Raw genomic sequence first — 121,896 nt, forward strand, 5'->3', positions numbered from 1 at the left:
CAGCTCTGTCAGACAAGTTAGTACCTGGTAAGGGACATAGGAAAAATCAATAAGACACCCTGAACAGGAAAAGCATGCTCAAGTCTGACAGCGTGAGTCCCAGAATACAGATAAATATGTGCAAAGCTTGGTCAGTTTTACCCAAGTTGGTAACTGGAAGAGCCCTGAAAGGGAAAGAAAGCTGCAAGGAGCAGTTCTGACCATAAGCAAAACAAATGTAATTGCTTTGCCTTGTTCATGTCTGATTTGGGATTCAGTGCGAAGGAGGATCTGTGCACAGTTCTGTTTGCAGATGTACAAAAAAATCTCTCAGAAACTTTTACCAACTGAGATCAAAGTAAAAAGCCAGGGCAAAGATGATCTGAGAGAGCACAGGCCAAAGGCTGAAAACCCATATTTTTGCTGTTTGTAATCCTGCACTGTTGTTACTTACAGAGCACTATCCTTTTCTCTAGTTGCTATAATTACAAGCTGATAGATGGAAACTGCGCAGATTGAGGGTGCTCCATGTTTTCTGAAGAGAGTCCTTAGAAATATCATTGCCTTGTGCTGGGATTTCCCATTTTTATTGCAAGATACATGTATGTGTATTTTTATACCAACACATACATGTACACTCCTGCAGTTCCTGAAGATGACATTTTTCTGGATAAAGTCCTCATTAAATGCAAATTGATCTAGTTCCATTGATCAATTTATAGCAAGTAAGGCTCTGAATTAAGCTGGATTCAAAAAGGATATAAAGAGGAACCTGATCCCACCCCAGGGTAGTTGCATGAAGATGGGCCATGGCTCACAACTGGTGTAGCTGAATCACAGATTTGGGAATTACTGCAAACATCACTAAGTTGAATGTCTTGCATGTGATATGGATTTTGGAATTGAAGGTTGATTGTTTGTATTTTAAGTATAACAATTTGGCAAGCACACTTAGTTGGAAAACCTAACATGAATAGAGGTGAGGGTATTTTTTACTCAATTATTAAAGGGTATTCTTTGAACAATGTGCATGTTACAGGTAAACATATCATAAGCAAACTCAGAAACAGGGATATAGCCACATTTTTCTCTGATGTAAGCACTGTGTGAGTTAATTCTGCTGCATGTACTGCCCTGAATTAGTAAACAAATTTTAAGAATGGTGACTCTAAAAAACACGCTGAGGGCAAATTGGGACCCAGGAACAGGAAAATGATTTAATTTGAACTTGATGGCAGTTCACTGCCTGGCATCAGAGTAGTATAGTGATCAAACTGTTCCAGTAGTGTGGCTTTCTGTTTGTGTCTCTTAGGATGCCATTATTTGTATGCAGATGCAATGCTATTTAACGGTAGTGCTGTCAGCCACAGATAAAACTCTGACCCTAATTCTTGGAGTTATTTTAGGAAAAGAAAAATAAAAATTCAGTCCATGCTTTGCAGAGCTTGCTGTCTATAATCCCAGTTGTGCAACCTGTGGTAACCTTCAACGCTACTCTGACATCACTGGGAAAATTAAAAATGTGTTCATTCTCATTGCAGTCCATCTTACCTAACCCTGTATGTAAGTTAAACAGAGGGGTTACATATTTCGCTGAGTAGAGACAGCAGGCTGAATTAGGACCCCAGAGATGCTTACACGGATAGCTTGTTCAGGATTGTACCAAGCCCTTTTCCTGCCCCATCATGATCCAGTAATGTTCTTGTGGCAACCACAATAATTCCCTGCAGGGGGCAGGGATATTAAGAAAGTATGTTTAGAGTCTCTTAATGTAATTTAGCAGCAGGAAGCTAGGAAGGAGTGCCAGAACCATGTGAATAGCCAGTTCTTTGTGCACCACTTGCAAATGCTCCACCTAGGCCACAACAGGGTAATCGCTGCTTCATTTGAATTTCTTGCTAAGAAGTGTTTGTCTGCAAGTATGCTCCACACCTGATTTAAGGCTTTTCATTTACATGTGACTTGCGTAATAGTGAATTTACTTTTCAGATGTGGTTAATTAAAATTAGCATTTTGTTCACTGGAAAGTCTTGTTGGACTTGCTAATTATTTGCATGTTTAAGCTCCGTAACAATTCCAAGGCAAAAAAAAAAATTCCAAGGCAAAAGTGTTTCTTTCCTAAGGCCAAGTAAGTCTGTTAGGTGACAGTGTTGCCTCTTAGCACTGAATGTATCGCACAGCGCTTCATTGCATCTGAATACTTTAGAAGTGTCCTTCTTGTAGTTCCGTGGTAAACCAGCCATAAGAATATTTTGTTGTAACAGCCATTCACTTGGACCTAGTCAGTAAGTAGATACATGTAAGTCTTGTAAGTACTGAAGTATAGTGAAGAGAGAGCATCTGTCTTCAAGAGCTTGATGAAAGTGGGTGATCTAGGCCAGCAACCATCAAGCTCAAAGGCACAGGGAGCTAAAGTGATATTTTCTGGCTCAGTCCCTAGTGAGGGTAACTCCAACCTGTAATCACGTTGTTCTGTTATATTGGCTACAGGAATCTGAGAGCAATTACTAGTTATAGAGCATTAATGAAGTAGGTGGCAAGTACCAAATGACAAAACAATATTGAGCAGCCAAAAAGCCACCCCCTCTCCCCAGTCCTCACACGTGTCCTTAAGAAGCAGTTAAAAATATCAAGATAAATTTATCCCTCTGTTGCCTTCAAAGACAAGACATCAGGGATGAATTTGGTCCCATTTTATTCAATTTGTCCTCAATTTGCTAAGCTCATTAATTTGCTCTTGTTTTACTCTCTGTTAACTGAGAAACAGCAGCCCCTTTGCATTAGGCATTAGAGGCAGGAAATCTCAAGGAATGTTTCTAATTGTCCTAACTTCTTTCCCTCTTTCTGCTGTTCCTGTTCTTAAGAAAGCACGAGGGGGTGGCCTGAGCGTGAGGTACCACTAGGGAGGCAGAAAAGAGTATCAAGGTCAGGGTGAAAACCACACAAGAAGCAGGAAGAGATGCTTGCAGTTAGGTTCGTGACCTTTGTATTTTTTCTAATTGTCCAGGAGAGGGAGGAAGGGGGTAGAGAAGGAAGATAGGAAGTTAACATTAGAGCAGATGTGTGCATAACCCCTGCTAGAAAACATCAGAGTGCTATGCAAGCTATGTTGAAGCTGCTGAAAATTGTAAGGTTCTTAGTGCTGAACGTCTGGGGAAATCAGAGGTGTGTCTGGTCTGTTCCTAGGCAGCTGCAGTAATTCCAACAGGTAAAGGCCAAAGCCTGGGCTTTAAAGGAGATCTGAACCTCAGAAAAGACATGAAACGTATCTGGTTATTAGAAAACAAAACAGAAAATATTTAAAAACAAAACAATAGACTTAGCAATCAGTAAAACAGAAGTTCTTACCAAATACAGTCATTTTGAATGTTTATAAAAGCTGGCAGGTACTAGCCTTAGTGAGGGTCTTCAAATTCTCATCAAGGTAGTTGCATTCTTCATCACTTCTCTCTGTATTTTGTCTTGAGCCATTAAGAACGTGTCTTTGTCCACACATATGCAAATGGAAAGCTCTGACCAGGTCAGAGTGCTGGTTAATTTTGTCCAGGCTTGCTGAGGTCTCAAACATTTCAGTTTGCTCACATTCCTGAAGAAGATAGAATCTTTTTTTCCAGTGCCTTGGGGAACAGTTTTAGTGTGTTACCACGAGCTGAGAGGGTAAAAATGCCTGTTACAAAATTCAAGCTCAATCTTTGCCCTATTTCATTACATGTGGAACTACATAGCGTTTCTTAATATTCCAGTCTTGAAATAAAACTGTAAAACTCAGCAGCACTGAGGCTGCAGGTGATGGATCACTGCAACTGAAAGATGCTTGACAGAATGATGACTCTGTAAAACCTCTGATGGTTTCCTAGGAAGATGGAAGGAATGACAAGTCTTGGAGTGGGGCAGTAGTTACAGAAAGTTGTTACACTGCCTGCAAGGGTGATCCCTGTAACACTGATCATTATATTGTCACCTGCATTATGCTCTGAGCCACTTCCATATCCTTCCTGTTTTGGTAAAATATCCTAAGAAGCTACAAAGCAGTCCTCAGCCAAGTTTATACTTGGTTTTATAGCCAGCTCTGGAAATTGTAGGAACTGTAGGGACAATAAAAAATCTCTAGGGACAACTGCAATTAGCAGAAAATGAGCATGTGAAGTGATAAGTGGAAAGACTTGTTAAGATGCTGATGTTCTGCTGTGAGTAGCTGTTCACCTAACAGCTTGTTCTATGTGCAGTCAAGATGCTCCACAATTTAAAGGGCTTCTCAGGCTCCATGTGTGATATCCTCAGGCATTTCACACACACACACACAAGAGCTTAGAGGTCTGTTTCCAAGACTTTGTACCTTCTGATATCCAAGCTGATGACTGTGTGTCAAGGAGCTCAATGTAGTCATGTATTGATGGAGAAAGGAAACTGAATTCTTGGGGATTCCAGTTTATGTCTGGATGGGACCATGTCACCGCCTCTGGGGAGTCAGGCAATTAGGGCAGGCTTCATTTTCCTTTCTGCTGGGTGACATGGTAGGCATATTAGTGAAAATCACTTCAGTTTTGTGTACATCAATAATAAGATATTAATTCTACTGGGTTATTAGAAGACATGAGAATCACACCAAATATGCCTACTGTGAATGGTTACCAGACTAATTGAAGTTTGGTATGATTGAATGCTAAGAAAAGGAAAAATATAATGGAAAAAAGTTTTAGTTTTGGTAAGTATTCATGATGGCAGGGATTTTGCTTGGGGTATCACTTGGTGCTGAGCTTTCTGGGGAGAGCTGGTATCAGGACACCTTCTGTAAACCATGGAGGTGATGTTCAGGTAGTTTTTTTGTTGACATTGGAGAGGCCAGCAGCTTAGCAGAGGGATTTCTGTGAGCTCCCCCCTTGGTTATCAAAGCAACACTTGCTGCAGCTGGGTTTACAGAATAAATATCGAGCGCTCCCCCCTGGCAGAGGTCTTCATGAATTCTGGGCTTTACCAGCTCCGAAGATAAAAATGTGATTTGCAAGAACAGAGGGGAGTGAACTGGTCATTGCAGCATACTGTGGTATTAAGTACTCTCTTAGAGAAGGGGCCAAGCTTAAAACAGTTGCAGAAAGAACGGTCTTATTCTGCAAGGGCCTTTCTTGATACATTCAGATATTGATGCTCCATTGTTGCTGGTCCATTGTTGCTGTCTTTTGCAAGTTTATTCTTTCCCCATTTTCTAGCTTCCAGAAGTGTTCTTTGTTTATGCAGCTGGCTTAGAGTTTCCATATGCTGTACACCTTTGAATATTGCACTGTTCCAGTGCAAATATTTCACAAAGTTTGTGAAATATCAAAAGTGATCTCAAAATGGGATTTTTCTTGCCTCATAAATAGTTTGTTTTCATGCTTCCTTTTCTAAACTGCTGCCTTCAACTTGCATTCAGAAATTTCATCAGTGTTCGTATAGATTCAGGGAAGAACATGACCACTTAAAAATTACATGCTGTAATTATCATTTGAGAGGTGCTTGTTTCATTTTTAATGATAAAGGATCTGTAAACAGAATTTATATAACCCTATGCTTTGATTTAACCAGGACAACCTATAAGAATCTGCATGAGACTGGTAAGTCCTGAACTGAAGACACAACAAGGTTGGGGATAAAAAGCTGGTTGTTTCATATGACTAAGCCTGAAAATTATTACATTCTTGAGAATCAGAGGAGGAAGCAATACTTTCCAGAGCTTTCTGTAACAGTAGAGAAAACATGTTCAAATACCTAGGATCTATGTCTACAGTGGGAAAACTTTCATACATTACCATTTTTGCTAACTGTGACTCAGCCCAGCAAAGCTAGCAATAAAAAGGGTTCTCACAGGCTTCGTCTACTAGAAAGGTAAACTGGGTCGGGAAGTGTTCCTCAGTACTGGAACTCATTCTCTGTATTGTTAGATTGCTCCAAAAGTTCCTGGCACGGTTCCTCTTCCATTACCTGGAAATCTCCTACATGATTCCCGGGCATGGTTCAGGAGTTAGCAGTTTGCAGTAAGCAGTTAGGATATGGCCACCCTGCTGCAGGGTAAGTGAAACTAATAGCAGCGATGAGGACTGTTCCATGCTAGTTGGCGTTAGTGCCAAATGACACACTTGGGTACATTTCTTGTACCGATGAACATGCCAGGGCACATGTTAACCATCTTGGACAAGCCACATACTGGCTTAAAAATCAGTCTCAATAGTAACAAATGATAGCTTGTTTACATGAATGGCTTCTGGGGAAATATATTATGCTTACAGTGATAGAGACCAGGCTGGAAAAGAGGCATTAAAAAAGAGGTCCATGATCCAAGTCATTGCAGGATTGCCACTGCCTGCTTTCATTGGACATGCTACCTGACTTTGCATATATCCTTCAGTGGGTCTAAGATAGTTTTTGAGTTATTAGGACACAGCTGAAGCATTCTGGATTTACATTCCTAAAGATGAAAATCCTTGTTTACCCAAAAAGCACTTGCAGTATAGGAAATGTCATCATTTTCTCAACAGAGCCTTTCCAGCATGACTTAGTGTTAAACTGGAGTGACTGCTTCTAGAGTAACACAAACTAATTCAATTTCCATGACTAATACACTGACAGTCAGCTTGATGGAGAGCTATCAGATATGTTACCTAAAATGATCATGCTTTTTCAGACAGTTGGAAACACAGTATCTGGTGCAAAAGTTCATCCAAGATAAGGCCATCTGCAGGCAGGACCTGTTCCTAGCTTGTGGTCACCCTTAGTCAGGACTGAGCTCTGTTCCACTGCCAGTCTTGTAAGCCATTATGGCTCTCAACGTGTTGACATTTGACATAAAACACAAGTCCATGGCATCCTTTCTGTCACTGTCATGAATCATTAGATCAAGCGGGAGAAAAGGGGTAACACACTACCATCTCCTGTCCCTGATATCACAAAGCAGGTGCTTGGGAGGGAGCCAGTGGGAAGTGCTGCCAGAGAGGGGCAGGAGTCAGTGGGGGGCAGTGGGGAAGGAGTTAAAAGTTCTGAAATTCAAAATGCAGAGTTTGAAATGTGTGGGCATGGGATTCGCTGAAAAGTGAGAGTGTGTTGGTCAGCTGCTGACAGCTCAAACCCAAGAAGTCCTTGCTGCCATGTTGTAATTGCTCTGGAGTGACTGGAAGATAAGAAAAATGCCCACTGGGAAGGAACAGCAGGTTCCAAGGTACCAGTAGGAAGGAGACAGCAAGTGAGCTTGCTGGGGAAGATAAAATAGGGTTGGGGCTGTTTTGAAAGATCACCGTGATTCGAAGTAGGATGGAGAGGTGATTAGTGGGGTAGGTGAACAAAGAGAGGGCAGGGATGGTGCCCACTAGACTAACTGGAGGTGGCAGTAGCTTGAATGACCCATGCAGGAGAGATGGCTAATGACGTGCCTTGTACTCTCAAGAGCAATAGTCAGCAGTATCCAGGGGAAAATGGTGCTAAATGACCTGTCAGCTTCAGCCTACTTCCAGGGGATTCGACTCCAGACTGTCTGCAAGTCGCTCTGAGAAATGGCACCAACTGGCTCCCCGGCTGCTGCTGTTGGTAAGGAGGCCAAGGCCCGAATGCTCCTTTCCTTCTTGGGGTGGTCTCCTTGGTCTCGGAGCTGTGTGTGTGGCAGAGACCCTCTCCCTGCCACTGCTTGTCTTGTATCTATTCTTCAGACAGAAGGGCTCTGTCTGCAGTCTTGTTAAATTGGCATCTTCTATCAGCAGTGGATTCACTAAAAGAAACATGTAGGAAGGGAGAGTTTATTTTGCCGATGCTCTTTATTTTAATCATACAAAGAAAATGACAATTTTTATATAGAAGCCATTAGGGATGCAAGAGGCGTCGGTTCCTAGCTCTGGGGTTCTTTCTTTTAACCAGACTGAGGCAATGCAAATATAACCCATCATGATATTTATATCTTTAATTCTCGCATTCACCACATTACTAACACACTGATGGGCCCCTTGTTCTTCATTTGTCTATTTCCTTAAACTTTCTGCCCCCTTTTTTATTATTATTATTTTTTCTGTCATGTGTGCAGTTCTTGAAGGTCAATCAGACGTCACGGATAGAGCCATTCTGTTCAGGGGCTCGCAAGCAGCTTGTTTGTGAATGAAGAAGGCTTTGTGAACTTCCAGGGACCTGCTGAGCTTTTTTATAAAACTACCAGTGGGACAAGAAGCTTGGGAAAGTAAAGGCCTCTTACGGAAACAGAAAGTGGAGGCGCACTGCCAAAAAACCTGGGCTGACATTCTGGTTTGTCAGAATCTTGTCCAAGTAACAAGCTTCTAGAAAACAAATCGGGTATCTACAGAGCCAGGGTTTGAGCCTACTGCATGAGAGCACAGGGCAGTATGTGTGCTGAGAGACTGACACAGCGAGTGGTTAAGTCAAGATTTGAACATAAAGGTGTCGTAAAATTAATAGACCAAGAAGCCTAGAGCTGAGCTTTGTGGAACAGAAAGTGAAGGATGAGCATAGAGTTAAGGAAAACGTTAAGGGACTATGTCTGAACAGCAGGCAAGAGGGTTTGCATATTGATGTAACACTGACAGTCACAATTTTTTTACCAAATGTTTTCCTGTATTTAAACTGGTGTTTCCTGCAACTGAAAAGATGATCTTTAGTTAGAGGCATGCATAAACACTTCTATAAAAATTAGAAGTGTAGATGTCACAAAATAAAGATAGGTGAAGACAATTTTGACTCCGGTGCAGTATCAGCTCATGCAGATAATTTTGAGATCAAGATTTTCTTCATCCTGATATCCTGACTATCCCATGGGGTCATTATACATGTGTCTAGCTTTTGAATCCCACATTTAGTGGGATTCTACAGTGAGATTTTGCTAGCTGTGATGAAACCTTTTCAGCTGCTGCCACCTTTGTAGAACTCCATAATTTTGAAAATGTCAAAGAAAATGAAAGTTTAGTTTGAGAAATAATCTGAAAGTTTCAGGTAGGTGAAGGGCAATGTCAGGCAGATTGAGTGAGGAATCAGAAGTTAAGGAATTATCATAGAATCACAGAGTGGCTTGGGTTGAAAGGGACCTTAAAGCCCAACTTAATTCCAACTCACCTGCCATGGGCAGGGACACCTTCCATGAGAAGATATACCGCATAGAACTATGAAAGTGAATTCTTTCTTTTTTTTTTTCTTTCTTTCTTTCTTTATTTATTTATTTATTATTTTTACTCTATTATTTCTGTTGTAAATAATTAACAGCATCCAAACTGTCATTGCTGGTATAGCTGTTAGTAGGGAACAGAGAGGTCTGCACAAAGTGGTTCAGCCCATTCACTTTTCTACACCTTTTATTTTTGATTGGCATTGCACTGTTAAGGGTTTCCTAGGGGAGCGAGTCAATACCAGCTATGATACAGCCTGCTCTGTAGTAATGCTTGGATGTGTACTGCTGCCCAGAGATGTCACACCAAAGTGTGCAACTGCTTCTTACTTTAGACATCAGTGGAACAATTAGGAATGATCTCTTTAAATCTCTTGGATTCTGTGAGCCTCTTATGTGTGTTGCATCCCTCTTGCACTTAGCTGGACAAAGAGGAACTAGCAAAATATTTTAACTGACCTAAATTACCATTGCTCATATTCAAAATTTAGATGCCAGCACAGTGGAAGCCAGATGGATACTGTCTACCAGAACTTACATTTTTGTGTGCATTATTCCAGTTTCTTCAGGGAAATGCTGATACTCTTCATGAAAGCAGGCACAGGCACATACAGCAAAGTACCAGAGAGGTTGGCATGCAGACGTCTAAGCAGAGCCTCGGCTTTCTCCCGAGACTTGCCTGTGCAGGCCATAGGTACTACATGCAGCCTTTCTCTGAATGTCTGGCATTTTATTTAACAACAGTTAAAATGACAAAATGAAGAAACCAGTAGTCTCCAAAGCTTCAAGATGTCAGCCAGCCAGCACAGTTTAAGAATGCTTGCTGACATCAAAGGAATAACAAATTGTGGAAATCTTTAGTTACAGGTACGTGTTTTTTGCTTATCCTTCCAAGTTGTGAGATTTTCTCTGACTTCCTCTTCAGCTCTTGCCCTTTGATCTCTGCATCATCATTGCCTCCACTGCTTTTTGCCCAGTCTCCTCCTTGCGCCTGATCACCTTGTCAATTTGTCCTTTTCTTCTGGGGCTTTTCTAGTTCCATGCAGGGTCTTCTCCTTACATTTGTGCCAGGCTGCTTTCTGTTCTGTGACACATGCAGATGAAAGAGGAACATTTCCTATTATCTCAGATTTGATGCTGTAGCCAGCATCAAATCATCCCATGACTGAAAAATCAGTCGTGGGAAAAGTCCTGATAACCCCTTAAAATTTGAAATATACTCACTGTAGAGTTTAATTGCCAAGTTCTATGACACTAATGAATATAAGCAAATGTACTTCTTTTTACCCAATGACTTACTGTTTGGCCAACTTTGAATTGTTTTTAGTGGGGAAGACAGAAGCTCATTTTTGCCAAGAGAATAACTCATTTAAATTGCAACTCTCTTTTTCAACAGAACTCTCTGAAAAGAAAAAAAAAAAAAAAAAGAGGGAGAGAATATATGAGAATATATTTAATGTGCACAAAATAAGATTGCCCACCTAATTTAATTGTTGGAAAGAGCTAACCTTTTTTACCACAGCATGGAAAATGAAATAACAACGATTCTCTGGCAGACATTTAGCATGTGAAATTTCACTTCTAACAGCTAATTATGGCAAAGCCTGGTAAGTATCCTAAAAAAAAATTAAGCAATTGCTATGCCTAATGTGTATAAGATGATTTTGGTCACCTTGTACAGCTGAGGGTGAAAAACCATTTAAAAACATGGTCTTTGTTTTGGATGCTTCAAAATACTTTAGAAGTGCAAATTAGTTCTCTTGTGCTCCAGCTGTGCTCAGTGTAGGTGTTTTGTTGGTTTTTTTTTCCTGTGTGTATCTACACTTTTTATATCCAGAATTATGGGGTTAATTTAGAGAGAAATCATTTCCTTAGCTGGGATTTTTGCAGGCCTTGCAAAGCAAAAGTTGGAGATAGAAATCCCCTAATCAAAGTGAGAACAAAGCTTTGAGTGAGTGAAGATATACTCAGTGGGACTTCTGGAAGATCAATGGCTGTTGGTTTTTTTTAGAGGACACAGCTGAGGAATGGAATCAGAAAGGAAGCTGGCTTCTGGAGGGATAATAGGGTGAAAGAAATTACTGACTTTTGCTGTTTTATATCTAATACCCTGATAGGAATCCCCAAAACTGACAAACCTAGAAGTCCTCAGAGAGCAGACAAATGCTGCAGAGGCCGTTGAGTGCTATCCTGAGAGGGAAGAACGTCTGCTGGAGATCAGCCGGGAAGATCAGGGTACGATGTAAATCACTTCTGGTTTTTGACCGACAAAGGAAGACTGAAGCCAGATGACAGCAATTTCCCACCAAGTTACCTTGGGGAGGGCTGGGGGACAAAATCCTCAGTGATACAGCTGCTGTGCAAAAGGGAGGCACTCACCCTTGTTACATACATGAAGTCCTACTGCAACCCATTTAGCAACTTGAGCTGGCCTTAAAATGAGGCCTAAACTGTGAGGCCACAGTTCTGTATTCTGCCTCCCATCTAATATCAAAGCTTCCCCTGCTTGTGCGAGTGAGCCCCTGCTGCAGAGGTCCGGCCCGGTGACTCTGCTGCTGAGAATTCCTTCTGCTCTGAAACTTGCCCTATAAGGATTCAATAAAGAGCGGATTTTTATTTATGCCAAAATATGTTTTGCTGTTTGGAAGCTATGTGAAAAAGCTATGGTCACTAATTGATTCAATATTTTTCAACAAAATGTCGGCGTGGTTGAGGCTTTGCTGGTTTTCATAGACAAAGTCAGTACTGCAATTTGTTTTCATTCTTTACTAAGGCTTTGCAGCACATGTGGTACAAACCACTCCTTCCTCTGCTTATCTCCTGCGAGCTTAAAGTACAGATGACAGTTTTCTTCTACGTCTGTAGATTCAGAAAAGGTGAGCTCTAATAATCACACGAACCTCTACTTCCTTCTACTGCTGTCAGCTCCCATTCAGGCCCTGGCTTTAAAACACTTGGACTGGTGAGCTGCCCAGTGCACTGCAATTGTCTCCACGTCATGTAAGGGGCAGAAAGATGTTCAGCCCATCTTGCAGCAGCCAGAATAGGAAGTACTCCTGCCAGCTAGACTGGAAGAAAAAGCCTTTAGTACTGTAGCTAGGAAACCTGGGCTTTTGCTAGCTACAGGCACCGAGTTCCTGGAAGTTCTAGGGCCACCCAGCTAGAGTAACTGGTGGCAGTGGCAGCAATAAGGCTGGAGCAATTCCTGTTACATTAGGGTGAGCATGGGAGAGAGGCAGTGAGCCTGTCCATATTGCTGCTGCCATAGTAAACACCCCTGCCTTCTATTAATAAATTGGTAATCAGGCAGTTGCTGAATATCCCCTTGTTGTAGGTTGGAGAACAGCCACCTAGCACTGAAGATTGCAGGTCAGAGTCAGTTTGGACACTGAAGCCATGCCCGTCCACAGAGAATGCCACAAGTGATGCAGAGGGCATCGTGGTGCTGAGGGGAAGAAGGGGACGGCTAGAACTTTGCAGAGGGTTTGACAGAGGACAGAACATGGCGTATCTCATAAGCTAAGTATTTCCCAATTCCAAGTCAGAAGCACCCATTCTTTGAATGGACAAGTAACATTTCCACACCTGAGAAATGTCCGGAGTCCAACAGAACTGTCCCACTGCGCCTGCGTGCTCTGGCTCACCAAGCATATTGTGTCTCACCTTGGTGTCTGGTCTATGCGTTGCTTCCCTCTTGTTCCTTACCTTGCTTATTGCACTTTCTAAGTACTTCCCCTTGGCACTGTTTTTTTTTTTTTTTTTTTTCCTGCTAGTCCTAGAAATTTCTCTGTCTTTAATTATTTGTCCAGAGCTTGCCCTCCTTTATCCTTTCCCAACCTCTGAGGTGTTCTTTGGACTTTTATCTTCTACTAGAGTAGTAAAGGATGTGCAAAAAGACTGTTCAGAAAGCATGTCTTGCTTTTTTGCTTATCTCTTGTCCACAGTGGATCATACTCTATTTAAAGATGTCAGTTATTTCTGTTTGAAAATATTTATTCTCATACAGCAGGAGTCTCTTCTGTGCTTGAAAAGACTGAGGCTGTGTCTATAATGCCACGTTGGCTTGTGGCAAGACTTTGTCCCAGTTGCCCACATGACCTATGTTTTAGTTCTCATTCTAGCTCTGGTCTGGAGTGAACCCACTAACAGCAAGTGAATCCAGGCATTGGACACAGACTGACATGAGAGATTAATTATTGTTCTGATGGACAATTCAGACCAAACAAAGTTTAAAGTTTTTACATCTGTGGGTGTTGATGTCTTCAGACATGGTACACTTAGTTTACTTCTTGGTAACAACAGTAACATAGATTCTTTTCCTAAAAAGATGTGATTAAACACCTGCTGCACTTGCAGGATGCCTTCCTGTCATTGCACTTGCAAAGGTTACTGACTCATACAATGGGTTGGTAGTGAGAAAAACCCTTTACAGAAACGTGTATTTGTTCTTTCCATCTTGCTGTTGTGCTGCTTATCTTTTAGCTGAGGTTTAGCCACAATTTTCTTGGACCTCTTACAAGCATATGAGCAGGCTCAGGCAGCTCAAAAGTTTGGTAGTCAGTGTAACACTGAGGTACTCCTCCCAGTCCATGCGAACATTGGCTTTCAGTCCCCAAACATGAAATATTTGGGCAGAACCCAAATCATCTCTCTAAGCCTACTTTGTTGGATGGATATTTCCACAATGTGCTAGGAGATTTAGTTATTCAAATTCCATTAAAAACTTAGTTGGAGCTGGGTGGCAAATTTAATTGCACCCCAGCTCCCCATTTCCTTTGAAACTTCCCTGTCTAAGGGAGCAGACCTCTGTTGTAGTGCCAGCAAGTTGTTACAGGGCCACTGTGACCTAGTAGAGCATGAACACACCTGGTAAGTTACCAATAACATACTGACCTTCACAAAAGCCATTTAGAAATGCAGACAGACTCAAAATAGTTTCTACTCCGAGTCTTCAGCGACAGCACACCAAACCCTACATATTTTAATGGAACATAAAGAACTCTTGCTCAGACTCTCCAAATTTCTAGCTCTAGGGATCATTCATAAAGTATAAATGAAGGTCTGGATAAATCTTAACCTTCATTCATACCTTTGCAGGGAAAGATACAGGCCTAGGGTTTCTGGAATCTGGCACCCTACTAGGTGATTTCTCAGCATGATCAGGAAGCTCATGGATATTTGTATGTACATCTTTATTGCTAGAATTATAAGATTCAACTTCATTAATCAAGGGTAGAAGCATGGTGAGTGATCATTTTATGCGTCTCAGGCTGTCTAGTGGCAGAACGTATCAGTCTGAGAATGTGTGGGCTGATTACAGCCTAGGTTGTACAGTCAGCAGTGATGAAAGGAAGAGAAGAGCCTTCTCAGAGGCCAGAAAATGTAGCCCAAGAGGAAATGTAGATGCCTGGCCTAGACTTTAATGACTTAGCCGTATTTGCACATATTATGGGACTATGTCTTATGAGGACTTAGACGCTAATAAATGAAGGAAGATATAAACCTGATATAATTCCTTCATTCCTTCAAGGTATAATTCCTTCACTTTGTCAGAGGGCCTGTTATCCCAATGGTACTTTTCCATACCAATACAGTATCACTGAGGCTTAGGTGATCTGGAAACATAGATGGTCCTGCTCGCTTGGCTACAGAAACAAGAATGGATTAAAACATCCTGCCATACCAACGCAGAGTTATGCAATGTGGTAAACTTCACATATGACAATTCCATTCATGTCTTAACAGAGATCTCAAATAGAGCCAAGGATTTGCAAGCAGCTTCTGATAAATTCTTGAAAGCAAAGGTCTTATTTCTGTAGCAATAGTTTTATTTAGCATTGAAATTTTGTACGTGGGATAAGATGTGATTGATAAATCAAAACATCCCAGAGTGTCAGATGTGAGCATTTACTATATCTGAAGGGAATATGAAGGTTTCTTTTTAGCTACTATCGAACATTTCTTGAACAATTACACACACTGTTGAGTTATGCTGTTGAAGTTAATGGGAGCTTTGCTTAATTGTTTCAAAAGAGCACTGAATTTGGCCTATGAAAAACTCTGAGTTTCATCCTATTATTTCTATGCCCACTAAATAGTATTTTCATAGGTAACATGTTGGGACACCACAACCTTGATGTTCTGTTGCTACCTTTTGCTTACTTTTTTGTTCTTAACTTTGGTTGGCTTTTTGTTCTTAACTTCTTATATCAAGAATTGCTCTAGGCATTTGTGTCATGTACAGTTAAAACTTAGAGGATGCTTAGAGGAAGCTTCAAGAAATCATTCTTTATTTTCAAACACCCCAAATCATTCTTTATTTTCAAACACCCCAAATCAGAGCCCATAGTTAGATGAAAAGTTCCATTCTTATTGCCTACAAGTAGTTTCTGTAATTGGCAAAATTGCCTGTTATTGTTTGAGTGTGTTTGGATCTCCTGCGGTAGGTTTTATATGTTTGAGAATTGACTGGAAAGAAAAGCAGTGGCTTTCCCAAGTCACTGTTTCATTCACACAGGCCTAGCTGTAGGTATGAGATTAACAGGGTCTGACATGAATGGGGCTCCTTCTCTCTCAGGCCTATTGGAAAACAAAACACATACCGGCATACATTTGAGCAACTGTGAGTTGACTTTGGAGAGCACTGGTATTTTTACACGATAACAGTCCATTGGATTCCCTCATAAGTCTTTCAGTTCTTCATTACATAAGGACTTTTCCTGAACTGCAGGGCAGAGAGCAGCATGTATGTAATCCCTGTTTCACACTAATGCATCACATGTGCTTTGGATTTCAAACATCAATATTTGTAGGAATATACAGTAGGGCTCTTTCTGTGAGCGGGGATTGGATTCTCACACTTACTGCCTTCACGGACTCTCCATAATTCACTGAGCATGGGCTTTGCTTTTCTTTACTTAAATTTTTGTACTTCAAAATTGGCCCTTTATATTTAAGTGCCATGGAACCCTCCAGTAACAATCCAAAGGACTACAGCATGATATTTATGAGGAGAGGCTCTCTTATAGGTGAACATTGCTGTACAGCCTTTGTTTCTCTCCTAAAATATTTTTTTAATTGATCTTACTCTCTAGATCTTAATCAGTTGTAAATCAGCACATATGTATTGGTTGCAATGGTAATATTGATTCACAGCAGCCAAAGGTTTTGTCTGATCTGATTCCTGTCATATCTGTAGACAGAAATGTGTAATGGTGTTTTTAGGAATGCCTCTTTGTTAGCTGATTAACTTGTCTGGAACAGTTTTTGTGGACTGATTCTGTAACACTGCAGAGGGGAGTACCAAACAGCCACTGCTGCATCGATCATGGGGGATCAAGGTGCAAAAAGAATCCCCAGTTCTGCATGCGGTGCTGTAATCCCCAGATTCTAAGTGCCAGGTCTCCTCTGTGGTATCCAGAATTCACTGTTAATTTCCAAGGCTCCAGGCACAGGGGAGCTAAGGCAGGTGTCACAGAACGGGAATCAAAGCACCCAGTGCTGTGAGCAGGAAGACTTGCAGAGAAACCAGTTGGAAATGCTAAGCACAGAGCCCCACCTGAAATAGGGGTTCATATCCTGGACAACACTCAGGCTCTTCCATCCGTTCAGGGTTCAGTGCTATGAATCACCTCCTGAACATGGGAACCTACAATGATTTTTTCCAAGAACTGAGCCAGGATCATTGCTTTCCTTCAAAACATGACTGCAGGCAGGGTTGGACATACCTTTTCTGTAACACCAGTTAACATTGCTAGTACTTTTGCCCAGAAAGGAGGAGAGCTGAGTGCTGTGCCTGCCCATACCCTGCTGCAGTTGAAGGGGCTTCAGGTTGGTGGTTAATAACGAGGCTGTAGACTAGTGTGAGGGGGAGTCCCTCTTGACCCCTGGCAGAAGGTTTCCCATTGCATTCAGGCTTCACCTAACATCTAAATGTGATCAATTAAGCTATAAAAGGACTATATTCTTCTTTTAGTAACACCATGGCAAAACTAATCATATTAGTACAATTGCACAGCAGATGTTGGCCTTGTACGTCTCAATTATTTCACCTGCTTGGGTTGCAGGCTTCAAAGATCCCAACAGAAGAAAGTGTCCTGTTTCTAAATACGCTGTTTGCATTTATCCACAATTAATCTGTAAAGAAATAATAAAACCTAGAAAGTAGCTTTCTCAGAGAGAATTGCTCTCATTTTCTTTTGCATGCTCACAATGAAACGCTTGTGAGTGCTCCTAACAGCAGACGGCTTCTGTTAGCTGCCTTTCGCCTGCTGAGTTAAACAGAAAGAAAAATGTTAATGGTCAGAGCTTGTCAGCAGCACATTGCCATTCACGTTTAGTCACACTTCACTATTGTTTTGTGTAGTTGTTAGGATACAGATATGTCTAGGGTCAAAAAGGGAGTGGATTCATCCCTCTGGAAACTTTAATAAAGTTTCAGCTCATGAAAGGCCTGCAATACCCACAAAAAGTAGGCTCAGTGACTTCTAAAAAAAAGTAAATCAGTGAGCAATGTGAGAAATACTTATAATTTCTTAATTATCTGTATGTCTGTGTGTAGCCTTTTTTGCTCATGTCATAAATGCTCCTGTAGCATAAATAAGAATGCATTCTATTTTGCTAATTGTTTCAACAAGGCATTTAAAATTGCTTTAGAAATACTGAAAAATGTAAGGGAAAGGATGCAAGTGGACTAGAAAGCAGATAAAGCTCAGTCATAGGATTCAGTAGATCCCAGTTTAATTCCATTCCATCAGTGAGAATGAATAATTCACTTTCTGTGCCTAGATGTAAAATGAAGTCAATACTGCTTCCCTCAATGGATCTTGTGTATTTCTACTGCAAGCTCTTGGAAGCAGAGAAAATCTCACGTGTCTTCAGAGGGTAACAGTGGGAATTGGTGCATTATCTGATTTTTTATTTGTTATGTGGTACAGAATAGTGATCAGTCAGAATTAATTGAACACAATTCTGTAAGTCTAACACATAATCTTACACTCACACCATTAGATATCCATTACAGACCAACAAGGGACACTTCAGCTGAGGATAAAATTTGCTTTCCTCTATAAATCCATTTTTTACTGGCATCTCTGCTAAAGTACTTTCATTCTTACTTTGCTGAGTTTCAAATTTGGCATGAGTGGGCTGAAGGCAGCTAATAATTTGATCAAGTTTAAAGTTATTTGAACAAGCTGTTTCAAAGTTTCAGAACTTGGTGAGGGGAAAAGTATTCTATCAAATTTCTAAAGTGTTTTCTTTTTTTCCCCTTTGCCCTGACCTACCAATAAAACAGACTGAGTTTGAGATGCTACAGTTGTATGTAAAATCTGGTGGGCTGTGCTACATGTACCCTAGCAGGCTGTTGAACCAAATAGAGTCCTCAGGCTGCTGAAAAGCATATTTGGAAAGGGACTGAGTTAGGAATTTTGGAATAGTGTGCTGGAATCCAGCATATTTCCAGGGGGCCAACCTATTCTGGTGTTTCCTTGCAAGTTCGTTAGCAGCTGGTTCAGGCAAAGAGTTACAAGCAGCACAGTCGGGTGCAGGAGGGAGCCTGCAATGATGGGGACAATGAGGATGACCTGGCTAAAGGACACAGAGGTTCAGCAGGCAGGAGGGATAGGTACTTGAGCGTGTTCTTCATTCCTTGCTAGGAAAATACAAATAGTGTTATCAAATTCAAAAATAAGAAATGAAACCCTGAAAAAACTTGAAAAATTGTCTTTCCATGACAACCAAAAGAACTTGAGGGCTTTTAAGAGCAAGAGGTTTGGAGCTTACTTTCTTCACATCTTGCACTCTTGAAAGCAATGGTTTTTTTTCCTCCTGCAAGTTAGTTAGAAACTAACACTCAGACTTACGTCTATAATCAGAGGCATTCACCTGAAACTGCAGTGCTCTTTTAAAGGCCCGTCATATTATTGCCACTGCTGTTTTGAAATTAAAGAGGGCTTTTGGAGGCCAAATTGCCCCTAATGTTAGACTGGTATGCCAGACAGATGCCATCTCCTGGCTGTATCTGTTGTGACAAGCGGAAGAGGTGAGGTAGGTGAGCCTCAGCACAGCGTGCCAGCCTCGATCCGGTGAAGGTTCTTGGTTCTTTTGTGAAGAAGGAAAAAGAGACGAGGACTGGATTTCAGACACAGACTTTTGTATGCAGAGAGGCAGTCTGAATCCAAGTCCCATAAAGAGGCTGCTGTGCCCCACAGGGACTGGCACTAAAGGAATGGTAAAACACAGCTTTTCCTACCTCAGTATAACCAGTGGCTTAAATCCTAATTTTCCCTGTATATCTACATCAAAAGCATTTCAATGTGGGAAATAACTATAATATCAGCAACAGCTGCTTTTAATTGAACAGTTCTTTGAACTTCAAGAATACATTAAGTCGTGGGGGGGAGATATTCTAATTACTTGTCCAGTTTTGCAATGTACCCATCAAATGAAGAGTCAGTGAGCTGGTACCTCATTGAGCTGCATTAATCTTAACTATAAGCCTAACAAAAGCCTGTTTAATAAAGAGCGTGTGAGAAGAGAAGCAGGGTGCCTCCATCTCCAGGCTACTGCGTACAAAGCGTGCCTCTGCCGACAGCTCAATGCAGGGAGCTGCTTGGCACTTCACACGGGTCTGCGCTGGCCATCGTGCTCCCTGGCCTCTCTTCAGCCATTTCATCAGCCCCGTGGAAAGGGTGTAAGTTTTCCTCCCAACCACAGGGTGAGTGAGCCTGTGTGGAGATGATAAAACCTTTGCAGTTGAGGGAGGTGTTTTTTTTTAAAAAAAACTTTCTTCTTTAAAGCTCTGCTTGCTGCCAGAATATAGTCTCAGAAATGGCTAGAAGGAGAAGGGAAGTTTGTTGCCTTTGTTTATAACCCTAATGAAACCTTCACTGAAATATCCAGGGCTGATCAGCAAACAAGAATTCCAGTTTGTTAAAAATAGGTAGGATATGTCAAATTCTATTTTTGTCATGTGTTGCTATGCAAATGAAATGCTCTAAAATAGTCTATCGAAAAGAAAAGAAAAGAAAAGAAAAGAAAAGAAAAGAAAAGAAAAGAAAAGAAAAGAAAAGAAAAGAAAAGAAAAGGAAAGAAAAGGAAAGAAAAGGAAAGAAAAGAAAAGAAAAAAAAGGAAAGGAAAAGAAAGGAAAAGAAAAGAAAAAAGAAAAAAGCCTTACTCTGAAACCCTGTGTTCATGGCTGCTTTTCCAGGTTGGTCAGAGATTGCATCCTGGACCTGAATTCCCTGCTTAAAGCTTCACCTCAACCACTCCATGGCATGAAGGTGAATCAGTAGCTCCTCACAGAACCTTTCTAACTGAAAAAAATAGAAATGTATTGGCCAACTCAAAGTATGACCAGTGCTTATGCTGGTTCCTTCAAGGATATTGAGTCTCCCAGTCCTTTACACTTTGAAAAGAATGACTGGAAGTCTTGAACACCTGCCTTAAATCAAAAGGCTTATGTAGCTCAAAATATTAATCTTACCTAAGTTAAAAGAAAACATCCACAAGAACGAGAGATTTCTGTTTTAATCTGTTAGTAAAAAAATATTTTAACAGTTTATATAATAACATAATTTATCAGTGGAATAACTTGCCAGAAATGTGGTGGATTCTTTGCCACCAGCAGATATTTGGAAGGATACCTAAGCTAACTTTAGAAGATAGATGACAGCTTAGCCTTGCGCTACAATGTTGAGGTAGAAATTTTGGGGTGGATTCGTATAGATAATTGTAATGGTTCTCTACAGTTTTGCAGTTTGTTCATCTGTGAACCAAAATACATCTTGGATAATGCACGATGGCATATCCTGTGTTTATCCCATATCCTAGAGCTTCCTTTGAAATTACTATTCATGAGCTTAATTATTTAAGAGTATTCCTATCTGGGATTTTTATTGGTCATCTGTATACCGGGGGGTATGACAGAGCATAGCTTGCTGCAGATCTGGGTAGACGGGATTCCACATTCAGTTGTGTTGGGAGCAGGATTTTGGTGTGGATTTCTTTTTTTCTTTTGTTTTTCTTCCTTTCTCTCTTTTTTTTTTTTTTTTCAGCTTATTGTCCACTCTTGACACCTGAGCAAGGTGGGTTGACTGAGCATCTAGAAACTGTTTTTTGACTTCTGCTGCCAACCACCCCTGTTAATTGACAGTCTGCCTTCTGCCTTTCTGATGCCATGTAGTGCTGCCAAGCCACATTAACTCAGCCTTACATCTCCTGGCATATGCCTCCCCTGGGGCACAGTGCCTGCTGTTCAGCTCCCAGCACTGACAGATGAAGGTAAACACTTCAGGGTAAGCAAGTCTAATGCTCCTTATTTGCACACCTATGAAAAAATCAAAGTCAGCCATTCATCTCTCCTGGTCGGTAAACACAGAAACCAACTGGGCTGTGCTGCATCTGGCTCCCCGGGGGATTGTTTTCATAAGACTTCTTGTGAGGATTTTTGTTGCTGATTTTGAAAACATTTTGAGGTTGGATTGCAAATGTGATGTCCTCATTTACAGCCTTTCCTGAACCATAAATCAAGGGATATGTAATTAAATGAAACAGATAGTCAAAACCTTGACTAAGCTGTTTATTGAGCTTTGGAAGGGAAAGAGATTCTGTGGTTTCACAAAGATCTAATATAAAGATCCACTTATAAAATACAGTTGTTAAGGTTCAGGTATGCCAGCATTAATGCATGGTAGCAGCTAGCACTGTGCAGCACATACTAGAGAAACCCATTTGCCTGGATGAAACCCGGACTGTAGGACACTTTGCAATAAGAAATGAGAGCTGTTCAAATGAAATAACTTGCTTGTGTCTGTGCATTATTTATTTAGGGTTCTTTTTCCATAAACCAAAACATATTTTGCCCCCCTGACATTACTGGTAAGAGGAGAGATCTGTATTATTTATTTATTTATTTGTGTATTTATGTATTTACTTATTTTTAGAATCTTCTAAGATGTTTTAAAATTGAATTTTATGACATAGATTAGCTTTCAAACAAAGAGCTGCTTCTACCTGAAAACAAGTTTTGAATGGGAGAAGAAAAATGTCAATCTTCTTTCTGGAAAAAAAAATTCCAATTAGATGTTTGTGAGATATGTAAGTCAGAACAATGCTGCACTTTGAGATTTTGACAAAAAAAAAAAAAAAAAAAAGGAAAAAAAATGATCAGTATACCCAAGGAGCAAGAAGAGGACAAGATTCTTGCTTTTGAGTCCTTATTTCAGAGTTAGTTTATATCAGCTGGATAAGTGTCCCTTCTTGCCTTTCATCTGCCCTCCTCCCTCCCCAGCATAAATTGGGCAACCCAAAGCACCACGGTGGTGATGGTCACTCACAAGGACTTGAGTTGAGGGTGGAGTTTACAGCACAAGCTGGGAGGCCGGGCAGTCACCGTCCTGCAAGGCTGAAGTCATGGGGCACCTGGGGCTCTGCGCTGTAGCACAGTGCTCTCTGCAGTGCCATGAAGCTGGGAGTGCTGAGGCTGGCTTTCTCAGTTTTCCTAGCTGCTGGAAACAACCACTGCAGACAGACCAACAGGTCTGGAGAGAGCACAGAGTCATCAAGAGCCATGTTAAAAGTCAAGCTGGGACACTCCTTAGCGTCTTTTCCAATGTTACCTGCTGATGTTTGATCTGCTGTGTAATGCAAGTGAATGCCATTTCTCTATTTCCCCCATACATCTATATATGTATGTAGATGTATGTGTACATTTGTTATACTTATTATACAACTAGTCACTTAAGCAAATACGGATCTCCGTGCTTATTCTTACTTCTACCTTCCAATCTTTTTAACTTTAATCCATCCAGCTTTGTGAAATCCAAGTTATGCTCTTCACCTCCTGCCTTGGTGATATATTGTGAGCACAATTCTTTAAAATTCTGTCAGTGCATCCCAAGATGGGTATCTTTCCTTTTGTTTGGTCCCTTATATTCTTAGACCACACACACCCCACTAGTGTTCGTTAGAATCTGCATGTAAGCAGTAAGTCACTACTGTTTTCTTCACTGCCGTGTGCTGTTTGCATCTTCTTGTTTGGCAAATTAAAAAAATCTTTAAAGGACCACACATAGCAGCTGAGGACATTTCCCCATGTCCTGGCCTTCTGACAGCATTGTCAGCGGTGAGCATGTGAAAAATCAAACTAACCCTGGTGTCAGGGGATGTGCTTTCTTCTACATCTCAGGAAATCCACTCTTCCTAGCTGCTGGTGCCACTGAGCTCCCCTTTTCTGTAGTTGCTCAAGCCTCTCCATAGCTAGAGATGTCCAGATCTCTTCAAAACTGGGGAGAAGTTTTGAATAGCTACAGCTTTTACTAAGGGGACAAATCTGATCTCCTATGTAGGTTTGGGGTTCTTTATTTGTTTATTTCAGTTGCAAGCATTTCCAAATGTAAGATAACCTGAAATGGCATCACCTCTCAGGGTTGGAAGGCTGATGCCTCAAGATCAGCTTTTGCAGAAATTACTGTAGGGATGTAGTTGGTGCTGGGGTACGAAGATGGGATGTGGGCACCCAACGATTCCTTGCCTAAGCGATGGCAGCAATGACAGCAAACTCTTGCTCAGTGTCTTCAGGAGGGACAGGATTCATCAGTTGTCTCCATCATTGAGCTCAAGGTATGTTTGGAGAGGTTATATCTGGTCATAGGTTCCCTCTCCCAACACTGATATGTTGCTGGAGGGTGAATGGGAAGTTGTCGGGATTGAGATTGTATGGGAAGGTGTGGGAAAGCAGGGGCTAAGTGTGGAAATTGCAGCAGTGAGTCACAAGGACAACCTGCTCATTGCATTTTCCAGAGAGATTAAAGATATTTTAACTGGATTTTAAAATTTGCAATGGATTAAATAAAAATAAAAATAAAAAAGACAGTTCGCTTAATCTTTCAAACTTTGATTACTGAAGAAAGTTTTGCCTCTTCAGTACTGCAGCCTGAGAAGTGTGCAAGAATCATAGGATTACATTAAAATTCCACACACAGAAGGTGTGTAGTGGGTAGCAACCAGAAGTATGTGTGACACAAGACTTGGGATAATGTTGTCTTCTAAGTTCTGATTAAAGACGAAATACTGTCAACAACTTTTTTTTTTTTTTTTTTTTCCGTACAACTTAATGCAGCAAAAAGCTGCTTCCAAGATGGAAACTTTGCAGCCATTTTACTCTGCTTATCTGTTGGACTGTGATTAATAAAAAATGACTAGGATACATACTGCCTGACAGAATACTGTTTATTTGTGCATAGAAACAGAATTATAGGCCAGATACTAAGTGCTATTTCAAATACAGATAAAGTCATTAGGACAGGTTAAAGACCTTTGTTTTAAGTTTAATTTATTAGACATTCAGGCTTATATAATGGAATACTTAGATTACTGACACCCACTGGTCTTCAAGGGAATTGTGCACATAAATTATTACATAGGAATGATGGAACTTAATTTTCAGTTCACCATAGGTGCAGTTTTGTGCAATAATGAAACTAGGGATATACAATCATTTTCATATACAAGTGACAAAGGCTAACATAAAATCTGAGCACTACACAAGATGCTAGCATGAAGCTGTTACTTCCCACTCCAGAAAATCATACTGAAATGCATGTTGAGCTCACCTTACTGAAAAGAACAGTATGCTTGCAAATTGGTTGGGCTTCTTGCACAAATAAAGCACACACGGCTTTGCTAGGAGAAAAAATCATTTCAAGCTGTGCATCATGTAAAGCTTATATGCCAGTAAGTCCCTGAGCCCTTTCTTCGCCAGGTACCAGATATCAGACCATCCGCTTCACAAAATGCTCCGTATGTGGCTGGCTAGGAGTGACCTGTTTCACTCCATGCGTTTGCAATGTGTGTGCAGCACTGCAAAGTGTCAGAGCCTTGCTGAGATGTCAACAGGCAGATAGGCACAGCCAGTGAGTGCTGCCCTTTTGCCTCAGTCAGAGCTGAAAATCCAAATAAGACTAACAGAAGAGCTGCTACACAAGGCTTTGCAAAGATATGCTCTGACTTGCTGCTTGTTTTTAAATGCTGCCTTAAATCTAGATGGCACAGTTAATGTTTTTCTCCTGTGGAAGGCTGGAGGATTAACAGTAAAGCTCTGGTGTGAAATGAATCACTCTGAATAACCAGGAACCATGCTAGAACTGTCTATAGTGCAGGGACTGTATAAACAGTACTGGAGGCAGGCCCCGTTCCAGCAGTCCTTTTGTGCTCTGCAGAGGTTTTGAGTGAATACTTACAATTAAGCACATGTTGACATTTTTGCTGAACAGAGATTGATTTAAGTAATACATGTAAATGTTCTGTGAAACTTGAGTCTCTCTTCCAGGCTGCACACTATCAAAATAATTGTAATTTAACAAAATATGCTGAGAAGCTGGCTTTAAAAATATTGTGAAGAGTGAGAGGAGAGCATCTATAGGTAGGATTTCTCTCTAATATGGGGAAGAGTGATTATAACAAATATTTACATATCTTAGAAACTGAGTAAGGGTTGGGACTACTGGCTTCTGAGTATCAGTAGGATATCAGCTGCCAAACGAGAGAGCGCCGACTTGGATTAGAAAGGAATTGCTACTTGGCTATCCAGTACTCCTTTGAAAAAGGTCAGGAAGGTTTCATTGTCAAGTGTTTTGTGGGGGAAACTAGATGAAATACATAGTGTGTCATCTTCATCTCTTGAGTTCTCTGATTTACTGTCAAACTGGAACGCCTCTGGTTAGTGATTTGTTATCTTTGAACAGCATCTTAATAATGTAGGTAACTGCTAGGAAACTGTGTGCAGCCTGCCCAGCTTTTCTGTTTTCTTTTAGCTCACAGGAGAGGAGGAATCAGGCTGCCCAAAGCCATAAGTGCACCATTGTACTTCGCCAGCTGCGTATGTGTAGTGTCCCTGGAACGGGTTCTTGGACTCTGCTGGAGTCACTCCAGATTTACACCAGCCTGAGATGGGAATCAGGCTGTACCACCCAGCAATTAGTCATTTCAGCTTGGGTCTGCCCTTTTTAGTTTCATAATTCTGCCCAAAGCAACTAAGCCAAAAAGCTATTAGAAAAATATGTGATCAGGCAGATTTATTTTGTATTAATTTTGTGCATGTGGGGGTTTCTGTGGTTTACCTTTTCTGTAGGTGGCAAGAAGCAGGAAGTACATGGATTTCTGGCACCATGTTCACCATCAAGGGAGGGAAATGCCACAGATTGAGGGAACAGGTCAGGAAGGGTGGGGAGAGAAGCAAACCACATTCTGAACATCCAATGCCCAGAGGCCATGCAATAAAGCAGTGCAGATAATATTTGTTTGTTTGCAATGTCTTAATTTGTCTGGAAGTATTCAGCCCTTTAGGTTAATTGGAAACGTAGCACTTTCAAAAGTGAAAAATAAGAAAACTGCTACATCTTTTTTAAAGTCAAATCCAAAATGTTTCAAATCTCCTGTTTGTTTTTTAATCTATACCTATTTCATGCTAACCATTTTACTGAACTTAGGCTAAATTGGCATATAATTTGGTCTCTCTAACAAAAGTCTCTTCATGTTCCTCTTCTTTTTCATATTTAATAGGATCCCTGATCTAAATTTTTCCCACAATTCCAGTTCCTCACAGAACAGAGCATAACATCTTTGAACCTCCTGACCTCTCAGAAAACCACATGATAAACACTGGGTAAATAGAGTTCAGCTCTGCTCCCCCTGCAGAGTCTGACCGTTTTCACTGATGGCTATTAACATCAGCTGTCAGTAAGTAGCTTACTTCTTGAGCCCTTTAAGATCAATGTCAGGGCCTTTAAGTGGGTCCATGTTGTACCAATACATAGCAAGAAGCCCCAGTGCAATGTGTTATCATCTGTCTTTCCCTTACCATGAAAGAGGCAAGTTGCTATGCGTTGTTGATTCAGCTGGAGCTCCTGGGTGGCCCATGTGCAGTTGGTCACAGGTAGATGTATTGCAGCAGTGCAGAAAAAATCCTGGATTATTGTGCTCTGACTGGTTCCAGGAAGAGCGATACATCCTACCAGCCAGCTGGTGATATAAAAAAAAATATTCCTGGCCATTGGTAGTGTTTTGGCACCCAGAGGCAGGAGAGGAGACCGGGAGGATGCTGAAGTTGCAATACCTCAACAAAGAGGAATGTCTCTCCAACTGTTCCTCAAGGCTTTTTCTATTTTGCTTCTGTCCTGGCTTGAACCCACTGCATTTTATCCAAGAGCTGATTTTTATCAGTTGATGATATCACAGTTTAATAGCATCAGTTGTGCTACATGTGAATGGACCAGGATAGGGCTATTGTTCTTAGCATACTGCTTGCAGTATGGCTTCTGATTTGATGAATACAATATATGGAGATGGTGGATAAAGGCCAATTCCCACATGTCTGGTGAGCAAGGCACTTTGCTTTTCTGCTACTTAATCTACCAAAGAACCCCCGTCTGTAGATACTCAGAGTACCTACATAACCTTTAGGCTGAGAGCCATCCTTCAGAGTTTAGCTTCTGGTGTTTTCCATGTAAGGGGCAGAGAGGGGCTCCTCAGCTATGTGGCATCCCCCTGTAGGAAAGCCAGGATACAGCTGGACTGTGGAATCTCACTGATTTCAAGCTTGCTCTCCGATGCTGGAGATAAATCTTAAAACATTCTTTGAAAGGAACAGCAAGAGATTTTGTTTTCCAGTTTCCACAAGAGACTTTTTTCCATTTTGTTTTCTTCTACAGATAAAGAAATAAGGAACCCAAATAGAACAAATACATCAGAGAAACAGAAGATAAAGGATCCCATGTAGAACTTTGACACTGGAGACATTTCTTCTTTTCTATATAGTGAAGTGCTTTGGCAGATCAAGTATAATGCAGCAAAGAGGAGAACCTTGCAAGCCCTTTCTTTGTTGTACTCAATCTGCTTTCTCACATTGCTAGGAGTACAGGTAGATCACAGTCTTAAGGGCAAAAAAAGTTCATTTGGCCAAATCTGCAGCCCTGAAGTTGAAGGGTGATGAGCTGGACAAGCATGCATCTGTGGTAGCAGTGATCTCTGAGCTGCTTCTGTGCACTAGCTGATTCCATAACCTCCCTGCCTGTAAAACCATGAAATGTGTGTGCTTGCAGCATATTTACGTTTTTGCAGCTGTCCACAAAGCACGGGTTCTTGCCTTCAGAAAGACACCTGACCATTACTGTGGTCAGGTAAACACCTGCAGAACCTGGGCTCGTTGTGTAGCACAGTCTCATCATGTAGCCATTCTGGGTATTAGAGGCGATGAGTATCTCTGGGTTGATACCTGACAGCTGGTGCCCAGAATATCAGGCACTTGGATATTACAAGATTCACCTGCAGGGTAGAACCCTAGGAGATAAAAACTTTTCCTTACTCATGGCATGTATTTGTACTGGTGGAAGAGTAAGGTGTTAATAGTCAGCAAAAATCAGTGCTTAATTACAGCCCATGGGTGCTAGTAGTCCAGATAGTCTAGAACAATAGAAATGATGCAGCTGTCAAAGGGAATAACTGATACACTTCATCCTGAAAATGCTTCTTCGTGCCTATCAAGAATGCCAGGCGTATCCTCCCTCAGTAGCTGGTAGAACAGCTCCCTCTGCTGAAGCGATAGCAGAAGTCTCAGCTGCTCCAGCTCCTTTGCCAACTGCCTATGTATGAGCTGCTCTGAAAAAGGAAAGGAGGCACACACCATCAGGGCCAGGTGAGATGGTGAGCAGATAACGGGAGGACATTTTGTCTTCCCTCTTACCCCATATCCCACCTGTTAACAGGAGCGGTGTAATGCAGGGACATCCTCTTACACAAGAGAACCTCAGTACCTTGGTGCATTGATCACAACGGTTAGCAAAAAGCTGTCAAATGTTTTCACCTATATACTGAAGAGCCTTCTAAATTTTATTTTTATAAGTGGCTAAAATATGTGGCATACATGATTTTGGAAGCTGAAACCTGATCGGAAGAGAACAGATGGAATTATAAGTGGAGTCTGGCCTTGGATTCCGGAGAAAAGAGTCAGATTTCTGACCATAAGCGGGTTGCTTCACATCACCATGGTAGGTTCAGTATTCCCTTGGCAAAAAGGAATAGTACGAGGATAAATCCTCATGGCTGTGGGCTGCTCAGAAGCATTGGTGAATGTGATTTTGAGAAAAAGACAGCCCGTGACAACCCAGTGTGGTGCCTCAGTAGTAAAACATTGATGTCTTAAGAATTGGCTTAGTCCATTAAAAAACCCAAACCCTAACCCTGCTGTTATTTTAGTATGATCGGGTTTTCATGAGTATTCCCTGAAAAATATGAAGACAGGACTGCATGCTATGCCTGATCAGCATGCTAATCCCCTGCAATGTAAAAATAGATGTTAATTTTCACACTGCTGTTAGCCCATAATGTGAATCTTCTTGGTCAAATTTATAGAAGGATTTAAAAGCAAAAGAGAGAGAAAATGTGTTCTGTGTTGATTATGCCTTCCTTCTAGTTAAAGTGTCTTGTTATAAAAACTAGCTGAAAAACTAACACTTAATTTCATTGCAGAGTAGTATGAACAGCTCAAAGGAAATACACTGATTATGATAATTCTGAAAAAAAAAAAAAAAAAAAAAAAGTTATATTTGGAAATGTCAGTGTTTCATTCAAAATATTCAGTACCCGGAAAAGAAAACATTTCATGTTTTTCCTTGCCTGGTCTTTTCTGAAATACCTTGTTAACATTAAAAAGAGAATGGGAGCTGGAATACAAAGATACATGTAGCCATATGGAGGCAAATAAGCCCTGTGAAATGTTTTGAAGCACTTCAAAAACAAAACAACAACAACAAAAAAGTTTGTACACGTTGCAGAACAAACACAAAAAACTCCTTTTAGCTTTCCTGACAAAGCTGATCATTCTTAAAAGAACATCCAAAGTACTCTTATGGGATAGACCTTGTCTTATGCTTTCTGACCGGGTCTCCAGGTGGCAGTAAAGCCGGATGACTCCTGTCCCGCCAGTCCTCCATGGGCGAGATCAGTTGCAGTGGCAGGGCTACAAGAGGCCTGTAGGTACACAGGCTGGAAGCTGACCCCTCAGTCTGTGGGGCTGTTGGAGAGTGTTAAGAAAGCAGAGCCTTTGAAAGGAAGGGATGGAAGGCCTTAGATGAAATTCTATGCCTTCAATTGTTTGTGGGGTGGGAGAGGTTTATGACACGGACTGATAAAAGGGAAATACACAAAACCCACGTGGCTGCCTTGCTACATCTCTTTCCATCAGCAGAGCTTCTTTGGGGATGGAGGACTAAACGTGAGGCCGGTTCCCTGTGTCAGCTCTGACAGGAGCTGAAAACAGGTGTGCATGTAGAAGTTATGACATCTTGTTGTCTCTCACCTTTTAGTCCATCTCAGTGAAAAGTATCGTGTGTACCTCTGGGCCTTGCCAGGGATGTTCGTGAGTAGTTCCAAGTCAGTTTTGTAGGAAATGGCCTCTAAAAAGCAAAGCTTAGAAGGAGAAAGAACATAAGGAGGGCAGCTGGTACCTCTCCCAGCCTGGCAAGCCTTTGCTAGAGACCCCTTCCACACATAACTTCTGAGGAAGGAAAAGGCAGGACGCAGCAGCAGCTCACTGTCCCTTGAGCAGGCTCACTGGGCCTGGGACAGAACACAGGAGGAAAACCACAGAGATTTCACCAAGGCTTCTTGGACAGACCGAGACATCTATAATGTTATGAGAGGTTGTGAGAGGAATAGGACAGAAAAGATAGTTGCAATCCAGGCAGCTAATGAGGCCTTAGAAGGAACAGATGGAAGCTGTCAGTGCAGGACTGGAGCAGGAAGAGAAGCAGAAGGCTGTTGGGGAAGAAGTTTAGGAGAGAAGACAGATGATGGGGAGGAGGGGAAGGTTTTTAGGTGGGAGGAAAGAAAAGGAGACAAGAAAGAAGGACTCTGCTTGGGAAGAAAGGGCATAAGGGAGTCAGATTTAGAGAGAGGAAAAAAAAAAAAAAAAAAAAAAAAAGAAAAAGAGGGGTTCCTAGGAGAAATGGCTGTGTGAATGTGTAAAGCAGGCCTCTGCTTTGATCTCCAGAGCACTGCGTTTCCATACCAATTCCAACCAGCTGGCAGTGCAGTGTATGTGCAGCTAGCTGACTCCTCTGGGGCTTCCCCAGTCCTCGAGGGAGGGACCCCCATAGCCTCTGTTAAGTCTGCTGGCTTAGGCTGGTACCTCCACAAACCCATGTGGGGCAACCATCAATAAAAGTCTGAGTTAAGTCTACAGCGAAGATGTCCTGTGTGCATTTACAGACCATTTACTCCAACGTGACAATGACCTCAGCTAGAACTATGGGCTCCTAAGGCAGTACAGATAATATTTAAGGGAGAAAAATTAATGGTAGAGAGGGAGGTGGAATACAGCCCTGCTTTTGTAGGCCTTGTGGCAAATAACTGGGCAAGGCTCGCACTTCTTGTGCTAGTGTTTTTGACATGAAGACTGGCTAATGAAGCCTTATTTTCTGCTTGAATGCAAGGAACAGACTTGCTGTTGGACTTGCAGAAGGTCATTCAGTGATGCTGGTGATTCATGGTAGCAGGACAGTGGTCTCTTGAGAGCAGTCATGAAATCTGAATTTGCTAACTGGAAATAATGATATTGTGGTGGAAGGCTCTCATCTGTTGCCAGAGGCTCTTAGCGGAAGCTTGTTCCAAACCATGTTTACCACAGATGTCTCCTCTCCTTTCTCTCACCAAGATCCTTTCCTGGCACATAAAGATGAGAAGGATCATGCAATTTGCCACTTCTCTTGTCCAAACATCAAAAATTTTGGAAATTCTGACTTAACCCAGAAGAAGTTTTTAGGGGAAACAAATTAGCTCTGTTCACCTCAGTAGTTATTAAATGTCAATACCGCTGTTATTTATGTGAAATAGAACTCACTGACAGCTGGACCCAGATTTGACCCTCTCCAACCTCTGCTGGAGTCCATGAGAGTTGGACATGAGCTCCTTGTTCCTGCAGAGGCTGGGAGGCTGTGGAGACATTGTTTGTAGCAGACTTTGGGGACAGAACACAATTAGGGGCTTGGAGGGCAGTGGAGGAGGAATGTGAAACTGAATGACAGGCTTTTCTCTACAACTTTTACAAGATGCTCTGGTGTTTTACTAGATTTACTTAGGCAGAGTCAAATTTGTGGTGCAAAACCTTCAAGTACTTTGAAATGGAAACTGCTCTCACAATGCCCCATTTCGCCTGTTTTGATCGTGGCTGAAACCTAGCAAGAGATTGCTGCTTCAGAAGTTCAAAGTGATTCCGAACAGAACCTGAGAGATATTCCAAATGTTAAAAACACCTCCTTTTGTTTCTCTGGCATGTACTAATACTTGCCATGGAAAAGCCTGTAAGCCTTGCTCTGACATTGCATGTCAGCAGCATCTTTATGACAGTCCGGTTCTAAAAAAGCACTTACTACTCCTATCTCCTTAGCAGTTATACACACTGACTTACAGAGGTTTGTTTCTGTTGTGTTGTGTTTTTTTTTCCATAGAAAATGAGAGGGGAAATTGGACAAGACTTTGTATTTTAGAGTCAAAAGAAGGAACTTGGCTTTGTTAGGCACTTTATTGGTACCCAGAAGAGCAGATTTTCTGTCACAGGTCTACCAGATCCTTCTTCTCATGGTGTTCTGACTCATAAATTTAGGCTACAGGTTATCAACTGCTCCTGTCTGCTTCACTTCCCTCCCTTGCAGATTCCTTGTCATTTGGAGAATCCTTGCACCACCATATGAGTAGCTTAGCAGATCCTCAAACACCTGCTGTATTGTCGTAAGTTAGTGCGATATACCAAGGAAAACCAAAATCTCTGTTGGATTCCTTGATAGACCAAGCTGTAATTTGTAAGGATGCTGATTCCTATCAGCTCAGCTGCCTATGCAGTATATATGCCTGAGAAACAAGTACATGTAAGTTGGGCAAGTCTGGCTTTTATTTTAAATGTCAGTGTGTGAGTCAAGGCTTTTAGCAGGGATGCTGCTGTCTTTCTAGAGCTGATTGAAACTATATTTGACTGAGAAATGTTTTCATCTCTTTCGCAAAGATATTCACTTTAGACAAGAATCTCACTAAAATCCAGGAGCAATGTTGCTCCTGCAGATGCAGAATGTGTTCTAGTCGTTTTGCTTTGATCTCCCTGTACGACAGCTTGATCTGCTGATATCTGACAAACAGGCTGAAGCCTTGGCCCTGTTTTGTTTTCTCTCATCAGTGTAGCAGGGAGTAGCAGTACTTAAGTTCTCACAAGTGCAGAAATAATAGGGAGAATAATTCTTCTATCCCACAAGAAAACTGTGAATTTCCTATTATTTTCTCATCTTACTGGGATGAAGATGTGAAATCCAGAAAATTGCTATGGGAAATGGAAAAAAATAAGATTGGGTTTCTTGAAATGCTGTTTCAGTAGTTTAACAACATTGCTTCACTTTGATCTTTAAAAATGCCTGCGCTTCATACATAGAAATTAAATTTCAAAACAAAATTTCACATTAAGAAGAAAAATAAAATTAGAAAAAAAGAAAAAGAAAAAAAAAAAAAAAGATAGCCACACTTGCATGCATTCTTATCCCCTCGTCTCAAAAAAAAAAAAAAATGTTTTCCAGCAACATCGGTTCATGAAGAAAATATGAACAACCTTTAGAACATCAGAGCTCTTTTGTCCTCAGGATTTGGAAGAGGATGCCAAGGCTGATCACAGTATATTCTCCTCCTCCTTTGTGAATTAGTGTCTTCTGTTCAATTACGGCCTCTGGAGAATCAGGCTGAAGCCTTTGCAAAGCATCCAGCAGAAGGCTGGGTGCTGTAGAGGGTGTGGTAGCCTGCAGGGCTCAGAAAATAATCAGCTCATGTCCTGAAGCATGAAATTTGATTATCCTCTCTTTTTCAGACCACATCACTGCGGTTACATCTAGCCACTTAAGAACCCTGTCGCAGTGCTTAGCTCTGTGCCCCCCGCAGCAGTGAACGCTGCCATCTGACCATGCATTGCATACAATAATCTCTCTTTAGATTTATGTCACAAGCCATTGAATTTCATTGACAGCCCCAGCTCACTTCTCAGGAAAAAGGGTGAAAGGATGGCAGGTTAATTTTCTTCTCCTCTGTAACTTTGATTTATTTTTTTTTTTATCTTTAGCTTAATGCTTCCCTTTTCCAGTATAAACAAACAGAACCGTGCTTTTCCAGTTTTTGTCCCATATATAGACTGGATCTACCAGTGGTTTAAGGGGAAAATAATGCAGGTAACACATGGAAAAACAGCTATCAATTTCCTCTAGCCAAGTGTGTATCAGCTCGGTGATGCTGTGGAGCTGTATAACTTTAACCAATAGGGGACCTGCCCAGGCCTTTGTAGAAGGCAACATGAGCTGATGATAACCGTGCTGCTCTGGAAAAAATCCCAGAGAACTTCATGTCGGAGTAAGCGAGCATCTGAGTGACATTAGCAAAGACATGTCCAGTTCCCAGTTGGAGAAAAACATGTGTTAACCATAACCTATAAAGAAAGAAATCCCAAATGCAAGTGAAACAGATCAGCACTTGCAAAACAAAGCTGGGAGGAAGGAGCGTGAAGAAAGAAGCATGGCAGACGTGTGTTGTACTCTAGCACCTGAATGGACGGCTGCCTTCAATTACATAAACCATTTGACAAGACTGGAAAGTGCTTTTGAACACCAACAAACAGCAACCACAAAGATTTCTAGGCAGATGTTAATGAACTTTGTACTGAAAGCAGTGAATGGAAGTACTAGGAGATGTGGGGAAATGAAAAGCAGGGACTCTGGAAGACCAAGTATTCTCCCTTCTGCTGTGCTAGCATATAACTTCCCTGCTGGTAAATCATCAGCCATTGTACTGGGTCTGGCTGGAATGTTAACTTTCGCGGCAGCAGCCCATTCAGTGCCGTACTCTGTACTTGTAGCTGGAACAGCAGTGTTATCACACCAGTGTTGTGTCTACTGCTGAGCAGCAGTGGCACAGCATTGGGCCTTTCTCTAACCCTCCTAGGGGGTGGGCAAAAAGTGAGGAGAGAAACATCACTAGGGCAGCTGACCTAAACCAATCAAAGGGATATTCCATACCATGTGGTGTCACACTCAGCAATAAAAGGTGGAAACAGGAAGAAGAGGGGAGGGGTGGGCTCTCGTTGGGAAAACGTCGGTCCTCCTCTCGAACACCAGCTGCGTGCGTTGAGGCCTTGCTTCAAGGACGTGGTCAATCATCGCTCATTTGTGGGAAGTAGAGAGTAATTTCTTTCCTCTGCACTTCCATATCGCTTTAATTTATTTTGTTTGTTTGTTTTCCTCCCTTCTTTTTATTTTTCTTTTTCCCCTCCCCTTTCCCCTTTCCCTTTTTATTTCCCCTTAGTTAAATTGTTTAGTTCATGGTAGTCTTTATTTAATTATTATAATTATTTCCCTTTAATTAAATTATCCTTATCTCAACCCGTGAGTTGTCCTTTGCTTTACTTCTCCCCCTCCTCATCTAAAGGAGGGGGAGTGAGAGAGCGGTTGTGGGGTTTAGCTGCCCAGCACGGTAAAACCACCACACCATTTTTCAATATAATTGTCACCTCTTGAACGCATTTATGCAGCTCTATTCCCTTGCAGCATAGCCATCTCACAGTTCCTCGATGCTTTTGTTCTTTCATGTGGTGTTAGGTAACTGTACTGCTAGGTAATACTCTACAGATACAAGTGGAGAACTGAGACACTTGGAGATGGGGGTTAAATTCCCAAGCGTCGTGCAGCAACGACTCAGTGTCTCAATGTGTAATTTAGATGCCAAGTCATAATGCAGAATTAGAGCCCTGAATTAGGTGATTTGCTTCCGTACACAATGCAAATCAAGCTAGGTGTCTACAAATGTGTTTTCTAGATGTCTGTCAGCAGACAGATGACTGTTGATACTCAGCAGAACCAGTTAAGCTGCACAGTAACACAAAGAACAGGGTAAGGTTGAAATCCGATGTCTAAAGGAAAGAAGAGAGGCACCGCCGGTGCATTGGGCAGGCAGCATCCATCGGCTTCCCTGCGGTGCTGTGCTGGGAGACTCCACCACGTAGGCTGGAGCGTGCTGAAGTTGTGAATCCTACAGCTGAGCCAAGTTGTGTTACAGTACTGTAACAACATCCACTTCCATGGGGTAAAAGTTGTATCACGCTGTTAGAAAAGTATTTCAAACTCTGCTTCATGCTTTACATGTTATTTTTCTTAAGTTTCCTAGTAACTTCCCTTTTACATTATTCATTTTTTTGAAAGTTCAGTTAAAAATAACCATGAAACTCAAACAGACTCACATGTACGTGCTTTACATTTTCACTTTTAAAGATAGAAAAGGCTTCAAAAGCTGCCTTAGTGCAATGTACATCTAGGGATTCAAATAATTTAGGAGACTAAAGAAAGCATTTCACCAGGGCTGTAAGTGTCCATGATACGTGGATAGAACTGGTCAGTACTCTGCAATTGGCAAACTAATGTCTAGTTCGTGCCACCTTTCTTCATGGCTGCATGACAGAACAAAAGGCTAAGAGAAAGGTTAGGTTTGGGCTTCTCAAGTGATACAATTTTATATTCTTCAGCAGCATTGAAAAGCTTCATATTTGCTCTTTCTGTGATTAACATTAAACACAAGTGGACTCTGTTGCCTTCAGAAAAGACAGGAAGTACACGTCACTTCAGCACTATGGGAGATTCAATACCAAAGAATAACTTGCAAGTAAGAGCAGAAGACTAGCAGGACGTGTGGTTTGGTCCTCTCTGATGATCTGAAAAGCCTGAGCCCTCTGCTACTGTTCTGGTCTTATGCTGGGATGGGGTGATTGTTAATATTGAACTGTTTGTGTGTATTAGAAAATAGGTCAGCCACAGAAATATTCCAGAATCTTTGCCTGATTTGCACACTACTACCAGAACAGCCCACCACCTCTTCTTTCTGAACAACCTTTCTTTTCCTCCACTGATTTAGCTTTGAATTTTCATGCTGCACTAGCATGACATAAAAAAAAAAAAAAAAAAAAAAATCAGTTACCTTGCCATTGTTTAGATAGTTTTTAATCAGGTTAAGGGAGAAAAAAGCCCTACTTATTGTGTCTGTATCCTCCATCCAGTGCTCTGATGCTATTACAATTTCTGTGTTCCTGCTTAAAATGTCTTGGCACTTTTTCTTTGTATGTTTCTGAGATAAGCTATAATTCTCTTTCCAGAAAAAAAATCACACAAAATTTCTCCTTTGCTGTTTCATTGTGGGATCTGCATTCCTCATAGGTTTTAAAGGTTGTGTTTATTAGGAGGTATCGACTGTTTGCATAACAGCCCGGTTACTCTGCTTTGTTTTTCAACATCTTGGCATAATATCACCCAAAGAAGGGCTATGTGTCTTCTTGTGCTTGTACGCCAAAATTATTTCTAGTCTGTCCACTTGAACAGCTCAATCGTTTTTTGCTTTTTATCTGTGTGCAGATTTCCAAAAGCACTTTTCTATACAAAAGAAGAGAAGAAAAAATATCTTAAAATGGATCGGCCCTCCTTTTGTATGCAGACTAGTGAACTGCTGTGTTGCTAAGTTATTTTAGACGTAGATCTCAGTATAATGTTCAAGTTCATATAGACAGAGGCACAGGACAACTTAATGAATATTAAGGAGCTGCATAGCTGTGTTTAAATTTATCTAGACAGCCACAGCAGGGGGGCCCTGTTACTCCCACCCAGGATGTTAAAGGGGCTGTCTGTGCCTCTGAAGGAAAAGAAAATGATGCCAGAACAAAAGGGACCTGAAAGAGAAGTCAGTTCCAGTTGGACATTTAAGTTTGTTCTTATCAAATTTCAAGTGAAGCAAGCAGGGAGGATGTAAATTGAATTATATTCAGGGTGTGTGCTGTAATGAGGCAGCTGGTATTGGCAAACTGTTCTCTCATCCTTCACCCCCTTATGAGAGGCTAATCATATTGCATAAAACGCTGTTGCCTGGAAAAAAATAGCTCCACTGTCCCGTTTCAGCAACAGAGGATTCTGGATGTGGCGGTGTGTTGGAGAGAGTAAACACAGGCGTCAGCAGTAGCATGTGTGGGTCTTATGACAAAGAACTAACTCGAATGTGATGTTGTTCATCACGGTCAGTCAATGAGAAAGCCGTTGTGAAGAAACTGCTTACCAGAACCTAAGCAGCACTCTGTAAATTTCAAGGAAATCATTGGCCACCAGCTTGACTTTTTCTAGGCTTTACGGAGTTAGGTTACAAGCATGGAAACTTTCATGTGTTGAGTATGCAATGGGAGAACTTTCTGTTGTTCCTGGAACACAGCAGAAAAACATGCTGAGAACTGGAAGAACAACTTAGCAATAAAAAAAAAAGGTGAATGCAACAAATAGTTCCCAGGGTATGAGCTTTCAGGCAATGCAGATTCATTCCTCATCCCATCTGGTCTGCGAGTAATGGGTGAACCTATAAATAACCAGAGTCTGGTTAAGAATTCAAAAACTGGAAGCCCCCTGCAGTCCCGATCATGCGACTCCGTGCTTTATTTCCAAAACACCTATCTTCACAGAACCCAGGCAGCAGAGCCCTCATTAGTACATTGTATTAGTTTTGTTCCTGAAACTAAAAAGACAGCTATTACCAGAGAAAAATTAACAGCATTGGCTGTGATGCCCAGGTTCGCTTTGAACGTTTCTTCCAGCGTGCTGAATAAGGTCATGCTGAAGTTTGCCTGTGAGGTCCAGTTAGACTCTGTTCCTGCAGGGAACGCCAGCTTGAAGCAGGCATCACATCCAGCCTCCATCCTGGAATCCTATCAGAACACATCACTGGCAGAAACCGTTTGCTGTGTGGAAGACAGAAGGGCTAAGCAAAGAAGCCTGGCATAAACAAGTGAAAAATCAATATTACTGACCAGAATTATGTTTATGAGTTAGCAGGCTGGGAAAGCCTGACATTTCTCTGGGCACATCTAACTGGCATGTTTGCTGCAGATAACCCAAGCTGCCACTGGCTTGGCCAGAAAACACAAGACTAATGTTTTCCTTTGTATAAACTGTTCCTGAGCTTTTTCCCCAAAGTATTGGAACGTGCTTTTCATCAGTATAGGTTGACATGACTTCTTTTTCCATCTACTTTTAGGGGGGCACAGTGGAGCTGACATTTTCATTTCTATAAATAAACACCCAGGTCAAAAAATTGGAAACGTTCACTCAACAATGGTATTTCGAGTTACCATTTACTTTGGATTCCTCCTCTAGATTCCAGCGTCGTGGAGGAATATTTGCTATTTGAGCAGTACAGGCTTATGTAACTGGAAGCTTATCATGCCTGTCTAGCAAGTTAGTGAAGTATGTTGTCCCTGATACAAGATCCCTTAGCTCAAAAAACAAAGTGGAGTGGAATGGGGTGCTCTTTTTGGGGCAGTGAAAATCCCAGGGTGAGGAATCCAAAGAGAAGCAGACTCCCAGCGCAGTCCCTGTAGGTCATCACAGATATTTGTTAGTTCCTTGTGCATCCTTTTTTCATATAAAGGCTGCTGCTTTGGCAAGTGTGAGCAATGGGATGGTTGGTGGCACGAGGACAATTGCAGTTGTGGGCGCTATCATCTGCCACCTACCGAACAGTAATTAATAAGGTCTGCCCTGAACAATGCCGCTGGCTTGTCGAATGCTGACATGTGCAACAGATTCTGGAGGGAAGAGACACTCCGTCTGGGGTCCCACCCATCCTCTCCCCCCCTCCTCCTCATCTTCGCAGCCTGCTTGGAAGCAACTTTTTTTCCTTTTTTTTAATTTTTATTTTTTCTGTTTCTTTTTCCTCACAGCAAAGGTTGCAGTGTATAAAAAGTGGCGTGAAACATTTTGTCTCTTCGGCCTTTTTCCAGCAATGTCATGGATTTCACTGGTGCAGTATAATTAGAAGCTGCATTCTGAATTGACAAAGAATGGGGTTTGGTTGTTTATGTTGATGCTTTGCAGCTATGAGATTTCCCCGTGTCACTGAAAGTCGCTGGTTGCTTCAGTTTGCAAGGGTAGCTTTATTTGCTCGGTCATCACCTTCACAGTGATTTGCCACGTAGTTTTGAACTTTTTTTTAACTGTAGTTCTTCAAGAGACATTATCAGCCAGAAATAAAGGGAAATGTTTGTTCTTTTTAGTGTGAGGGAATCCCTGTACTGTTAGTGGGCACAAACATTCAGTGAGGTGCACTGCTTTTAAGTAGAGAGATCCAGTAAAGAGCTGTCTCATTTTCAAGGTAACTGCTTTGCAGCACTGCCAGATCTGCCTGCAGTTTAACTAATGCTTTTTACACACTGGGGTAAATCAGATGGAGCTCCACCGAGCTTGGTGTGGTTTCCTTTTCAGAGAGCCTAACCTGATATTTCTGCAACCAAACATGACATTTAAGTTCTGAGTTGTGCTACGGCATGGAAATCTAGATTAAGTTAATCATTTATTAACATCTAACATCCCAAATAGACAAAAAATAAATAAAAATCTTGCTTCACAGATGTGAAACTCGGAGAGCTTTTAGGTTTGTATTTACTTCACACAATACTGTGTTGATATCCTAAGCTAGCGATGTATGAGCTAGTTTCAGCAACTGGAAGGAATAAAGCCACATAAAAATGGCACTCAGTCAAACTAACTGTCTTGCTGAGTGGTAGCCATCATATCCAAAGTACAGCCCAATGTCAGCCTGTGTTAATACAGGTATTACCCTGCGGCAGAAGCACCAGATTGCGTGGTGTTAGCTGCATTTTATGGTGTGAATGTCCCCAGTGTCATACGGGGTTCTGCTAGACTGCCTGACTAAATGCAGGTGAGTAAGCATGCTGAAGCCCCTTGACCTACCCACCTTACATGCATTGCCAGGACCTCGGGTGCTTGTAGACACATGGCGTGTCAAACTTGGGCTGCCCACCTGTGCTGTTGCCCCTGAGGGAAATTGTCTTTGGAATGAAGCATAGTTGGGCCATGCTGAGCATTAATGTCCTTCTAAGCTTGTTCCCCTGTCATAGCATAGCCTTAGTAGAGGGATATGCCCAAACACTTTGGAGAGGAAGTGAATTTAAGTTTTAACACAGGAAATTGTCCGTGTATCTATCTACAAAGGCAAGAGTGAGTGTGACTGGAATTAAATGTACATCTGCTCTTAATCATGCTGCAGTCTGTGTTTTCCATTAATTTTATCGTCTGTAATTTGATCAGATGAGTCCTATGAAGTTTTAGACGATGTGTATAATGCCATGGCTGCCTTGTAGGATTTGGAAGCAGGTGCTATTGACCCACTTCTATGCAATACAAGGCTGTGGAAGAGAGTGAAGAGACTTCCTCCCTCCTCCCACGAAACATAGATTTAGATAGGAATTAACTGTCCTGAGTTTGGCCACTATCAATAAAAGTGAGAAAGTGCAGAGTGTGTTTTATATACTTACGCACATATATATGTATATGTGTGCACATTTTCTGCTTTATTAGCAGTAAATTCTGACAAGATTCTGGAAACTTGGCACCTTTCCTCATCCCAGGTCTGGCACTGTGCCCACTCTGTATATAGAAGGAGTGAAAAGCTTTTCAATTTCTACAGTCCAATTCATTATGCAGCGGTGCACAAGTTGCCACATGTGTGCTGTTAGGAAGTCTCAGCACAGATGGAAATAGACCTTGTCGCAAAATATAGGCATTCATCATTGGTGCTGCTGAGCTTCCCCACTCAGAGATTGATTAGCTGTCTTGAAGTTCATTTACAAACTGATCAAAGCCGTGAAATGGGGTTGACTGGCTAAGGCCTGTTTATTCCCACATGCCATTTGAAACAAACTGGAGGAAGACCAAAGGGGGAAGACTTTTGAATACCACAGGTGAGAAAGGCCTCCTACTCTTAGATTTGTAAATCCTTTCTTCATTAGAATAAAAGGAGACTTTTTTACAATTACATTTTAGATACCTTTGGTGTATGGATTCAATGTAGTGAGGAAAAAAGAAAAAAGGCCAGATCTTCATCTGGAGTTAAATAATATAAAGAAAATATTGGCTCCTGTATTTCAAAATATAGGACCAGGCGCTACTTAGAGTAGCCACTGACTGTATAAAACATGTGGGAAATCCTTTAGGAATGGTTTATTTCTCATGATATGTAAAATCATACAGATGGCTGTGCTAGCTTTCTGTTTTTGTTTTTCTCCTCTGGATGGTGCTAAGGACCGGCAACTTCCCAGAGTTCACTAACACACTAATGGAATATAGGCATCATTGAAATCTCAGGCTTGAACTTCTGGGGTATGAGGTTTATAATATTCATCTCTGAAGACTTGTATGTCTGGGGGAATAGGGAATGGAGAAATTGAAGCCTTCACACAGAAGACCTGGACTATCTCTTAGCACACTAATTTGCATCTCTCTGGTAGCAACAAAAAGGAGTATGCTTTGTGATGCAAGACTGACCTAAGCTACCTGCTCAGTGTGACTTAAATGTTAGTGTTTTTTCCTATCTTTTTTTTTTTTTTTTTTTTTCCTGGTTCTTAAAATTGAGGGAAGAGGAAGATCATTTTACTATAAACTTAAAAGGTGTTTGGAACTAGGGTTTTGGTATTGGATATCTCCAGTGGAAACACCTATAGAATCAGATCCCTCAAACTGTTTCATATATTTATCTTGATTTTAGAAGGCAGGGACTGCACAGCACCCATCCCAAATGAAGTCCCAATCCTGATGGGAGGCAGTTTGCTCAGTGGAAGTGAGTAATGGTTGTGATAGCAGACAGAATAATGCACGTAGCAGAGAATTCTAGAAACCTTTTCATATGAAGAAGGAAAAACATAACAAGTATCAGCGCCTTTCCCTGATAATACCATCACACAGCAATGTACCTGCCAACATTTCACCCAAATGGATGCAGACTCCAGGATTTTCAGTTCTCGACTGGATTCTGTGGCTCTTCCTGGCAGCTTGGAAAAGCTTGGTTCAAAGGGTCCTTTTTTTGTTAACAGTGCTTCTTTTTCATGGCTGTCTCTGTCGCCCTTCGTTCCAGCTGGAGTCTGAAATGGAAGTACTGTGCTAATGCTCCACAGCACAGGCTGGGGCTTTCCAGCCCAGCCAGATGCTGGAAGTCCTGGAAATCTCACAAAAGAGCCTGCCCATATCGCCAGCTCAGTTGTTCCTTGGTTGTTTACAGCCGTGGAGAATGGGCTGTGATGGTCTGGGTGGCCCTACCAGTCCTGTGTTCACAAGTTCAGATAAGATGGTTTGGTTGTGATCTAGACAGACAGGTACTTTCTTAGATGCTATCTACTATTGCAGTTTACCAACCGTTCTTTTTGGGGTAGCTGGTTTTCCTCTTGTGCCTGGCCCATCATGCTGGGCAACATACTGTGGAGACAGAACTCTTCTTTTTTCCATGCCAGGCCTTGCACACTTGTGTGGAGAGGGCTAATGATAACTCTGCTATGAGAGTTCAAGGAGCTGTAAGCACTTTATTCAGCCCCTGAATTATTCTGAACAATTGCATACCTCAATATGCTGACTTGTGATATTAGCTTGGTACACAACAAGCTACCAGTTTCTTTCCTCCAACATTTTCGCATCTTTTATCCAGCGGCGTGTCAAGTGTCCACACCTCTGAGCATGAAGCCCAAGTCCTACTGAAACACCATCCCCGTAAGAATGCTGTGTTCTGCAGCTACTCACAACTTTTCATTGTTTGCTCAACCTTTCAGCCCATCACAGTGGAATCTTAGAAAGAAAACCAGATTCAGATCTGACATACCATGGAACAATCTAGAGTAAGTCCAGAGTCCCTGTGAATTTATGTAAGTTAAATCAGGAAGGGGATTTATCCTGCTCTCCTAGGCATCTGTATCCATCTCTGGCAGCTGCTGCTGCCTGTGAGGAGAGAAGACTTTAACTGCTGATTCCCCAGGAAATGCCCAGGGAAGAGTGAGTATGGGCAAACAGCCATGGACATCAGTGGTGCTAAATTCTGTTAAGTGTATAACTTAGACAAGAAAGGAAAAAAAAGAAAGCAAACATTTTCTCATAACCCAAGTCTAGCTGGGAACAGGGAAAAAATTCTCTGCCAGGCCTCCTCCTCTCTCCCAACTTTCCTCCCACCATTTCAGTACCAAATATAACCCAAACCTTTGGAGTGTTGTCGTGGTTCCGCTCGAGTGGGCAGCCGAGCTCCACCACAGCCGCTCTCTCACTCCCCCTCCTCAAAGAGGAATGGGGAGAAAATATGTGAAAAGGGCTCAAGGATTGAGATAAGGACGAGAAAATCACGCAATAATTATTGTAACGGGCAAAACAGACTCGGCATAAGGAGATAGTAAGATTTATTGCCTACAACTAACAAGCAAGAGAAGTGAGAAAACAAAGGAAAAAAAAACAAAAGCACCTTCCCCCCATCCACCCTCTTCCACCTCCTCCCCCCGAGCGGCGCAGGGGAACGGGGAATGGGGGTTATGGTCAGTCTACAGCACTTCTTCTCTGCCGCTCCTTCTCGGTCACTCTCGTCCCCTGTGCTGTGGGGTCCCACCCACGGGATGCAGTCCTTGATGAACTGATCCGGCGTGGGCTTCCCACAGGCAGCAGCTCTTCCAGAACTGCTCCAGATATGGGTCCGTACCACGGGGTCCATCCCTCAGGAGAAAACTGCTCCAACCTGGCTCCCCTACGGGCAGCAGCTCCTGCCAGATCACCTGCTCCTGCGTGGGCTCCTCTCCACGGGCTACAGGTCCGGCCCAGAATCTGCTCCGGCAGGGGTCTTCCACAGGCGGCAGCCTCCATTGGTGCAGGGCCACCTGCTCCACCGTGGTCTCCTCCACGGGCTGCAGCGTGGAACCCTGCTCCACCGTGGTACTCCATGGGCTGCAGGGGGACATCCTGCTTCACCATGGTCCTCACCACAGGCCGCAGGGGACTTCTGCTCCGGCGCCTGGAGCACCTCTCCCCCTCCTTCTACACTGACCTTGGCGCAAGGCTGTTCCTCGCTCCTCTCACTCTCCCGGCTGCTGTGTGGCGCAGCGTTTTTTCCCTGTCTTAAATATGCTCTCACAGAGGCGAAAAACAACATCGCTTATTGGCTCGGATCTGGAAAACAATGGGGCCCTTCCCAAACATGGGGCAGCTTCTAGATCTTTCTCACAGAAACCACCCCTATGGCTCCCTGCTACCAAAACCTTGCCACGTAAACCCACTACAAGTGTCTCAGCTGTTGGAATATGATGTTGTTCTATGTCTGGTTTCCATCTGGGACTGGAGGCAGAACTGCAGTAATACCACAAGACAAGCCTCTTGCATGCTGCTTCTGATCAGGGGCAGGAATCAGGCCTGCCCCCTGGAAGGGCCTAGATGTGTTGTGGGATGATCAGGCATCCCCCAGAGCTCTGGGAAGTACTGTTGTGTCAAGCCATCAGCTCCTTGGGATGCAAGTTCTTTGTTCCTGGGCACGTGCAAACATTTCCAAGCAGATCTGTGCAGCACGAGGGCTTTCCAAACCCAGAACTGGGCCAGCTCACGGCAACTTCTGTGAGCAGATCATGAAAAGCATTGCCCCAAATGCTCAAGCAAAGTGTGTAGGGCTTGACTGTTCTCAGTGGTCTTTCAATTTACAGCTATCCTGATATGTTGCTGTTAAAGTCACAGACAAAATGTATTAATATATAAAAGAAGACCCTTGCATGAAAATAAAAATGGTATTTCTGAAAACAGTGAGAGTTTCATGGAGTGTGAAGATAAGAAGTAAGAAGAAAAAAAAGTAAGACTGTGTCATGACATCGGTTCTGTTTGTTAGTGTAAGAGCATTCTTTGGGCTTCTGTATACAGTGGCAAAATCCCTCAGTCTATTTTTCCTTTCCCCGACAAAGTGCTCTCATTAAGGGATTAAAGATGTTACTGTAATGCTATTCATAATGTATACACTTTGCAGCCCCTCACATCTGTTTTCTGCACTATGTATCTAATCATCAAGACTCTTATTCATATTTGCCTTGCAAATAACAGAGCAGGATACCAAAGGATTCTTGGACTGAGAGGAAATGACAGAGGGTTGATGTAATGGTCTAATTAAAGATTTCAAGGTCAGAGGAGAGGAATCCAGAATTCAGTGGTGTGGAGGGGCTCGCAGGATACGCAGCACTCCCCCATTTTCATTGGCAGAGCTGCAATCAAAGCCACCGGGTTGTTACATCGTGAGGAACGTGCCTCTGCCAGATCACCCAGCTTCTGTTCAGTGGTGTTCTGATGTTCTCAGCCATATATTAAGAGAGATGACAAGCTTTACTTTGCACAGGAGGAATTATGAGGAAGTCAAACAGCTTGTGAGAGCAGAGGGCTTGTTCGTCAGTAGACACTGACAGCCTACAGGGGAGTGAGTCAAACTGTTCTTTCTTCTTGCTGACCTGTCAGCTATCTGACTCTCTTGGGTCAAAGAGCTCAGATGACAGAGTAAAATGTGTGATGAAAATGCAGTCTGTATTCTTTTCAGCATATGTGTTCAGCTATGCCTTCCCATATCAATTCTGCTGCTCATATTTAGAGTGGAAGAATGCGTTTTGTGATGGAACTGGGCTTAGTGGCCTGCATTGCTAGGTGGTGCCAAGGTTACATTTCAAAAATTCACCAAGAGGATTAGAGAAAATGTCACTGCAGAACAATAAACATACTTTCTATGTAAACACATTTAAACTATTTTGTATATCTGTTCACCCAAACACATGTATGTGGTGCATCAGGTAGATGAATTAATAGATATCATCAAGACAAAACTCATTAATTTTAAAGTTGTCATTGCAGAAAAAGATTTTTCTCCCAAATAGTTTTTAGGTGTTACTTACTTTGCTGTAGTCAGTAGATAGCTATGAAACTTTTCCATTGGAAACGCAGCAAGTAGTTCAATAAGGCATCAGTGTATCAGTTGTGAAGCAGGAGTTAAGTGAAACACATGGGAAGATGTACAAGGTGAGCATTAAACAATAAGGATCTGTATGATAAACAGTGGTGAGAGTGCTGGCTATTTCTGTGGCCAGTGTGACGGGCAACTTGAGCACCAGAAATAAAAGCTTCTGAGCTGCTAGGTTTAATGAGTTGGAGTGATGCTCAGAAGGGATGGCTGTAGCAAACTCAGACTCTGTGAACTAACACAGCGGGGTACTTATAACAAGTGTGAGGACATTTCAGCTGTCTAAACATTGCCCAATGTTTGGTGGAGATCTTTGTGGAAGAGAGTTTTAAAGAGACATTTGAAGAATTTGAAGGTCATTGCTTCTTCATCTGGCTAATGTCAGTAGCAAATCAATTCTAAACAAATGACTGCGCGTGTATTTGAAGAAGTGAGAAGACACGCCAAAATCAGAGACCCAAAGTGTAGAACATGATAGAACATCCATTCACCAGGCCTCTGGAGATGGTTTGCTTATGATAGCATTGTGGAGGAACAAGTTACACTAATTCGAGTTGGATTTTGATTGTCACAAAAGAAAGCACAGTGGTATTTGTGCAGTTTTCAATCTACCAAATGGTGGGTTCAAAAGACCTGAATTCTGCACCTGCCTTTTTTTCCTGGCTTCCCAGCTGATCCTGAGAAAGCCAGTTTACTTTTCTCTTCTGCTTCCCCACCTCTGAAGTAGTATAAAACACTTCAAAGCTGTGGGTGAGAAATACATGATGCTGGTTCACAGCAGCAAGAATATGGAGTGTTACTACTAGAAAAAAAAGGTGCTTTTATTTAGTCTTCTGTATCTGGATCGAAGATTCAAATCTAGTCAGAGATGTGATTAGTCAGGTTTTCACAACCTGGCTGTCCCTGCCCATCGTGCCCTGACAGACATGAGGCATGAATAAAGGGCAGGAGGCAGCTCCCTTGATGCTGTCTCGTCACCTGAGGAGGGACAGTGGCCTGCACGATGGCCGTGGTGAGCAGCACACCCCTGCTGCCTGTCACCGTCACATGTTAATCAGGGTACAGTAATTTGTGAGAGCATTAATAAATACAAATCACTCTCCAGAGACGTGCAATACATTATTTTACCTCTCGACAATAACAGGCTTTATTATCTTGCCGGGAGATGCTCCTGTCAGGGCAATCAAGGATGGCCACTTCTAATGAAGACAAATGATCTCCTTCAAAGGAGCGGCGAGCCTTGATTTGGCTTAATGGCTCACTGGTACCAAGCATGGATTTAATCAGAGCTCCAGCTTCTGTCATGCATGGGCCTTGAAGCCAGGTAATTAGAGGCAGGTGCTAAGTACAATTTAAATGAAATGTCTAGTTAATAAGGACAGTTTGAAACAAGTCACTTCGATCCCTCCCCCAAGCTCTCGGGGACACGGAAGAGGCCAGCTGTGCTTAGGAACCAAATGACTTAATTTCTCAGCATTGCCTTTTTCACTCCCAGTGCTGTGCAGTTACTTTGAGTTTGCCAGATGTCCCAGTTGGAGTGGTCCTCTTTTAGGGAAGATGGGCAGCTGAGGGCCTGACAGAGTTTCTTTTGTGCTGGAAGAGGCGGCAGAGCTAAAATCATGACAGATATGTGGTCCGTAAGAGTCTGGCTTTTAAACATCTCAAAGTCCAGAGGGGGAATGAGGAACAGAGTCGTGTTGTTTTCCTAAAATGTGTATTGTTGTTCACCTTTAAACTGTGCGTCTGAATGGGGAGATTTGACTCTCCAGGCTGTTCAGGTCAGTTTGTGTGGTCCCAGCTGCCATGTCAGAACTGGAAGATGCGTGCCCCACAGAGCACCTCATTATCCAATTTATGGAGCCTTCTGAAGGACACCACGTATTCTTTCCTGTCTGCTAAGCTGTTTTTTTCCTTATAAAGAGGCAATCACCATTCATATTTCTATTTATTCCTTTTTGGGGATGGTGAGAAGGGCAGGGCGCAGAGCAGATTCCTCTGAACTTTTGGCTGCCAGCAAGAAACATTGCTGCAAACCTTGACCTATGCACAGTTCCATTTGGAAACACATAGGAACTGTCAGCATCACTCTCGTGCTTTAAAGGAAAGTCCTACTACACTTGTTTTTCTCCTTAAAAACCCAGCTCCCGGAGTTATGTGCTTATGAAGTAAGCCCTGCTTGTGATTGAGGAAGAAAGTCTGAACATGTTGTCTAAAACATCTATAACACCAACTGAACACCACTGGAAAATAAATACTTATTTATTTAATTTATTTATTTACTAAATAAACGTTACAGTTCTGAGGAAAGGCATGAATCTGACATGAATCATCAAGAAACCAAGTTGGGTTTTAAGCACTAGTTATCGGTTACTTAAAACCAGGGTCTAACAGGCAAAACCACAATACAAGCAGTACTATAGCAGCAGTACTTATAGGTCTTCTAGAATCTCCTTTGTCCCTTGTAGCCCCTTCTGCCATCCCCTGAAACTGACAGTTAAAAGGTAGTGCATTTATAACAAAAAAACAAACAAACAAACAAACAAACAAAAAAAAAAAAACAAAAACAAAAAAAAAAAAAAAAAACAAAAAAAAAAACAAGATTTTACTTCTGAGGGAGAAAGTAATTAGCCACTGGGTGTGGAAGTATTTTCCATTAGCAATTTTTTAAACTCATGCTGGAATGCAAACATCCCTGTAGGGACTGCATGACTGGGGGAAACCACAGCCTTTCACTGTAGGGAGATTTCTATGATCAGCTTCCTTAGTCAAAGAACACACAAGCAAGCAAGAACCTTTGATGCAATTAAGGAGTCAGATATCTTCCTGTGCTTTCTCAGGATGCTCTATGCTGTTTTGCTTTGTTGTAGGGCCAGGCAGGGCTGCCTCTTGACAGCAGGATCAAAGTTACTAAACCTGAGCAATGGTAGGTGCACCTATTTGTGGGAGCATGACATAGCAGTGATGTGTGAAATAGATTTCTTTCTGTTAATATTTTACTGTGGCAGAACCATTCAAGATTAGTTGCCCTCTAAGGAATCTTTTTTAGAGAAGAATTAAAATAATCCCTTGTTCAAATTGCTTATTGAACTACTTGAAAACAAGAATTCTTCCTGGGGGCCTCTGCAGCTTTGTCTAGATTTCGGGAAACCAAAGAGGTTTTGGCTTTTCAGATACATTTTGAAATTCATTGTTGATTTTTTTTTAAATTCTTTCCCCTTCGTCTATTTTTTAATTGGAAAAAAAATGGCCAGCTGTAATTAACAAATGAGAAATAGGACAATCCTAGGCAGACAAGTGGATTAAGAAAACAGAACTAAAATGCAGGCTTTTTAGATTAGAAGCTAGTGTTCAGTGGATCAGAGTCCTGCTACCCTTTGACTTTATGAATTTAATTCCCTGCAAAGATAAAGTAGGTAGCCCTAAAGGTGGAAAATTTCCCGCTAATGACAAAACAATTAATAGGCAAAATGTTCAGATGGCCCTTCAAGTTTCCATACCCATTGCAGTCATGGATGTGGTTACAGCTCAGGTAGGTGCAAAAGAGCTGATAGATAACAGAATTACTAAATCTAGGTAACTTGGGTACTGGAAGGAAGCAGTGGAGATTCAGCAGCATGTTCTGCTTCACAAACCGAATGAGGCTGGCTCATGAGTGAGCAAATTCAGTGTGTCAGCTGTGATCGTGTCTGTAGAGGAGAGAAGCAGTGTTTTGTGAGAAGCAGAGGTTTGTACTTCTAAGGTAGCAGCAGTTCCCATTGTCACTTCTTATTTGTGTGCATGCACAGAGGGTTTGTCATGAGTGGGTGTGATGTGCTGATGGAAGGGGAGAAAGGGTGATTTGACAGTGTACCAGAAAGAGACGGGTTACTGTGTCCACCTTACCTTTTAAATGATAGGTATTTCTGTGTCAAAACAAGGTGTTTATGGCAGGAAGAGAAGTGTTTATGGTTATTCTCTCAGAAGTTGAATCAGTAGAAATGCTCTGATGCTGTCATAGATCCAGATGAAGGCAGAAAGAAGGTTCCAGGAGAAGAGAAGGAATTTGTGATGACAGTATAGGTCACGTTGGTGATGCAGGGAAAAATGGTAGAGAGAAGCCCCAGGCTGGGAGCATAGTTCCCCTCTTCTCCTTAGGAAGCAGAATTGGGACCACTATCATCATGGAGCAGTGAGTGGTTTGTGTGTGCTCAGTCTGCAGTCCTCAACTACTTTAAACAGAGGCCCGCACCTCTTGGAGACAACTCCCACCTTAACATTCAGATTCAGATTCTAGTGTGGATGCTGGTGTTGGTGGGCCAGGAGGAGAATGTGATGCTGATAGCTGCAGTGGAGAGAAGACAAGGCCAGGGTTACCTGATGAGTCACAGGACTGGCAAATAAGATTTATGGCCTGGTTGTGACTGCCGTCAGCTTGTCTGGGCACCAAAGAGTAAGGCCAAACTGCATTTGTTCTTCTGCATGCCCTTGGCTTCTGTGTATGCTGCACGCAGCGATGTGCACACCATTCCCAGGACAAACAGGCTTTGCTGCACTTTCGGACAAGGAGCTCCTCATTACAATGTCATTTGCGAGTGCTGGCGCAATAGCAACCAACAGCCTTGCTTCCTCAGGAGTGAGGTTACAGAAACAAGGCACTAGGCCAGGGGTTCATTTATACTGATCAGGATTCACTTTCCCAGCTCTGGGAGTTGTTCGCCATGAGGCCAAGTCATTTTGTCTCAGTGTGTACTTCAGTGTCTGTGAAAAGGCAGGAATAATGCTACCAGCCTCTCAGGAGTGAAATGATTTGGGGCCCTCCATGAAAGGTACTATACAAGCCCAAGCTGCCATTGTCAAGCCAGTCCCAACAATACCTCGTGGAATGTGTGGCTTTTGTGTCTGTTCTGGGGCCATGGGGAACAATGTCCTTTCAGGACAATAGATGCCTGCAATTCATGGTGAATTTCCTTCCCTTCTCTCATTAAAATCCATTCATTTCCAGTACAGCCTCTTCATTCTCAAACATACATCTTGGATATTTGTCAACTTCTATTCATCCTATTTAGTCCGCGCATCTAATCTCTTTGAGACCGAACATTTCCTCTGATGGCAGAGTTTTAAGAGTGCTATTCTGCCAACTGGGATGCATTGAGGAGAGCCTCTTGGCAAGCTGGCTTATTCTCGGGGAACACATATTTGAGTAGTGAGACCTCAGGCATTTATGCTGTGCAAGAGACCACAGAGCTGAACACTCAGTAGAGCCCAGAAGAGAAGCAGTGCCTTGCAAAGCGGGACGCTTACTGGCAGGAGTTCTGCACGATGGGTATGGAAAGCTGGCTTCAGGGCCCAGCTGAGCTCATGACTCCCTGAGCAGTTTTGGGCAGCCCGCATCAGCTCTAGCCTGTCGAGCAGTGACACAAACTTCCTTCCCCTGCGTGTTATCGTACCCCTGCCTGCTCTGCCAGGTGCTTCAGGTAGAGAAGAACCAAGAAGGTAGCGTTCGTTCCTTAGCAGGAGGTGGAAGGAGATTGACTCCATTTGGATTAAACTACCCGGCAGCAGTGAGATCATAGCAGCTTTGGCTCTGTATCGATTCGGCAGTGTTTCATCCACTGACACAAAGAACGGCTCTGTCCTCAGCTTCTTAAATTAGCCGGTTTTCTCTGCTCGCTAGCAGAGAAAAACCCTGGCACTTAGGCAGGAGGCTTCTACTGCCTCAGCGCCAGAGATCTTCGGGAGCCTGGTGACATCTGGTGGGAACTGGAAGGATTACAGGCCTTTTGCTTCCATCTACCACCAACCCTCACTACACTATGTACTTCTCTGCAGGATGGGAATTCTCCCAGGACTGCAGCTATGAGAAATATATATAGATAGAGATAGAGATAGATAAAATCTAAAGGAGATAAAACTTTGAAACTTTGGGTTTTCAGTTTTCTAGTGAATAAATCAAGGGCAGAATTTTTTTACAGGTTTTGATGAAGTATTGTTTTTTAGTACAAAAGAGTATATTAATACCAAAAAAGAATTTTAGAAATATGCAGTTTCCCTTTCTCTCAACTAATTTATAAACTAGCTTTAGAAATATTTCCACAAACAACAGGTAGGGCACAGCCACAAGAAATTACAATTGATTTTATGCGCAGAATCAGAAGAGTACAAAATCAAAACATAATGCTGTAATGATGCACATGGAACACTGTATAATTTAGATATCCAAAGGCTTGAAATTCCTGAAGGGAGTGATGGCAGGGGTCATGAAGTTAATGTTAAATTCAGGCTAATTCTTGTAAGGAAAGTGGAGATGAGTTGCCTGAAGTTTGGATGAGTTGCGATATTGGAACTGTATGTAGATGCATGTGAGTAAATCTTCCCATTTCTTCCAGATCTTTCTAATCCCAGAAAGGAAAACGCTATTGCCTTTGCTCTCTTATTTTTTGCAAGTGCACTTTTTGGATCTAGTTGCGTACAGCATTCCTGCAGTTTCACAAGATGGACCAAGTAATAACCAACAAACACTAAATTTTCTTCCAGTGTTTTTTAGATGTCAGAACAGTACATCTATTGAAAGACTGGAAGTCAAAGGATAGCCTGCATTTGCCAAGGGTTTGTGAGGTTTATGATAAAGGGAAAAGAGTGTGAACTGTTATTAATCAATCTTCTTTTCTCCTTCATCCCTTTTTAGGATTTTGTAAAATGATAGTCAAAGTTTTCAGAAGCAAAAACTATGAAGGCTGTGCTACAGATCCAGACGCTACTGAGAATCCAGCATGTGCATACACCGTTCTTCCTGAAATTCAAGCCCACTGATAGAATCCTGAACTGGGGCCTTAAAGTCACTGGTAAGTTTGAACAATCACAGCCTGTTGCTGAGTCTATCTACCATTTCATCCTTCAGTAAAAAAGAGTTAGGCTAGAGGACAAAGCAGTTTTTCAGGGTGAAATCCAACAAGTCCAAAGCAGAGCTCCTCTTAGCTACTTTGAGGAAAGATTTTCACTCTGAGGCTTTACGTTGCCTGCCTTCAGCTCAGATCTCTGCCTCCCTTCCCATGCCAGCTCATTTCTGCGGTGATGCCATGAAATGTAATATCACTGCTGGTAACCTTATTAGCAGAGCCAATTGTATGAAGACCTCCTAAGGGAGGCTGTTTGCCATCCATTGTATGAGCTATGGCCCTATTGTTTATGACAGCGCTAGGTGACCTAATTCACTCCAGTGGGCCCATCACGCACATCCTCACAGGGTGTTTTTCTCTTCTGACAGATCATTGTCAGCATCCTTTCTCCTAGTATTCTGCTAGCCATAGCTTTGTGTTCGCACAAACACACACCTACGCACAGATGGGGCCTTTTCTGAGGACTAGTTTAGGTAACGGGTGATAGATATGGGCATAGTGAGCACACAGCATGAGCTTAAAGCTACTTGAACAGGCCTTACGCTTTTAATGTAACAATACAGTGTCTTTAGAGTTTAGCATTGGGTAAGCCCATTATTTTAGTTTTTCTGACCAACACTGGAGGAAATGGGAGTTTTGCTGATATCGAGGTGTTCATGATACTATTAAGAAACAGTGATAATCTGTTAAGTCCACTTAAGGACCTCAGACAGAAGCTATGGAGAGCAGAAGCCTTGCTAAAAGTTTCTCTTTCTTGCCCAAGGCTGTAATCACTGCAGCTAGGCTACAGGCCTTTCATCTGTGCAATCTGGACCACCTGGAGATTGCACAGCTGCACTTTGGATCCTTCAAGGACTTTACAACCAACTAGAAACCAAGGTGCGCTATCAGAAACGGTAATGGGACAGTGGTGGTGGCAGGTGTGTGAACATGTTGCCCTGTTAACAAAACAACTAAGAGAGAACTGTTGACAAAAGGAAAGGGTGGAAAGTTTTGTTCAATTAATATTTTTAACACGTTTACTTGGTGGTCGTGGTGCTTCTCCAGGCTTATTCTGTGTCCTTCTCAGTACTCCAGGGAGGTAATTTAGTTTCAGCAGATGGTTTGATAGAGCTCACACTGGCTTTATGTAAGTCCCCAGGAGGAGTCCTCAGAAAATTTAACCTGGCCTTTTGAGATACTGACAAAGTCTGGCAGAAGAACAAAACACAGCAGCCACCCACACTTTTAGCCAGGGATCTAAGTGAATATTGATGAGAGGAGGAGTAGGTGGCAAAGTGTCCATGAGATGAAAATCTCAGCAGGAGCTGGCATGGACTGCTGCTATTGCCTAGAGCAATGTTGCTGTGAAGGTGTTAAGCATTTATATTGAGCTGAGAGGTGTGGTCATCTCACTGCTGCTGGCAACCCAGACTTTGTCTGGATTTTGATTATAGGAACAGTTTTAGTTCATTTGATCTAAAATTGCTGCCAAGTGAAGTGAATGATGCTCAGTCTGTGGTAAGTGGATCAAGTTAGGTGATACTAACAGAATTTCTAGCTGTGAAATAACCACTTTGTTCCCACTTGCTGTTCAAATGATACATTAGCAGAATCCTATTCGTCCCAGGGGACAGGTAAGTGCAACAGAAATAATTCATAGTCATGTCAAATACCTATTTCCTTTAATAAAGTATCACAAATTTCCTAATAACAGACAGATGTTTACTACATACACCCTAACTCACATAGAGTAATGAAGGGGAACGTACAGTAACTGAAGAGTGCAAGCATGAAGAATATTTTGTGCTTTCTAACAGCTTTACCCTGAACACTTCCTTGACATTTTGCAAGCATTACCCATGATTCATGTACATCCTCTAAGCTGGCAAAACATTAGACAATGAAAATAAGGCATGATACTGTTAAGGAACTTGTCTTAAAGTGAATTATAAACATGGTGAAGAGAGGAACCCAGGAGGTCTAGAGGAATATGTGTACTGCTATCACAAGTTTAAAAAAAAAAACAACAACAACAACAACAACAACAATAACACTTTATTTTATCTCCTGAAAGTCCTCAAGAGTAATTCAATTATTTCAGCTTTGGATACCAGTCAGAAAGCACTGCCAATGTTTCTGGTGAGTACACAGATACAAGTTTTGCCTGGTTTCAGTAGAGAAAGTAAGTGAGATGGGGGCAGTGATGTTTAGTGACAGACCAAAGTTCAGTTCTTGCCTCTGGAGCAATGGCAACCTCCTGATCATGGTGACAGTGTTATCTATAGATGTTTCCTTTGATGATCTGGTGCTAAACTTACAAAAAATCTGGACCCAGCTGAGTGAAGTTTGGGATTTCATTGCAAGTAATCAATTTTGGATCTGCTGTTTCACCCAACATTTCCAAGAGTGTGTAGTCTAAGTTTCTGCCTGCTATAGATATGCTTTTGTGTGTAATGCTAATTGTGGCATGCTGCAGGCCAGGCTGCTCTCCTGATGCCGTAGCCCAAGTTCCTGCTTTATCAGCACCATTATGTATACAGTAACAGCAATTTCCCAGCACTCATGGTGGGGATTTGCTTTGTGGCTACTAGTGTTGCTATAGCTACATTTCCCTAATGTTCATTATTTTCCATAGTGTCTTTGTCACGCATCCAAGGATGCTGGCATTAAGCAAGCTCACAGCACGTCATTTCTGCCTTGGGAACTATTGCTAGGTGCACTGAATTGACCAAGGGGTATCGCAGCTGGTGCTTTGCCTGAGCTAAATCTACTTCAACCATGAAGGAAGTGGTGAGGGCAATAGTTAAGAGCTTCTTTGCAGCAGTGTGATGGGAAAGGAAAGCTTACAGTCACAAGGGCCCCTTTCCAAGGGGGTTGAACAGGAAGGAGGAGAAGGAATTGTCATCTCTCAAGAGAACAAATGCAGGGAGGGGAGGGAGCATAGGCAACTTTGGTTAATTGCTGGGTTGTGTAATGAGCTGGGGTGCTGGACAGCTGCTGTATAGTCCCCATTGTGACAGCCGCCTGGTTGGGGGTGTGCTGCTCTAGGGCATTTTAGCTGGGTTTTGTTTTTTGTTTTTAAATGGTTTAATGAGCAAGCTAAATAGCTGTAAAATTCAGAGTAGGGTCTCAAAAAGCTCACTGTCCCTCAGGCATGCATATGTATCTGGTGTGGTGCAGACGGGGCAATGAATTCTGAACAGACATCTACTTCCCGCGGGAGGGAGCTACCTACAGAGCTCTGTTACAAAGAAAAGACACCAAAGAGTCAAGATGAGATGGAAAGTAGAGCCAGTTACTGACAACTGAAAACTGTTATCTAAGAGGTACTCCAGTCTCTGCATCTACTCCTAAACTCCAATCTTAGCTTCTGAGGCCTTGATTAGTGCATAAGAGGTGTTAAAGCAGTAACTCTCTCTTGCTGATAGGCACCAAAACATGGCACTCGTGATTTCAGTAGACATGCAGCGGTTGTATGGAATCTCATCCTCTCTGAATTAGTATTGGCCTATTAAGGCCACTGAGATGATTAAGAAATTGGAATATCTGTCATAAAAGGAGAAGCTGAGAGACCTGTGGTTGACATTAGCCTGGAGATGAGAAGGCTTAGAGGGGCTTTATCAACATGTACAAAGTTCTTGATATGGGAGGGAGTAAAAAGATGAAACTAGACTCTTGGTGGTGGTATCCAATGACAGGACAAGATGCAAGGGCACTACTGAAAATACAGGCAATTCCACTTAAACATAAGGAAAAACCTGTTTACTCTAAGGGTTGTCAAAAACCAGAACAGGTTGCCAAGACAGGTCGTGGAGTCTCCATCCTTGGAGATACTCAAAACCCAACTGTATTACTTTCCTGAGCTCTAGATAACACTGCTTTGAGCTGGGAAGTTTAGTCTGGATGCTCTCTAGAGGTCCTTCTACCTCAACTATTTTGTGGTTCCTCTGTGATTCTGTGGTTCCATGCTTTTGGGTCTGAAGAAGCTTGAATAAAGTATGAGGTTCTGTTACTACTGGTGTGCATTAAGTGACCAAAGCAAGGCCAATGATACCTATATGACACTACAGAATAGTGATCAGATTTCACAGTTTTATTTCTAAATCTACAGAGCTACATCAGTACAAAAATATGTGCAAATCATACTTTACTGTTATACATTCCTATGAAAGTGCTGTCCCCTTCCATCACACATGCTCCTGTACATTTAAAGATCGGTTTAATGGTGGACTCTCAGCTGTAGTCTGCTTAAGCCGCAAGGGCCAGGTTTCTTTTCAGTATAGAGATCTCAGCTGGCATCTATTCTTTGTAGTATTACAATAATAGTCAGTCATCTTTGCAAACAATCTTGATGTTTATACAGGCAATCTTTATGTTGATCCCAGCTTTGTGATTTAACAACTGTCAGAAACACCATTCAGAAGTAACTGAGTGTTTTTCACCACGAGGTGCTGTTCCATTGTAATTCCAGTAAGAAAGGCACTCAGACCCTGAAAAGGATCATTTAAAATGCTTTATGCTAGACCCAACACTATAAGGGGAGAGAGAATAGCAGGGATAATCTTACATCTGTTCAGATGGTGGGAACCCCAAGTTCTGCAGCATTGAACAGGTACCTATGTGCTGATCAGGGCACAGCATGCTGTGCAGACCCGGTCTGTGGAAGGGTTACTCCATTTGGGCCATTTGAACTATTACAGGATTTTCTTACAGGAAAATAACTCCATTTCTACTGCCAAACAAAAAGGACATTCACATGAGAACTTCTTGCTGCACTGTTAGATAAATGCAAGGACATGCAGGTGGCATAATTACTGATACCAAATGGGGGCTGCCTCCAGGCTTTGTTACAGTTAGCTGGCTAGGTTTATCATACAGCCAAGGAATATTCACAGCACAACACAGGCCTGAGATTAAGTTGTACGTGCAGCACAGCACAGGTTAACTGGTATATAGATCACCTTCCTCAGAGCACAATGGTCAGGATCATTGCGCTGAGATACGTGACACTATCTCCAGTCCTCACTCTGCAGATGAGATTCCAATATACTTAACAAAAACAAACAAACAAACAAAAAAGCTGACATGGGTTATCTCATACTAGGTAAACCCCAACCCAGTTAGGTTCAGCTGCTGAGAACATTTCATAAAAACAGTTCTTATAAAACTCCAGTATTATTTCCCATTACTCATAATTTTCAGTACATGAAGAAAGAGCTTCGTTCCGAAAGCTCCCTTACTTTAAGGTGAAGAGCAGGTTTACTCATAATTTAGGCTTTGGTCTAGGTTTGCACAGATCCTGTCAGAATTGTAGACTCGTCTTATCTGCATTTCCCTGAGGCCGTGTATTTCATTATCATTATTTTAGGACCTGTAGGACCACCAGCAGAATATATGCTATGTAATATAGGAGTTGCTCTGCTCCAACAATACAAGCGACTGATTGCAGTTAATGTCACCGTAGTGGTGTGCCCATAGATGGCAGTATTTCCTAGTTCTTATTTTGCAGTACTACTGATATTTGCATTTTCTGTATCTTTTGCCATCCCAGATGTTGTTGTTCAGTAAGGACATAAACTCCAACCATAAAGATAGAGGAAAGTTGTTAGGATTTATGCAAGTTCCAGTCAGATCAGTTTCTATGCTAAACAATATCAAATCAGAAATGAGCCAGAGCAGTATTGTTTCATTTTCTGATAGTTAAGGAATGGTTTCTTTTATTACATATAAATGTGTATCACTGATTCGTGATCTCAGAAGAAATCTTCTACTATGAGGGTGGTGAGGCACTGGCACAGGATGCCCAGAGAAGCTGTGGATGCCCCATCCCTGGAGGTGTTCAAGGTCAGGTCTTTAAGGTCCCTTCCACCCCAAACCATTCTGTGATTCTGTAATAGATGTTACTGTGTGTAAATAAAGAATTGCTCTAGTTATGAGCATCTCTAGATATGAATACCTGTTTGAAAAAAAAAAGAAAAAAAAAAGAGGAGAAAAAAAAAGTTCTCCCAAATTTCTCTAAACATAGTGTCTATGTAGGAAGAATTTGTGAATGTCATTTCAGTCCTTCAGTCCTTCTCTCCTCAAAATTTATCTGCTATCCAGACTGTCAGTCGAGCTCATGAGTAGTACTAGTACGAAGGTGACTGGCCTTTAACTTCTAACGTGCAGAACTAATCAACCCTTGCAAGTCTGCAGTTGCCTTAAAATGTATTCAGGCTCTGGCTTGAGAGACACTCTCTATGGGATCACTCCAGGACTGTGACAGATGGAGGGCCTGTCACACAGCATGTGGTGAATTGCATCTATCTACCTCTGCTCAAAGTTGGTCTGAGAGGCTCTGAGATTTTCTATGGATGAAAGTTTCTTTGTTATATAACAGATTACAAAGCATTTGGAAGGGCAGTTCTGCTTTGAGTCACTCTGCTAGGAGCATTAGCAGACTAGATCTGCATAAAGTTGCATGCATCATCTGAAATAAAGTTCAGACCGAGTGAGGATGTCATTAGAGGAACTATTATCATGGTATCAGTTTAAAAGCTCTGAATTGTTATATTCCTACAGGATAAGAACATGGAATATGGCAGAATATCTCAGAAGGTGGTAGTACCCACATTAGGGTTATGCACAAGAGGTACCATCATGATGAAATCTGCCTTTACAGGAAGTTTAAGAACAATCCCTCACTACCAAAGGATTATTATTCCCATTACTATTGGTTAGCAGTTAGTATCAAAATGTCTTTTTCATAAAAAGAAATTGAAATGCAATTCAGTGTTTTCAGAAATCTTTTTAATATTCCTGTAAAACAGGAAACACTTCTGTCAAACAGCTGGAAAGATGATGCACAAATGTGGAGTAACAAATAGTGCCATAAAGATTGTCTTCCTAATCCAGAATTGTTCTAAACTACAGAAAAGACACCTTTGCAAGAAATACAGAAATATTTTTACTGAGAAGCTTTTTAAAGTTGCCATGGTACAAAAAGTGAATTGTGCATTTGCGTGCAGTGTTATCTTGCATAGAAGTACATGTACAGTAATCAAAACCAAAATGAAAGGCCAAATAGCAAACGGAGGTAACAACAAGATAAATAAAAATTTGGCTGAAGATACTGGACAAAATTGTGCAAATAATCCTCCATATGCAACATAAATGTAGTGTATTCAGAATGTGTGGAGAGTAATGCTTCTTAGAAGGCTCAAATTCAGTTAATTTAAGACAAAACATTAAATTCTGCTTATATTTATACTGATATAGGTCCAGGTTTATTTCACTGATTTAAAGTTACTTTGGATCTCTATCAGTATGTTTGAAATTAGTGTCTGGCTCACATCATAAATTCCATTTATATCTTTTCCTCACTTCCAACAGACTATATGAGGGCAGAAAGCAAAACATGGCTCTGGGCTTTTATTATAATTGTTTTACAATGGCTTTTTCCAAAAGCCATACTTTTAATTTGTTTAATTCCTCATTCTTTCTGAACATAAATCTCTCATCCATAATTAAAATAAACAGCTATTTTATTGTCTTGTCTCTTCTGCAATTTTATAATCAAATGCTTCTTAATATCTCCTGAAATCAAGGAAGTTTTAAAATATGTACAAATCAGTTAAATAAGTGCAGTTATAATTTCCTGTGTTTTAAAGTTACTCTCCCAATGCACATCTAAAAATTCTGCTTCCATATACACCATCTTCTAGATAAAGGTATTAGAAGTACTCACATAGAAAACAGCTACAATCTTACAAATGTGAACAGTAGATTTCTGCTCAAATCCAAGCTCACACTAACAAAAAAACTTTTTTACAAGAGTAATAATCTGTACAGAGTTATTTACTCTAATTTAAAGAAACCAATGGGACTTCCCATAGATTTGTTCAGTGCGTAGGTGAGAATTACAAGATAGTTAATCAATGGAAAGGTTTAATGGAAGATGAAATGTATGTATGCCACAAGACACACACAGTCATTTCATTTGGTTTTGTATTGCATTCCTTTTTACATGGATGTGGAATAGAAGAATACTGACCTTATCTACAGCTGCTCATATTGCTGGAAAATATTAATATCCCGTCCAGATATTAGAACTATCTTGTTGCTTTGAAGACAGATAGTTAAAGGTTAAAGGTATCCTATTTTTCTATCAGTTTCTTGATTTAAGATGTCCAGTGATGGTGGTTTAAATTCCTGTGCTGGAGTGATGACTGGAAATGGTTCCACATTGTTCAAACAACCACAAGTAACCAAACTGAGTCCTTCCACACAAAAGCATGATTAAAAAAAATACTGTTTTGCTGTCCAGAAGCCAGCAGTGCACAACTGTATGTAAGGGACAACTAATCTTCCAGCAAAACCAGCAGTCTTCGATCTCTTTAGTTGGCCTCTGAATAGTAAAGCTACTTTAAAAGGCTGCTGCCCCGTTGTCATAGTACAAAAATATTTTCCTAATAATTAATATATTATTCAACAGAACACACAAAGTGTCCATGACAATTTAACAGCAGTGTTGCACTTGTGGCTTGCTGTTTCTCCAAACTGTATGCCGAGATTTAAATGGTTTACCAAGGGGATGTTAAGCAAGGTTTTTAAATTTCTTAGAAATCTGAGCAATCTGACAGAGCATGTTGTGTAACACTTGTCTGTGCTGGCTTGACGTCCCTTTAAAGCAATTGCTGAGTGGCCCCTGGAGTCCAAGGGGGATAGCAACAGTGAAGAGAAATGTTGCAGTCAATAGGAATCCATTGCTTGAAGTTTCTGAAGGACTTCCAGAACAAATTCATAACAGAATAGATACTGATCCTGCATACAGAGACACCAGTGTGAAACATCCAATTAAATATAACAAGAGTTCTAGACAAAAAAGGATGGACTGGCTGTCATGCTGTTTTTAACACCAGCATCTTTGTAACAGGGATACAAAAATTTAGATATTTGAGAGCATCCTCAATCTTTTTGTTCCATAACTCGTAAAAGTTCAGGAGCTTTTTTTGATTCAGTGTAGTACCTGTAGGCATGTGCTTAAATCTCACTGAAGTCAGTGGCTGTTGACTATTTGCTTAATTTTAATCATGTGCTCAATCATTTTCCTGAAGCTTGTCCTTAAATACTTGCGTACAAGAATAATTTATCCTAATCTTATTTTCTTCCCAATTTCCATTTCCTCAAAGTTGTGTTAACCTTATTTTCTCTTTTCCTTTGTGAACACACTTCAGGGGTAGGTTTATCTCAGCACTAGAAGGACAATGAGAGCTCAGCAATTGCAAGAATTCAACTGAAGGCTGCAGTTTTGCAGGGTAGAGTCTCACCCATTTCATTGGTGAGCCCCGCTTTTCTTTTTACCCAAAGAAGACATGTATCTGTACTGTATTGGTGCTTTGAAATTAATTTCAAGTGCCTGCAAGCTACCCTTAGAGGTTATTTTCTGTTTTTAATTTTTTTCTTAATTTCAGCTAGCTAGTAAGGAACAGATCTTCCATATTTAAATATAGACACCAATTGTATGCAAAGCTGTCATTTTCCTCATAAGAGGGCTAAAATTCAGCTTTAAGCCAGAGATTTATCAAAGCATGAGGATATGTACCACAAATGGAAACTTTTTAAGATCACAGCCTAGTTAGAATATTGAGAACTTACCTTAGTTTGGATCATGCCAAAACGCTGCTCTCTCAAATCTCTCACTACGTGTTTAATGTTGAACTATCAGAAGAGAAAACAATTTTTATTTTATTGATGTTCAAGTTATGAAAAATGACTTGAACATGTTCTTTTGGGAAAGCTGGGGCTCAGTTCTTCTACAAATAGTGTGTTTTAGTTATTATCTCTCTTTTGCGAAAGAACAAAAGCATCATTTATTCCATTTTGTTAGGATTAATTTCTACCAGGAGTAACATATGTAGTAAGATACCTACATATGTTGTTGACATATATATCAGTAATATTTATATTTACTGTAATATTTGACAATGATGTTTGATACTTACGCATAGGTCTTTTTCAATATAGCTCAGCAGAATTTCAGCACACAGCAAAACTCCACTTCTTCCAATCCCAGTACTACAGTGAGCAACAATAGGTCCTGTCCTGTGAGCTTTTCTCATGTAGCAAATAAATTTTACAAGCTGCTCAGCCAGTGTGGGTGTACTATGGTCTGGCCAAGTGGTAAACTGCAAATGCCTTATAATTCGTTTTTCTTCTGTCTGGAATAGAAAACCAGAAATGCTTATCAACTGGAAGCTTAGTAACATAGCTATATAAATTCAATAAAAATGCAAATAAATACAAGTAAAGTAAATAAATACAAATAACATTTTCATTCCCTATTGTTTCTTATGTCAAAAAAAGTTAAATGAAAAAAATGCATAGTATTGTATTATACTGGTAAAGACTTCTATTGTAAAGACCTGAGTCCAGTCAGTAACTTTTCAGCAAAAATGATTGTTTAGGTAACTGAAGATTTTCAGTATAAAGCATCCAGGAACTGTAAGGACTGAAGCCTTCCAAAGTCCAGGTTAGTGTGACAGTGGATTCCCTATTGACTAGGTTAAAATGAATACAAAAGACCTACCTAGATTTTTGCCATTAGAAGAATTTGAATGCATGCCTGGATTTCTGCTGAAGTAAACCTATGATTCTCTATTAATTTGATACTGGTCCAGTACAAATGTTGCAAAAATAACATGTTCATTGAAACAAGATAGGAACCCAATCACATATATGAGCCAATATTCCTATTATCTTTTGGATAGACCCATATCAAATTACTATGTTTACACTCAGTGACATAAGGTGAATTGTGTTTTCTTAATACAAATAGCTGTCTTGTTGGAAAACTAAGTTAGTCTGGCACAAGTAAGAATATATAAATGATTCCATTAATCAGTCTTTCCGAAAGAAATTACTGCAATGTTTTGTTTCATATGGAGGCAAGACTGATGGACTTGTCCCAGTTTCCACGTTCTTACAATTGGGTTCTGTATTTGTTAGTTCTTCAAAAACGAGTTGTTCATTTTATAGTTTCATGTGTGTTCATGTTTTTTCACAAATGAAAAAAGTTATCATTCGTTTTAAATATTAGGATGAAAGCCACCTTCTTTAAATCCTTCCTTCTGCCCACTGTTACAGAATATGAACCCACTCAGGCAGCCCTTACTAATCTGATTTGGTAAGAACACCAAGCAATTCTGCAAAATACTGAACACTGCAACTCTGTGGCTATTAAAGGACTAACTCTTGGACATTCTCACCAAAGTGTTTTTAATATTGGATCCATGGCTTGTTCAATAAGCAAAGAAGCAGCATTTCATTTACCTTAATTTCCGTCCTGCTACTCAGACTTTTACATTCCTAAAACTGTACTGAGCAGACGTTACAGAAGACAAACAAACAAAAAACAGTAACATCAGTATTTAATCATGTAAGATAACTAATCAATTGCTTTGTATATGAAAGTATTAACTAGACTCAACTTACCTGCTTGTTGATCATTTCTATTATTCTAACTATGAAGTATTCCAGAATCTGGTGACTGTCTAGCCTGAGATGGAAGTTAGTTAAGTCTATGGAATCATGTGGAGGTTCAGGCCAGTATCGATGACATTTCACTTTTCCTAGCTCCACTTCTTTCGTCATCATGGCAATCACATCTGACTCACTCTCCCAAATCATCTGCCAGAAATCCGCCATGGTGGAAGGCAAAGGGCCTTGGGTTATAATATAGAAATGTTCCTCTTCTTCAACTTTCATTCTAATATAACTTGCATTAATGTAGCCATTGTTTTCTCCCAGAGGAACTCGTGTCTTATCATCTGGACAGAAACAGAAAGTTACTATTTCAGTTGTAGATCTGAAATGGAGCTGTACCATACCTAGCATCTAGGAGATGGGGTACCTCAGCCCCTAGCTGTGAAGTATGCCTCTGTTTTTTAGAACACATTTGGCGAGCAGCACTAATATTAATCATTGTTAATAGTAATTCCTGGAGATAAATTGTATGGTTAACTGCAGCTTTATTTCTCATAACATACTTGCATAACAGTCTGACAGTCCTTCTAATTACCATAGAATTGTTGGCAGTAATTCAAAATAGTGAATCCAATACTGCTATGAGTGTATGGCATGGGAATATTGTCAGTGGATATTGGAGTTATAAAACAAGATAATTTTAGGAACCTGTACTTTATCACGAATATAGAGAAGTAACTGTGACAAATTTTGCATATGTTGTTCTGGTGCTGCAGTTTACAATGACATCAAGGGTCCAGAAAGTGTTTTTATTCTGTCATGATACCTCTCAGGGAATCAATTGGCAGTACATTGGAAATTGGGATTTGAAAATCCTTGTTAACAACAGTCTTTCAGCTCTTGGATTCAAATCTTCCTTCTAAAATCACTTCTCATTAGTGATCTAAAATCACTGATTACTTCTCATCAGTGATGAAACTTGTTTCTGACTTAGAGCTGAGCAGCTGAAAGATCTGGTTGGTTATTTTATGCTTTCAAATATTTCCGAAAGAATCTTGGATCTTTTCAGGAGCAACATAACTCCATGATTTCCACTGTACTTTTCAGAATTCTGCTGTGTCAAAAGCTGTAGATTTAAAGAACTGCTACTATAGTTCAAGTTACACTTGCCAACACAACTGTAGCAGATCACCATCTCTGAGAAAGAGAAAAGGAAGCACCAAGACAGCTGCCCCCCTGCCAAACCAAATCCTGCCTTATAGATGATGATACTTTGGAAAATTACTTCCCGTGCAACGCAGACATCCTTATGTCAACTCTTAATTTCTCAGAAAAATCTTAACGTATTTCATTATTAGTAGAGCTCTCTGTAGCAAGGGATGTGGTGGGATTTACCTCCTACATCCCAGCATTATAGATGTTTTCTGATTTCCGGTGTTGTCCACTGAACATATGTGCTTAGTGTGCATACTTACATGGAACAATATCTTGATATCTGTTTTTATCCCTGTTCTCTTGTGCTTTGCCAGTTCTGCAGTCATCTGTTGGTTTTACATGTTCTAAAGCCTATATCAAAGAGAAATAGTCAATCCATGTTCATATCCTTTATGGAAAAACTACAGAGTCAGCATGAGCAAACTTTACTGTTGTATGTGACCCAAGACTGCTAAGCAGACTTCTTAAAGAAGAGAATCAGGACACTGTTCCCTAAACTGATACACAAGGAATTCAAATTGCCTAGGGTTTTCTTCAGTCTGCACAAAATTTCTGGAGATTTTTAATGAGATTTCCAACCCACATCTTTAGCCCCTGTAATTACACATCCCTATTATATAGTGCTGTAAAATGAATGTTTGGAATAGTGCCTTGGCCAAAAATCAGCACTCATAATCGATAACATGCAGACTGAAGAACCAGCTATAGCACTGTTACCAGATGATGAATGTCAATGAGTACTTTTCAATCACAGAGGAAGTGGTGGATACAGGGAACAACATCAGTGGTGTTAAGTGCAAATCATATGGTCCTAAGTACTTCATAGCAAATTTAGGGGAACACAATGCAGTGTAGCCAGGAAGCAAGAAGGTGAAAGTTAATTTCATTCACAGTTTTGAGTTACCTTCACTCTTCTTTTTCCGTTTACCTTTTTGCTATGCATTGCACAATGCTCAGCCCTCATGTTATGCCACTATACAGTGTATATGAACTGAAATACATTTGACAGTTAAGATCTTCATCAGTTACTACAGCTTTTACTCAGGAAACATATCCATTGACTTTGGTAACCACTGCTTTTCCTGTTAGATCTTTATGTTTTATGAGCAGATGCATGACTCAACTCATAGCGTACTATGCCTACATCTGGAATGGAATGAAGGTAAATTAATGCACGTATTCGAGCTCTTGGTGAAAGTCAACAAATGCTATACATGTGAACCTATGCTATTTTGTACCCAGAAAGTCAGCCATAAGGCGAGTGAGAGAGATTGATAATACTCTAAATAATATGGAAAAACAGTTGTAAGCTATTTCACTGGTAGTGAGTGCATCCTTTAATGAAAATTCTGGCATTGTGTTGAAGAATTATGAAACAATCTTTCTTTGGGAATTTACTGATAATCCTCAATACTGAGTACTCTCTATGTATACCAAAACAAGAGATTTTATATGCTTTCGTAATTTTACATCTGATGGCAAATAAATTATGGAAAATGTAATTGTGTATTTTCATTATTATGTATGTTACTTTCTATTTTAATTGCACGAAGTCCCTGACCTCAATAACATCTTGTGGCAATGAATTCCATGGATCACTGGAGCACTGCATAAAACATTTTCCTTTCATTGACTAAGTGTTTGAATTTCTTGCTTTAATGCAGCCCCTAGAATAGCTCTTGGGCAGATGTTCAGGAGAGCTGAAGGGGCAATAAGAAGAAGTTAGTCAATATTAAGGTGATTCTTATTGAACTTTTGTGTATTTATTTTTCATTCCATGTGGGCAGGATCTTTGGACAGGAAACAGTGTAAGCCTGACTGTGTAGAAAGAGAGAGATCCAGATAATGTAGCAGCACCCAAAAAGCAAAGCAGACACCTGACTTAAATAATCCTTTGAGAAAGTGGAGTCAGTGAAGATATACAATTGCATCTCCTATAAAGTATGTTGAAGGCTGCTAAAAGTCACTTAGCTCTGCTAAACACTCAGGTCTTAAAAATGAATTACACTTTACCATAAACTCTTTCAACACCTCTTGATTCTCAATCCGTGACTGAAGGTCTCGAATAAGACCTCTAACACCAGTCCTTGGACATACTCCAGTCAGTGATGGTTTAAAATTAATTAAGTGAATCAGTTCGTCTTCAGAAACAAAGGCTCTGCCTATATATCAACAAAAAAACAAGGGAGTTTTTAATGATTATTGTTCATAGCGTAAATCTTTGCTTTAAAAACCAGAGGGCTGCAGTACTTAAGTATATTTTAGCATATTTTGTGTAAGTGAAATTTAAAAAATATATAAATATATATTTTTGGCTTACTTACGTGTATGGCAGAAAGAAGAATAAATCAGTACCATGGATACAACCAGCAACATGTATTGTGGAATCTGGAAGCAGATCCAACTATTGCAGCTTTTTGCTTTATATGGTTTCTAAATACAGTCTGTTCTAAATAAACCTTGCTGCAGAATTGTAAACTTCAACATTAACTTATATTGATATAGGAGACTCTGGCCACATCTTCACAGGAAATCCTCTTAATGTTTCCAACAGTTTCGTTTCCTGAAAATTAGTATCGCCATTCCCCTCTGCTATAAATATTTCTTCCTCCCTAAAGTAAGAAAGTATCTTCTGTTCTCTTCATCTTAATTCACACTCTCCTTTAAGAACAAGATGTGAAGTATCTTTGATACACCAAAACCAGGATTTGCTTTTACTAATTAACTCATCCTGAAGTATATGTTCTAACGCAACACTTGACAGATTAAGACTAAGAAGGATAAACATTTAAGTCTCCAGAAATATCCCTGTTCTACTAGGGCAATTGAAAGAGAAGGTGTACTTCTTCAGCAAATTCTGTTACTTCCATAGAAAAAAAAAAAAAACAGTAGTTTCTTTTGTAGAAAATAGTGGTTCAAGGCAGAGGAATTAAGGAATTAGTCCTTACAGCCTTAAGTGAGTGTTGTCAAAGAAAAGCATGCCAATTGTTGCAAAGAAAACCTGATGTGTTCCACAGCTGTGCTGTAGGCTAAAGGTAGGCTAAAGACAAAGAGCAGTGTTTTTTTTTGTTTTTTTTTTTTTTTCGTTGGATATCATTGCTACCTTTAACTAACCTTCATTGTAGAAGTGTTGTGCTTGCTGTCCTTGTGTCTTGGGTTACAACTGGCAGCCACCTTGCCTGAGCTTCTAAGACACTTTGTTCAGTTCCTGTTCTCTGCCCCTCACAGATGCAAGGGTGTTTCTGTTAAAAAGTCAGCTGAGAGTGCCAGTGAGGACAAATCCCCCACTCTAGAGAGAGCTATTTCCTATACACATCTCTTCTTTTGCTATTTGTTCATCACAGTTAGACTTCTGGGTCATTGCAGTCCTGGCAGGAGGAAATCACCAGCTTTTAAACATCCATAGTTTTGCAGTTAGAGTCTGAGCCTAACTCACTGCAGATTCACACACCTGGAATTTCATTGCTGTTACATCTATAAGATGAAAACCCTTTTTGATCCTACTGTACATTTCTACACCTAAATAAGGTGCCTTAGAGGATTTAAATCATATTCCAAATGTTACTTTCATATGACCAAAGCCTCAAGTCATGTTGCTGTCATGTTGGCATAAAAACATTGACTACTACACTGTTTTTAAGTATTGAACTTCTCTTGTGATTAAGAGAAGCCCTTCTTAGTATTTTTGAACAAAAAAGTGATTTAAATAAACTAATCACGAACACCCAGTGAGTAGCGATTAAAAATACTGTGGACACCTTTATGCAGCTGTGGATCAAGACATCAATTCACAAGTGAATTTTGAGTTGTAGGGGAGAAGTAAGGGAGAGAAGAGGAGAATGATGTCAAGGACCTGTAATAACCACATTTTATATATTACTGGAATTCATTCTTAGTTCTCAACACCTTCTTTTACATTGCCTTTCACATATGAAAGAGGCCTTCTACCCTATTCAGTTTGTTTACTGTATCTCTTGCAAGATAAACCATCTGCTTTTATTGTATTAATTTTAGGCCAAACTAAGAAGTTTAAGTTCTCACTTACGCACTGGGAAATTCCCATAAATTTTGAACTAAACTTCAACATTCATTTTTTTTTTTCAGCCCATGCATCGCTTATTTGCACTATCCAGTAGTGTACAATGTGAACAAATGTCATGATGTTGCTCAAATTAATTCAATAGCTTTCTTTTCTTTCCTCTTACTTCCTCGCTTTGTGCGCCTAATCAAGTATGATTAATGTACTGAGATATTTTCCTTTGGGGAAGGAACACTATGTATAACATTACAGAAGAGGAAAAAAAAGCATAAAGTTGCCCATCCTTTGGAAACTAGAGCTCCAAAGCAGAGGTGCTTGAAGTAGTGGCAAATGGATGGTGGCCACTAAGGCTGCCCTTCCTGCATTCAGTTAACTATACTCATCCTCCTGTTCTTCCCTCCCACAGTTCTCCAAACAACTTGGAGAGCTCCTATGTAGGCTACTTTCTTGTGGATGTTACAAAGGTTTGATGGCCTTCATATGTATCAAAGGTTAAAATCGTGTCCTGAGTGGTCAGACTTTTGAGAAGCAAAGAGGAAAGTCTTAACTTATACATAAGGGATTAGCGTTGATCCCACTGTGGATATATGGAGGAGCTGGCTTATTACATTAACGATACAAGAGAAGTTTTTGCATGGTTACTTCTAGGTAGGATGGAAATCCTGTGAGGCATATCATCATCTTCATTGTTCCAGCTGTCTGACTCAGACTGCTGACTCTGTCTTCTGCAACCTTCACATCCCGCATATTTCTGTGATCTGTAAAATAGCATTAGTTGAATGGTTTTATGGAAGTGGCAGAAGCTGTGTACAAAGGTGTTGTTTTTAATCTATTTTCAGTTGAATTTCAACTTTCTTGAACAACTGTTTTCAAGAATTACTGTGAACTCTGAAGAGCCTAAGTTCAAGGACTATTAAACTAATATAAATACTCCTGTATTTTACCTGGAGCACTATTATCTGCATTTTTTCTGAGAGATGAGCAAATAACTTGTATAAAAAAACTACCAGAAAACATCATTGAGAGTAAAGTTTCTCAGTTATAGACAGTTTTCATGCATGACCCAGATTTTTAGTTATTAGGTAGGCCTATTTATTTAAGGTATTCAGAGAATTTTAGAGCACTTCAATGTTTTTTTTAGGTAGATGATATGCCTACAGTTCAGAGTACATCAATGCTGCTTGCAGAATAGATTAAATATCCCTATAGTGGCTAACTCCAGTACTCTGCAGATCTAATATTAAACTATTTGAATAGGCTTAAGTTTACCGTAGTTTTATATAGGATAGGATTGTGTATGATCATAATACATAGTATAAGAAATAGTAAAAGGTACTATTAAATTATGATCTTACTCTCTATCTTAAGTAACAGCCTTGCAAATATCAGTAATCATTGAGGGCTGTGCATGTTCAAGTTACATAAGGATTTTGCAAGTAGAATATATGACTACCAGAAAGTACAGGTAATAAAGAGATTCAGAACACAGAACAAGGCACAGAAAGTTTGTTTATTTGCAAGACAACCAGAAAAGCTACAAGTTATTCTTATGTATGATAACTTTGCATTAGCCATAGATGCACTAAGCATCTTGCACATAGAACAAGCTAATTCAATAGCAATCACACCTGATTACCTGGTATACCACAAGATAATGTTATATTAGTGATGAGATAATAGGCTCAGTGCCACTTGCTATGTTCACATGGATATTTTCACTTCACATGCTCTCAAAGGTTCTTTCAGTTTTGTTTTCTGTAAGCAGGTAATTTAAGGAAGATTGTTGCCCCTTAAAGATCGGCCAACTACTCTTCTTAGAAAATTTTAGATTTCAAATATAAGTGTTCGTTCCTTTTCCTATTTATATGGGCTATAAATGATAAAGACAGTCATGTATCATATATTCTGTATCATTGTAGTAAATGAAATTGCCCATGTCTTATCAATGCTACATTATTCTTTGATCTCCCATTCTACTATACAGTTGAAGTAAAATTCTTCTTTTCTTGTACTCCGTATCCACATACTTCCTTAGGAGCAATACCCTCAAGTTCTCATGATTCCTAAATGTCTGGAGTTCAGTATCTGCATCACTACAGCCATACTAGCACAGAGTCTGCACCAGGCTTCAGGACCTGCTGGGAAAACTCAGTAAACCCCATGGGAAGCCTGCCCACATCAACACAGTAGTACTTCCCTGTGCTCACCTCCTCCTACCAAAGGCACATCTGCATGAGCTTCAGGTACACCTAGAAGCTTCTATTTTATTCCTCCCAGTAGCTGTGTGAAAGCTGTTTAGCCACTCTTACTGCAGATGGAGCTGCGTTTCTGTATTCGTATTTTTTGGAACATGAGTATATTTGTATACCATACCCAGACAGCTTTGGAAATAGAAGAGTAAGCTATCCATGATTTTTATTTTAGTAACGTTACTTTGTTTGAAAGACTTACCTGTCTGAAGTGTTACTGATGAAATCCTGATTGTCTTGTCCATCCAATTGTCGTTGCAGAGGGAAACTGTGCATGCTTTCTGGACCCTGTAGATATAAAATTAGGAATAGGTGTAAAAAAAAAAATCAATACATAGAAACATCAAGAATGTAGTCAGTGACTTTCATCAACATTTTTTCACAGATTTGACAAAAATGTTTCCTTTACTCAAGAAGGAAAGTAAAGTAGTTTCCACTTTTTAGGGAAAAAAAAAAGTCTATACAACTTTAACTTAGCTTTACAGTATCTACTTAGAATAAAAAGCCGTATCAGCTTTTTGTATTTTTGAGCTTCATAACAGTGCTGTCTTCAGACACCTCTACAACCTAGCATGCACAGCTAAATGTTGAAAAGGTTTGTGTTAATTATATCCTCTCTGATCTCGTAAAGAAAGCATGATCACAGGAGTTATGAGTCACACTCTGCTCCTCACCTCCTAGCTCTTGGCAGCAGAAAGCACCAGTGTTTGAGTTAGAATAGCTGGTAATAATTTCCCTTTTTATCTCAGACACAACGAGGCCAGCTGTTAGGAGCAGGGTGCAGCTGCTCTACAGAAGAAGCACTCAACTGAGAAGGCAGACCTTTGATTGCCCTCCCGATGGAGTAGAAGCAATAGTACTGGTGGCTGTTTTTCAGTCCTAGAGAATGACAACTGGGTCCTGCATTTAGATAATGATGCAGGACATCTGTCTTTGGTATGTGGAAGTGGCTCTTTCTCAGCTGTAACACTCGACAGATAATTATTTAAATTTTAATTCACAGGGGTGCTTCTTCATCTTCTTTCCCTGATTAGTATTCCAGATGCACTCAGAAACCACCCTAGCATATTACGTAGTATAGACTGCTGAGTACCCCACAGAATCTTAACAGTATCTGCCACTTTTTTTTATAATTTATTTAATTTTTTGCTTTTATGCTTGTATTTCTCCATTAGAATATGGGAATTCATGGCTGCACACTTAACCAGGAATTCATTTACCCAGTTTCTGCATCTACCAACTACCCTGACTAGAAAACACAATATGGATTTCAGTTTTCTTTTTTTGCCAAGGAAAAGTATTTTACTGCTGCTGTTTTTTTTTACATTTTTTTTTCCAGTAGCTTGTCATTTTCTAAGCTAAATCTTTGGAGTAGATGGCAGCTGTGCTCTAAAAAGTAAAGCATAGATTATTTCTATTCACAGGAGACAGCTAAAGACAAGCTGGAAATGCTGAAGAATGGAGCTAATGGAACCAACTCAGCAAAAAAAAAAATTAGCATATGCTTAAAGTTAGGCATGTGCTGTCCTGAGATAGATAATAACGATATACTTTGATTATATTGGCTGAGGCAAGGTTTGGATGCTTGTTTTTTGTTTGTTTGTTTGTTTTCCTCTGGAGAATAATAAAAAAAAAAAAAAAAGTGTATTTATCATATTTCCTGAGGGGAGTTTTTACAGTTGCAAAACTTAAAAGTAATAGATGCTCTAAAATTTGAAGTAGATTGTTTTGCAGGACTTACTAAGATTCAAAAGCAAAACCATGTTTGAAGAAGTTTAGGGCCTTGGACTTACAAATATTAATCAAAATGCAGTTGAATAACAATCTTTCAGTGTATTTTTATTTTAAAATACTGAAAAAAAGGTAAAATTAATAAACCATGTATTCCAATATTACGAAGTATCAGAATGAGACTTGCTTATGCAACCTTCCTTTACCACCTCTCCAAGGTGTAGTTCTTGCCTGCACCGCACCAAACCCATTTTGTCAACAAACATATGAGTACATTGCCCAGTAACTTCTAAAAGCTGGATTCAGATTTTACCTTGCTGCACATCTGGCTGGATTCTTCTTCCTTGAAAGTGAAAACAGGCTCTGCTTCTAGGCTTCTCTCAGAACTGTTGTCATCTAAATACAGAAAACAAAATTAAGGTAAAATGTCTGTGAATTGTGAAAATATAAATCAGTTTCTTCAGTGCCATCTATACCAGAGTACTTTTGGTCTTGAAATAGGCACTGAGATACAGTGCCAGAAACTGGCACAAAATATCCAGGGGCAAAACAGCACAAATGCCATATATCACTGCCAAAGGAGCCAGCATAATTCATATAGCCAGGAGATGCACTGTAGTAGACCTCTGTATCAGTAGAAGTTACAAAGAACCCTGTAACAGAGTCAAACCTAGTCCATTCCTTTGCAGTGCTAAGGGACATACATGTATGCTGTAAATGTGCTATGTTGCCAATGCTTCTATAGTACTGTTGGGTTTTACTGGTCCAGGAAAAGAGTTTAAACTTCACAGAAACTGTGTAATTTACAAATGTCATGTCAGACCCAAATAAGCATCTCCACAGCTAGTTCCTTGAAGTTGCACAGCCAGAGAAAAGCTTAGTCCTAGTGAAATGAATGGTAATGCTTCTACAGCCCTTAATAGAGTTAGAGCTTTAATTAACCTTTTTATACCTTCATGTTCTTCCTAATTTTGGATCATTTATCCCCAAAATTAAACTAGAACTGAGATGGGACAGTGAACATCATGCTTCCAGACCTGTGCCGAGCACAGTTCTGTCATCCTTATGGAAAGATGCTTTAAAGCACTAGTGGTATAATACAGGTTGATTGTTGAATTCTGAAGTGCTGGGAAAGAAAAAGGAACATTTAAATAATCCACTCTCTTTAGTTACTTCAGTTTCATCAAGGTCAGCCTCTTCTGACAGTCCCACTGTGGCTGTTCCAGAGTCCTCAGCTGCTAAGGACTCACAGCTCCTTCTCCCCAGCTCTGCCTGATGATCTACCTGGCACCCCTTCCCACCCTTGTTGGTACAACTCTTCTTTTGGAAAGCTTTGCTCTTGAATCACATAGAGTATCTTCCAGTAAGTGAATGACTGTCCAGTGCTAACAGCACAGGCTAGAAGTTGAAGAGCACTAGGGCCATTCTTGTAGTCAGATACTGAAATTCAAGAATCAAGATCCTTGAACCATAGAGGCACCTGCTCCCTGAGAGCAGAGTTGCCTAAAATACCTGCGGAGATATTTTATGCATCTTGTGAAGTTGCATAAACTTGTCAACCAGTAAAGTTGACAAGATGCATAAATGTTTGCTGTGAAACATGTCCAAAATCCAGAATCTACTGTATATCTCTCCTTAGTCTGCCTGGGAGAAAGCTGATAGCAATCTCCTTCTTACATGGGAAGGTTCAGAACAAGCCTTCAATTTCTAACTACCAGGCTAGAAGGTATTTTAAGGCGGAATTCTTTATTCATTGCCCATTGCAGCTTCTCCATGTTGTAGGAAATATTTCAGTATTCAAAGAAATGAAAGATGAGGAATAGAAACCCATAATCTATTGGTAATAGTATACCCTTGCTTCCACTCCCAGCTGTAATTAGTATTTAAATTCTGTGTATTCAGCAGAGCAGAGCCTGCAACAGAGGTTTCTTCCATTAGAGTTAATCAGCTCCCTAAGTACTGCTGTATGCAGGCGTGCGGGTGCTCAAACTAACAGCAATCAGCCTGGGAGCAGAGGTTTCTGGATTTGAACGTGAGCAAGTACAGAAGGAAGATGAGTTGCCTGCTAGACAGAATGAAATGCTTCTGAGAGATGAGGTAGGACTGCTAGGATGTGAAATTTGTGGGAAATAAATTTAAGCAGCTGGGTCACTAATTGGCTCCTGTTCTCTCTGTGACTTGTATAAAGCTGGCTAAAATCAGCACATACCAGGAACCATCATGACTTAAAAGCATAAGCTGAGTTAAAATATCTCTGAGGGTCTTGGACATTCCTTCCCTGTGGCCCTGTGTCTTGGATAGCCTAGCCAGAGCTGCAAATCAGGGCAAAGAACTTGTTTGTGTCTATCGCTACGAATCAGAAGTAATTGTAACATTAATAATATAAAATTGTTTACCTAACAGGAAAATTGAGTCTAGGCACCACATAATCCCACTGTTAACATGTACTGAGTGGATGAAGCTACTTACTGGGCTCTGCTTTTATGTTTGGAGGGGAAGGTACGTTATTGCTCTGGTTGCCTGAAGAAGCTGCACATGAAGCCATACTTCGGCAAACTGTGAGTTGAACAGTGCCTCGAGCCTTGCGCAGCAAATCTATAACGGTTTGGCGTGGTAGACCAGACACTAAAGTGTCATTCACCTAAAAAATACAATGATAAAATAAGATTCCTGTAACAGAAAGCTTTTTTAACACATAATCCAGCATTGTGCACGCTTTATGTATCTTCCCTGCATCTCACGTCTCCTCTCGCCCTCCTATTTTAGTGACTTTCTTGATCTTCCCCTCTCTGCTTCTTTATAGCATGACTGCTAGCAGCACATCCCAGAAATGTAGTCTGCCTCTCTTTAAGGGCACTGAGAGGGCCTCACTTTTCCTACTCCTCACATGGAAGAGGGAGAAGGAAGGTAGTGAAAAATAGAAAATCAAAAAAATGTAAAAACTTGAAGCTCTTGGAGAGGGAAGAAAAGTGGATTTGAAGTTAACAACAATAACAACAACAAAAGATTGGTTGCTAAGAGGTAGTTAGGACAGTAGGAATGTACAGGTTCAAAAGCACTAATTCTAGTGCTTTCTGCTTGTCTTGATACTGGCAGTAATGCCAGGTTTCTCCCCGTCTCCTGGCTAGCTGTTAGGGGCACGCTTGGTCAGCTTACTCTTGTTTTCTGGCCTCTTCATGTGCAGTCCCTACTGGGCCCAGCAGCCCCTTTCTCACTGTAGAGGGGCCAAGGCCCACACCAGCTGAACTAGTGGAGAGGGTGGGGGACCCAGAGCAGCCTTCTGACCACCAGGAGTCCAGCGACACCACCTTCCACCTCTTGCTGTGCCAGGCAACCTCGGGTTTCTAGTCTGAGCAATTTTTATGCTGAAGAGGATGCTCTTTATAGAGTAACTTGAGAAAAAAAAAAATGATGTCCAAAATGATGAAGAACAAGTCTTACCTTAAGTAAGATGTCACCAACTCGAAGCCTCCCATCCAGATCTGCAATGCTGTCTGGGCTGATGGCTTTTATTAGGATAGCCCTGCCATTTCTGCCGCCTACCAGTGCAAATCCTAGGCTTCCATTTTCTGCTTTTTCCAATTCAATCTTAATAATGAAGTCCTAGAATACAAAAGAACACAGTTGGAGTTTATTCAGGATTCTGTTTTATTTGCATTTTTAATGTGAAGTAATTCTATTGTGCTTTACAGTCCGCACTGGCTGATGTAAATTGTGGGATGTCTCCTTCCCTTGAATGGGAGTAAGGAGCTTCCAGTGATTAACATGGCAGCTACATGTATGTATCAAAATGAAAATAGTATGTACTTATTTGCACAAGTATTTTTAATAATAGCTGGAGAGTACAAGAGCAAGGTGATGTGCACTTCATGTGTGTAATCATTCTATAATATATATAATATATTGCCTTCACTGACAGACCAGTCCCTTTTATCTCCAGCATGACAGTAACTCAGTACATACTCCATTCCTTTATTGTTCCATAATTAAAATCTTAACCTTGCAGACCCAACATACCTGTCTGTTTGGCTCTAGCACTTCATTCACTTTTACAATCAGCTGCCTTTTTAGGGTCAAGCATTATGTCAGAAAGAGCAGCAACCTAGAAATGTTTATGACTCGCAGCATGACTGGTTCCGATGGTGAACTTATCAACCTCAGAAATTATTCTAGCGAGTTGAACAGACAAAGTATCATGGATTAAATGGTGTGGAAGAAGCAGTAATAGTGAGGACTTAATCAAAAGTAAGAAAGTTGTTCTGATTTTTCTGCCAGGTTGGAGGTCTAATTTGAACAAGAGGCAGCCCTTTCTTATAAACCACAGCCAAGAGAAAATGAGAAAATCTATGAAATACCAGTCCCAAAGTGGGCAATTTCAATTCCAAGTAATATTATTTTCCACATTACACAAACATAAGCGATGTTTGTACTTGTAAGTCGTTTGAAGTATTGTATGCTTTGCATGGAAATTCATCCTCCTCCCGCTCCTGTGCAGTTTAGGGATTTATCATTTCAGAAATACCACTACTCTTACTAGTTGTAAATTCAAACCAGTCTGGTTTATGTCAATAGTGCATAATACTCTAAAGGTTTGAGGTAATTTTACTCTCTTTTCAAGTTTAGAATTTCAGACTGAAACATTAATCTCAAGTTTCAAGGATTGTTTTGACGTTGTTGTGGAAAACACTTCCCAATTACAATTACACTTGTTTTGCCCAGAATCCCATGCTGTGGCATCTCCCTTTCCTGTGGTACTTTCTTTCTAAGTTAGGGATTAATCTTGTAAACTAGTAAGAGTAGTAAGACCTAATGGAGGGGCTACATCATACGAGTTTTGCTTTTGTTGCCAAGCTGTTAAAGTAGTGGTGTTATACTCTGGAAAAACAGTAAGAGAAGGGCATGACCCCAGGAAGTGCTGAGCGCACACCGGTCAATGCGTGCTGAGGCAATTCACCACTTCACAGTACATTCTCCAAATGCAGTCTGTTCACTTTTTCAAAGAAACCGGAGATGAAGTAAATACATTAAATACCACTATTGAAAAAAAAAAAAAAAAAAAACTCAATATAGCTCACTTTACTAGATGGACCACCTTGCACTTGATAAAATTGTCACTTGCCTTGCATTCTGGGGGGTCAGGAGTGCTTTGCTGAGTACCGCAGTTTGTTTCCTTCAGATGTTCCTCTGTGAAAAACCAGCAACAGTTTTTACTAGTGAAATGTTCTGTAGTATAGCACTCAAAATCATAATAGTTAGAGACCTAATAAAGCATTTCCTATTAGATGTGTGAAATAAAAATGTTCCTGTGGGCTTATTCGTGTTACTTGGTCTGTTACGCTCCTGAAGCAAGCCTTCTGCTTGTCATCTCTGTAGACCTTTGGCCTCCCAGAGAGTAGTTTCCAAAACAAGCTTTAAAAGCTGCACATTACAGGGTCAGAGACATCAGCTGGACAACAGGCGATGTATACGCATTTGCTGATACTCTGAAGGTTGCAGTTGTGTTTACTAAGAGTTAATCATTCCCAGGTACTTCCAATACCATCTACCAATTTCTTTCTTTTTTTCTTTCCTTTTTTTTTTTTTTTTTTTTTAAAGAGGACTAAAAATTTTACAAACCCTCACTGAAAAATCATGTTACTTACCGTGTCGATGTGGTAGTTGCTGTTCTTGGTTCAGGTTTTCATTTGAGAGAGAAATATTGGCTTTTTCTGTCTCAGCAGGTGGCCCTAAAAACATACATGTAGGTTTGTTCTGACAGACCTCCCGCTCAGCTTCATATATCCAAGGGAATGTAAACTCTGCTTAGTTTATGAAACAAAGCATCAATATCCAGTATTGATGTTGTATGAGGCAGCATGAGACAGTTATTATTGCATGATTAAGTTTGCCAAGTTGTGCAGTGATGTAAATAATTCTTTCATGAACTGCAGGAATATTACATCTCATTTATTGCTATATTTAAAATTGTAACAAGAACCGAAGATCCGAATGAGTCATTCCAGACCTGTGGCAGTGATCAGGCAGAGGAAGAAGTAGGGTGTCCTAGTGTCCACAGAGCTCGCAGTGTAAGAAGCCAGCGTGCCTTTCTTGAGTTCCACCCTGCCTTCACCCCCTCTGAGTTTCACTTCATCGTATATTGGTAATCTTACTTATCTTCCACAAAGTACTCTTAAGGTATGAATTATAGAAAATTCTTGTTCTGTTGTTGGTTGTTGTTTTATATATTAAAAAACGTTCCCTGTTGCATTTGCAATTTTAATATGTATTTTTGTAACTAAGAGAATAAGAGAATATATACAATGAAGGCTTACTTCCTTGTTAGCAAACTATTACAGATTTATAGATTAAATCTATTAGAGATACAACAAATTATTATAGATTCCTAAAGCCCTTTACAAAAGGGAAGACCTTTTTTTTTTTTTTTTTTTTTTTTTTAAGAGTCAGAGAACTGTACCACTGTACAGTAAAACCACTGTACAATAAAAAGGTCTGCATGAGAGAGGGATCATAGCTGGTAACCTACTTCTGAAAGTGTCTTGAGAAATTCCATGGAGCCTACAAAACTTACTGAGCACAGATGTGTAGCTAAGGTCCTACCAGGATGTGTGTTTACCTTACTTCAGTTGTACTGCAGAAACTGAGAGTACACTTAGCTTTACCCATCTCTTGCAGTAAATTCAAAGCCTATTCTTTAGTAAGTAAAATAAGCTACTTCAGGTTGTAAAAACATACACATGGTAGTTGCCTTAGAGTAAAAAATCTGTAGCTAGCTTGCCTTGGAACAGACACAACATCGGCACAGTAGCTGTCCCTGACTGTGCCGCTGCAGCCTCTGCTTGCTGAGATTCCTTCTGCTACTAGAGCAGTTCTGGTCAAGCCTCTGTAGTGCGGATGGTCACTGAAGTAGTGTGTCAGTTATGGTAATAAACATAGTCCCCTGATAGGAATGCTCCTATACTAAAGGAGCATTTATTATTATAGATACTGGTTTAAAAAGTTGGTCTAAGAAAATTAAGTCATGGCATCATATTAAAGAGTAGCTCAAAACCACAGGGAGAATAGTTTTCATCAAAACAGATGTTGAAATATGAACACAAAATTCCCACTAAATAATAACAAATTTAAAAAATAGAAACTGACTATGCAAATATGGATGAAAATAGAGTATTTTTTACAGAGAACTGTGTTTTATTTCTGTCTGTTAAGAGCTGTTAGTTTTTCTTCAGACCCTTAGTACATTAACAAAAATGCTGAATGCCAAGTTACAATCTATTAATAAATGTTTAATGCAATGAGTCAATACCTTATGTTTATTTCCAAAATCGGAAGCAAATGTTAAATTCAACCCCCCAAATATTAGCCTTACTTACTATTTTCTTGGTCTATAGGAACCACTGGATTGCCATTTCTGGAGGCAGAAAAAGTGAAATATGTGAGCCATTAAGAGCTGCATGCTTTATAAAAGCACATATGAAAACTGTTTCTGAAAAAGTCAGTTGTCTAAATTACAGTTCTATGATTTGTTATTCTTAATGGTGTTTTCCTAAAGAGCATTTATATCAATATATGAAATATTAGACAGCCTTTAACAACAACAAAACATTTTAATTAAATGGGTTTAGAAAAGAAAGAACACGTTACACCATCTGTCTCAGTACAAAACTGCTTCGTGGCATATTTTGAATCAGCTTCAGTTCTCCTCTATGAAGTGGGAGTGATCACATGTAATTTCCTTTCCCCTTTTTCTGTTTATTTCCTTAGACTGCAGATTCTTAAGATCAGTGTGTGTTGCCTACTAGCTGCTTATACAGCAATAAATATAATGTGGCTGGAGTTTCTTCACCTGCTAGCACAGTGCCAGTTAATAAAACACTGATAAATGTTTGAACTAGTTTAAAATTGCTGTGACAGACACTAAAGCTGAATCTAGTTATCTAACTTAGTAACCCCAAAATATGTGAATGACTATTTGACTGTAAGATCTTTAGAGGCTATTTCTGTATCCTATGCCTCTGTCAGACTGCAGAATGCAAAGCATCTAAAACGCAGTCAAGACCCATTGAGGGAAATTCTTTACTGCAGGTTTTTCATCAACCCTGGGATGATTTTTTTTTTTATATGCTGCAGACTAAACACTGTATTTTTAATACCTTTCTAAAATGTTTGGCTGTGGGAAATAAGTCAGAGTTTCCCATCAGAGGTAGTTAAAAGGATTCACACTGGTTTTTGGATGATGAAGTCTGAAGAGTTACAATTCGTGTTGTGTGAGTTTACCTATGCTCATATCATTCTATGTTAGCTATAATTAGAAGGAGTTAAGATATCTTACTGATGTACATCAGGTTACACCTTCAGACCTCTGAGCTACAGCATTCTTCCTGTTGTTTGTCTTGGTTTTATTGTTTGACTTGTTGATATAAAATTTAGAAACCTGCTTTAACATTAGGACTGAGTACGTTCAGATTTTACGTCGGCTCAGATTTACCTTGTTGCTTTGATTTGGACATTCTGGGTGGCAGCTTCACACACTCTCACTGCATCATCCAGGCTGATGCCCTCAGTCCACAGCCCACAGATGTACAGAATCTGATCTCGTGGCTGCAAACTGCCTTCCACACTGGCAGGGGAGCCAGGCACTATCTCTAGCACATAAATACCTTGTAACTTGCTTCCAGCTCCTCCTGTCAGCTTCAAGCCTAGAACAATGCAGACAAAACATCTTTTGTGACAGCATGTTTTCAATTTCACTGTCAGTGAGGTGAAGCCTGATGGAATAGATGTGGTATTGAAAAATAGGCTGAACAAAGCACCAACATTATAAACAGCCATCTTGCCCCAGTGAGAGAGGGAGAATGAAATGCAATTTGGTGTTAAATAAATAAATAAATAAATAAATAAAATGAAAAAAATGAAATGGTATTGTCCATCTGTACACTTCAGCTATTCCATAGTGCTTTATTTCACCTGATGTTGAATAACCATTTCAATAAGACTGTGTGGCATAGCAGTAACTCCGTCATTACCAGTTGGTATAACTGCTTTGCAATCTTTAGAGCGATGGAGGGTGTGATATCAATCCACTTTTTCAGACAGGGAATGGAGACACAGGACAACTGAGGAGATACCTATGTGGTACAGAACAGTGTTGTGCAATGATATTCAAGCAATTTCCAAACAAGCTAGTTTCTGAACTGGGAACAGGATGCTGTATCTGAGCAAATATAGCTATAGTATTTCCTGGGTCTACCCAGCAATAGGTATTTATCATTACTGCATTACTACAAACAGCTTCTAGTGTTTCTCTGTGTATCAATAACATAAAAATATGTGACTGAAGATCTGGCAGAAACTTCAGCTGATAGGGTGATAACACAAAGATATTTCTTCCAACAGCTTAATTGGCCTAATAAGAGATATTTATCTTCCTTTTAAGGCCCTGCCCAAAATACAGTTTGCCATCCTACAGTCGTGTTGATGGAGGAGAGCATAAAGGTGTCAAGGTCACTCAGGATCAAACTGATCCAATACCACCATTGCATGTGATTATCATACCACTGCTGTAATCCCTGTCTAAAATAGCATTCGTAGTATTTACTACACACCTAGCTGTCCGTTGGCACCTTTTGTGAGAGTAATTTCAGGAATGTCATCTGGCCTAACAGCAGGACATGGATCGCTGCCAGCACGGCCAACCACAAGGTGCAGATCAGGAGGAGAGTTGTGCAGTAAAGTCAGGGCTTCGTTGCATGGTAAAGATGTGACATCGATTCCATTCACCTAAATGACAAACCATTATAGTGATGTCAAAGATCTCCTTGACCATCATTACACTTCTCCCTCCACCCCAAATATTGCATATGAACTTAAATTAGTGTTCACTCTCATATTATCGCTTTGCTGTGGCACTTAATGCCTGTGAATGTAACAGTTACAATTGCAGTAAGATTTTTTCAAACTTTTGTTTTTCTGAATGTACAGTTTTCATAAAAATAGCTTATTTTTCTTGAAACTTGAGGCCTTGTAGCAAAAAGCAAGGAAGACAAGTTCAATGAAACAAATTAAAGATGAACCTTAAAACACGTTTTGTTCAAACACTACAAAGGACATAATTCCTGTATCCTTTGTATGCCACCTTTCTTACTACATTAATGCAGTTTATATCACTTAGGAAGCCATTTAGTGTCTCAGTTGTATTGCATTACTGCTAGATGATTGTTGTTTTTTGCCTGGTCATACAATGTATTCAGTCTGAAGTTTATCCTACCGAAGTCAGCAGAATTATATTTATTATATGATTCATTTGCACTTGCATACCAAATGAGAAATGCTGAAGTTAAATGACATTGATCTGAAAACACTTTCTCCTCTGTTTAAATTCAAAGGATTACTGTACCATAATGAGTCTGTCTCCCCTTCTCAGCCTTCCATCAGACAGGGCAGGCTCATGCAAGATTTCATCAACATACAGACAGTTGTCCACTTTGTTAAGAACCACTGAGAATCCATAACCATTGTTCTCTGACCTTGTCAAAGTCACAAAGACCTCCATTTCCTATTAAAATAAGCACGAGATATGTTTGATGCAGGCTTTTTAGTTGCTTCATTAACATCTTGCACTTATGTTTTATATGCAAATAGGAATCAGATGCTCAGGTGATATAAATAAGCAGCATACATAAAGATTTCTCTGATCTGTCATTGCAGCATTCCAGAATTAATTTTACTTCTTTATATCTATCTGGTGGAGCTTCATGGTCACTGATTGATAGGGCCCAATAAGGCAGAGAAGGCCATCCGGGACTGGATTCTGGGCATTTAAAATGTATAAAGAAAGGCACGGAGGCCTCTGAACTGACAAGCATTACAATAGTAGGGTTCAGAGGCTGCTGCTGTTATTGCTATTGCTTTCCCACTGAAGGAAATGGCTGGACCTAAATTTTGTCCTCACTGCTCTCAAATTAGTAGGAATTCAGAGCTCATTAGTGTCAGCAGGAATGCAAGATGTTCAGCTTTTAGCAGAGCCCTGTATTTTGAATAGTAATTAGTACAGGGATCATAGTTTCTTATCAGGACATTACAGTACTAGCATTGTAACAAAGTGATTTTGCTCATGGGTTTAAAACACAACAAAAAATATGAAGTAGCTGATTCCAATTAATTTATATGTTACAAGAGAACAGAATGGGTCTTAGGCCTTTGTATCCTGGGAATAATACTGCACAGTGGTGGTCAGTTAAAGAAACAGTAATATGGCAAGGGGGAGGAAATAGCCTTTAAGGAAATGGTAGAGAGTTGGGCATACAGGGAGATCTGCTTTATTTGAAGATTTTGGACATTGGAGGAAAGTGAATAAAGCCATGTAGAAATAGCATAGGTAATGTGTTAAAAATAATGTGTTAAAAATAAAACTTTTAAGAATGGTAAATTGTTAAAGCTGTCCTTTCCCTAGCCATGGTCTGCCTGTTAATACTCCGGTGCCTATCCCATACCCTAGTGCAATCCTCCTTTTTGTCCTTCTCTTCCTCTGGTTCCTCCACGTCTTCCCATTCATTGTCACTGCCATGTGTATCTCTAGCAGGCAGGGATGAGGAGAAAGGGCCACAAACGCGTGGTTGTGGTGTCACCAAGGCTGCGGAGAGTGTCTCAGAGCTTCCTCCATGTGAAAATGAGGTCACAGTTGTTGAGCTGATGGCAAGATGCTCTTCATCAATAGGGGTTAGAGAGAGAATTTCAGGCATACAGTTTCTGTTCGACAGGTCATCATCACCCTTATTAAATACAGGGCTGGAAAATAAAAAAGATTGCAGTGCTGGGATTTTCCTCCATATACTTCATTAGTTGGCCACTGAAAAGTCTACTGCTTATACTCTGCCCTATATTAATTTTAACTGTTGTATTTGTTATAGTATTAAATTGCTGTCTAGGTCCTCCTAGTATTAATATAAAGAGGAAGTAATCAATCTTTTTATGAGGCTAATCAAAAGATTAAATATCAGAATGCCTGCAAAATCTTACACACATTCTTTTCTAAAGCATTAGTTAGTACTTTTGTTGTTTCTTGAAAAGAATGGTTGGACAGTTCCTAGACCATTAAGTCTTTCATCTGCCATAAACAATTTAATTAATTTAGCTAGTAAGTGGTGTGCACATTGCAAGGCTATTACAATTTTCATATGTGCATTTTCCTTCTTGAAAAGTAACTGTCAGCCACATTCATGGCTGCTGCAGTTCTTTCCTTGGTAATTGGAGCCCAGATCCTGAGCGTGAAACATAAATGATTCCTGTCTCTTCCTAAAAATAGAAGTCCTGAGTTCTCTTTTGAAGTTTACGTTTATTCTTATGGTGCACATCTTGCATGAAATAACAGAATATCCTCAGTGCTAAGTTCTTGTTTCAAAAGTTGACTATAGTCAGAAGGAAAGTATAAAGCAGTAGTGAAAGATGCTTTTTGGATGGATATAGCTAATCACCTGCAATGGCATTTTTGAAATGTTGGCTGAAATAAGTAAGATCTGCAGGCTTGTGCTCTATGCACTTAGTCAGGGAAGCGATCTAGCCTGTTAGCTTATATCTCTATAGGGAGGAAATGAGGAGTTGGACATCTCCAGTAGCCTAGCGAAGCTGAGAGTGAAGCTGGCAGTCTGTGTGCTTTAATAGCTGAAAAACAGGTGCTACAATACTGTGAAAGAAGATAGGGATAATTAGAGTAAATATTTAAGGATAATAACAAACGCAGTCTGGTCCTTTCTTTAGGTTAAAGGAAATAAACGATTAAGTTCAATGGACCTTGCTCAGTGAGAGTGTCACAGAAACTGTCCCATGCCAGTGAAGTGCTGATTGACCTTCATGGGTACAAAAGGTGTCTGGCAGAGCTACACAGGCTCTGTGAGCCAGCAGTGGCCTACTTACAGCACAGCTTCTAGCCCGTCTCTGTGTCACCATGGGAAATACATGAATCTTGGTCATCCTGTAGGCCCATATACAAGGTCCACTGACATGCTAGACTTAACCTTTGGTGTCTGGGGGCCCCCTCCACATGGACTGCCTAGGGGACAACTATGGGGTGAAGTTTCTCAAAGTAGTTTTTTCAAAGGTTCTTTTTGTTGGCAATGAAAAGAATCACAGGAATTTCCCATATGAAATCCTGAGCAGTAAACTTCTTAGAATTCCTATCAGAAGACTTCCACATTAGCATGAAATGTTTTAAGCAATCTAAAGAAAAGAAAGGGGAATCCTTTTATTAATGCCTATTATGTTATTGTATGTATATACATATGTACATGTACATGTAAATAGTTAGCTGGAAGGATCACTTAAACTGAGATTACACGTAAAATACTATTTCAGATGCATATCTTTTTAAACTGCTCTGGCTGTCTTTTGAAAATGCAGAAGATGAAACTAAACGATACTGAGAATATACCAAACAAAAACATTTATTTCAGAACTTCCTTCTTGAGAAGAATCCATGATTTTTCTTGCAATTGATATTTTCCTGCATGAAACTTAGGTTTGATGAAATTGTGTCTCTTGGCAAGTGTGCTTGCTACAGACATAGTTCAGCTGGTTTTAATCTTGGAAGTAGAGAAACATTTATGCAAGCAGGAGCTTCACTCATAAGTGTGAATGAAGTTTCTTCTCTCGTGAGAGAAGAGCTAAAAGTATGAATTGCAGTTATGGCCCCACCAGACCTGCAGTCACCTAGAACTGTGGCTCCCCAGTGACTGGAATCTGCAATTACCTGGTTCTGTGCTTGATGAATGCCAAAAGTAATGAAAAGATTTGAGTGACTGCGTGAAAACTGGAAATGAATTTCTAGAGAAAATTAACAAATCTGTAAGTTAAAGGTCACTGATAGACATTTAACTTATCTTTCCACCAATCTTTTCTGTTCTGGTAATTTATGTTATTTTGCACTGGGAAAGATGTTTAAAACGGAATCTTCTGTGTGTCATGTGCCAGTGTCAAGTATATCCAAGAGAGTGTAAAAGGAGGTTTGAGTCTGGTCGGACTGTATTTTATTGTATAACTTGTCAGGGCTTCTATTGGCTCCTGAAGATTGGAAAAAAATGTTTTGCTCCTTGATCACAGTTTGTCTTCTGAGTGTTACTTAACCTACTTAAGTCAGCTCTGAGAAAACTGAAGTTGAAAAAAATCATACAATAAATAAGAAAGTCTTTGGTTCCTATTTAAGTCAATAGGAGTCTTTTTACTGATTTCAAAATGCAGCCAGCTTTAGCTGAACGGCATAAATGATTACGGTAGCGCAGCACTCAACTGTCTTGCAATGAGGATTTATGCAGAATTCCAGTAAATTGAGAGTAATCAGACAGAAGATTAGGATTGTCAGAATAAGATGATAAAACAAAATTTTAAGTAATCAGCAGTGACTAGTAGAGAGCCCCCCATACTTAACGCTAAGCAATTCACTTTTGAAATCTTAGGAGCCAAAGGAAAGGCTGCAGAGGAGATTTCAGTGTTCCTTACCTTTCAGCACATCCAGGTTCACATGGTGAGTAGCAGTTCTGCTTCACTTCTTCCTCCAGGGAGTGGAACACTTCAGAACTGGCAGCTTCTTGATGAAACTTCCAAAGGTCCTTATAGGAACTTTCCCTAGGAGGCATAAGTCTCTGTATGGGCATATCTTGAGACTCTGCTTCTTGCTCTTCGTAAGTTGAGCTGTCTTCTTCTGGAGGCTCACTGAAATCTGCTGCCACTGGTGAATCCAAACAATCTTCGAGGTCTGGAGAGGTGCTACCTCCATCACTGCTAGACCGGTCCAAACTATTTCCTGCCTCTGGACTGCCTGGCATCTCTGCCACAAACTCCTTAACAGGAGATGGTGCTGGAGTCTATCAAAATAACAAAAAGGTTATAACTTTTGTTCTCCCATCTTCTTTCCTTTAAGAACCAAAGAAGAATTTAAAGAGATTATTGATAAGCATCTTAATGTGAAAATACCAGATGATGACTGGAAGGGAGTAAAAAATGGAGGGAGATACTTATTCACTAAATAACTGTTTTGTCCTTATGTCTGTCTTCTACATTGTTAAGGAATTCCAGTCAGGGAGCTACTACACAAGTTCCTTTTCCCAATTAATCATTTGCTAGTGGAGACCTCACTTTATGTCTGTTCATATCGTGCCTGAACTTTAGTCTGCATTCTCTTCAGTGTGTAGAAGTGGCTTCCAGATTTGACTCATATGCAAGGGACTAAAGTAATTGGTCAGACCAACTAAATAGCATCTTGCAGGAGAGTAAGAGGAGCAGTTTGTTTTCTGGAGACAGTTCTGACAATCATTTCTGTCTGTCCATGGACATCACTTACAAATCCTTCTGGCATTAGAGTAACCATGAGGCCATTCTGCATGGAGCAAGAATAATGCAAATGCATGCTCATGATAGGAGTACTTGTGCATGTGTCCATGAATTATATTCAAAAGGCATGAATAATAATACTAGCCTTACCCTCTACTGCAGCCTCAACTGTTTTTTTTGTTTTGTTTTGTTTTGTTTTGTTTTCTGCTGATTCTGCTAACCATTAATAAGAAACTGAATAACTGGTTGGAAATGTAATTTCACTTAGTTAAGTTTGTTAAGAGGAAAAGTTCCTTAATTTCCTCCCACTTTGGGGAGTAATATAATTGAAACCCACAGATTATAATAGCTGCAGTTGGGAATATCTGCAGTTTCTGGCTGAACATCTAGTAGAACATTTTTAGAAGCAACACTAGCTAGAAGATCTCCTTGGGTATGTGATATTTCACTTCATTGACAGTACTGCAACTCAAAAGTTGTTGCACTGGGATAAACATGTTTCAGATCTGTCAGATTTCTATTTTGGTTGCAGATAAACTGTAGAGGGTACGTTGCATATGGGAAGGGAAAGGAATGGAAAAGAGTGCCTTGGAGAAAAGGGAGGGTTGCTTTATTTGAGGCTAGATAGAAAATGTAGTAGTGTTTTTCCAGGTTTACAGAAGCAAGTTCACAGAGTCTTTGTCTTACCGGGACACACTGCTCTATTTCTGGAAGAACACCTTTTGGTGGTCTGCAGAGAAGTAGTATGACTTCTGGTGGAGCTCCTCTCAACAAGTGTAGGACATCCTAAGCAGGAAGAAGGAATATTAGATTTCTTATGAAATATGTTTTTTTCCCCGTCTACAGTACATGTCTTTTTGCCAACTGGGATGGGGGATAATTTTTAATGTGATTGCCAAATTCCTAGTATTTGTGCCTCTCAGAAGTGTCTGGAGGCCAGTTATTTTTCTACTCTAAGATCATCATGTTTAAGTGGGCCATATTATTTATATGAATGTGTATCTAAATTCAAGTCTCTTCTGCTTACAACTTGTTGTTCCACCAGCAGACACATAGGTTTAAATTAACCTTTCCTTGTTCTTGAAGAAAATAAAGATTTTCAGGCAAATGCATTCAAACTGCGTGTGACAGGGACACGTGACAGATCTGTCAATTATATCAGTATAGCTCCATAGACTGCCACACTGACTCTAAGCAATGGAAGATTTTCCCAAAGCCCTTACTCGGAATAACATCTGTCCAGTGGCATCTGTCTTTCAGCTATAATGAGATTTGAAATACTTCAGTAGGGGAGAATATGGGGGGAGAGGGAGTCCTATAAGCAAAAACTCCCTATCTGCTCCTCTGCAGAAACTGAGTAAAAAGTCTGTACACCAGTGAGCAAGATGGCACTGGCAAAGGACAGACTTCTCCAAGCCAAAAGAAAAATATGAAGTACAATTACAGCCTCCCTGAGGATTTACCACACTGTCTTTTGCCTTAGCCATTTAATGATACAAATGACATGTCAGTAGGAAAATTGTGTGATGTTCTCATAATTTCTGTTCATAACCAATCATGCCTGTTCAATGTATATTTATATACAGCACTCAGTATCAGGAAATTTCATAAGGTGAAAAGATTACAAGGGAAAAAAAATAAATTTGCACGTAGTCCTTTGTTACTATTTAATTTCATAACACTATAGAATTGCTCATTCCAGCCACCCCCCTCAAAAAAAACAAAATAAAATAAAATAAAAATTAATTAATTAATTAATTGAGGGAGGGGGGGGGGGGGAAACTTGCCCTAGACTTATCTTACCTGTTGGAAATTAGAATCTGGGGCATGGTATTTAGCATGTTATGAAACACAAACGACCACAGGGAAAAATGTTTCAATTATTCATGGAAGCAACAAAGATTCCAACTAATTAATAGCTGTTGTTCATCTAACAATACATTTTGGGTGTAAGGAGTGGAAAGTTAAAAATTAAATAGCACAAGAAATTATCTGTAACAATTCTGTTATGAGGGGAATTCTCCTTAAGAATTCTAGAGAAGACTCCTACATAGCAATCAAAGTCATTATATGCAAGTACTGACCCCCTCTGGTGATAATTAAGTTTAAATGCAGTTTCATCCCATTGTCTTTATTAGCATGTTACCCACCAGGAGGCCCAGTAGGTAACATGCTAGTAGTGCCTGGTACCTGATAAAAGAGTCCTTGAGTAGATGTCCCATTCACGGCTAAAATGATGTCTCCAACTTCAATTTCTCCATTCTCTTCAGCTGGCTGCCCTGGAAACAGTCTTTTGATCCTGACAATAACTCCTCCGAGGTGTTCACAGCCATCTCCTTCCATTTGCAGAACACTAAAGCCAAGGCCTCCAGAATTCTTTGTCAATTTGACTTCAAATATATTGTCTGTTCAAAGGAGGGATTGGACAAAAAGTAGGCTCAGTGGCATATGTACCCCTTAAGGAACTGGTATCTATTATGTTCTCTACAGACCTTTTTCCTGTGTTCTGCAGAGATAGATCTACTGATACTAATGACAGAAGATGATTTTAGTGTTCCATTAATTTGCATGAGCCCTAGAATTCAGATGGGCAGACTGATAAAAACTGGTCACTGTTCTACCATGTGTTCACAGGCTTTATGCCATGTGGTACAAGCCTACAAAGGAAGAAGCCATTTGTACCAAGACCAAAAGTTTCAAATACTATCCTTTTCCGACATTCTTCTTTAAATGTTGTGTAGGTCTTACAATTCTGTATGTCTGATGTTAGTTCAGGTGCTGCACAAACCAACATAAACTAGAATCAGAGCTACTGTCCTTTCGAGACAAGATCAAGAGGCCAGCCATCTCCCAAATACCATACTTGCAGTTGAATCCCATTCTCCTCGGGACAGTGTAGAGAAACAACTGTCCCATGGGAGAGTACAGTGCAGACTTGGTGGTTATGGGACAGCTTCACAGCAAGAGGGAGAATCTATTTGTTGGCTAAATTCAATGAAAATGATCTGTAAATCTTCTGCTTTCAAGAAAAGAGGTGATGGCAGTCTCCAGTCCTGGCTGTGGGGCAGCAGCTCACCCTAGCTTCGTCACTGCCACAGTGTCAGCAGGCATGCCAACCGAGCTGCCTTTGAGTAGCAGACTAGTGACACTGGCACAGCTGCTTCCTGCCCAAGAGTGCTGTGAGTACAGACGGGGATGTCCCCTGCCAGGCCCATCTCATGAAGGCTGAGAGATACAGTACTTATGCCTAGGATAAATTCACCTGTATGTAGCAACTGTAGCTCTAAGCATATCAGATGTATTTATCTTTTTCAGAAACATTTTTGATAGTGTTTTTAATGCTACACATTTTTTTGCTTGGTGTGCAGTTTTTCTCCCAACCCACAGAAATTTCACAGAATTATTTTTGTTCATTCCTTTCTTGCTCATCAGAAGTAGCCAGAGAAAGTCACCCTGAGTTCCTTTGTTCTCTCTCACCATCTGTCAAAAAGCAGTAGTCCTTGGTACCGTCTGTGAAGGATGTTGCTACAGAAACAACTGCACATTGGTCTTCCTTTCCGTCATTAGCACTCAGGCATGGCTCTGCCGGTGGGTGGTGTCCCCTTTCTAGAACCAGCTTGGCAACCTAAAAAAAAGATGAACAGTGCCCATTTACACAGTACACGGTGAACCCACAGTCACAAGGCAGGGAAAGAAAAACTTTCTTTTGGCCCTGCTTTGCTGCTGTGTTTTATAGTAAGTACAGTTTACAGAGTCATACAATCACAGAATGGTTTGGGTTGAAGGGGACCTTATAGCCCACCTAATTCCAACCCCCCTGCCATGGGCAGGGACACCTCCGACTAGACCAAGTTGTATGACTGGTCATCTCATTTTGCTCTGCTGTTACACAAACCTGGCCAGATTTCTTAAGGTTTTCCACAGCCTGCTTATGCGTGAGGCCACAGAGGCTGATTCCATCTACTTCCAGCAGACGATCACCTGAGGAAAAATAATATGAAGTAAGGGGGGAAGGGATGTCAAATTGCTTTGATGATACAAATTGGAGATAAAACTTGAGGCTACCCATGTTGCATTTTTTCTTCATGCTTACATGTTTCAAATGATGTTACTTTGCTTGAAAGCAATGCTGTTTATTTTATAGTATTCTATAACTAATGCTTAAAACACACCACTTTCCAGGGTATTCTGGAAACTAATGCAGTGATAGCATCTGCTTATCACAGCAACACAGAAAGTAGGTGTCTGAGAGTCAGTGCCCTGGTGTGCAGCTACAGAGGGAAGCTGTGCGGTGTTGGTATGAGACTCCTGTTTTTTCAGTGGAATATCAACATATAAACTACAGTGGAAGGCTAAGGAATGAGGGACTGCATATAATGTTGTAGCTTTATGACCTTCAATCTTTTCAAATGCTGAAACAAACATGTTTCATTATCTTGTAGTAAGTATTCCACACTAATGTCAAATTCTGCAGCCCAGAGTTTTATTGCCAGACTTGTTACCTATCTTTATTTGTCCATCCTTATCTGCCGGTCCCCTGGGAATGATTGACTTCACATATATCCCACCAAGAGGCACACTAGTGTTAATTCCACCCTGCAAAACATACATGCACAGATTAGTGTGGAGTTTTCACATGTTCTTCACTTCATAAAAATCAACGCAACTTATGTATGCATTGCAAAGAAACTGCTTCAGAAAGTACATTTAAAAAATATATAGGGAAAAAAAAAAAAAAAAAAAAAAAAAAGGATGTTACTCCAATGTTCCACCTAGTTGTAATGTACTTCCCTAGGCAGTAATTGTGCCTTATTTTCTCAGGGAAGTGCAGTGTGTTTCTATGTGGCTATATAGAAACATTTACTAAATGTTCAGATTATTTTTTTTTGTTGTTCAGATTTCCTGTGCTAATGTAAAGATCTGGTTGCATCTTTCAGTCAGTCTCTAGTCCAGCTTCCAGACTTTGCAATATGTATTCAGCAGCTATTGGCCTTTCAGACAATATATAAAGCTTGAACCTGACCTTGTGCAGCCAGAGGAATTCCATATTAAACTAAGAATCATGTTGTGTCCAGCTACGTCCTTTGGCCAATTTCAGATGACAAAGCAGCTCTCCATTTCTACTGCAAGCAATGAAATGGCTGTTGCTTCCAGCTCCATTTCAGCAAGGATTATCAGCACACCTCAGTCTGGAGCAGTAAATTCAATCCTGATCTCCAGAACAAGGAATTAGTTTTTCAACTGTGGCACATAAAGTTTTCACTGTTCCCTTCTCTGGTCTTCTGAATATATGGAAAACTGTATTTTTGTACATTTGGAACTAAAACTGGCCAGGGTCCTTTGTCTACCCTTTAGCGTATGAAGCATGGCTTATCTCGAGTCCATGCAACTCAGCTCTCATCTCCAGAGCATGAGATGACTGGTTTTGGTAAGTCCTGTCCCCTGCACAGGCCAAAGCCCTATTGGGGAGTGTGTCAACACTTAAGCAGTGACTTGTGGGTGCTGCTTGAACCTGTACCAGGGTCCTGTGTGACCTGCTTGCATAAACACAGCCTTCAAGTTTCAGGAGCCCCAGGGGAAAACCCGTCATGATCTGGGGAATGCTTTGCATCACTGGATTTTCTAGAGGCTTTGGCTGTATCCCTCCCTGACAGAACTCCACTTCCAGTGGTAGGTCTCATTCACAAATTGAGCAAGGATGAAAAGGACTTGTAGCACTATGTGCTTTATGCTGGGACATGTCTTTCACATGTTTTCACAGATTCTATGGGCAAGAACAGGGGAATGAGCCGAGCAAGTACTATATCCTTTCTCTGTCATTCAGTTGGATACTTAAGTTTGAAATGTGCCATGCTACCAGTTTTTCCTTTATCGACCTATCTTCTACCTTTGCTGCACATGAATACACTTCCCTACATGTTTCTTGATTACGTGACAGTTTGAAGGACACACTGAAAGATTAACAGTAACACTTGCAGTCACACTGATTCCAAAAGTCCCATCTTCTTTAACAAGCTCCACAGTATAGATTTCATTGGAGATGGTTTCAGCTGGATGTGGTAAGTGTGAAGAATCAGCTTCCTGTCTCAAAAAAAAATAAACGCTAATGAGACTACTGCATCTCAAGAAAATAAGTAAATAAATAAATAAATAAACAAATAAATAAATAGATAAAATAAAAAGAGAGAATGGGTTTCCAGAAGAAATAAAGGTTTTGATCCTGCTGTCAGTGTAAGCCTGGAATGGTAGCATTTATATCCCTGACATTATTTCAGGCATACACTGCTACTCAAAAAATAATCCATCTAAATGTGCATAAACTGAGTGTAGATAGGGAGGCTGCTTAACAGAAGAAAATTAGACACAAAATATTACTATCCTGTGGGTGGTTGAAAACTTAAAGAGATTGCAAGAAAATAATCAAAATTTTGTAGTTCACTGGAGAAGGGAGGACAACTTTTAATAACATTTTGTAGAACAGTTTCTCCATTTTTCACTCATTCTAGACATGTATCATTTTGACATTTCCAAAGTAATTTAAGAAGCAACAAGTTTCAAGGTTTTCTTCCTTCCTTCCTTCCTCATTCTTTAATTTATCAGTTACTTTCCATTCTTATTATAGCTGGAATGTTGTTAAGACATATGCTGGGCATCATGCTACTCTACAACATCACAATCTCAGTTACCTCCACATCCAGGCTATCAGATGAAAGAACTGGAATCCTGGGGCCCAGTTTTGGTGCTAAACTCCAGGAAAGAGCCTTCTCAAGTTCATCTATATTTTGGTCCTTTTCTTTGGGGAGAGCTGTATGGCAATCTTGAATCTTTTTTCTCCCACTGTCTACACAAGAGACCTCAGATCCACTAGTGCTGTTTCCCCTTGATAGACTCTTTTCTTCATTTAATCCTTCTTCATATATGTCTGCAAAACCATACCAAAATCAAACATTGATGAATGCAAACAATAAGTAAACTTGAAAGCCGATATTGTATATCACCACAGAAGGACAAAACAGCTTACTAAATCAACTGGTTGTGCAATCAGGTCTGTAAAATGAGTTAGCCGTTGCAAAATGGAGCACTGCTACTATTAGGATGGAGAAAAGTATTTGCTTCATCACTGCAGAGAACTATGACAATGATTCTGATTCAAGGTTGGGATGTAGAGCTAATTCTGTCATAGAAAGAAATGCTGAAATTCCCTTGGTATTTAGCAGTGAAGAATAAAGCCCGTAACTGATTGGATTTTTTCATACTGACTATAGAACAGAGATCTCATGACAGCCACTGGAATGATTTTCACTGCTAACCAGTGGTTATTATAACTGGCACTGAGTGGCAAGAAGGTGCTACAACATCCCAGAGCCTAATAAATACCAGTGTCCTGAGTTAATTGCTAGCACTCCATAGCCAGCAAAGATGTTTGTCTTTATACCTTTGGGTTGAGAGATGATCAGCTCCACTTCATCAGGAGAATTCTGTATAATTTTAACTGCAGTATTGAACGAAACACCTTCAAGACTAATATTATTCACAGAGATGAGTCGACCCCCTTAAAAAAATAAGGATAAAAACAAGACAGTGCACATCAGGATAGGGAAATAAGTTAAGTAGTTAACTTTAATCCATGAGAGTATTTTGATTCTAATTAAAAACTAAGGACAGTGACCTGGTTTGATATTTCCAGCTCTGTCTGCAGGTCCCCCAGGGATAATTGAAGCGATAAAGATACCGAGGTCTAATTTTCCTACATTTTCTCCTCCAATAATTACAAAACCTGCAAAAGTGAGATAGCATGAGAATGCAGACACTGGCAGTATTAGAAAACATGAACCTTAGGAGCACAAAAGGCTCTTACTCCAATGGCATAAGTTTATTGCAAATTCTGGAGACTGGTGCATCAAGATCCTGATTTGAGAGAGCTTTAAACTCATACTATAATTTAAGCATGCTGGTGACTTCATTGGCTGTTATTTTAATACAATTTCTCAATAAGAGTATTTTTCTGGCTTGGGACTTTAAAGAATTCCAACTGCTTTCTTATAAGAGTCATAAGCTATGTTGACCTTAGTATTTAACACCCACAGGAGGAATATGGTATAAAAGCTCATAAATTAGAACATTATTTTACATTGTGTGGTCTAGGACCCCTGTGAAGAGAAATGCAAACTTCTAATGGATATATGAGGCATGTAAGAAAATTAAATCTATTGTTAATTAATTTAATTTCATTATCCTGGCTTAGAATATTCTGTAACAGGCTGACTTCTCACTGGTAGAACAATTGGGTTGGGAATCAAACGTGCCACACAAACCTGCACCATTTAGAAATCTGATAATAAATAGCATTAATGGTCAGTTATGGGACCTGATGGTCCTCTGAACTCATCCACAAGAAGAGGATATACTGTGATAGTGTATTATGTAACACAAATGTTATCCAAATAAGAATCTAGAAGTCAGGAAACATTCATGTTAGGCTTGTGTACGCATTTTGCACCCACACAGGCAATATGTGAAGGGTTTGCAGAATATCATCTCTTCCTGTTCCTTTCATTCTACTTTTACCATTTGGTCCCCTTGATCTCTGACACTAGTTAATCCTCTGAAAAAAAAAAAAAAAGTGTGGCCTTAATTTATGCACTTAGTCCTCTTAAGTCTGAAATGTTAAAACCTTTGCAAAGACTGGCAGTCTTATTCTATAAGGAGAATAAATGAGATGAAGAAGTTTACAATCTTGCTCAGCATGAGTCAGCAAGCATCAGTGTTTACACCAGGACCTGACAGTCCCAGTAACAAATATAACACTCATGTTCCTTACTTACCAAAGCCATTCTTAGGGTCACGTTTTAGGCTGACACAAATGATTTCTCTTTCTAGACCGCTTAGTAAAACTTCTTTTTGAATGGCTGGTGATCCAGGTGCTGCAGAAACAAAACAGCTAGAATAAATGCAGATGAGTGCAAGGAGATGGGCGACTCAAGTAGCATGCAAAAATGGGGCTTCAAAAATTAAATATATTTCTGTCCTTGTTTTCATTATATCTGAATCAATATAACTCAAGAAGGAAGCTCAAACAAGTGTTTCAAAATTTACATTCTTTAGAACAGAATAATATGTGTAGAACAGGGAAGCACAGTAACAGCATGAGCTCTTTCTATAATGCTCCTTTCTGGGCGAGTACGCATTTATTTGCAGCACTTCGATTAAGACAACTAAAAAATCAGGCATGTAGCACCCATTGAACATGAGGGAGATTTGAACATGAAGAGTAGTATAGATTCCTTTGGAAACTCTAGCCTTAGGCCCTGTGGGCTCAACAGTAGTCCTTTTGGCTCTATAGGTGCAATTCAGCCAGCACCAAGTGTGATGATGACTTCTGTAGTGTTAACAGTACTTAACATTGTGGAATTACTTAAAATACAGGTCTAACTTAAAAATGGACTAGCCGAAAAATCGTAACTTTGTGTTCCATATATCTGCTCCCTTTGTGCATGTGATACAGACATCTGACTTCTGTAAGAAAATTAGGTGCCTTGTGCTTATTTTTCCAGTTAGTTTTATCATGCAAACACAAGAACAGAGGAAGAACCTGGAGCCTATTTTATCTTGTGCACTATTTATTGTTTAGTGCGTCTCAGTTGCAACCAAATTATGACCTCCAAGCATAGACACATTGCCTCATGTGAAAGCCCTGTGTGTACCGAACTATTTCAGTAAAAAAGATTTTTTTTTGGCACCACTGACTGAATAATTTGATAATCAAGTCCCTTAACACTCATCCTGATGGAAAGGAGGAGTGAAAGGGAAGAAAACAGCTTGCCATGCTAAGTCCTGGGTTAATTTGCAGGGCAAGAAGTGCAAAAGGTTATTCTTTAATCTATAAATAGGATATGTTTCAGTCTCCTGGTATTGAAACCATACATATATAAGAGTAGCGTCTCTCTTTATGATTATCATACTCACCACTGATTGTGTTCTGAGTTGAGTGGATAGAGAGGTAGTCATAACTCCTTTGCTTTCCATTCAAATTGATGTGCATTTCTGACTGGGATAGCCCTGATGTGGATCTGCGTGGCAGAAAATGAAAACTGCATTACAGTAACAAATCAACAGCGGTATTTAGCACTCTTCACTGTCATTAGTCTGTCAGAGCCAAGTTGGGAATACACATGTTTATAGCCTTTCAACCAGTATTCTGATTGCTGGGCCACATTTCACTGCAGGGGAGAGGTAGTTTATCCTTGCCAGCATTTGCTTCCAAATAACAGCTACTATTAGACCACTCACATCACAAATGATTTTCCCCTGTGTTTTTTTCTGAGCTGAGTGCAGGCATCAGGGAAACACAACATAGCCTCAGCATGATTCATTAGCTCTGCTGTTCATTCAGACAAAACCGTGTCTGAAAGTTTTCCTGGTAGTTCCCGTTCTTCTTGGCACTGTTCTAATTCTTAGTATTCCAGAAGGCACTGGAATTCATCAAAAGCCTTGAAATGCTGTGCAGCTATAGTAACTGCCTACACTGGTGTACTACTGTAAGTGAAAAGGGAGATGCTCTTATGCTGTTCTCTGTGATTTGCACCTTTAGTCACGGAGGAATTTTTTAGATGAGACCTGCTCATAAACAACTTCCACTGTGCATTCAGTTCACCTACTGCAACTTCCAGAGAAGATGCACATATTAAAGGTTTTACTTTCATTCTCCCTTATTTTTATCTTTTTCCATATCCCAGTAAGTGGTTAATTCTGGAGCCTGGGAACAAATTTAATTTGCCTGGTACAAATTTAAATGCCAATCTGTTTCAAGGTCTTATCTGTGAGGTTGTTACCTTCCTGCCTGTGTTTACACTGTTGCTGACACAAAGGAGCCCTGGTCCTGGTGGGGACTTCTGGTGTGATCACAGTAAATACTGCAAAATAAAAGCCTGCCTTACATCTACTGTAGAGGTTTGCAATGATGTTGTGTATGACTGAGTGTTCTTCCACAGGTTTAGAGGAAAAAGCAAACCTACCTGGCAAGATTGCTTTTGTCTCTAGTCCTGTTGCCGGTTTCAACACTGAGGTTATCACAAGACTTGCTCATCATGCCAGCAGAAAGGTTTTCCAGGTTTGCCCCATACAGCACGTTCTCTGAACGAGACAGTCTCTGAATCAGGGCAAGGTGCTCATGCTGAGCTGCATATGCAGAGTTTGATTTGTCTATTTCCATAAATTTACTTTCCTCTGAATAAGAAGGGAGATAGGGGGAGGAGAGAAAGATAAGTCCGCTGACATCATCCCATCTTTTTAAGCCATTTCTGTCTAGCCTTTTGAACACGCCAGAAAAAAAGATTGACATCACAGATATATTTGTTCTGGTATCCTTGAGGATATCCAGGCCTAGGAGTGCATGAAAAGAGTTTTCAATCAATTTCTTTCATAGGTAATATACACTGTATGTAGATATCATTTCTGTGAATCATACTACAAATTCACTTTGCACAAAGACAGATAAAATGTACAGCCCTGTATAATTTAAACCTGAGTATCTTTATAAATTGCATGTTGTAAAAGTTCAGGATATGGAGAAAGCTGTCTGTCAGAGACTGAATCACCAGGCTGGTAGTTTTCCATCCTCCACAGGCCCACTATTGTGTCTGAGAAGAGAGGAGCACTACTAACACTGCTGTCCTGAGATCGGAAACGAGCCAAGAATCAATCCTTCTCTGCCCTGAGGGATTTACACAAGTGAAGTTGAGTGGGAGATGATCTTTGTGGTAATGCATGGTATCCAATTTTCCACCTCTGTGTGAAATCTGCTATTTAATGATGTCTGGGCTCTGCAATCTACAAATCTATTTTCAGGGAAATAAAAGATTTTATTTCTCTGAAACAACATAATGCTGGAGAAGGCACTGATGATTTACTTAGATTCTCAATTGATGGGCAGGAGTACCCCTAGGAGGGGACTTGAAGAAGAAAGGGATAGCAGGCAACTGGAGGCACATCTGAAAATAAAACAAGAACCCAGTGTGGTGCAGGCTAGCACAAATACAGGCTTTCATTCTGCTTGTACGTGCCAGCTGACCTCCTATGCCTTTTCCTAACAAATACTACCCTGAATGCAATTTTCTGCAATACTACTCTGCAGCATTAAACCCAGGCTCCCTCATCCCTCAGTGGCTTTGATCGGGGGCATTTGTGGAGGTGTCAGGGCCTCACTGCCAGGGCCTCCTTGTCAGGGCCTCGCTGCCGTGGTGTTAGCTCGGCCTGAGCGTTGCCATGGTGACTCCAGAGCAGGGATGATGGCTAGCAGGGCTCCAAGAGACTGCAGCGTATGCATCTGAGCAGGGCAGGAGGACGAGCTTCCCTCACATAGAAACAGCCTCATAATCTCCTGCAGACTCCCTGCAGTGGCAGAGGCGGCATTTTGAGCTGCTGTCCATCACTGCCTCCACGGAGCCTGCTTTTCTGGGACAGCAGCACACACAACCTCACAACCAGAGTCACACGGCTTGTATAAGTCTGGCTGATTTCAGAGATGTGAGGAGCTTGTAACTGGGACCTTGGTTATAATTTCTTTAACTCTCAATCATTTTGTTCTATTTGGAACTACACAGTAATTTTCATTAAGAAATATTACTGCAGACAAACAAACAAACAAAGTCTTGTGGTTTCCTGAAGGGAAGTTTAGTCATGCTTTTCTTTAAACTGAGTTTAGCTATGTAGTAATTCTCAGCAGAGTACCCCTTGCCACTCACATTAGCTCATTAAATGAGACTGACACACCTCCAGCTTCCAGTGAAGTAGGAGACATTATTTTCTGCTCTGCAAATGACAAACTGAGGCACAGCTAAGTTGCTGTGGAGGTTCTGATTCTCAGCCTAACTAAAACACTTTTCCCTTCCTGTGAGTTCTTTTCTCCCCTGTAACACTTAACCTTGTCTTGTAGCTTGTACAATGAAATTGCATTTATTGCTCACCTGATGAAGTTTGACGAAGTTGCCTAGAGTTCATCTGTGCATTGAATTTGTGTTGGGCTGAGCAGAGGTCCAGCAGATATTTACACGTCTTTGCTGTATCAGTAATGAATGTGTGTTTCTTGCCACTGAAACTACTTTCAATCATGAATTTTTTTCTCTAAAGGGGAAAAAAAAAAAAAAGAGCACAGCTTGCTTCATATAACACATCAGTCATTATACTGAGGCACTGAAAGCTCATTTGTATAATCTTGTTGGTTTGTCTAGATGTATTTATGCCTTGCTGCATCCCTTGTGGTTGCAGTAAATGCCCACCGTAAATTCAACAGTTCTGAGTGAGGTGTTTGTCATTTGGATCATAACTGCGCTGTGCTGAATGTAAAAAGCCTTTGGACTCTGACTGCATTGGGGGCAGGTTGATAGGCTTGGCAAAATTTGGCCCTACAGATGTTAAAGAAAGGCCATTTTGGGAGAGCAAACAGGTTGGGAGATGTGTGATGAAGATTGATGCCTACAGTGTATAGTAATACATTGATACGCCTCTGATGGCAGAATATGATTTAGAAAGGGGTTATAATCTTGTCACCAATGCTGGTTTAACAGACATCAATATACTAAGAGATGAGGATGCAAAAAGTGAGGTCTAGAAAGGTGAAGGCATGATCCTGTGACCTGATGTAGAAAGGAAAATGAAAGAAAAGAGAGAGAGAAGTAAAGATGATAGAGGAATGAATAAGGAATATGCTCTCAAGAGGTGTGACATCATTCCTGTAGTAGTCAATACCGGCTTACTCAGTTTTGTAGTAATTGATTTCAATCTTGGCAAAAAGAAAAAAAGCCAGAATGAAACCTCGCTAAGAGTTAGCTATCCTGAGATCCACATCCAGATTTTCAACTGGTTTCAAAAAGCGCATGTCTGTACGGAATGAGTCTAATCCTGGCTCTGAATGCAAGAAGTTTATCAAAGTAACAGGCAGAAGGGGAGTAAAATAGTATAGTGGAGAAGCAGCTCACTCAGTTGCAACTCACATGAGCTGAAATTCTTTCTGTCTCACGCCACTGGAATCTTAAACTGGCAATTCTTGTGTGATTTTTGACTTCATATACAATGATGCCTTTGGCACAGATTCCCAGGATGATATCCCCTCCTGCTCCTTTCTTCTCCTGGGACACACGGTAGAATAGCACTCCATATTCAGGAAGCTGCTGAGTCACCTAAAAATAAACAAACAAACAAACAAAAACACATCACACATTATTCAAAAGGAGGCATGGGGAGAAAAAGGTAGGTAGGTGTGAAGGGAAATGGTTTTGAGTGCCTTTACAGAATATTCTTTCACTCATTTAAGAAACCCTTGGAAACCCTTACGAAATTTTCATACTTACTGCATCACAGAATCATCACCTGCCTTGTGTATGTCATAGCACACTCATTTTCTTTGATAAAATTGAAAACACTTTCCCACACGCCTCAATTGAAAAGGTAAGAAGATTATTTAGCTTCCTGTATAATAATCTAAACATTACAGTTGTGTTGAGGTGCTCAGTATTACTGCTACTTAGCACTTGCCTGGACTCCTGAATTGAAATCCATGCAAGATTAATGCTGTTCATCAGCTGCTAAACATAGTTTCTTTCCATTCTCTTTACTATGCCTTTGTTTCCCTGAGCAAACCTGGAAACCATGAAGTACAGCAGATATGCTGATCTTAGTAAAACCGCTCATACTTTGGTGCCAGGGCTGCTCTGGCATTGTTACAGCTTTGTGCAGTTTCCTTTCTGCAACAGTGATGAACAACTTGAAATCTTAACTGCAGCGATACCACAGCTCCCAGCCTTCAGCAAAGTCACTCAAATACATATGTTCATTCCTTCATCACTGTCATATTTTGGAACCAGACATTATAACCTTCCATTGCCAAGAATCTTAAATTACAGAGTTTGCTAAGTTGTACCTCAAGGTAACTCATACAGATATGGTGTTGACTTCTGAGGGAATTTTACTGCCCCACAATTTCCTTCAATGACAGACTTTATAACAGACCTTCAGCATGGCTTCTTTCTTGCATGGTGCTCCTGGCTGGGAGAAAAGTTAAGTAGGATTATACTTCAAGGGACTGAGGAGCCAGCTTCTGGTCCTGCCTTCTGACAGTGTGCAGAGGACGCTCTGAGGAACCACACCCAGCACTTCTAGATGCTGTTGCTTGTCTTTCTACCGCCTACACTTGGCCACATAATGTTAAAATGGGACTGAGACCTTTTACAGAACTACAGCATATGAAGATGACTTTCTGGCCTCTTGCGATGTGCAGATCAATGTGAGTTTATTGTAATACACTTTTTTCTGGGAAGCTCATGTAGAATTTCCAAATGTCTTTTCAACTATGAATAGAGATTTTAAGTAGCCAAAACAAAGCACTTTAAAGAGATCTATTTTTCAGAAAGAATCCAGAGCAGAAATGTTCAGGGCTTGAAAACTGGGGTGTCCATAATCACTAGCTGAATCTTGGTTTTAATTTTTAATCCCTTTTATATTTGGAATTTGCTTGTTCTTGCCATGGGGGCTATCTTTCTCAGTGTGTATGATGTGTTGGCTCCTTCTACAGACTTATTCATTGAAACAGATACTAACAAAGCTGCTTTTCTTCATTGGATTTGCCACGCATGATGGGACTGTCATTAAGGCTAAGCTTCAATCTATTTCTTCAATTCCACTGACAGTATTAGATGATAAACTAACATAATTAAACAGCAACTGAACTAAAACGACGCTATAAATAAAAGCATAAGGCACTGCACTGCAGCAAAATGGCTGTTATTTATTCATTATCTAATTCCTGACATTTTTCATTTGATGGAAAGCAGAGAAGTTTGGAGAGAAGGGGACATCAAGAAAAAAATTAAATCCCACATCATCCTAACACCCTAGAGAAATAGTCATGTGAGAAAATACTTCAGCTAACTCCTTCCTCACTTCCAGGGCTCATAGATACTTTTAAACAACTATTCACTGCTTGTTTAGAAAGTGTCTGAACATCTGATGTAGTTCCAGAAGTCAAGTGCTTATTCCCATGCTTTACAGTCATCTGTAATACAGTCAATAGGTGTATTTATAACCACGTAGAACCCAGACAACATGTTTGTAACATGCTGGAAACTTGCATCAACCCTTAGGATGTTGAAATGTGCATTAACTCTTTATAAACTGCCGATAAAAGGAAACCTAATATTTCAATGTCATGTAAGTTATTTATGGTAACAGTATATACAGCAGAACGAAAATGTGAGTTTTGTTTTAAATATTCAGATTTGTTCACCACGTCTCAAATCCTCAGTGTCAGACAAGAAGGAAATGATAGACAATGGTAAATAGAAAAGGATTTGCTGCCTCTAACTAAACAGATAAATACTGTTTGGTGTGTGGCAAGTTACCTTCAAAAATTCTAGTTCAGCTTCGTCCTCAAATAGGGAGCGATTCATACGATGTAATTTAGCAAGCTCTCGCTGTACATAGGCCAGGGTCATTTTCTCTATTCGACTTGCCGGAATGTAGTCTTCAACACGAAAATAGCTCTTTCCATGTACCTTTGGGGGAAAAAATGAAAAGACAAAGAGAGTGGAGCCTTTTGTTCTGTCTTCACTTTTCTTATTTGGTGCATTTCCATTTTCAGTGACCCACACACTGAAGTCATCCTGCTGCCATTTCCTATAAGGAGATAGGGAACAGCAGATGACATCCTGACAGCTGTGCCTCTTGCACCTGTGCTCAGCAAGGTACTCAAAGCACACACTGCACCATGCAGAGGTGGGCCTATGGGCATGCCGCAGTCATGCACTTAGAGCTGACAGCCACAGCTGTATCAGCAAGAACCAATGCAAAGCTGGATCAGACCAGGTGGATCAGACCACTCAGAGTTAATTAACAGAGCTACACCAATTTATATAACTAAAGATATGGCAAAGAACTTAAATGGATATTTTCTGTATGCTTTGAAACTACAAGAACTAGTTCAGACATTCCATCAGCAACTTGCCTGTCTTTGCAGCTTGTGAATCTGAGCCTACACACAAAATCTCTGTGAAATCCGGAGTGTTTATTTATTTTTCTCTTCCTTGCTTTCTAATCTCTTTAAGCCCCTCTGCACATCCAAGCTGTGCCCATGCTGGAAATTTTCTACAGATTTTCTGGAGTTTCTTGGCTATGTTGCTAATTATAACGGACCAAGAGTCTTTCATCATTCTGCCATGTTTCCTGCCAAATTCATCTGGCTCACTACCGTTGCTTAATCAGACAAATTTTGTAATTATTTAAACTATATCTGAAATGTGATTACTGAAGGACTTAGCTAAAATTACATGCTATTCACATTTCATCTTTTAAGTATGTGACAAGCAAAAGCTGTAAAAGCTGTTGACAGAGACCTCTGAGAAATATTGTACTATTTATCCACACCTCAGAAGCATAATTGCCAAGCTCTGCCTGTAAGGCCAAAGCGCCGAGTTTCAGGGCAGTCTCATCACTGCAGTATAATCGCTCCTCCAAAATATCTTTACGAAGCTGCAGGTAAAACTGATGTCTTGTCAAGCCATGCCTGGAACATAGAAGGGATTAGGAACACAGAATGAGCTTTGAACACGCAGCATAAATGCTACTGTTTTACCATCAGTCAGCAGAACCATGCACTTACTGAATGATATTAAAGTGGTTGACAAAGAATTTTATCCTCAGAAATAGAGTGAAGTTAATGATGGAGGTTTTCTTCTTGGGTTGGTCATTCCAGCCTTCTGGAGCCACTTTGTAGAGCTTGGTATCATCATCCAAAAAGAAAAACTCTTTACCTGAAATGAGAATTAAGTTTGGAGCCCAAAATAACTTCAGTAGCCCAAAATTCTGTTCAGTGAAGATTGTTCAGTGCATCTACTTCTCTGTGCCATAGTTACCTTATTGCTGCTTTGTCAGGGAACTTAGGATAACATTTAATATGTAATTTATGATTACAATTGCTAGATGCTGGATTGGTGTGGTATCTTTGGAATTGTTCAAGAATTTATGGGACTTGCATCTTGCTTGGTAGTCAGGTTCTGTGCCCCATTGTAATCCCTGTGCCCTTCACACAACGTATTCTTCTTCCCAGTACCTCAGCTGTGTTTGCCAGCGGAAGTGGGCTAGGAAGATGTGGATTTTATATGTGAAATACCTGAGCCTGTACCCCAACGTACACCTAGGAGCAGTGACAGTCAGCCCTCCGCAGTACAGTGCTTCCTGGGATTCTGCTGGGGGAGCGGGGCTCAGCATCGTTCCAGTGCAAGGCTGGGCCAGAGCCTTTTCCGCATGGGAATACCAGCCGGTATCTCCATGGCTGTGCTGATGCATGGTTCAGGGGCAGACATGCTTTACATCATTGCAGTGCAGTTTAAGCCAACATTCCTTATTTTTACTTAAGCTTTGGATTTGCTTTCATCTGAGGATCTTAAAGGATCTTCCTGCAATTCATTAATGGAGGGACTAAAAAGGCACTGTCAGGAGAGAACTGGTACCGTAGTTAGCTGTGTCTCAGTACCTTTTAGGTAAGCCAAGCCAAAGTAGAAATGTTCCACCAAGTTTGCGTATGCCACCACAGTATTGAAAACATCTCTTGCCTTGGACTTGACGTCACATTGCACCTCAAGGCACTGCCCGTTGAGTAGAATCACATTGAGATCCCTTTGGGACAAATAGGATTTTCCTTTTTTAGTCTAAGAACATGTAACAAAGAGTGAAGAATGAGTGCCAAGTACAAGCAATACAAGATCCACAGCACTTTTGTACTTTTTTACTAGTCTCCTGTCACTACACAATTAATGGAATTGGTCACAAGACATCCTCCCTGCCTTTTTTGACATTAAACAATATCCCAAACATATCCAATTTAAAAACAAAACAAAACAAAACAAAACAAAACAAAACAACAACAACAACAACAACAACAACAGGGAATCCCCACAAAACAGCTGAGCAAACACAGATTCTACAATCACCAGGGCTATTCTAGATTTGGGGGTAATTCCAGATTTTTTTTTTACTCTAATATTTACTGCTGTATGCTATCAGCCTTTTACCTTAACTTAATGAAAGGTAAAGGGTGTGCCTGCAAAATGAAGAAGTCCAGTATATTGGCACTAGATGTCACATTCCTTATTTGCTGTATACTTTTAGTCTCAAAAGTCTTGCACTAAAATTAGCCTTCTTAGCTGAGAAAGATGAATTCAGCTATTTTTGCAACACTCTCAGCAACAGAGATATCTGTGTAGCACTGAGAATTAAATGGCCTCCTTCCAAGTCTCAGTACATCTGCAGGACCTTGGTCTGGGGAGAGGACATGACAAGGGTACTGGGCTGGGACTCAGATGCAACTTAGAAAAAGCCCCAACTCAAAGGTGACTAGATTAGTTCTAAATTCTTAATGTTCATACTTACCACAATTGATCCAGGCAGCTGTAAGGTCACTGGTGGTTCACTAGACAGAATAATAAATTCTGGACCTGAAAACTGTAAGGAGGCAATTTAGAAATTTAGTAAATATCTCCTTAATGTAATAAAGATCCTTAACACTGGTACCAATGAAATGTAGTTCTGTTGATCTGTATGCTGTAGCTAACTGACTTGAGAATCTAATAAGATGCAAATGCTAATTAAAGACTTCTCTTTGGGGACTGTCCTGTGTGGACTCTTTGGGGTCAAATTAGGGGTGAGCTCATGGTGGAGTCTTTTCTTCTGTATAGGTGCTTAACCAAGATCCATTTTCTTTGCAGAGCACCTATTTTCATGATATTCACAGAAACATCATAATCTCTTCTGAAACCTTGTTTCTGTGTCAAAAGTGGCTGAAAAAAAGCATTTGATTCCTGAGTTACTCTGGCAGTCACAGACATGTACGCACAAACATACACACCACTGGGATTTCATAAGCCTAACAGCCATGCGGAACCACTCTAAAATGCAGAGCTGCTTTATTCCATGTATTATATTTCTTATTAGCAGAACTTGTATGCTTTTGCTTTAGCTTCAACAAATGCACAGAATGATTCTTTCCAAGCTTAATTTTTTTGTGTCAGCACAGTTTGACAAGTTTTAAGAACCATTTAAGGGAATACCACTGATTTGCTTTTAAAAGTGTTGATATTTCACAGCTTTCATGCTATTTTGGAGAAGACCTAGTATTCCTTTCACCAGGACTTACAAGCTTTGGTTCTACACTCTGTAATGTATAGGTGCCCAGCTAAGGGGTAGTGTCATGTGCACAATGTGCAGCTCTCCCCCCTGGGTATACCACAGTGAATCAGTGACAGAGCTATGAACAGAGAAGCATCCTGTGGTCTAAATGCTAAACTACACTGGTTTTCTTTTCAGGCTACCGACAAGGAAATCACAAGGCATCAGCCTATTATTAGGTCTAGACATTAAGGAGAGAAAACATTTTTAAATTCACCAACATGCTGAACACTGATTTTGTGGCCAATTGCTGGTATTTTGTCAAGTACCAGAGCTACTAAATGTCAGTGAATACAAAATGATTTAAGGCTATCTTAGCTAGACCTTCTCAAAGAATCATGAGCTAGAAATGTCAGGAGGACACAATACAAAGAACTTACTATTCTGAGCAGTAATAATTTAAGTACCAGGCTCTGACAGTTGCAGGACAGAGTACAACAAATCAGATGTTTTGTATGTAATAAAAACAGGGAACAATAAAAAGGCTCAAAGGCCATAGCCCTTCCCTCTGCAAACCTTTACTCCCCCGTATCATCTGAGCATTGTGACTTTAACTTCTTACTGATAGTCCCTCTGTATTCGTGGTAGAAAACTGCATTGTCTCTTGACAGGACAATACTTGTATTATGAAACAAACCATAAATTTTCAAAAAAAAAAAAAAAAAAAAAGAGAAATATCTAAATGGGTCAAAGAACTACATCATGGAGAGTGGTTGGAAGGATTCACATCTTACTACTCTTACCACTTGCAGACATTTAGTCATTTTTGTCTGCTTCAAGGATTTAAAAGCACAGATGAACCTGAAAAAAAACAATGTGTAACAGTCCTTTAGACCATATGTCCCTTTCACAATTACTTAATTTTAGCCTGCTCCAGACCAGAACCTGCATTCTAAGTGCTCCTTGTGTGTCTTCTGCATCAATACTTACGTTTGTATTGTGTATGTCTTTCATTTTTTTGAATGACTCTACTCTGTGCTCTTTTCAGACATATATTCTGGGTTACATCAGTCTGATTATAAGGGAGGGAGCTAGGGAGAGGAATGCATGCAATCATGAAGATCTTTACTTTGTCTTTTAGTTCTTCTCATCATTATGAGAGCAGTCACTTAGCCTAAAAGGAGTAGGCTTTCTTGTCAGAGAAAGTAGAAAATATAAATGGATGGATGAGTATGGCAATAAAACTTTATGGCACTGGAACTAAAGTGAATCAACTGTAAGCTTACCCAAGCCAGAGCCAAAGAAGCATTTTTCTTCCCATTTAACAAAGAATAAAATCAAAAAAATGCCCTATAACTGGACAGCGATCAGAAGTAGGCCCTTAGGTGAACTATATGTTTGGCACACTCACTGTTAGCCTGTGCTTTCTTTCCAGGCATACCCCGTAGAACATATATGAGTCCTTTCACGTTCTCTAAAAATCTTTTTCTGCCATACTGAAGCTTCTGTCAAGGTAGTTGATGAAAACGCTCCATATGGTGTTTGATGCTTGCAGAAATCACACATGCAGGATAGAGAGAGTTCAATTCTAAACTTGTGCTTAGTCTTTATATACGAGACCTTTCACTGTCTTGAGTTCTGAGTTACCACAACTAGATCACGCTGATTTGGACTCTCAGTTTAGGAGACTCACCTAATGAGGTGATGCAGTAGTTAATATGCAAATCATTAGCAAATGACAACTGGATGAGAGGTTTCTCTTTAGTGATATTTACATTTTCAGATTAGCGTATACATTTTTCATTAGTCACCTTTTCCTTCCTTTGGAACAAACATTTCTGTGATGCAGCAGCTGCTGTGTAATCCTTTGTAGACACGGAGAAGGTGGAACCTAAACTCAGCAGATTGTGCCTGCTGTTCTTGTGAGCTCCACTGGGGATTTCTTCTACAGCACTGACCGACCTTCAAAGGAGATGTCATAGTAAGCAAGATATCCAGCATACAACAAAACTACACAGACTGAGGAGAAAGAGCTTAAGGTACATTGACTGGCAGAATTGTATGAAATCTAGGACAATGTCAATTACAAGCTGTTACATGGTTTTATCTTTACATAAAAAGAAATTAACAGAGGTGATATTACTGATGCCCTTTATAAATAAATCAAAATTATGCTTTAATTCAGTAACATTCCTTGTTTGTTTGTTTTTTTTTTCCTTTTTTTTTTTTTTTTTTTTTCATTTGGCAAGCCAGATCTAGCTGGCTTAGGTCTGGTGAGGCTAGCAGGCAGAAGCATTTAGCCCCATGCCTTTCTGAGAAATCTACAGGATGAAATCAATTTCTCATTTATTATTTTCTGGAACAAACAAACAAAAAAGCTTCAGAAAACCATAACATCTGTTGTTACATTATTCAGAATCTTTCCAGAACAGGAATTTTATCCTTTTGCTGTGCATGTTATGGAGTTGCTTCAGAGAACTGTTCGGAGAGCTTCAAAAGCTTTTTAACAAAGTGACCAGAGTAGTTTGTATTCCTCAGCCTAAAAAGATACATAGGTATTACTGTTTCAATCTATGCAGCCTTGGAAAGATCAACATTTGACTACAAAATATGCCTAAAAAGGACCTGAAGTGATTTTTGTGGGTATAAAAATGCTATTAGCTCAAAACCCAAGAGATACATTAAGAAGACTTCTTTCCCTCTGGCAAACCCTTCCTGTTACTCTTCCTGCAGGGTGCCACACTTGGCAGCTGAGCCTTCTTTGTGTAAAGGCCATAGCCCTGCATACACTTGCAAGCTTAACTCTAAAACTAAGAGATGTAAATTATGTCAATTGGGCTGCTTACAGAACTGAGCATGATGATATGAGTAAGCTTTACAGGTAGGAAACCAACCACTGAGTCTTGTGCTGTCTGGCCTCCTATGTGGGAAACTGGTGGTTTCCAAACCACCTTCAACTTCAACTCCACTGTTGTCCTAGTACTTAAAATAGAGTGGTGACCTTGGTAGAAATTCAGTTGCAGATCCTTACAACTAAAATTGGGGCTTACAGTCTATGAAGTTTTATGGGAAACAGCTAGCTGGAAATTTGGAGAAGAGAGTTCATCTTTCAGCAGAGGAGGGGAACATTTTCTTGGCAGCACAATTTTATCTCAGGGATGTCAAGCTGATACCCAGGTTGGTAGTCAGAGGCATGACAGTTGCTCCAAAAAGACTCAGTAAATAAACCTGCTGTTACTGATAGCATTGCCAGCTGTGTGATGCATATATAGATGTCAGTATACAAACATATATGTGTGTGTGTAGCTAGACAGTTTTTTCTTCACAAAAGCTGCTACTACCCTGCAACCTGCTGCAGTTCTTTCTTACTGCAGGTTTAGAGGTATAGTGGGGTATCTCACATAGATCAGATTATCATGGCTGGTTTATCAGGAAGTTCAAACTGTTTATTTGGGATACATTTAATTGGGAATTGATCTAGATGGAGCATTTCCTGTGGGCTTGAATTACTCGTGTCATGGTTAAAAGAAGAAACTCCTGCTTAACTGGGTCAAGAACTCAATTTAAATGGGATGTCTGTAGGGATTACGTGGTGCTTAACTATGGGATTCTGGTCTTTGTGATGCCTAGAGGCTAACAGTACCTGCATCACTTCTTCATGTGGCAAGTCATGATTGCAGCTGCACTATGCTAACACCTAGTCTAGAAAACTCTTGTTTAACAGCAGTGATATTTAGCTGGCTTTGAAAAGAGGGTAGCATCAGTTGTACAGTTCTCAGCTGAGTTTGCCTGTGTTAAGGCAAGCTATGTTAAGCTTGCCAATAACAAGGCTACTGTTATATTTCCAAGGCTGAAATGAGGCTAATCCTCAAGGCAGAGCAGAGGTCTTTACTTCTTGTGTCCCTGGGTTACCTGTAACTCTTCAGTAAAGTGCTGGTGCAGGGCTGGGGATGATTCAGACAAGTAAGGCAAATCCGTCTAAGAACTAAGATGGAAAAGCAAATATTCTGCTGAAAACTATGGGTCATGTACATACATGGTCTATCATAACTACTCCAGAACACATCAGGCCTCTGCCAATGTGAGAGCAAGGCAAAACCCCAACCCCAGATCTGAATGTGGGCAAACAGGACTTCACAAAATGTCTTACTAGTGAAAGCAGTGACTGCTCATACCTTCTTATCACTGCTCATGTGTGGAAATTGTGTCAGGTTTCTCCTTTCCATGCTGAGTTGGACTGAAACACAGTAGGGCAGCTGTGTAGTAGCTGTGCCAGCTGTTCTGAGAGGCCAGTAACATCTGGCAGGACACAGCAGTGAAGAGGGAAGGTGGAAAACTTCAGTGTGCTTGTTTGTTTTATATGGATCATTCAGGGCCCAAGCTGCATTACACTAAAGCATTTGGACAGTTTTGCTCAGAGACAAACTCAGTCTAGGTGCACTTTAATTCTACCTAAACAGTATCTAATATCGTAACAGGTTCAGATGCTAATCCAGGCATTTTCCAGTAACGATGTTGCCACATGAGCTCTCTGCTTCACTTGGTAATAAAACAGCCTCTATCATTTCAGAATAGGAGTTTCGATTACCTGTTTATGAAGAGCTTGTAACTGCTTTGTGTCCTTGATTCACTAAGGGTGGGGTCCCATGACCTGTGTGTCTGCGTAACTCTCCCTGGAATGAATGAAGGGAATTTCACAGTTAAAGCAATTATAGTAGCACTTGTGGGACAATTAGAACAAGGAGGAAATTCAGACTGGCCACTTCCTCTGCATCTTTGCTTGGGCATTATAAATGACTGTTTGATAAGGCTAAGTGAATACTACACCAGCAGTATTCCCAGTTCTGTAGCTGTAATTACTTCTTCTTCGTAACCCTCCATATGAATGTCATTTGGAAAATAGCTGTGTACATACAGTGTCTGTTATTTCCATGTATTTGTGGGTAACTTGTGAAATAGTTTTTGCTTTTTAGAAATTGTCCTTCTTATTCTTCTGTTTCCAGGTATAAAATCAGGGGAAATAGGCCATGAAACTTATGTGGTTTAATCAGAGCAGGATATAAAAACACTGAAATTAAAACTCTTTGTAAATATCCCACTGGTTATTTACTGCAGTAAGTATATTGTGAATGTTTTTACATCACAAATATCTGGTGGGGATAGGATAGTTTTGGAGTCAAATAAAATTTCAGTTTGGAGTAAAAAAATCATTTCACCTTCAGTCAGCTCTGCTGCTAGAGAAAGGATCAACATTGCTATGTCCGAATATATGAAAACTGAAATTTAGAGGTAGGATGGTCCTACCAAATACAAGTGGTAGTTCTATGAACATTTTTTCTAATATCAAAGCTCTTTTAAATCCTCTAAAGAAGAGTGGTAATGTTAGATTTGTCTTCACTTGGATCATTTCATTGATCTGATTTAAAGAAGTGCTTATCAAACTATTACACAGAATGATAAAGGTGATAAGTTGAGCTATGATAGGTCAGCTTTTCTTCCAGATAAAATATTCATGAAATGCAGCATGAGAACTCACTCGGAATTCCAACACAAATATTCCAACACAAATATTCCAACACAATTCCAACACAAATATTCCAACACAAATATATGGTATTAAATTCCAGTGTATCAACCACCAACGGCAAGCAAAAACCTACAAAATCCAGTCACATTGCTAAAATATGCATAAATATGATTTTTTAGGCTGCAGATTGTAGTGACATAATGTGAGATGTGAGATAAACCAAATACTCTGATCTAGTTACAAAAATTAAGATACAGTCCTATCTTCTGAAGCTACATGTTTTTTCATGAGAAAGACCTGCAAAATTCTCTGCTCACACTGTAGTTTACACGTTTGTGTATATATATTTGGACAAGTGCATAAAATTCCTCTTAGTGACAGTCTCAGCTGTTACGGCAGTGGGGCAAGTTGGCTGGTTTCAGTGGCCAGACTGCCATGCTCTGACCACAAATCCAACACATTCCTGCTGTTTAGGGTGAACACGTGGCCCTCGAAGCAGTTGATCTTGTAGATGATTAATTTGTTACATATTAAGTGAACTTCTAAAGTCCAATCTGGATAGAGTGATCTCTCTTGATAATGGTGCTCTGCTGTATGATAATGTTTCTTTTAGGGGAAAAATGCATTTTTCTTATACATTATCTCATGCAAGAACATCTGTGACAAACAAGTTCTCACATTCTGTTTTTATTCCTGTATTTTTAGAGCTTTGTCTTATAACATCTTGAGTACCAACAGCTGGACTTTCAAAACTGTCTTCCGAGTCTGCCATCACTATGTGCCACTTGGTATGTGGCTGACACATGTGAGTCACATAAGGAGCAGCTGCAGAATCTTATAGGTTTTTATTGCTGCAATATTGATTGTAATGCTGGAGCTTCAACAAAGTGGCACCTTCCACAGGAAGACAATATCAACAGCAGCTGTATGAGTACCCCCACCTTACTCATCCTTAGGACTGAGGGGTGAGAGGCTACTCTACATGTGGTGTGGTTTTTTGTTGTTGTTTTGTTTTCCCCAGGATATATTCTTTTTCTCTGTGAAATATCTCTTGCAGACTTTTGATGAAGTAGTATGCACCTTTATTTATTTATTTTTTTGCCATGTTTCCTAAGAAAATTAGTCCTTTGAGATCATACTCTATGCCTTTCCTTTTTGCCTAGTATATTTTAAACCTGTCAAATTTGAAAGAGAGTGGGTAATGTGATCCTACAAATTTCATGATAATCAGCAGCTGGATATCAGAAACCAAAATTAATGCTCCCTAGTGAGAAAAAGCAAGTGAAACTCAGCAGTTATCTGTTATTTGTGGCAACAGTGAACTAACCACTTGGTGTGCATACCTTGTTGCATGATAACTGATGTGGTGGATGTTAGGTTTATTGCCTAAGGGAAGAAATTTCTGGGATAAAAGAAACACATGCGCTTACAGAGCACATCTGAATCCCTGCCACAGCAGAGGAGAGGACTTTGTTTCTCATGGAGGCTCATAGAGGGAGGAAGTAAACTCCAAATTAAGGAAGCAAGCTTTCAGCTCCAGGTCTGGAAGCTCAGAAGGGACCCTAGGATGGGAAAAAAGGTCAAAAGGAGATGGGACATGGAATGGGAGAATAGCAATGGGCAGGAGTTTGAGAATGAGGAGCTGGCATGATAAGCCTGCTTTTAGGAGATGTTAAGGACATTTGGGCAACAGGAGCTTTTTGCTTTTGGGCAGTGTAAACATCCTGTCTAGGCATCCCCGGCTCAGATTCCAATTTAAATATGAACATACACATGCACAGGAGTCCTCCCCTTCCTGCTGAATACCTTTCCTTGTGTTAGAGTTTCCCCCTACACTGTGATTTAAGTCATTTGGGAACAATCCTGACTGATATCTACCACAGTGTCTTCACTGAATGGATCCTTTGCCTAGCAGCTTCATTCATGCTGTTCCTGCCACAAAAGGATTGAAAATGGAGCTACAGTTCCAATCCTGATATCTCCAGGCAAAGTAAGGCAGGAAAAGTGCAGCGTAGCAACCTGGCACTTAGCATGATGAAAACACACAGAGCAGGAAATACACAATGGCTTTAGGGCAAAATGAAAACAAAACAGGGAGTGGATTTCTTTCTTTCTTTCTTTCTTTCTTTCTTTCTTTCTTTCTTTCTTTCTTTCTTTCTTTCTTTCTTTCTTTCTTTCTTTCTTTCTTTCTTTCTTTCTTTCTTTCTTTCTTTCTTTCTTTCTTTCTTTCTTTCTTTCTTTCTTTCTTTTTCTTTAGATTTCAGCATTAGTCCCTTTGTTTCTAAATGTGCTCGAAGAAACATTAATCCCCCTTATTAGTGTCAGGTGTTGTTTGCAGATTCAGCTGATTTCGGTGCTGCCATCTTGACGTTGCTGTGTATGTGGGGTAGCTGCATGACTTCTCATCTGTTTCAGGACACCATGTGGCAGAAACATGCTGTCAGGCTTTGTGATCTGCTGAACAGCTTCATCTGGCAAAGGGGGCATGAAGAAATACGCGATGGTGCTGCCTGGTAGGCCTTAACAGCAGGACACAGGGAAAAAGGAAGCCAGTGTAAAAGGATCTCTCTCTGCAGCTTGGTCAAATGTACCTCCCTAGTCACGTAACCACAAGTGCATGGGAGTATGTATCACCTGGCTGTGCATGGGTAGTTCACATTTCAAGGGACAAAAAAAAACAACAAACAGATTACATAATTTATAACCATAATCTTTCAGGAAAATCTTACCTTTCCTGTGTCCTCGGTTAGATAGTATCAAAGATGTACTTTCTGAAATACTGTTAGAGTCACTGTAGTCCACGGACAGTTGTCTGTAATCTTCTGCTGACTGGCTATAATTCATTAATCTGGACCCATTGTCTGGAAACAGAAAGGAAATATGATGAATCACAGGCTTTAATTATAAATCATTGTATCTGCATGATAGCTTAAATAACATTTGGCTCGACTAACTCATATAGCTCATGTCTGTTTGTTTTTTAACCCTGACTTCAGTTCCTTAAGGACTGAAGGGAGCTTGGTAACTCCATTCTTTTACCTCTGACTTTCTATAATTTTATTCTGTCCCAAAATAGTTCTCATAGTTCTCCTTGACCATTTCAAATAAAACAAATCTAATATATTAATTGTATTCTGTATGCTTAACTGAAAACTTTAGCAAACAGATCTCACCACACCTACACAATTGCTGGAACAATCATGGTAGAAGAGGAATGGCAGGAATTTGAGGTTAATAGGCAGTTGAAGATGGGACCAACCCTTTTGGCATCAGTAGAGTTTTTACCTGCTTATGCAAGTGTGAACCTATAAACTCTGTTTCTGAATCAGTGACTGAGCCACTATGATTTGAGGGGTGCTTTGTATGTTTTCAGAAGAATCTCCTTTTCTTATGACCAATATGTAATAGAAAAGTTCCACAAATATTTAAGCAAGTGTGTAATTCTAGCTAAAGTTAGTGGAACATACATTTGATTTGCTGAATGGGGATTGGATTGTTCATATGCCTAATGCTGAGCCTCCAAAAAAAGTCTACCTAACTTGAGCCAAAAGCCAACCCATCCCTTACCCAAACCCCAGAGAAATGAGTTGAAATGATCACAATCTAGGGATGTAGAAAAAAAAAAGAATTTATCTGGACCTGAAGTCCATATTTAGTTACAGTTAGAGTATTACTCTGAGGCTTGACAAAACCTTGATTTTCATCAAATGAAATGTGAAATCAGTGTATGCTGGTGTATTTATACAGTAAGCAGGATTTGGCCTTGTGTCTTGAAATCTCTCCAGAAATCCATGTGCACATTTGTAAAACATATTTTGAATAGAAAAATGGAACTAAATGTCAAAAAGAAACAACAAATCATTGCTTGAGTAATCAAATGGGAAGGATGAATATATAGTTTTCAATGGCTACTTCACAGAACCCTACTCTTTACCTTTGAGAATCCATTGGAGCGTACAGAGTATAACAGCAGTGCTGAAAACAGTTTTGTTTTATACGCACAGTTCTTATGCAGACTGCTTTAAGAGTCAAACACGTGCAAGCTGATTTGTTATCATTGCTTCACAGCCTTCAGACTATTGTCCTTTGAGGAAATAGGAGCAGAAATCTTGCTGACTTGCCTTAGAGTCTTTCTATTATGAAGTCATTTATATGTAAAGCAATAAGTACCTTATTCAACAGAACATGTAATCATTACAACATGAAATTAAACAATTCGCCTAGCTTGGGAAAGGCTGTGTGTGCCCTTATTGCACAGTTCAGATTAGAAGTTTTACTTTACCTCGGTGAAGATTCATCTGGGAGGACAGTGGTGAAGCGTCCAGGATTTTCTCATGTAGTCTTCTCCTTATGACATGACTTCTGTGAAGCTGAGAGGCTGTGCTGTCTTCGGCAGCTACCCGTTCTACCTAGAAGACAATGGCACTGCAAGTCAGGTGATAAGTGGACTTCAGCCCCTTGTACTGAAGCAGTCCTTGCCCTCTGCTTGTCAGAGGCTGCTGACTTGCGTGATGTAAGCAGCTTCATCTTCTCAGGCAGCCTTTGCAAAGCAGGACTGACTTCTGATGGCTCCACACTTCTGTGCTAGCTGTGTTTAAGAAGGGGCACACTCTGCCACAGTGGGGAACAGAGTAACAGAGAGCACAAAGGAAAGGTCAGCTCAGAGTGTTAATGAATACTGTTTGAAAACAGAAAAAAATATTTGCAAGTTGTTTCCTTTCAGTTTCATTCAGCTTGTCAACAAAAATTGTTGATATTTCAGATCTTGAAAAAGACACAGGTGCTCACTTATTAAAGGCTTCAGATGGTCTGGCTGGATTGTACTGTAAATGTTCAGCTCCACCTAGGGAAGATGGATGAAATTCTCAATGTGATGTGAATGTGATTCTTCTGAATTTCACAAAGAAAGTCTGAAGCCACAGTGGCAATGAGAAAATCTTTTCTCTCGTGCTAAGTCTATTCATTTGGCCAACACGAAGTCTCTGTAGAGATTATTATTGTTTCATTTATTAACAAAGGAAAGAAGATACTGAGAGTACAAAAGGTGGATTTGTATCATTTCCCAGGAGTGTAGGAGTGGTGTGAGAGATGGTTGCATTGCCTCATTTGCTAGTACACAGATCCACTCAATTTTCTGCATAGAAGCCTACAGCCAAATCTCACTTTAACTCATACAAACATACACAGAAAAAGAGATGGTTAGGTATGAGAGTAGTACCTACCTCACTGACACTTCCCACCACAAACTGGACCATTTTCTTTATGTAGACATTTACTGGTAGAGAAGAAGATTCCTTCTGATGTGCCTCACACGCTTCCAGAATTGATTCAGGAGAAAGTCTTTTATGTGGCAGATCTTCACATAGCGTCAGCAAGAGACTGTGTAGTTGGTCACTCAGCTGAAGGGACTGATTCAACACAGAGGCACAGTTAAATGACATCGCACAGGGGTCTGAAGTCCTGTCTAAACTGGGACCGGGAACTTCTGTAAGCCTTTCACCCTCGGTGAAAAATGGGCACTGACTTCCTTTAGGCTTTGGGACAGATCTGGACAGGCAGCAAAACAGCACTAAATGAAGCCTCTAATGGGATGCGGGACGGCCTTGAAGGGAACAGGCATGTACAAGGAGGATCATCAGTCTACATAGGTGCTTCTTGGTGACAGCTGGCAGCAAAGTCTGCTCCATGGCTTTGCTAATTAGACTGTGCATCTTCAGGATTCATGCAAGCTAGACATGTGGTAGTATTAGCTTCAAAAAGTTAAGGAGTTATTCCAGCCAAAGCTGTTACCATAGAGACCAGATACTTAAATTTTAGGGAGTTATTTAGCTTATAGAGTCTTTTTGCTTATATCATGTATACCCACTAAAAGCTAGCATTTTTCCAAGTCAAAAGCATGTAATCAAAACAGGGATATAGAAATGAAGCAAAATGTGTGCTACAAATCTTTGAAAGGATTATGGATAGCAAGAGATGCAAAGTTTCGATTAGCAGAGATGCAGGTAGAATTTGCCCAGAAATAAGGGCAAAGTTCTTTAGCTTTTATTCCATCATCCCATTCTTTGAAAAAGCAGAGCACCAGAATCATGCAGACATGATGTTTTTCTTCTAGCCCTGCCTATCTCGTCAGGAAATTTCTCATTATGGTCTTTGAACAAGTAATCTTTACTCTTAAAGGAAAAGTAAAATTAATCTTAATAGGAATAATTATGCTTTTCAAAGGAAAGATGAAAGGCCTAATTGAATTCCTGATTTGGATGAACCTGAATTTTTGGTGAGGTCTAGACCGTGACACATGCATTCCAATTAGCCATGTTCTTCTTAGTGGTCCAAAACAAGAAGCCAT

General features: G+C 40.3%; 1 protein-coding gene across 1 annotated transcript; it reads right to left on the reverse strand.

Annotated features, from left to right (window-relative positions):
* Positions 1-62,584: 62,584 nt before the first annotated feature.
* Positions 62,585-120,805, reverse strand: FRMPD2 (FERM and PDZ domain containing 2; the record flags this gene model as incomplete). Its single annotated transcript, XM_084289997.1, has 43 exons — positions 62,585-62,656; positions 63,491-63,553; positions 63,838-64,053; positions 65,327-65,661; positions 66,793-66,883; positions 68,546-68,694; positions 71,214-71,329; positions 73,023-73,108; positions 74,865-74,937; positions 77,017-77,192; positions 77,993-78,154; positions 79,671-79,735; positions 80,194-80,277; positions 81,922-81,959; positions 83,037-83,247; positions 84,154-84,328; positions 84,945-85,103; positions 86,041-86,335; positions 89,039-89,403; positions 90,557-90,655; positions 92,060-92,274; positions 93,347-93,494; positions 93,765-93,850; positions 94,372-94,465; positions 95,846-95,950; positions 96,556-96,791; positions 97,305-97,421; positions 97,539-97,646; positions 98,695-98,793; positions 99,836-99,939; positions 100,885-101,095; positions 102,835-102,991; positions 103,861-104,046; positions 106,264-106,416; positions 107,285-107,423; positions 107,520-107,670; positions 108,393-108,567; positions 109,289-109,360; positions 111,835-111,985; positions 114,612-114,696; positions 118,280-118,411; positions 119,833-119,959; positions 120,773-120,805. 43 exons carry the CDS (start codon positions 120,803-120,805, stop codon positions 62,585-62,587), a joined length of 6,114 nt encoding a protein of 2,037 aa, XP_084146123.1.
* Between the last annotated feature and the right edge of the window lie 1,091 nt (positions 120,806-121,896).

The sequence above is a fragment of the Netta rufina genome, assembly GCF_964035555.1.
Source record: "Netta rufina genome assembly, chromosome: 7".
In the NCBI taxonomy this organism is placed as follows: domain Eukaryota; kingdom Metazoa; phylum Chordata; class Aves; order Anseriformes; family Anatidae; genus Netta; species Netta rufina.